Genomic DNA, 117,577 nt, shown 5'->3' on the forward strand with positions numbered 1-117,577 from the left:
GCCCAACACCATACTAATAAATTAGTCAGTCAGTCAGTCATTTTCTACCGCTTATTCCATAGTGGGTTGCGGGGGAGCTGGTGCCTATCTCCAGCAGTCTATGGGCGAGAGGCGGAGTACACCCTGGACAGTTCGCCAGTCCATCGCAGGGAAACACACAAACAACCATGCACACACTCATTCATACACCTAAGGTCAATTTAGAGTAACCAATTAACCTAACAGGCATGTCTTTGGACTGTGGGAGGAAGCCAGAGTACCTGGTGAGAACCCACGCATGCACGGGGATAACATGCAAACTCCATGCAGAAAGACCCCAGGCCAGGAACCGAACCCAGGACCTTCTTGCTGCAAGGCAACAGTGCTACCAACTGCGCCACCGTGCAGCCCCACTAATAAATTATTGTGGTCTAAAACCAGGTGTTTCAGTTTCATTGTCCAACCCCTGTATGTAGATATACAGTACAGACCAAACGTTTGGACACACCTTCTCATTCAAAGAGTTTTCTTTATTTTCATGACTATGAATATTGTAGCTTCACATTGAAGGCATCAAAACTATGAATTAACACATGAGGAATTATATACTGAACAAAAAAGTGTGAAACAACTGAAAATATGTCTTATATTCTAGGTTCTTCAAAGTAGCCACCTTTTGCTTTGATTACTGCTCCACACACTCTTGGCATTCTGTTGATGAGCTTCAAGAGGTAGTCACCTGAAATGGTTTTCCAACAGTCTTGAAGGAGTTCCTAGAGATGCTTAGCACTTGTTGGCCTTTTTGCCTTCACTCTGCGGTCCAGCTCACCCAAAACCATCTCGATTGGGTTCAGGTCCGGTGACTGTGGAGGCCAGGTCATCTGGCGCAGCACCCCATCACTCTCCTTCTTGGTCAAATAGCCCTTACACAGCCTGGAGGTGTGTTTGGGGTCATTGTCCTGTTGAAAAATAAATGATGGTCCAACTAAACGCAAACCGGATGGAATAGCATGCCGCTGCAAGATGCTGTACTAGCCATGCTGGTTCAGTATGCCTTCAATTTTGAATAAATCCCCAACAGTGTCACCAGCAAAGCACCCCACACCATCACACCTCCGCCTCCATGCTTCACGGTGGGAACCAGGCATGTAGTCCATCCGTTCACCTCTTCTGCACCGCACAAAGACACGGTGGTTGGAACCAAAGATCTCAAACTTGGACTCATCAGACCAAAGCACAGATTTCCACTGGTCTAATGTCCATTCCTTGTGTTCTTTAGCCCAAACAAGTCTCTTCTGCTTGTTGCCTGTCCTCAGCAGTGGTTTCCTAGCAGCTATTTTACCATGAAGGCCTGATTCACACAGTCTCCTCTTAACAGTTGTTCTAGAGATGTGTCTGCTGCTAGAACTCTGTGTGGCATTGACCTGTTCTCTAATCTGAGCTGCTGTTAACCTGCGATTTCTGAGGCTGGTGACTCGGATGAACTTATCGTCCGCAGCAGAGGTGACTCTTGGTCTTCCTTTCCTGGGGCGGTCCTCATGTGAGCCAGTTTCTTTGTAGCGCTTGATGGTTTTTGCGACTGCACTTGGGGACACTTTAAAAGTTTTCCCAATTGTTCGGACTGACTGACCTTCATTTCTTAAAGTAATGATGGCCACTCATTTTTCTTTACTTAGCTGCTTTTTTCTTGCCATAATACAAATTCTAACAGTCTATTCAGTAGGACTATCAGCTGTGTTCTGTATCCACCTCCTGCACAACACAACTGATGGTCCCAACCCCATTTATAAGGCTTGAAATCCCACTTATTAAACCTAACAGGGCACATCTGTGAAGTGAAAACTATTTCAGGTGACTACCTCTTGAAGCTCATCAACAGAATGCCAAGAATGTGCGGAGCTGTAATCAAAGCAAAAGGTGGCTACTTTGAAGAACCTAGAATATAAGACATATTTTCAGTTGTTTCACACTTTTTTGTTCAGTATATACAGGTCCTTCTCAAAATATTAGCATATTGTGATAAAGTTCATTATTTTCCATAATGTAATGATGAAAATTTAACATTCATATATTTTAGATTCATTGCACACTAACTGAAATATTTCAGGTCTTTTATTGTCTTAATACGGATGATTTTGACATACAGCTCATGAAAACCCAAAATTCCTATCTCACAAAATTAGCATATCATTAAAAGGGTCTCTAAACGAGCTATGAACCTAATCATCTGAATCAACGAGTTAACTCTAACCACCTGCAAAAGATTCCTGAGGCCTTTAAAACTCCCAGCCTGGTTCATCACTCAAAACCCCAATCATGGGTAAGACTGCCGACCTGACTGCTGTCCAGAAGGCCACTATTGACACCCTCAAGCAAGAGGGTAAGACACAGAAAGAAATTTCTGAACGAATAGGCTGTTCCCAGAGTGCTGTATCAAGGCACCTCAGTGGGAAGTCTGTGGGAAGGAAAAAGTGTGGCAGAAAACGCTGCACAACGAGAAGAGGTGACCGGACCCTGAGGAAGATTGTGGAGAAGGGCCGATTCCAGACCTTGGGGGACCTGCGGAAGCAGTGGACTGAGTCTGGAGTAGAAACATCCAGAGCCACCGTGCACAGGCGTGTGCAGGAAATGGGCTACAGGTGCCGCATTCCCCAGGTCAAGCCACTTTTCAACCAGAAACAGCGGCAGAAGCGCCTGACCTGGGCTACAGAGAAGCAGCACTGGACTGTTGCTCAGTGGTCCAAAGTACTTTTTTCAGATGAAAGCAAATTCTGCATGTCATTCAGAAATCAAGGTGCCAGAGTCTGGAGGAAGACTGGGGAGAAGGAAATGCCAAAATGCCAGAAGTCCAGTGTCAAGTACCCACAGTCAGTGATGGTCTGGGGTGCCGTGTCAGCTGCTGGTGTTGGTCCACTGTGTTTTATCAAGGGCAGGGTCAATGCAGCTAGCTATCAGGAGATTTTGGAGCACTTCATGCTTCCATCTGCTGAAAAGCTTTATGGAGATGAAGATTTCATTTTTCAGCATGACCTGGCACCTGCTCACAGTGCCAAAACCTCTGGTAAATGGTTTACTGACCATGGTATCACTGTGCTCAATTGGCCTGCCAACTCTCCTGACCTGAACCCCATAGAGAATCTGTGGGATATTGTGAAGAGAACGTTGAGAGACTCAAGACCCAACACTCTGGATGAGCTAAAGGCCGCTATCGAAACATCCTGGGCCTCCATAAGACCTCAGCAGTGCCACAGGCTGATTGCCTCCATGCCACGCCGCATTGAAGCAGTCATTTCTGCAAAAGGATTCCCGACCAAGTATTGAGTGCATAACTGTACATGATTATTTGAAGGTTGACGTTTTTTGTATTAAAAACACTTTTCTTTTATTGGTCGGATGAAATATGCTAATTTTGTGAGATAGGAATTTTGGGTTTTCATGAGCTGTATGCCAAAATCATCCATATTAAGACAATAAAAGACCTGAAATATTTCAGTTAGTGTGCAATGAATCTAAAATATATGAATGTTAAATTTTCATCATGACATTATGGAAAATAATGAACTTTATCACAATATGCTAATATTTTGAGAAGGACCTGTAATTCCACATGTGTTAATTCATAGTTTTGATGCCTTCAGTGTGAAGCTACAATATTCATAGTCATGAAAATAAAGAAAACTCTTTGAATGAGCAGGTGTGTCCAAACGTTTGGTCTGTACTGTATATCTACATATATATCTATATACATATACATATATATATATATATATATATATATCTAGCAGAACCACCAACACCAACCTCTACTACCTGTCTAGACTGCCAGTTTAAATTTCAGAATTTGTTTTTATTTATATTAACTTTTTTATTTTGGACTCTTCCACAGAAGCTGTACAACACAGAGACATTCTTCCAGGCTCCCTGTGGCTCTGATGTTCCCCTGCTGTGCTAAATGTTGACAGCGCTCTGCTGCAGATCCTTCCACACAGAATTAGCTCATTTTGCTCAGTCTTTTATGATGTCTGGAGCTCAGTTATCAGACAGAAGAAGCCTTGTATTAAGAATATTTGCACTCAAAAGTATCTCATTCAGCTTTCATCTTTTTTCTTATGTCGGAAAAGCTCAAAAGATTTAATGGTGCATTACTTTCATAAATTCATACTACCATTTTATTTTGCATGTGTTATGTGAATGGCATTGTAAACATATTGCAGCATGTTTATTATGGTACATCATTGGGTTTAGCCCTTCTCAGTATCACATTTTCATTTTGGTTTTCAAGGATAAGCTCCAGAAAGAAAAATGCTGAGCATGTCGTGTACAAATCTTTTCATACGGATTGTTGACTTTGTTCAGGCTGGTAGACCAGAGAAGGCCATTGTCTGTGAAGACAGTCTCTATCGCCTGTCAGCAACTCAGTGTTGATGCCACTGATTATCTTAGCAGAAGCATTTTGGCAATCCTTTAGGCATTCTGGTTTGCTTTTATCTCCTGCAAGCCCCTCATTGGCTGGAACGTTGAGCAGAAGCTCCAGAAATTCATCTGCTTGTGCAGATGGACAAGAAGAATGCAGCCCAACTAAAAATATCTTACTAAAATATAAGTCAGAGACAATAAGAATCACAAAAATGGCCGTATCTAAAGAGGTTTATTTTATTCTGCAATATTAAGTTTAAAATTTTTTAGCATTTGATTAGCTGCAACTAATATTATGGATCAATTTGTCTGTCGATCTATATTTCTGTAAAAGTCAGTTACATTTTGTAAAATTATTAATATGCTTGTCCTGCATGCAATTAACTGAAATTGTGATATCAACGTGTCACTTTTAATATTAAACCTTTTGATATAGTTAAATGTTTATTTTATTTTTAATTTAATGTTATTGTTGTGCAAAAGTAAACACATACACTGCTACACAAACTGTATAATCAAGTTCAGATCAACAATTTCTGTATCTAATCTCAGAGCAAAAAAGCTATACCGGTAATTAATTTTATGTTTCATAAACTGATTAGGTTTCATTGTTATACAGGTTAATTTTTCCTCCAGATAATAAGAACAGTTTATACACAAAATGAACAGTTATTTGTCTACCATTTACTGCATTATTCTCTTAAATAAAGAAAAAATAAAGCACGAGTGTAACAAAAGAAAAATAGTCACTGTCTATACAACTGTTATATATTGGATGCCTGGATACGTTACATTTACACAAACAAAGAGCCTAACTGTGGTGGATTCTTTGTGAGAGCATGTTAGAGTACAGGAGCCAATTACAGCATATGCAATGGGATTAATAATTGATGATAATTAATGATTCAAGAACCCCTTTCCCTGTTTACTGCAGGCAGTTGGTTTGTGCTGTACAACTGGTTGAAGTCTCCCTGGGAGATGGAAATATGACTTAATTTGTGATCCACTTCACACACCTACTCAACAAAGACATGCCTATAAGGAAACAGACTAGTCTTTGTCCACATCTGGAGTGTTGTTCCCACGACTTTTAAATCTACCACATAATTAGGAGCATATGGGGACCATTAATCTTGAGTGCATACATAAGTAACATATAATTATTTATTTAGACTGAGAGTCATAAAAGTTGGGTTTTTCAGTTAGACAAACATTTTTGCAACATCATGTTTATTTTAAGCTTGCACAGTACATTAAAAAGATTTTATACAGCACATTTTACACGTGACAGACATATAAAGGCTGCTTCAGTAGATCATTAAAGACAAGAACTTTTAGTAGTCTGTTTTATTGACTCACCCTGCTCAAGTCTACTAACATCAACAAGAAGTTTTTGCCATTTTTGATTTCTTTGACAACCTTCTTCTTCTGCTGTCAGCATAATTGCTATTAATTTTCCAAATGATAAATCCATTAATCTTTGCATACCTTGACTACTGTATGTTTAATCTGTGCTGACGACTTAAAGTTGTGTCTCTTCTTGGTGTTGCATCCAAATCAAAAGGCTCATAAATTCATGTTGTTAACATAGTTTGGCCTATACCATGTCACACTTGTATGAGCAGAAACCAACCTTCTGTTCTTAATCCAGAAAGGCTTGCCTTTCTTCTGTCACTCCAAACCAAAAGGAAGCAGTTTATGGACCGTCTGACATGGTACTTCTGGTTAAACATTATCCTTGCACTCAACCCTTTTATCTGTGTCTGACTGATGGGCCTTCAGGGGCACTTGGGAGCTCTGACAGGTCCTTCACAGCTTCCGTAATGCTGCTTTTGACCCAGGTTTAACCCGCTGCAGTCTCATGGGAATCTTCACCATTAATTACTCACATCATGGTTTGTCACTCAGGGATTCCCTGTTGGCCACTAAATGTTCCTTACACAGATGCATATATGTAACTCAGTTAAAAAAAATTATACGTTCATTTCAGTTGTTAGGATATTTTATTTTTATTCATTTAGTACATGTCTGAATTAGCTTGATCTGAATGGCTGTTTGAAACTGCTATTGTGTTTTTTAGTAATTATGTAATATCAGACCTAACCAGAGTAACTCAGCCTTGATGCAGTTAGCAGTAGAAACGCTTCCTGCACCAGATTCTTCCTCTGGGAAAAGAGCTGTGAAGGAAATGTTACAAAATCTCAACCACACTGTTAATTCCAGTAAAAGGAATGTGCTCTACCAAAAATAATGTTGATTTACATTGCTGATTTAACAGAATTGTATTTAGTAAATAAATGTTGTCTATTAGTGACAACATTTGACTTTTGTGATGTGCCTTGAGACGACATGTGTTGTGAATTGGCGCTATATAAATAAACTGAACTGAATTGAAAAGTGTTCCAGTGCAGGGTGAAGGAAATCCAGCCTGCTTCTTCTAACTCTATAATAACACTTCTTTCACTTTCACATAATTTTCAGCTCTTGTTTTTTATATTAAATGGCATAAAAACTTGGCAGAAGCTGACAAAAAAGAAAATAATAAAATAAGCCTATTACCTACATTACTTGCAATGAAACTGTACAAAAATATGGATTATAACCAACTATCTGCGATTGAGCTGCTGAGATGGAAAAGGTAATGTTGAATCTCATCACCTTGGGTGACCCCTCACCCCTACCACCATCCCCCTTTCCCTTGGTACTTAATTTAGGTGGTTAAAATATCCCACATAAAAACTGGACTCTCATTCAAGAATCTAACACATATTCAGTTCTCGCTGAACACTACGATGTAAACACATATGATGCTTGCATGTTTTGCATGAACAGGTAACAATCCTGCAGCAGACGCCGGCAGCAAACATTACGTTTTATTATCATTAAAATGAACAAAGTAAAATGTACCATTGTAATAAGAAAATTTACGTCTAATGTATTCCAAATGGATTAATATTTTTAAAAATGTAGTGCCAAAATATTAACAATGAATATAGTCTGTGGTATAAACATTGCAGACTTTTAGTATAATAATCTCCAAATATACTAATGATGTTTACTCTGACTTCACAAATGTCAATATGGTTATATATTTACTACATGTATTTGTTCTCCAGGGTAGTCCATCAAAATACAGCAAAGTAAACATTAGTGTTTTTTTGTTTTGTTTTTCTGCTTGTGACAAAATAATAAAAAGAAATTGCCAGTAAAACAAAATACTAAAATATGCATCAAACTACATATTATATGCTTGATGTGATGGCAAAATATTTTAAATTAAGACATATTGTATCTTCACTCTTTTTATGCAGATTAATGATAATTTACAATAATACTCATATATAATATGAGTATATTACTGTATATAATATATTGGAAACCTTCAGATTAGAAATTACAGTGGTAAATGTTATGTTAAACCCGAGATATATTTACATTTATGAGAGTGATTTTTAAGGGCTTGAAATCCATGTCCCTTTATCCTAAATCTGCCTTAATAATATATATATATATAATAATATAACCTAATGTCATGTAAAGTTTCACATTTAGAGCCCTTTATCAACACCTCAAACCTCTCTGCGTCATAGCCACCACCTCACTCCTAGAGAAAATTCCCAGGTGAATCTGAGCTTTCACTGCTGGAATGCACTCTAATGGGCGTTTTATCAAATGGAGCAACAGGGTGTGCTACTGGTGCTGCAGAGCAACATTGTTCTCTCAGATTAAATGCAGGGCACAACTACAACTATGTGTTTTTTCTCTAACAACAAAACATTGATATCAAAGAGTGCTCAACTCTAGTTTGAACTTTAGCAGCTATTGCATCAGCAGACCATGAACTCAAGGCTCATGTGACATTAAGATAATAAGCAGAAAGTTGATGCTGAGTTGTTTTTCTTGCTTGATTCTGTGTAATTCTACTGTGTAAGTTTTGCTAAAATGCAGTAATTGAACTAATCCCATGGGCATGTGATGGGGAACTCATCATCATTGAGTCATGTGGCAAGATTGCATGGTTTGTCCATTAGGAGGCCCAAAACCATAAAAATAATTTTAGTCATAAATCTGTCAGTTTTTTAACTTGTTTGAATTAGTAATAAGCAACAATTCAAATTAGACCCAGAAACACAATTGCATGCCAGCTAAAATATAGTTTTGAGAGGCATTTAAGGAATATACAGTATGTGATTTAGGCCCTTAAGCTATTTTACTTTTTTTTTTCTCATAAATATACAGAGCAAATAGGATCAGAAGCCAGTAAAGGCATTTTTTTTAAACAAAGCAGAGAATTGTAAATTATGTACTCTTCTAAATTTAATACTATTCATATTAAATGAGTTTCACTGTTTTGTGCTTTGTCAGTTTTAAGTTAATATCAAGCATTTACACTTTCCATCATGTATTTTTAATTTAAGTTTAGAAGATATTAAGAACCAATAATTAATTAAAATAATTTGTCACCGTTTTTTTTTTGTCACAGTCCCCTCCTTGAACCGCCACCTTAACATGGTGGAGGGGTTTGAGTGCTCGAATGATCCTAGTAGCTATGTTGTCTGGGGCTTAAATGCCCCTGGTAGGGTCTCCCATGGCAAACAGGCTCTAGGTGACGGGTCAGACAAAAAGCGGTTCGAGAATCCCTCATGATGACTACAGAATCGAGGCACGCAACGTCGCCCGGTACGGCGGAGCCGGGATCCCACCCTGGAGCCAGGCCTGGGGTCGGGACTCGTCGGAGAGCGCCTGGTGGCCGGGTTGCTCCTCGCGGGACTCGGCCGGGACAAGCCCGAACCAGAGACGCGAGACCATCCCCCAGTGGGCCCACCACCTGCAGGGGGAACCGTGAGGGACCGGTGCAAAGAGGATTGGGCGGCGGACGAAGGTGGAGACCTCGGCGGCCCAATCCCCGGATGCTTAGACTGGCTCTAGGGACGTGGAATGTCACCTCGCTGGGGGGGAAGGAGCCTGAGCTGGTGCGGGAGGTCGAGAGATATCGACTAGAAATAGTCGGGCTCGCCTCCACGCACAGCGTGGGCTCTGGAACCCATCTCCTTGAGAGGGGCTGGACTCTCTTCTACTCTGGAGTGGCCCGCGGGGAGAGGCGGTGGGCTGGTGTGGGTTTGCTTGTTGCCCCCCAGCTCAGCCGTCTCGTGTTGGGGTTTACTCCAGTGGATGAGAGGGTCGCATCCCTGCGCCTTCGGGTTGGGGAGAGGTCTCTGACTGTCATTTCGGCCTACGGGCCGAGTGGTAGTGCGGAGTACCCGGCCTTCTTGGCGTCCCTGTCGGGGGTGTTGGATAGTGCCCCTCCTGGGGACTCCATTATTCTGCTGGGGGACTTCGATGCCCACGTGGGGAACGACAGTGACACCTGGAGAGGCGTGATTGGGAGGAATGGCCTCCCCGATCTGAATCCAAGCGGTGTTTTGTTATTGGACTTATGTGCTAGTCACAGATTGTCCATAATGAACACCATGTTCAAACATAAGGGCGTCCATCAGTGCACTTGGCACCAGGATACCCTAGGCAGGAGGTCAATGATCGACTTTGTTGTCGTATCATCAGACCTTCGGCCGCATGTTTTGGACACTCGGGTGAAGAGAGGGGCTGAGCTGTCCACTGATCACCACCTGGTGGTGAGTTGGATCCGCTGGAGGAGGAGAAAGCCGGACAGACTTGGCTGGCCCAAGTGCATAGTGAGGGTCTGCTGGGAACGTCTGGCAGAGCCCTCGGCCAGGGATGTATTCAACTCTCACCTCCGGGAGAGCTTTGACCAGATTCCGAGGGATGTTGGAGACATAGAGTCCGAATGGACCATGTTCTCCACATCTATTGTCGATGCTGCTGCCCGTAGCTGCGGCCGTAAGGTCTGCGGTGCCTGTCGTGGCGGCAATCCCTGAACCCGGTGGTGGACACCGGCAGTAAGGGATGCTGTCAAGCTGAAGAAGGAGTCCTATCGGCTGTGGTTGGCTTGTGGGACTCCTGAGGCAGCTGACGGGTACCGTGGGGCCAAAGGTGCCGCGGCCCGGGCAGTGGCAGAGGCAAAAACTCGGACCTGGGAGGAGGTTCAGTGAGGCCATGGAGAAGGACTACCGGTTGGCCCCGAAGCGATTCTGGCAAACCGTCTGGCGCCTCAGGAGGGGGAAGCAGTGCTTCGCCAACACTGTTTACAGTGGGGGTGGGGAGCTGCTGACCTCGACTGGGGACATTATCGGCCGGTGGAAGGAAAACTTCGAGGATCTCCTCAATCCTGCCATCACGCATTCCCTGGTGGAAACAGAGGCTGGGGACTCGGGGTGTGACTCTTTCATCACCCAGGCTGAAGTCACCGAGGTGGTTACAAAGCTCCGCGGTGGCAAGGCTTCGGGGTTAGATGAGATCCGCCCTGAGTACCTCAAGTCTTTGGATGTTGTGGGGCTGTCATGGTTGACACGCATCTTCAACATTGCGTGGCGGACGGGGACAGTGCCTTTAGATTGGCATACTGGGGTGGTGGTCCCCCTTCATAAGAAGGGTGACCGGAGGGTGTGTTCCAACTACAGGGGGATCACACTCCTCAGCCTCCCTGGTAAGGCCTACGCCAGGGTATTGGAGAGGAGAGTCCGGCCGATAGTCGAACCCCGGCTTCAGGAGGAGCAGTGTGGTTTTCGTCCCGGCCGTGGAACACTGGACCAGCTCTATACCCTCTACAGGGTACTCGAGGGTTCATGGGAGTTTGCCCAACCGGTCCACATGTGTTTTGTGGACCTGGAGAAAGCATTTGACTGTGTCCCTCATGATGCCCTGTGGGGGGTGCTCCAGGAGTATGGAATCGGGGGCCCCTTACTAGGGGCCATCCGATCTCTGTACAAGTGGAGCAGGAGTTTGGTTCACATTGCCGGCACTAAGTCAGACCTGTTCCTGGTGCATGTTGGACTCCGGGAGGGCTGCCCTTTGTCACAGGTCCTATTCATAACTTTTATGGACAGGATTTCTAGGCGCAGCCAAGGGCCGGAGGGGGTCTGGTTTGGGGACCAGAGGATTTCGTCTCTTCTTTTTGCAGATGACGTGGTCCTGCTGGCCCCATCTAGCCAAGACCTACAGCATGCACTGGGGCGGTTCGCAGCCGAGTGTGAAGCGGCTGGGATGAAGATCAGCTCCTCCAAGTCCGAGGCCATGGTTTTCGACCGGAAAAGGGTGGCTTGTCCTCTTCAGGTTGGAGGGGAGTTCCTGCCTCAAGTGGAGGAGTTTAAGTATCTCGGGGTCTTGTTCACAAGTGAGGGAAGAATGGAGCGGGAGATCGACAGACGGATCGGTGCGGCTGCCACAGTAATGGGGGCGCTGTGCCGGTCCGTTGTGGTGAAGAGAGAGCTGAGCCGAAAAGCGAAGCTCTCAATTTACCGGTCGGTCTACGTTCCTACCCTCACCTATGGCCATGAACTTTGGGTCATGACCGAAAGAACGAGATCCCAGATACAAGCGGCTGAAATGAGCTTACTCCGTAGGGTGGCCGGGCACTCCCTTAGAGATAGGGTGAGGAGCTCGGCCATCCGGTAGGAGCTCGGAGCAGAGCCGCTGCTTCTCCACATCGAGAAGAGCCAGTTTAGATGGCTCGGGTGTCTATATCGGATGCCTCCTGGACGCCTTCCTCGGGAGGTGTTCCAGGCACGTCCCACCGGGAGGAGGCCCAGGGGACAGCCCAGGACACGCTGGAGGGACTATGTCTCTCGGCTGGCCTGGGAACGCCTTGGGCTCCCCCCGGAGGAGCTGGTGGAGGTGTCTGGGGAGAGGGATGTCTAGGCGTCTCTGCTGAGTCTCCTGCCCCCGTGACCCGGTCCCGGATAAAGCGGAAGACGACGAACGAACGAATGAACAAATTTGTCACAGTCACATAAATTTGTGGAAAATGTTTCAAAGCGACAGTGTGGGAAAAAATAACCTGTCCTGAAGAACATGGGTATCTGAACTATCCTCCAACTGTTATACTTTTAAAACAACATTGCATTTGAATCTACATTATACTGTAAATATATTTAATTCAATGAGCCATTCACAAGCAGATTATGACATTGAGGTTAGAAATGATAATTCATTTGACGTCGCATATGGAGTTTAAAGTAAAACATCCTCCGCAGAAGGCGTCCGCATTGAAATGTTCCTGTTGTCAGCTGAACTGGGCAGCATGTTTCCAAACATCAACTCCCATCTTCAGAGGATATACTCTAAGAGTCTGATGGACAGATTATATATAAAGGAATTGTTTCAGTATGAAGCAAAATATTATTTAGGTGTAGCAGGCCTGTGAGAAGTGGGACAGAGTCAGTGACAGCGTGAACTACACACCACCTCCCCAACCTAACATTGTCCGCTCTGCAGAATATCTTTTTATTAACTGTGGAAAGGCAGCTGCTCTGCATAAGTCAAGATTATGTTGACCAAATCATGTCACCAATATTTCTGTACGACCTAAGGAACACTTACTTATCTTTTTTAAGATGAGAAGAAGGACTTTCTCTTGGTCTTTCTAACACATGAACATGTTTTCATCTAAATCATTTCTCCTGTCCTGCTGGAGGATGACCCTCTGCCTCATGGAGGCTCAACTCTGTACCTTTTAATAATGGGTTACAAAGTGCTCCATATGTTGAAAGCTTGGGATATTGGTTTCTAACATAAGCCTGCTTGAAACATCTGACCTGTTTGCTGTGTTGCTTGGTCTTCATGATGGTGTTTGTTTATCTTCTCTAAATAAACTACTGAGGCCTTCACAGAACAATGCAATTATACTAAGATTTAGTTAAACAGATGGACTTTATTAATTAATTAGACTCCTGAAGGCAAATAATCTCATTGCCTTTTATTCAGGGATGTCCATGTAAAGGGACTGAATACAAAAGCACACCACACTTTTCAGTTTTGTTTGTAAAAGAAAAAGGGACAACCATGTTTTATAATCGTTTATGTTAAAAAACACAGTGGAGCAAGAGCAGCAGGTTACACGACTCCCCAAATAATCTCTGAATGCGGAAACGTCACACACTGAACCTCAAGCAATTTTGATTCTGTGGTTCTTCACAATTCTTTCAGACTCTGGAATCTTGATTTTCCAAACAAAATGCAAAATATGCACCCAATAGTCCAGCACTTTTTCTCCCTAGCAGAGGACAGGTAAAATGCTTCTAACATTGTCTCTGGTTCAGGAGTGGTTAAGGAATGAAACAAGTGAAGACCATTTCCTGGATAGAGCTGTGTGGTGGTTTTTGAAGCACTGACTCAAGGTGCAATCCACACCTTTTGAATCTCCCTGATATTCTTAAATGGGCTTTGCTTCACAATTCTCAATCCTGTGCTTATCCTTGTTGCTTGTACAACATTTTTTCTTCCACCAAACCTTCCCTTAATGTGCTTGGAGACAGCTTTTTTAAGGACGACCTTTTTTGGCTTGTGGAGGGTGTTGATCAATGTAAGCTGGACAACTGTAAGTCAGCAGTCTTCGCCATGATTGTGCAAGGAAACAACATCCCTCTTCATTCTTCAGTATGATTTCAGAAGCTGAATTTTGGGTTTTCATTAGCTGTCATCCATATTCATCCAATTTAACAAAAGTACAATCTTGATATTTGTGTGCAATGATCTCATTTTCTGAACTGAATCAACTTTTTAATTATATTCTAACTAAATGAGATCTATCTGTAAAGCTCACTTAAATTCATGCGGAGTTTTTAAATAGGTGTGGTGGATGTGGATGGAGAGAGAGAAACGTTTTCGTTCCCAGAACCCAACCGGAGGACCGAAGATATCGCTTAGTCACGCCGTTAGTTAACCGGGAGAAGAGAAGCAGCGCCTCCCCCGTGTACTCACCGATTGGTTAGTGCGCCTCTCGGGCTCGCCTACCCCTCAGACAGTGTTCAGCTAGGGCGGGGCTGACTCTCCTCGAACCTGAATTACCCTACAACCGGCGGCAGAGAGGGAACTTCGGTCGCTCGATTCATGGAACAACGTGGAAATGCTCCGTCCGTAGGAGAGAAGGGGTCCGGACAGCAGCCATATCCCTCTCACGCCCATCTGTTTTCCTGCTTCTGCCACTGCTGAGTCCAGCACTGAAGGGATTGGATTTTACGCACGGCACCAGGACTGATATTTAAAAAAATAAATAAAATCACACATCTGCTCGGTGGAAAAGAAACGCCGTTTATTGCTGCGCCGCTGTTAGGATGATGTGACAAACCGGAGATCTGCTGCCTGTGGAAGAATCTCAGAATACGGATATATTTTATTCAGCTGGACGCTATAAGGGTGAGTTGAGTCTTTTTTTTTTTTTATCGTGACTGTGCTGCTGTGGTCGACCCATACGGAAGCCAGGAAGGCAGTCGGAAGAAGCGCTCAGCGTCGTGATCATTAAGGAGGAAACCAGCTGCTTTAAAGTCAACTGAATTTAATGGCCAATTAACTGGTCAGCCTGAGAACCCTTAAGATTCAGGTGGCAGGTGACACTTTGGGACACTGTGTTCTGTGCTGTTTGCTGCGGTTTGTAGAGGAGTTGTCATCGTGAAAGTGGGAAATTTAAAGTGTTCCAGTCCAGCAGCTTATAATTGGGTTCACTCTACCAGGCCCAACCAGCTTTATTATAATTCTTTTAAAGGCGGTGTATACTGAAGGTGCCCCAGTGAAATGAATGAGGAGGGTTTGTAAATAACTTTTTCTATTTGAGCTCATACTTTAATAAAACAAGGAGACATTATTTAAATACAACCCACACAAGGTTTGTTTCTAATTATTATGTTTGGGGTAAGCTTCAGTGTGTGATAAGGGACTGTGGTGACTGATCAAGCAACTCACACCATTTCCAGTTTCACCATGACCTCATTCTAATTCTTCTTCTTCCTGGTCACCATCAGCATCCTTCTCCTCATGCAAATCAGCTTACACATTTCCTTTTACACTGTTGCACTTGTTTGAATATATAAATGTTAGTGCAGGTTTACCAGAAAAGAGAACCAAGTGCCACCTTGTGATGTGTTTTTTTGTCCCAAAATCACTGCCTTTTTGTTGCATTAAACAACTGTGACTTAAAGTGGCTCATAGTCAAAAGTCACGATTACAGCAACCCCCAAAATACCAAAATTTGACTCGGTGTTCTAAGACGCTATCACGAGCAGCCTACATATCTGCGATCTTGTTGACAAGTTTCGCTCATCACTGTCCTACAATACCTGGCCAGGCCGAAGTGAAACCGTAGCCACACTGTATTGGAAACTGCTGACTTATTTTGGCAGACAGGACATAGCAGCACATGGCCAAGTTTGTGTGCCCGGTGTTCCTAAAACATTATCACATGGAGCAAGAGGGGTGGGTGATATAATCAGACCAATAAAGCAAACCCCTGTTGTGTGATAGTAGCAGTCATGCTCATCTTCTGTCTCTGCTCCAACTGGATCCCACAGAGACAATTCCCAAAGTGTGCTGCTTCTCATGGTACTGGAAAGCAGCTCTGACGAAGAAGATCTCTCATTCAGCCTGGCCTTTTATCGACAGGGTAGCATGAGAGTTTTTTAGGCATCTGTTGACAGGGCGACACAGTAATCATGCCAGCATGACTCATGGCACAGTTTCTGTCTGTCAGTCTGGCCAAGTGCACAGTCCTGGAGAAGTTCTTCATGGTCTTACCTTCAAATACAGAGCCGAATTTCATGCTCAGCGCTCATGCTGTCAACTTTCATTCATTGCCAGTCTCCCATAGATATTTTTTTCTATGCACCTAAACTATTCAGCACTAAAAAAAACACTCCTCATTTAGTGTATTTTAGTCACTGGCCTATTATCAATTAAAGATGATGCATCTAAAAGGACAACACATTTGTCTAGTTCACATTTGTTTCATATTTGATGCTTGATTTTAAGTTGGACTGCAGGGAAACTTTCTTGCTCACAAATGTGGGTGTACCCTCTGGGGTTGCTGGTCATTTTCTTCAGTTTGTCTAGCTTGAGCTCTCTCTGAGTTGGCTGAAATGAGTTTCGGTTGCCTGAACAGTTCCATGTGTGTGGAGCACATGATTCTCCAAGTAACCTTAGGCTGTTTTAACCCACAAAACACATCTGGATCACATGCAATAGACGTGTTCTTCTGAGAATCGATTTAATCAGGCAATGTATTGTCTCCTTTTATTTATTTGTAAAATGTTGATATATCCATTATTATGACATGCCTTAGATTTTAAAGTCTCAAATGCTTGCAGCATGTATACATGAAAATCCTGTAAGAAAACTTGATAGAAGTGACAAAAGATTTGAGATTGGGGAGTAAAATAACCTTTCAACACCAAGATCCTAAATATACCCCAAGACCTATAACAGAACAGTTTAGATCGACGCATATTCATCTGTTAAAATGGCCCAGTCAAAGTCCAGACCTTTATCTAATTTAGAATCTGTAGCAAGACTTGATGTTCACAGAAACTCTCCATCAAATCTGACAGAGTATGAGCTATTTTTCAAAGAGGAATAGATTTTAGTATCTACATATGCTAAGCTGGAAGAGACATATGACAAAAACTTGCAGCTACAGTTACAGTGAAAGGTGGTCCTACAAAGCACTGACTTAGCCGAGCTGAGCACAAATGCACACCACACGTTTCAGATTTTTAATTCATAAAAACATTTGAAAAAACACAAATGACTTCCCCTCCACTTCACTATTATACAGTTCTTTGCGTAGGTCACATTTAATCCTAATGGAATAGAAGTTAGTGGTTGCAATGAGACTAAATGTGAAAAAGGTTAGAGCATGAATACTTTTGTAGGGCCCTGTGTTCTGCTACTGTTAATATTTGCCTCTTGGGTTGACTTGTTATTGGCAGGCATGGCAACAATACCTGGAGCAGTCAAACACGCAGACCAACTTGTTCTTCCAGTCGAGAAACAAAAAGAATGCATGCCTGCATGGTAAATTGTTACAACTGTCCCACAACTGAGGTCAAATGGATCATAGTTTTAGAAGCTCGTCTATGTTAGATGGCTAAAGAGCTCAAAAAGGAGCATTTTCTGGATTTCTCCAATGCACTGGCTCAGCGCCTAGCTGCTTGACTTTGATGTGGTTGTGGTTTTGAGTAAATTGTCACAAAATGCTGTGTTTTTCACTTTTTTGCATGTGTTACGCTACGATGTCTGTGGAATGCATCCAAAATATAACATCCAAACAGACACATCCTGCTGTCATATCAGCTGAGTAATGAAAACAACATCAATTGGGTCAGATGTAGACAGTTATTGACATGAAAAACCCCTCATGAGGATTATTGTTCATGTGCGTCTTGGGAGTACAGTATGCAGGCTATTACTCCAGAGTTCAACCATTGCAGCCAGCTGTACCTATCCCCATGACACCTTTAGTGGCTGCATGATGCAGCGACCGGCATGACGATGAAGTCAGTTGTGATGTAATGCTGTAATACAACAGCAGGGCTATTTCAGGTTTACCTCTAAGCCTCCAATGCTTCCATCTGCCAGCATGCCACCCTGCCTTTCTCCCAGTCAGCACCTCATATGTCATGAGCAGGACATGAACTGGCTTTCGCTGAACGTACTGGAAACTTTTGACACACAGGGAAAGATGTAGAGTGCAACATCGAGTGTCCAAGTCACAATGAATGATTTTATTTAACTCAAACTAACCTTAGATTGTAATATGGACGAAGACGTCTGGTTTTGAATTGGTGTTTTCATTACGTTTGAGGGTGTTTGACCTGAGGGCCATGTTCATTCTCAGAGAGATGGAAGTACGCTATGTGTGTTTCCCACAAGCCTTGTTGCTTCTTTAGTAGAGCAGCAGCAGCACCTTTTTGACCTTTGATCTTCCTCTTTGAGTTTGAAGAGCTCTCAAAGGTTGGGTAGTTCAAATAACTCAAGAAATTCCCGCCTTTACCTGACACACTGAGTGTGAAATATGTATACTGGGTGTGAAAAGTTTTACTTCAGTAAATAACTGAAACAGGCTTCCGTTACTGCAATACAACTAGTCTGCCAACTAATTTAGTCTCCTTGCTGGAAGTAGGTCTAAATTACACCAATATTACACCCAGATGCACCTCGAGAGGTGGTCACACACCAATAATCACAGTGAGCTGCAAGGATTGTAGGCAGTGTGCTGTGGCTATATGACAAAAGCAAAGACAGTCTGTTGGTGTCACTGATCAGCAGAATCTTATGCAGAAAAGAACAGGATGAGGATGCCAATGAAACACGTTTTTTTGCTGGCCTAAAGCTATTAAGCTTATTTTTACATTGCTCCATTAATTAGAATTTTGAAGAATTGTTTTTATCATAATCCCTATTTGTGCATATGAATGTTTAGCACACTTTTAACATTACATAAGATCACTAAAATATACACATTTAATTCTATAAAAGGTAAAATTTTAGATCCATTTGACAGTTTTATGAAATTGTTTGTGTCAACAGGATATTGATTTACCACCTTCTCACAGTGATAAAAATCTTACACAGAGTAAGTAAAACTAATGGACAGTCAATTAGCTTGGCTTTCTTTTCATTCTGAGTGACTAAGGATGTGGTGGAAAAAAACAACAGGGATGTTTAGAACCTGAGTTGTCAGAATCCATTTATAGTATATAGATGTCTATGATGCTTTATTATACACTCATAAATTAAAATGCCAGGAAAAATTATGCCTCACATTGGATTGAGTGACTTGTCTCCTAAGGCACTGAATGCATTAGGACATCCTGCTTGCACAGAGGTCGGCAAGATATAGACTAAATCCCTGACATGTATTTTGTGTATATTTCTGTTAAATGCTGCAAGTTTCTAGCCACGCCCCTTTGGTTCCATAATCTCAGCTACATGCTCTAAGGCACACACAGCCCATGTTCTTGTCGGATCAATTGTATGATGTGCAGAAATAAGGTAATCAATAACAGGGGTTTGTGGTTGTGTTTTTTTTTTTTTGCTGAATTACAACACTCAATGCAAAGGGTTTAGTTTTAAAGCAGAAGAACAAGTGTTAAAGGTAACTTTTGTCCACACATAAAGTTGAAAGCATCTTGCTAGGGGAGCTAGTATTAGCCTGCCGTTCCTGGAAAGCCCTCACTATGCAAGGATCCCAAGCAGTAGTAAGATGCGTGATTCCTGAGGAACTTGTAGCTATACTAATTTAGAAAACAAAGCTTCATGTGTTTTAGGTGATGTTAGAATGTTACAGCAATTTTATTTTACCCAGTTAACACTGTTGGGTGGTGGGGTTGCATGATTTTTATGTTCATATCATTGTACTGTAGTTCTATACTTTTTCTTTTCTTTTATTATTAACATGTAACTTTGTTTTAATTATGAAAATAGTAAGATAATTAACAGGTAGAATTTTTAGATGCCATTAAATTCAGATTATTTTCTCTGAAACCTCTGAAATGTTAGCTATTAACCACAACATTATAGAAACTCAATATTTTGTTTTGTATAACGTGAAATTCAGAAAAATTTAAATTGAAAAACCAAAATTGGGAAAATTGGAATAGATTTTTATAGGGTCATAAACTACCCAGTTCCATAAGAATTAAAATGATTAAAGCCCTAATGCCTAATTAATTATATCTTAGTCCTTTCTACAGATTCTATAGGACCCTAAAGTAAAGAAGGTTATTTTACAGTATGTTTATTTTAGACAAATTCAAAATAGTTGGCTAAGATGTTTAAATAAACAAATTTAACTTGATTTTATTTTTCCATGACAAAGATAAAAATTACAAAGGTGTGTTTAAAACAAATAATGGCTTTCAGAATTGTTGAAAGGCAGGTAAAAAATATATATATAATTTCCACTCCTCCCCCTAACCAAGAATAAGAACAAAACCTAAGATCAAATAAAAATATTATTGAAATATTTATTATTATTAATAGTTTGTAAATTTAGACCATGTTCTGCTTTTATCGGTGCTGTTTCGTAGCTAGCTCATTGTTGGTTCAGACGTCCAACTCAAGGAACACCCAAACTGATACACTATCGCAGCCCTGATACAACGCCAACAAGAGTGAGGTTTTAAATAGGGAACCCCCCACGCCCCGCAACTCCACCCAGGCCAAGTCCTGCTTTGCTCCCAGCTCCTCTATTTTTAGAGCCGTCAGTTGTCATGCCCAGAGTTTGTGAATCCTCATTGTGTACCAAACTGCTAAACCTATGCTGACTGTTCCTTGGATGGAAGCACACACAAATTTGTATCTGGAGAGTTTCAGCAGTCCCACCAACATCCACTAAACTCGCTCCAGCTGCTTTCCCAGAAATGGAAAGGGCGTGTTTTGGGCTTGTGTAACATTTCTTATTTTTGACTTATTTTTGACTCTGATGATGTAGATCTGTCTTGAGTCTGAATTTTTGATTTCCTTTTCTGCTAAAATGGAATCTTTTACATATCAATAGACAAGTGCTTTTTAAACGTTTGGGTACCAGCTTTTTTGACTTAAGTAGATTGGAATTTTTTTTGTTATCCGTCAGAGGCGTTGAAGTGGCAGGAAGCCAGTTGCATTTTACATCTTTGAGCATATACCTCACAATGCAACTCTCAACTTGCTCTGTCTGCATTCGCTTTCTACTTACAAATATTGTTAACATTCCTGCTATTTCCCAGCTAGCCCAGCTTGTAATACTGTGCAGGGAAAAAACTATGTACCCCTCATTTATGATGACCATGCCCAGTTTTAGAGAAGGCAATATGTGGTGTTTGTATATCTTCCCTTAAAAGCACAAAAACAAACTTTTATATAGAAGCAATAAAGTCTTTTTAATTAGGGTTCAAACATGACGTTCTGTCTACCAAACCAAACATTTAGCAGTGATTTCATTATTTGTCTTTGGTGACATTATTAATTGTGTGTGCTCTGTCATGAGTTGGAAAAACTGACTTTAGTTCCTATATATATATATATATATAAAAAAAAAAAGTGTGTGTGTGTTTTCCCTTGTTCCATCAGTTGTAAGGAGGCCTTCCTATTTGTGGGCTTTGGGACTGTCCCAAAGGAGCTGCCCCGTCTTTCCTGTTTTCCGTTGATTTTGTCAGGAATTTTCCACAGGTCTTTCATCCCTGATGTATGGGTTTAGTCTCCCCACTTCCTTAGCATTCATCCTTGGTTTTACAAGTCTTTGAACCCCCCTCAAAGATTCAGCCTTACCCACTTTGAAAATCTGGGTGAATATTAATGTAAATAATTATTGTGAGCTGTAGCAATCCATCAGTCATCCATCAGCAATCTATCAGTAAACGAATTATAGAAAAGAAAATCACATCTGAATCATAACATACTGAACTAATGCTAAAACAAAGCAAGTCTTATCAACTGAAAAGCAAAGCATTTACAATCCTTTGAAAGAAGACAACCAGCCGATAAAGAAAACAACAGCTCAGACTGTGAGAAGAAAAACAACAAAGCTTGTACAGTGAGACGTCTGTTGTTTTCCCAGTGTGGATACTTTATCTCTCAGACAAGGATCCAACTGCCCTCATATTCTGGTAAAAACACACTTTATTATTTCTTTGTGGTTCTTTTCTTCTTCTGCTCTGCTGAGTAGAGAGTGCACAAACCAACACATTGCCTCTTACAGGCTATAGTAAAAAAACTGTAGATATCTGAGTGGAACGCGATTATTCAACTGAGGTAAAAATAGTATGAATAGGAGCATGTGCTTTTCCACGAGGTCCAAACATCTCCCGTACACAGACACAGAGGTGTAAGTCCAGCCCTTATGAGTTTGCAGGAGTCTGAGTGTCAGATACCCAGAGAAAGATGAATAATGATGGTTTGAGTACAAGTTCTTTGACCTAACTGTCATTTTGAAGATGGGGTTTGGGGGAGGGATTCACGAGCATTCACATCAGCACCCACTCAGTGCATTTAACAAAGATGTCGGTTGGTTGGGTTTGACGAGGGGTGTAGTGTCAGCTGCTTACAAGACCACCAAAATCTTAATGGATATGTGGCTCCCTCCTCAACCATCTCTTTGACTTAAAGACATATCTGGACACAAAACAGACCTTTTTTAGTCTGCCAAGGAGTTCAGGAGAGTGGTGATGGTATCTTTTTTGGTGGTTTGGATTTCTAGAGGTCCTTCACTTTGGATTGAACACCTGGAAACAAGTTTCTTTTTTAGATGCATCCTATCTCTTAACACCCTTGAATCAAATAAATGGCTCCTTACAAGGCTCCTGCAGAGCTGAATGAGGAAATTCAGCAATTTGATTCAGGTGTGCCGAAGCAGGAATGCAGCTAAAAGTTGCAGGGTGGTTTCTCTTGAGGACTGGGCAACCCTGGCATAGAGTATGATACTGAACAGTAATCACAACCACGGCTCCAAACACTGACTAAGGGCTGGACTCGGTCGGGCCCATCTCTTGCTTGGATGTAAAGCTTTGTTTTTTTTTCTTGTTCCCTTAGGTTTAGATGTCATACTCGGACAAAAAAACAAAGTTCCTCATGTCTAATGAACCCATGTGGTGAACCTGCCAATCAGGAATGCATTTTGCAAACATTGGTGCTGCAATGTGAGCAATCAGAGTTATACCTCTTCAACATCGGATGCATCACTGATGTAAAACGTTTACCACAAAATGTGCTCCTTTCTAAATAAAACGGTCTGCTAAGAGTTAGTTTGCACAAGCGATTTTAAACGCACATAGTCATGTCACAGAAAAAGCAGTTTGACACTTTGTTGACAAACAATTTGTTTTCGCCGTAATGAACTTTTAACATTAAGCATTGTTATCAATAATTAGGGGTTATTCTAATATAGTGATCAACCTATATTCTTGTTTTGTCTTGTAAGAGCATCCAACATAGCTTCAGGTGGTTTTATATCAACAAATCGGGACAATAACAGTTTGGATTGACACAAAATATACTGTAACAAGTCTGTCATTTGTTAGAGCTGCTTCTGAGTAAAACTAGTAAAGCCATCAAAAGATTTTCCCTTATTGGGCGTAGAGACCCAAATCTCACTTCACATTTGTCCAATGCACATAATTTATGTGATCTACCAAAATGTCTGGTTGGATTTGTTCTCTTGTTAGACCCAAGGATAGTTTTTTCTGTGGATTGAAAATGGCCCTCAATGTTTTCAGTTCTTTATCCGTTTCATATTACAGTTAAACATGATGTGTTTGATTTACATGTAACTGATTTGTGAGATTGTGACGCATGAGGCTATTGAAAGCACCTCACACATGCTTTGAATATTGACTTATCTGTGGGTCACATAATGCTCTACCATGCAAGCTTAATATTACTTTTTATAATACCTTGCAGCCTTACTTCCCTTTCGTCCATTATGCCTATTGAGCACATGAAAGAGATTCAAATTTGGGAGCGTATTATAATTACCTAACCGCTGTGTGGGGAAATAGAATGATTTGCCCTCCGTCTAATCCAGAGACGGGCCAGAAGATTAAACATGTCTCTGCTGCTGCTGTTGTCACCACAAAAATAAAAAAATAATCCTCCTCCCTGCATAGAACCAAGTTTAAACATGTATCACTTATAGTAGCACTGTATTAAAGTCTCTATATGTATTTTAGTGATAGGACAGATGGTGATTTCATATTCTCTGTATGATTTGCATAAATCTAAGCACCATTGGGTACAAAAGTTGCCATGTGCATACTACTGTATGGCTCAGTGATAAAGCAAAAACATCATATTATTTTTAGATTTTTGTTTTTTTTACAGTAAGATCACAATTTTATCTTGAAGATACAGTGTCTTCTTTAACTCTCATCTGAGCTTTATACTACGATAACCCAGAGGGTCCCAGAAGACAAGTTAAAAAAAAAGTCTAAAGTCTTTGTTTTGCGAATTAATTGTAGCTCCGTATTTGTGAAGTTTTATCGTTTTAGATCAGACATCTACGCTTATATTTTATCCTTGATAATATGGGTAATACCCATTCTTCTACAGTACAAGCCACACTTGACATGTCGGATAGGACGCTGAAATATCTTGCTGATCTCTGTGCAGCAGGCTTGCCTTTCTCAGAAGGCAGTTTTTTTTCTCACATTACAGTCACATACGCCTTGTCATGGCCAGAGATGGGATGTGTAAGTTTACACGTGCCGTGTGGATGTGTTACTGTGCTTGTGAGCATTTGTATGTTGTTTCCTTGGTTGTGTTGACCGGACACTAAGAATGCACCCGGTTTGCAGCGTGTTTCCTGCCTTCATTTACACATCACCCCTCCCCTGCTCTGCATTTCCTTCCTTCCAGTGCTCCCCAGTAAAACAAGCAGTAACCATACCTTCTCAAGCTGGTGGTCTTCCACAGAGGATGTGACATCAGCTTTAATGTCCATCCTTTGTGGAGTATTTTTATTTCTGCTGATTGGTTAGATAACAATGATCACCTGCACTGTTGTATTGCTCTTGCATCTTATACTGCTCTATATTTACTCTCACTCACTTAAAACTGTGCACATATATTTATATTATATTGTAGATATGTTTATACTGTTTAATTTGTACTGTATTGCACCGACTACGCCAAAACAAATTCCTTGTATGTCCAAAAACGTACTTGGCAATAAAGCTTTTCTGATTCTGATTCTGATTCTAACTATGGTATTTAAAAAAAAAAAAAAAGACATTTGCATTAGTAAGTCTATAGCTTAGCTTTTTGCACTATACACACCTATATGATGACACTGCTAAACCTCGATTAAATTAACTAGCCGTGTGCCTCATGTCGATGAATTCTTGTCAGCTGGGAATTTGCTTAGTCCGCCATTTCCATTGATGGAGGAATGAAAACTTAAGCCAGCCCTTGCTTTTTTTTTTTGACTATCATCAGACTGCACAATGACCCTTGTTCAGCCCAGTCCACACCAGTCCATACAATGAAGACTTTTGTAGTCTTAAATCAGGCTGATATCATGCTGGAAACTATGCAGATGTGGATCACATGTTGTCAAGACATGCTCTTTCAGAGATACTCACCTACTCGGACTTTCTGGAGACATTAATTTGGTGGTATGAAATCCATGGATACATGTTGGTGAACCAAAAAGACTTGACCTTAATTGTTTGGTCAAAACAACAGTTCTATTTAGTTGTCCAATTTACAGAATTAAAGTTGGCAGCAGAGGTTTTCCGAGAGGATATATTTGAAGTGTAAGGTTCAGGGGTGCTTTATTAATACTCGTAAGTAGATTTGCTTTCAGTGGTTCAAAATATTCACACATTCATACAAGCATCTTGGCTCACAAAGAAGTATTCAAATAAATATAACAATGCTCAAAGTGCTACAAGCTTCATAAATGAAATCAAAGCAGGACACAGAAGAGGATGTAGTGACATTATCTATATCCGTGGATACCATCAACTAGTGTTATGTAAATTTACAAAACAAATTTTTTCCATCTCTTTGGCCTTGTCTGCATTGTAACCGTCTTTTAGGAGCCCAGAAATATGGTTGGTCACCCTGGTTGCTCAGGAAGGGTGTGTGTTATATTTCAGTAACCTTTTTAATCACATAATCTGCATAATATTCAGCGGTCCCTTCTTTTTCCATTGTGTTACATACTATCAGTGCCGTTCAACTTTCCTTTTTTTTAATAAAATTATTATAGTTTATCCTTATTCTTCCATTTTTAGTTGACATATTAAGAAATTGTCTCATTTTGATATTTTATCTCAGGATTTAGCCTACGCTGCTTCCCTTATTTTCTACAGTCTCCTTCAGCCACTGTGCTTAATTTGCGTGGGTATTATAAGTTATTTTTTAGTCTTTCTTAAACAGGGAAATAAAAATGTAAATACCAAGCGTACTGCTAGACTTTGGTAAGTGTAGCAATTGAATTGTAGTGTCATTGTGGAGGAGATTATTATACCTGGGAATAACAGTCAGTCTCCTAACCACAAGGTGTCACTGTTGAGAAAATATCTCTCAACAACAGAAAAAAAAGTGTAAAGGAAGTATATAGGTAACACTCAAACAAACGTAACATGTTGACCCTTATAATTGCAAAATCAACAACCACATTTCCGACCTGTTTCTTTTCCATTATCAAGAAGTGCAGCTCTCTCTTGAGCTTTAGCATCTTTGTTTCTAAGATAACATTCACACTGCAGGCAAATGAGACCCAAATCTGACTTTTTTGCCCATATGCGACCGATATCCGACTTTTTCATGGCAGTCAGAATGGCCCAATTCTGATCTTTTCACCTCCAAAACATTCCGAATTTGTGCCTCTTTCATATGTGGTACTAAATCGGATAACTTATCCGATAATTTTCAAAGTGTCCACAGTCAGAAAGGTCATGTCACGTTTTAGCCAATTTTTACATCGTTGTCCTGGCTCCGACTATAAATACAGACTTCTCTACAGAAGTAGCAGTCACTGGTCCACAAAAGGCCATTGTTAATAGTTGTGCTCTCTTTTTTTTCTTACCTTTCTTGTAATGTGGTCATAATATTTTCTGCTCGCTTTGCTCAACAATTTAATAATGACACATAGATGCCAAAATCCATTATTACTTCTATAAACAGTGTTTTGCTGTGTAACAGCTATTCTTCTTTTGCACATGTAGGTTGTTTTGAGGCCTGAACCATTCAATCTTAAGTCCGATGGCCGTTGCATTTAATCAGTAGTTCGAACAACCGTGCAAAAACAAATCAGATTTCAGCAAAAATTCGAATTGAGCATCAAGACTTGCTGCGTAAATGCAGCCTAAAATCTACAGTATATCTGGCATGCAGAATATAGAAGCGTTTGTGGTTGTACTTTGAGAAAATGTGATAAAGTTAAATGGGTATAATTACTGTTGCAAGGCCCTGTATATGTTCAGGTTTTTGTCAGTTTTACACTGATATAAAATTTCTTTGCTGCCTCTGATGCCTAATTTCTCTGTACCTAAATGTTTTGGATTTTGAAGGTATTAGATTTTCCCCCTCTTTACATTAATGTATGTGATGATTAGCTTCTGTTGTAGACAGTCTGAAACTGCTTATACACCACTTAATTGGGAGGTAGTTGTTTTTTCTATGCACTGATATAACAGGGTTGTACCCAATATTATGTAAAAGGTTTCAAATATTTTGTTTTAAAAGACCATATCTAGTTATCTAGACCTACGCAATATATATAGCTCATGGTGAGGGAGTCTTTGCTGTCAGCTGTTTCCTGAAGATTAAGGGCACAAGCACAGCTCTGCACTGAGACATTTTACAGCTTTACTTAGTGAGCCTTATTTTTCCACAGAAAGCATTTGTTACCTCCTAAAGGGACCTAGAAATGGCTTGTGAGAAAAGGGAAAGTGCAATACCATGTGCTGCTACCTGTATATGCACAGCAGCTCAGCTAAGATTCGAGCTGTAAATAATTTTACTGTGCACGATGATTAAAAATTTAAGTGTCATATTAGCCACACGTGTAAGAACATGTTGTGTCCATAAAGGACAAATTTAAGTAATTGGTAGGAGACATCTTGGAGATACCTGCTGGTATACACACTAAAATCTATGTGATTACATTTTGTTTCTTAGTTTCTGTTTGGTGTAACATGCCTCCATGAAACCGATTTCCTCTGCAGGATATTACTACACTGTGAAAGGGTCTTTTGCTGATAATATAATAGAGCACAGTTTTCTCGTTCTGAATTTGCCTGGGAGTGTCTTAAGGCATTGTAGAGGAAGCAAATGGATAGGATGTGATGGCAAATACAGATGTTAATTTCTTTTACAAAGATCAGTGGAAACATCTAGGTCTGTAACACTGGCTTCATAAGCACAGCGTTCAGGAGCTGTAGTCTTCTTTTTGTCAGAAAATGGGACTTGGATTCTTTTATATGTTGGGCTCACTTTTATCTAAATGCACGCGAGCAGCTCAGTTTTATAAATAGTCCACTTGCTCACAGACTGCTGTTAAAAGGCCATTTATAATTTTACAACCTATTTATATTTCTGGCTTGCAGTAAACACAGTTATGCGTGTGAGGGAGTCTGGTATTTGACTGGATACAAATCTCACTCTAATTGTAACTTCAATAGCTAAGTTTGCATTGTTAAAATGATCAGTCTGAAAGCTCAAAGCCTGAATTAAAGATATTTAAAACCCTTACGTGGGAAAATGCATAAGCAGCTCCACCATTCGTTGCTGTGCATGTCGACCATGCCCACAATCTATCCCCCCAGCCACAGCAGCGATAGCCCCGCCAAACAACATTGCATGCCCCTCGACTAGCTGTGACACTTGATCTTCGGGTCAGCTGCGGTGGATATTTCTGCTGTCTCTGTGTGTATTTCTTTTAATGTCGTAAGGGCTGGTTTGGTGTGACAGACTCGCATGTCACTAGGGTCAATTCAGATGACTGCTGCTCTTGCTGGTGCTCAGCTGCACTTCAAGCTTGTGGCTTGTGACTGTTTTGCTGTTGCATTTCTAATAGAGAAGGATGGGAGGGAGTGATATAGGAGTAAACTACTCCACTTTTTTTTAAGTGGAAGAGCTAGAGGTGCACCAACCAGAATTTTGTGGCCTATTTTCTATCTATGGTTTTTGCAACACTTTGATTTTAGCCAACTCTGGTTTCTCTTAGAGAAGAAGATCCATGCTGTGTTCTTATGCAAGGCTAGCCTTCCTCTTTTTCATTATCCATTAGCAATCAACCCCTTTGTTGGCTAACCACCGCAGGCTCTGTCAGTCTCAATGATGCAGCTCTTCAAGCCACTCAGTGTGGGGGCCTCCGATGGTGCAACACGTAGCAGCACAGCGCACACAGTGGCCGGAAACCAGTCAGCTCCTGTCCATAGTGGTTAGGCTGCATGTGGTTTCCAGGCAGCTCTCTCTGCCATTTAAGCTTAGGTCTGCTTGAGATTTTATGGAATGTGGGTATGGCACCCACAGAGGCAGAGATTATAAACGGCCTTGGATGGAGATGTAAAGAATGCAAAAATATTTCTCAAGACTTATAGTTTTTTTATGAATAACAGGTGACATAGTAGAGTTGCATAGGAATGCTTAGAAAGTGCTTGAAAATTGCCTTTTATTTTCTTGTATTATGTGACTTGAAATCATTCCCCAGGTAGTTATGTAAAGTCATGGTATAGAAAGCTGAACTGGGCCCGAGTGTATGCAGAGTGTAGTGTAAAAGACAGCGAGTGCCGGTTATGTCTGTCAGCTCTGTTTATTACAGCCCGCTGGATGTCCCTACACCTGCAAAGATGTCAGCATGTCCTTTTATTTAGTTTGCCTGCCTGTCCTCTGCTTCTTAATGTGGGTCCTGGAGAGGCACTGAATCACCCCAGAATTAATAGCAAAACATACTGAGCAGCTCATGGTCTTGTGATTGAGTGGGAGGTCCAGGTTTTTTTACACTGTGCAGGAACCTGGTCTTTCAAGGCTCAGAGATAAGTTTTTGATGTGGGTGTTTTCCCTCTGTTAGATGTGAATCTTGAAGTCAAAACAATTCTTTTTTGATTAAGTGATGGTGGTCACAAGAATGTGAGCCTCCAATCCGTCCTTATAATGAGAGCAACGGTTTCCCATGTTGTTTACATTCCAACAGAATATCAGGCATTGAAATTAAGGAATGAACAAATTAAATAGCTTGAATATTTTGTGCTTCTAATTTTTTCCTCTCAAACTTAAAGCTAGATAACATTCTCAATCTGGGAAGAGCTAATCCGTCAGCCTGGATATTTGCCAACAACTGAGTTCAGTGCCTTTTTCCCAAGGATATCTGCTGCTCATGGACTTCCTGCCAATAATATCTGATTTTTCTCAGACAGGGAGCAGCCTTGAATCTTACAAGCTTTGATTTTTTATTTTTCACAGGACGGAAAAGCAAGAAAAGCTCACATAGCCACGCTCACATTTGAGCTATGACTGCACCAACTGTTCCAGCTAAACTCCTCCTCAGACACGAGTTGCAGGCCTATACCAGTTTTACGGCCAAGTTGACTTTGGAAGATGAAGACGGAGGAAGACAGAGATAGACTTCCAAGGCATTTGGCTTTGCTACTTGGAGAACGTTGGAGGTTTACCTTGGGCTGTGACCAAATGTTCCTACTGGTCAGCAGACCTTTGGAGGAATGAAACAATAGCTGCTTGTTTATATTAATGTTTCAACATCCCACTTTGCTGGCATGTCCTACAAAATCTGTTGACAAATCTTTGCTTCACCAGTAGATGTTAAGCAAAGTAACTCTTGTTTTGCTGTCGGCTGAGAGATGTTTCAGCTATCTTCTTACTTTTTGTGTAGATGTGTGGGTTTAATTTGGCTTGTAGAAAAGAGCCATATAACTCTTATTAGCTGCAAACCTTTATGAATGCAAAGTTTTCACAAATATAGGAGATGGAAGGGTAGGTTGGAAAAAACGTCTTAGGTCCTTCCTTCTCTGAAGAGAACTAAAGTCCATAAAAACACAATCATCTGCAAACAGACGTAAACCAGGAGAATTTGCTAGCTGTTTAAGTAACTCCCAGCCGGTTTTTTTCTGGAACCTTTAAGAAGAAATGCTCCCTCTGATCTGCTCTACACCAGGAGTCCTGCTGTTTATACTAAAGGCAAAAACGATTAAATTGCAGTTAGATTTGCCTGGAGCAAGATGAGGGCTGGCATCCAAAAAACAAGACTATTCAAACTACGATATTGGCATCAAATTTGCATATAGCTAATGTTGGTAGGTTGATTAATTTCAGAGATAAAGTATTTGATGTTTCATTACTTGATTCACATGGAGCTATTTCTTCCTTCTTGTGGTATTTTGCAATAGCCTTGGGCTTGTTTAATAACCTTCAGTTAAAATACCACGAGTTCACAGAAGGAAACATTTAAAACAACAAAGTATAACATGAGGTAATTGGTTTGATTTAAAATAGAAAAACAAGAAATTTCCCAGCTCCTACAAAAAAATAGCTCAACATATTGACTGTTATAGTGTAATTATGCTTTCTACAGTATTTCATTTTGTTGGGATTTTTGATTGGGGTGTTCCTAAGCTTAATAAAAATATGAATAATAAACCCCCACGATTGCTGTCCTACTCTTTACAGATGAATAACAAACTGATACTAGCTGTTTAAATAGTCAGGCTCTCTGCTCTGGGAGAGCTTGAAGTTGGCTCCTTAACTTCCTACCCAGACTTTGCTTTCAAATAAATCAAAGTCACGCAACATTTATTTCACTTGCTGTAAAACACAGTTCTACAGGTTTTCAATATGTTTTGCCATTTAATCTTAGATTGTCATTTAACGGGATAAAACATACTTTTGCAACAATCCAACTTCCATACTCCATTTAAGTTACTCAGAAATGTCAGAGTTTTGCAAAGCACAGGTAGTGTTCTTGAAGTATGAGCGTTCATTCTTCAGATGTATCGACTTATAATATTAATTATTATTATTATTAATTATTATTAATATTAATTACATCACAGAGAGCAAGGTGTGTTTAGTAAGGTAATGGCCGAAAGTTTAGAACACAGTACCTTATTCAGTTATGTCTCAGATTCTCTCGCTTTGTTTATGCACTTTGTGAAGGTTTTAATGTATTTAACAGTGGATTAGTATGACTGCTAGTCTGGCATTTCCCATAACTGAGACATAGTTCTATCTCAGTTATAGAAGACCAAGTTTGATGATGGTGAATGTGTGAAAAAATCAGTCAAATGAAACACGTCAGCATTCCTGTTAGCGCCCATTACAGCTCCTGTATCGACAAAAGATGTTGTCTCAGATATAATGTCTGAACCTCTTTTTCCTGTCTAATTTTCATTGTATTTAATTAAATAATAAACAGCCCTTAAAGTGAACTGACTAAAGGTTGTTTTCCCTAACTCTGGCAGTTTTCCACTTTGCATCAGCCAGCCAGCCATCCGTTCTTCTAACCAGAGTTCGCACTCCAGACAAAGTCACTGGGGGTCATGCATCATACTCCTCATACCTGAACAAGGTTGAGCATTCCAGCAACACCAGTTAAATATTAATTTGCTGAATAACCCGATCTTTGCTTTATTGTTTTAATGTTTCATTGCCTTTAGAACTCAGGAATGTTATCATAACACATTTTGTAGTTGTTATTTTTGCTCTGTAAGCTTCAAATTGAGAGGTTTTGCTTAAGATGACTTGGTCAGCGGTTTACTTTTAGGTGGTGGTTTTGACCCCTGCTGACCTCTGTGTGAGGTTTTCTTGCTGCTGCTGAGAGTCTCAGACTACACTTCCCATCATCACATGGACTTAAACAGAAGCCTGTGGTGCATTAAATGCCAATGGGAAACAGATGTTGTCTTTAAATGTCATGGATTTATTTTTTATTTTCCCAAAGAGTAACAAGGGAAGTGGGGGGAGGTGATCTGATGCAAAGGATGAAAAACTCTGATGTTACCATTGCTGTGTCAGTGTCTTAGTAATACATTTTAAATGAATAATAATTTAGGTTTTTCTGATTCATTTAGTTTCAGCTCCATGGCTGCAATTTTAGACATTTGCACCTTGTAGAAAAACAATCAAAGGATGTTTTTGTGGGAACGCATTAGCAACTTCAAATACAAACCAGACCAGTATGAGAAAAATGTGAATGAAGGAAATGACAGGAAGAGGTGAGGTTAGATGGTGGGGTGGTAGAATTACAAAGCTGCAGCCGCTGGCAGCTGGCCTGATGTTGAGGTTTGTTGTACACTTTCTGTGGTCTTTGGGCCTCGTCATGGGAATTCATACTCAGTCATTAGGCTCTGGATAGACGTGTGCTGAGCTGCTTTAAACCACCTAAAGGGATTAAGATTGATGTTATGTGAGAATTAAGGGATTCTTTTTAAGGCGGCAAACTTCCTCCCACTGTAACAAAAAAAATAAATCTTTTTTTTTTTTTTTTTTTTTTACATCTAAATTATGTTTTGGCGAAGGTGACAATCAACTACTGAGCATCATTTAGCTTGTAATTAAAAGAAAAATTTTTGAACATTATTATTACATCAGAGGCAAAATGGCTACATAGCACTGAATCCTGCTCAGATTACTTTGTGCCTATATTATGGTAATGTGTCACTATTAATTTAATGTTTTTAATCACCTTACCATCTAGCTGGCAGGCCTGGAGCAGGACAGAAAACATGGCTGAACCACAGCGTGAAAGCACCAGCAGCCTGCAGAGGAAGAAACCTCCCTGGCTCCGACTGGACATTCCCACAGCTCAGATGTCACTAGACGAGCCTCCTACTTTTGTTCAGGTGCTCCCTCGCTCTGTCCTCTCTTACACTCACTAAATACCTCTCTCAGTATTTATCACTCTTGTCATTTGCTGTATGGTATGATTTGTGTTCACACTTCTCTGATGTATCTTTTCCTTGTGTAGCCGGTGAGACGGCAGGGGTTCCTTCGCAGTATCAGCATGCCGGTGGAGACTTCTCACCTCCAGTCTCCATCCCGCGACGTCTTTGATACCCGGCGGCCTGTATTACAACGCCAGTCATCCATTACTCAGACCATAAAGAGGTAGGAGAAGGAGATAAGATAGAGCTGGATATATTTCATCATTCATCATTGGTATCAATACAAAGGAACACCTTTTTTGCCTTTTAATTTTAGGAAAACTTTACATGCATGTTTTGCAGAGCAGTATACTGAGGTGCAGTAAATGTCTTGGCTTTACATGATCAACTACAATATGTATAAGAAGCAAATATTTATTATGAGAAACATTTATAAGATAGAGTAAAGATATTAGTTACCTTTGTCCTGTACACTTGTGAACCATATGAACTTTTCCTGACTATTGCAGTTTCTTCTTTGCCTTTTTCTAAATTTCCACTTTGTGATTAACATGTTGATGCAATCTGACTTATAATAACTCACTAATATTGCAAACCCAAGCAATAAAACCTTGACCAGACTGCTTGCCTTGCTTTCGCTGCATGAAGATGGCTACAGAACTCTCAAGTTGCATTAATGTTTTTCCTTTACACTTGCTGTTGTCATCTTTTATCTTCTCTCCTTTCCACTGTCCTTTCTTGCCACCTTGCTGCCACTTTCCCGTCCTGTCCCGGCTGGTCACAGCAGCAGGAGAGTGCACTTTGAGCGGATTAACACTGTACCCGTTAAGGGGCAGCGGGCTGCACGGCATAGCATCAGGAAACACCACTCTCTCTCCAGAACTCTGCTCAGGTACGACGAGAACGGCCTCCTGCAGGGTTCGTTGGGATGAATCTATGTGCTGGCTATGAGTAAACGAAAGGGGTAGCCTTGTTTTAGCAAGGCTTGAATGTCCCTTTGTACAAGATCCATATCACAAGTTTCCCAGGAATTGTTTTTCTTTCGGTCACTTTGAGCCACCTCTTAGTCATGTTACTGCATAGATGTCTTTTTAAATGAGTCATATACTGAAACCAAAAACTTCCTCTTTCTTCTACAAGAGCTACAGTAATGACTCGTCCCGGTAGTTGCAAGGGTCCCTCATTTCCCTACACATATATTTCTGCAGAATCCACCCTGTTTTTTCTTTGTAATGATGGTTGTTGATGAACCACCTCACAATGGCCCTTTGAGGGTTTCCCTGTTAGATAAAGCTTGGCAAATGAAAATATCTTGTCATTTGCACAGAAAAGACACATATTGAGTGTTAAATGATAGATAAATGCAGGCAAACTTGAGTAACATAACATTTACTGTGCAGCTTGTAATCAGTGTAGAGATGACTAGCTCTGCTCGGCTTCCCTTTGAACAATGTTTCAACTTCCATTTCCTGGCCTTGGGGAGCAGAAACTTTGTTTGTTCTGGTTCTTATTAGGCTTCTGCAACAACAGACTGACTGTGTGTCTACTTTAAGGTTCCTCAAAATTTGCAAATGTCCATTATGGGAAAAATGCACACAGAAATCACTTTTAAATGTTAATTGGATTTTCTGTCTGCTGGTGGCATATGAGCAAAGGAATATCAGTATTTAATCACTCTTTTATTATCCCTCTTCGTGGTCGTGGGAGTGTGTTACCGTACAAGCAACATGTCTAGGCTTGTTCTCTCTACTCTGGTACTACTCAGTGCATCTTTTTACATCCAGGGAAGTGTTATTTTAACCGAGTGTTGCATTTTTTCTTGACTCACTTCCACATGTGCGAGGCTCTTTGGAGGATCATCAGTGATTTGCTCTGAATATCTCTGGCCAGTGAAATGCATTTAATCCATGTTTGTAGGTCTCAGTTGAAAAGCCTCTGGTTTTTTTGTGTTAGGGGAACAGCGGACTGGTTTGGAGTCAGCAAAGACAGCGATACCACTCAAAAATGGCAGAGGAAAAGTCTTCGGCACTGCAGCCTCCGTTATGGAAAACTAAAACCGCAGGTGATCCGGGAGATGGACCTGCCGAGCCAGGACAACATCTCCTTGACCAGCACCGAGACTCCACCTCCCCTTTATGTGCGGTCCTCACAGCATGGAATGCAAAAGGTGAAAGAAAATATTTTATTTACTAAAAGCTGCTTCATTATTAAATCAAAAGGGGATAAAAAGTTTGGAGATTCTGTATTTGAACCTTTTTTTTGTTTTGGCTTTTATATACTGATTTAATTCTTTTTGATCATTTTTAATACGCACATTACACACAATACAATGCTCCCATTTTCAATTTTTGCCTTATGCAACTTAAAACTTGTAGTTTTGTTTGTTTATTTTGTTTTGGTATTGGAGAGCTGCAACATATTGGGTGGAATCCCTACTCTTAGAGGATCTTCAACCAGTCTTTACCAAAAACAAAACAACAAGCATACCTCCAAAAATATTTATAATGATGATTATCTATTATTCAGACTAAGCAGAGGAACAAATTGCAAAATCACTCAATGTTGAGGGGAAAAACTATTCAGAATCACCATCATTTGCATTTATAAAACAAATACCTGCACAAGGCTGATTGTTTAAATAGGTCTGCAGACCATAGCAAGTTGTTTTACAGGAAATATGGAGTTGTCAGTTAAAATAACAATTTATTTTAAAAAAGGTAAGTAAGCACATACTGTAGCTAAATGTGTTGGTTGTTTCTAGTTACCTGGGTATAGCATGTACAAATGAAATGGGAAGATTGTAAATGAAAAATATACAGGCAGACTGAGTAACTATTAAGACAAAGTAATATTGTGAAAATAGAAAATGCCTGAAAAAAACTCAAATATGTAGAAAAATGAATTATCTGTATACATACTGGAAGGAATTGGATTGTAGTGTTAATTCTTATTTTCTACAAAGTAAAACGTGTAACTGAATAGATTCTATATTTTTTCCAGTGGGTTGCATAGCCAACACTTTTAATGGTTTTCCAGATTGTGGACCCGTTGGCGCGTGGAAGAGCCTTTCGAATGGTGGAGGAGGTTGACGGCTACAGCATGCCTCCAACCCCGATCACACCCGGAGCTGCATCACTTTGCTCCTTCACCAGTTCCCGCTCAGGTCTCAACCGGCTGCCCCGAAGACGGAAGAGGGAATCAGTGGCCAAGATGAGCTTCAGGGCTGCAGCCGCACTGGTCAAGGTATAAGAGCGTACAGATCAAGACCTACCCACTCATTCAGCTTTTCTTTATCTTACTGATTTCAGAATCAGCTTTATTACCAGGTTCGTACATACAACAAACAAGGAATTTGACTCCGGTACACTTTGCTTTCTGGGTTTCTTTTTTGTTTTTATGTGTTATAAGATATATTCTGCATATATCCTTATGTCCATAAATACATATATACAATATACACATATACAAAGGTGGATTTGCCACCTCAGTATGAGGTTGTTTGGTACTCTATCAAATGTACATCAGAGAAACAGCCTGGGGGAAGAAACTGCCTCTGTGGCAGCTGGTTTTAATAAACAGTGCTCTGTAACGATGGCCTGAGGGTAGTACTCTAAACAGTTTATGTGCAGGGTGTGTGGGGTCTGCAGAGATTTTTCCAGCTCATTTGTTACATCTTTTGTTACATCTGCAGACATACATGTTCAACTTTGTGTCTGTATCTTTCAGGGGCGCTCCTTTAGAGAGAGCACTTTGAAACGAGCGCAAAGGCGAAGCTTCACTCCGGCCAGCTTCATGGAGGAAGATGTGGTTGACTTTCCTGATGAGCTGGACACCTCCTTCTTTGCTAGGGTAAGCATAATTCGTCTCATTTATATTCAACACTAAATATGGATCTCATCATAAACATTTAATCACTTTTTAAAATCTATGTTTCTTCACTGTTTTCAACGTTTGGTTTTAGGACATCCTGATGCACAAAGAGTTGTCCACGTATGCAGATGAGGTATTTGAGTCGCCATCTGAGATGGCCATCAACGAGGCAGAGCCTGGAGCCAAGAAGGATGAAATGGAGCTGACAGGCAGCGCCTTGGATAAGACAGAGCTGGAGAGAAGTCATCTCATGCTGTGAGTTCATGCTTTAGCAATGATAGATAGATAGATAGATAGATAGATAGATAGATAGATAGATAGATAGATAGATAGATAGATAGATAGATAGATAGATAGATAGATAGATAGATAGATAGATAGATAGATAGATAGATAGATAGATAGATAGATAGATAGATAAGAAGATGACTGATTAAAAACTTGATTGGAGAATTAAAAACATTTAAAGAGCTGCTCAGCAACATTTGCCTCAAATGCTTTAACACTAGAACTCCCAGGGCCGTCAATTTGACGGTTTTGAAAGATTGACATGCCATAACTCTGGTTTATTAAAACTCTTATCTTCCTGGCATCCTGACTTTTTCTAAACCTGTGTCTTTTGTATTCCTATGTCTCTATTTAAAAAAAATAACAACTCTAACTACCACAGCCGCTATTTTGACGGCCCTATTATTTACATTGATATTTTTTTCCCGCGGCTGAGTATACGCGCGAGCGGTGCCTAGCAACCGCCACTCTAGAACGCAGTCTGAGAAGGAGATTGTTAGCATCCTACAAATGGCTTCTAGAAGGATATTTTCTGCTCAAGAGGCATTGGAAATGCTTCAGAAATTACATGATTGTGATTCTAGGGTCGAGAGGGATTCTGACGGCTCTTGGTCAGTATTTAGTTCCTGTGACAGCGGGTCAGAGAGTGAGCCTCCCCCGGCTAAAAAAACACGAGTTGTCCCATTAGCAGGAGGTTGTGGCGCATTATTTCAAGGTAGTAAAAGACTAGCCTATGTAACGATTTTATCATTTTAGGCTATAGTTTACAGATTAGTAAATTAATAATATATAAACTATAGCAACATTGCCACAATCAGCGCAGGTTCAGAGACATGGAGACGAGCCTGGTGCCCAGTGCCCAGCTATAAACCCAGCATACCAGCTCACTGGCAGGAGAGAAACTACAAAACAAGGTACTGATAATGGAAAAAGAAATAAACAATAAGTTAGGTCAGAGATATAGTAGCCCAGTAACAACAATATATTCTGCGCTTTACAGCGTTTTCGTTGCAAGACGAGCGTACACCTGGGAAGGAGGAAGAGATAGGAAAGGATGGTACTGTGTGGACAGTGGTAGGGGAGGAAGAAAGTAGAGGGAGGCGTCAGAGCCAGAACGCTTTAACAGAGCGCCAGATCCAAGATGCCCAGACCGCGTTCCTCTGCTTGGTGGATGCCGAAATGCTCATCCACGTTCAGGGCTGCAGGGTGGCTGAGGCCCACAGAGTTTTAGGAGATGATTCCTCCTGGGACATGATTGTGGATAAGCTGGAGGCATTTTTAGCACTAGTTTATGTCCACGAAGTGAAAGGGGGGCGTAACATGGAGCTGTCCAGCTTTTGGTCAGATTAGTAAAGCTTTTTTTTTTTTAATGTACCTGCTACTCTGCATTATTTTTCAGTACTATTTATAAATAATAATGAAACATAATAGGTTTTGATCAAATACTATTATTAATTCTTGTCAAAACCATCATTTTATAGCATGCAAGAAAACCTTCAGCATTCTGACCAATGTAATGTGATGACGTCATCACCACATCCAGAATCCTGGCCGTCAAATTGACGGGCTTGGGAGTTCTAGTGTTAAAATGGAAACCAAAACCAGAAAGATGTGCAAGGAAATTGAAAAATGTGTTTCATATAAATAATAACACATTTGCTAAATGTCTTTCTCTTCATGTTTTGACTTTATAATAGAAGGTGCAGCAATCTGGCACATTATAGGATTATAGGATTTGTTTAAAATTTTGGTCCTGACGTTCAGGTGCTTCATAGTCAAGCTTCTAAATACATTCAGAACTTATTGGAGCCTTACTATTCCTCTCAGTCTTTAAGGTCATCTGACCGGAGGCTGTTGGTGGTATCAGGGACTCACTTTAAAACTCGTGGTGATCTGGCTTTTCAGGCCGAGGCTCTGGAACTCTCTCCCACTGTCCCTGCACTGCATGAACTCCACGGTCTCTTTTAAGATTCAGTTAAAGACATTTTTATACAGACAGGTTTTTAACTAGACTGCGACACCTATTACTAATGTATATTTAGTTTTTGTGTTTTTGTGAAGCACTTTGATTTTAATGTCTGTGAAAGGTGCTAAAGTGCTGATTAGATTATTACATTTTAAGAAAGTAGTTTAATACTGTAGGTCAGTAAAATTAAATGCTAATGAGTTAGAAGCAGATAAAAGCTTTAATTGTATTAATCCTTAATCCCTCACCATCCTCTTTTTTTTTCATTACTTTCAATTGTTTCTCATCATCTTCTCCAGACCTCTGGAAAGAGGATGGCGTAAAGCCAAAGAAGGAACCCCAGGACCACCAAAGGTGCCCTTGCGTCAGGAGGTGGTGAGCGTTCACGGACAGCGGCGTGGACAACGCATTGTTGTACCTGTCAAGAAGCTTTTTGCTCGCGAAAAGAGGCCATATGGGCTGGGCATGGTGGGAAAGCTGACAAACCGCACCTACCGCAAGCGCATTGATAGTTACGTAAAGAGGCAGATCGAGGATATGGACGACCACAGGTGCAGCACCTCCATTTCATATGTGGAGCAAACACTTTCCTGCTGCTTCCCTAAGTGGGTGAGAATATTGGATAGATTCCAGCCTTTCTTAATATATGATTTGTGTCTCTTTCAGGCCTTTTTTCACATACTGGATCACCTTTGTTCATTTACTCATCACTATATTGGCTGTATGCATCTATGGTATTGCACCAGTGGGCTTCTCTCAGCATGAAACTGTTGATTCTGTGAGTCCAACTTGTGACCTTGATAAACATTTTAATTCACACAGATTTACCCAAATACTGATTGTTCTGTTTCGGATGTTATTGGATTTAGGTTTTAAGAAACAAAGGTGTTTATGAAAATGTCAAGTTTGTACAGCAGGAGAACTTCTGGATCGGGCCTGGTTCTGTAAGCAACCTTTTCTCCTTCCTGATTTCCTTTAGTATTACAATTTCTATTCGCAGGGTTTGGATTTTGTTTTGTTTTAATCTTTATCTGGTTCATGTTTAGGAGTCCCTGATCCACTTAGGGGCCAAATATTCTCCATGCATGCGACAAGATGAGCAGGTGCACAATCTTATCAGGGTAAAGAGAGATGGTGAACGCAACTCTGCGTGCTGCGTTCGGAACGATCGCTCTGGCTGTGTCCAAACTTCAGAGGAGGAATGCTCGGTCTGCTTTAAAACACAGAGTTCATCGTTCATTGCTCCGGAGCCTTTATGATCCATCTGCAAAGAAACACGGTAAACAATTCTGATCCTCTGTGTTTGCATCTATTCAGAGTACTCTAGCTGTGTGGGTGAAGTGGCCGAATCATCCCAGCAAACCACAGTTTAACGGTAAAGAAAGGCAGCACGGCTCAGTGTGTCATCAGGATCCCAGGTGGGAAACTCAATGAGGTCTCACACCATAGCTTACAGTATGTACTGATAATAGCTGAAGTATTTTATGCATCTGTTGTGCATAATTTCTCTCTGCTTACAGGATATGTCTGGAGCCGGCCTCGGTGTCTCCACATGAATGGCCAGATGACATAACTAAGTGGCCTGTGAGTACTTTGTAGCCCCTTCCCAATGAGATATTGATTCTTACCACAATACTCATAAACTAACATTAACTTTTTTTTTTTAAAGCAGCACTTAGCTCTTTATCAAATAATTTATAAAATATTATATCTATTAATATTATTTTCATCTGATTATTGTCTTCATCCAATAATAGCATTTAAATGTTTAAGCTAAATTACAAAAATTAAGAATCTGTTTAAATAAATATTTTAAAATTTATATTTTTGCCGGATTTCAGCCTCTTGTTAAAAATGGAAACTGACCAGAAAAATAAATTGTAATTTTTTTTGTAAGTTGTGATTTAACACTCAAGTAAATAATATATTTTGAAATTATAATTACTTGTGTGCCGCAGGTGTATTTGGGCAACATGTTGGTTACTCTTATCACTAAAAAAACGACACAACCCACACTATGCAAAAAAACATTTAACCTGAAAAAAACTGGCTGATCCAAGCAGTCGGACCTTCTGCAGCCTATTAATGGTGTACTACGCATTTTGTTTTTTCTGAAGGTCCTGTCCCTGTACAGGATTTTGTGCATTGAGTAAAGAAACGTAAAGTGTCGCTGCTGTAAAAAACACGACAGATCTAGAGCACATGGGGGTATCTAAAAGGGAGAAATGCCTTTTATTATCTCACTATCTCACATTGTTTGTGGTAAAAAACAATCTGTCTTCAGAAGTTTGGAAAGTCCCTGATTAGATCCTGTCTCTGTGGAAGCAAATTATAATAAAAGGAGTTTACACATGACTGCGTTTCACATCAGATTATTATAGTTTAAAGAGCAAAGAAAAACATGCTGTATGTGTTTGCAGTTAGCCATGGCATGTTTGTAGCATTTGCATTCAATATGATGGTGCTAGTTTTGACTGCCTGTGTAAATTAGAACACGTATAGTAGGATGTAACCATTAATAAGGTTTTATACCATACAAGTAGTCACACCAATCAGAGATTTAATGGCAGATACCAATTTCTAGTTTTGTTTGAGGTCTGAGCTCCAGATTCATGTTTTCTACTATACACAAAGACATTCTCTTTATGCTAAATCTATTTATTTAGAAATTACATTTAATAATAAATTATTTGAATCTAAAAGAAAATGAAAGGATTACAATATTATCCTCGTTTATCCCTCAAACAAATGTCCCTAGTTTATAACAAAGTTCTTCAAAGAGCATGCTTTTTGGGGCGGTGTGTGGTGTAGGGGTAGAGCCAGCATGCGCCCCATATACAGTGGCTACGAGTGGCTCGACGCAGCCGTCCGTGGTGCGAATTCACAACCCTGAGACCTTTGCTGCGTGTCTTCTTTCTCTGTCCATTTCCTGTCTGCGTAGTGCAAAATAAAAGCCACTGGTGCCACAAAATTTGAAAAAATGAACATGCTTTTTGTTGATAAGATTTGTAACCAAAATAAAAGTGGTAATTTTCCATTTTGATGCAATCAATAAAGAGGGGTAAAAAATTCAAACAGATCTAATCAAAGAAAAATGTTTAATTCGATGTCCTGTTTGAAATAACCAAATTCATCTGTCAGTTGTTCTGTTCTGGCTTTTTAGATTTGTACCAGGTTCAACACAGGGAACCATACCAACCTGCCTCACATAGACTGCACCATCACAGGCCGACCCTGCTGCATTGGAACCAAAGGAAGGTGAGAAACATTCAGTCTGGACTGATAACACAAGCTTGAAAAACTTGCTAAGTGCTGTGGGCTTTCTTTAAGGTGTGAAATCACATCCAGGGAATATTGTGACTTCATGAAGGGCTACTTCCATGAGGAGGCTACTCTCTGCTCTCAAGTAAGCAACTCTGCAGATTAAACATGACAGATTTGTGTTCTCTCCATATTTTTTGTCTCATTAGGGGATTTTAGAGAACATGCTGTACTTTCAGGTCCATTGCATGGATGATGTCTGTGGACTGTTGCCTTTCCTCAACCCGGAGATCCCAGATCAGTTTTACAGGCTCTGGCTTTCACTTTTCCTGCATGCTGGGTGAGTCACACATGTTGGCACAATCTTTCAAAATATTCTGAGATTTTCCGGGCAAGAAACACAACCTGGGAATCCATTTAAGGCGTAACAATATATGTCAAGCTTTTAGGTAAAATATGTAGAAGTCAAGAAAAGAATGTATTTTACTGTCAGTGACACAACGACATTAAGTGCTGCCCCGGCGGTGTGTATTAAAAAAATAACAAAAAAAAGTTAAAATAGTCATTCTGGTTCTACATAAAGGACAATGATGCACATAATGACAGCATGTATTTAAGGAGCTCAACTCAGGATCAAATCTAGAGTAAAATCAGTTTTGCACGCTCTGTTTTTAAACAAATTAAACCCACAACCCAGGATCTGTATACAATGTGGTGACAAGGAATAATATTAAAAGATGAGAATCTGAATTTATAGTCTGCACTAGGGAATTGTCTCTGTCCTTAGATCACACATAGACCAGGAACAGGCATATCCAAAGACAAGAGAGGTCTATAGTGGCTTTATTACCTTCTTCTGTACAGTTGCTTGTATAAATAATTATACCCCTTGTATTTTTTACATTACAAAATCATCCCCAACGCATGATGCTGCCACTATCGTGTGTCAACGTGGGTATGCTCGGCTTTTCTTCACACTTAGGGGCTGATCTTCAAAGATTCCAAATAAGGAGCCCTAAATTGCTTGTGCAAAAAACAAAATTACTGTGCAATAAGTGGGTGTGTTGCAGGTGAGCTACAAAGATTGTATGTGCAATGGATAACATGGACAAAAGAGATGCAGACCGGCCTATTTAAATGGGGAAATTATGTGTTGCTGGCTGTCATCATTGACAGTTTGGGAGAGCAGAGTCGCCATATAAGAAAGATGAAATTCAAAGCCATAGAGTTGGGGATAATAATAATATTAATAGTAAATTGCATTTATATAGGTATCTGAAAATGCTACAAAAAACAGTGAAATCATGTAGAAATATGAAAATACTAAAAGCTACAGTTAAACAATAAAATATCAGTTGTAAAACCTAGAATACAGCTGTAAACGGCTGTATTTACTCCCCCCAATTTATATTTTTTAAGTATTTTACAGTCTGTAAATATTTAAATAATTCTGTATAATATTATTTGTAATTTTGTTCAGTTTCTATTCATGGTTATTTATTGTGGTTTCTATTATTTATTTTTCCTTCCTAATATTACCTTACTGGAGGTGCACCTTTAATCTGTCCTGCCGCTGAAACTATTTAATTTCCTCCTAGGGGGATGATAAGGTTAATCTTATCTCTATATTAATAATTGTATGACTACAATATATGGAAGTTTATGTGCTCTTTTATTCGACTATTAAGGGGGTGGATCCCTGTGCGGTCGAGCCGGTAGCGTTTTATTAATACATCGTTATTTATTGTTCAGAAAATATCTCTCCTTTCTCTCTGTGTTTCCGTCATCTTGCCAGCTTAAGACACTCTTAGGCTCATTAAAAGTCCTCCTCACTACTCTTAAGCTCCTCCACTTACAGAAGGCCTTGTGGCTCTTTCTCTGATTCATGCTTTGAAAGAAGGATTAAACGGTACTCCATGAGATGTTGAAAAGCTTTAGGGGTAGTGTTTCATAACCAAACCATGCTATAAACCTCTCCACAGCTTTATCCCTGACCTGTCGGCTGTTCTTCACACTTAAGTGCTACTTTGTGTTGGTCTATCACCTAAAATCCCAAAACACTCATTACAGTTTGTGGTTTTAATGTGACCCCTGAAAAAGTTAAAAGGGTATGAATACTTGTGCAAGATGCTGTAAATATAAAGAAAGAATTGATACCCCAATGAATAACCTTTCAGTAAAATTGAGTTGGCCCATTGTCAAGTATTTATTTTAACTCTCACCTTAAAGGAACAGTATAAGAGAAGGAAACCTGTGAGGAACTAAACCCATCCATCTGTTTGCCATATGTCAAAAATATGTGGTCTTGATACAACTGATCACTTGCAGTAATATTCCGTTTTGAATTTATTGGGCTAATTGCAGTTTAGATTTGCCAGTCATGCAGAAGAAAGACCTCCCACTTACAGCCACCCCACAGTTAAGAAGCGCGTCATCTTTATGCCCTCTGTTATCTCTCTCCTGGATAATTAAGTGGCTTCCCTGCGTGAACTCATTAAGCTTCGCTGAGATGGAGTGATTTTTGCAGCAGTGCAGAGCCGCTCCTGCTTCTTCTAGCACTGAAGGATTATCTTCTCAACACGTGCGGCTTTGTAAAATCTCTGTCTCACACATCACACTTACTTTTACTTACTTTTGTTCACGTCTGTCCTTCCAGAATCCTTCACTGCCTGGTGTCGGCAGCTTTCCAGATGACCATCCTGAGAGACCTGGAGAAACTGGCTGGCTGGCTGCGCATCTCAATCATTTACATCCTCAGTGGGATCACTGGGAACTTGGCCTCGGCCATCTTCCTGCCCTATAGAGCAGAGGTAATAAAGCATATAGTTCATAGGATGTGTTCATTTTGATGCGTTTTCTCATTCTTCACTTTCTTTAACTCAGGTGGGTCCAGCCGGCTCTCAGTTTGGGATCCTGGCCTGCCTATTTGTGGAGCTGTTTCAGAGCTGGCAAATCCTGGCCCAGCCATGGAGGGCCTTCATCAAGCTCCTCTGTGTGGTGCTCTTCCTCTTCGCATTCGGACTGCTGCCCTGGATCGACAACTTCGCCCACATCTGTGGCTTTATCTCCGGCTTCTTCCTGTCCTTCGCCTTCCTACCCTACATTAGCTTCGGTCGCATGGACATGTACCGCAAACGCTGCCAGATCATTGTCTTCATGCTGGTATTTGTAGGTCTCTTTTCTGGCCTCGTAGTGCTCTTCTATGTCTACCCAATCAAGTGCGACTGGTGTGAACTGATCACCTGCATCCCCTTCACGGACAAATTCTGTGAGAAGTACGACCTCAACGCCCACCTTCATTGAGGTGTGAGCAACAAAGCATGAAGGTATCAGGTCAATCGTTGTGGACTGCTACGGGAAATATTTCCTCTTTCTCTGTGAACTGAAAGATTATTGTTGTGTTCTTTTACTCCGTCTTTATGAATACCTATACTTCTCATCATATGGATTTTACTTTACGTTCCCATTCACAATCATTGTCAGTGCTTTTATTGTCCAGTGAAACAAAGCTAAGGCACTTCAATACCCATCAAAGAACCTGGTTTCCCTTTACATGAGAGGAAGTAACTGGAGTGGCCAAGGCACTAGTAGACTGAAGGATCATATTCGACATTCGCAACTATTATTCAGGCAACCTCAAAACCAGAAGCAGGGACAAACATATACTAATACCTTTGGTGCCTTGTTGATAAATGTACCAACTACTGCCATATTTTTGTTACATTATGCTGAGCACTCGAATGTTTCCTTTTGTTTATTGCTTCTCGAGAAGTGATTATTTTTTTGAACAAGGTGGCGTTTTAGCCGCCCATCTACCCACATGTAACTGAAACAGTAAAAAAAAAAAAAAAAAAACACTTAATAAAGATGTGTGCTACTTTTTCTTAACGCCTACTGGGTATTGATGTGTAGTTTATTAAAATCAAAACGATGAAACAACTAAACATTGTGTTGTACTTTAATCGGTTTTTGGGGATTATTTTGTAACAAATGCCTCCTCACTCAGCACAAACTACAGTATAATTCTTAGAAAAGCAAGCACAAGATGAAAGCTGATGTACTACTGACAACAAGCAATATAATTTTATGTCTGAGCCACATCATCAGTAAAAAGCAACATTGTGTTGCCTGAATCCACTCTCAGTCCACTCTATCCATGCAAACCTTTGCTCCTTTCTCATGGGTTGGATGTTGAGCCCAGTCCAGTAGTGCACAGATCTGCTACATTGTCCAGTACATGCAGCTGACTAGCAGCCGCTGTTCCGCCGTGCATACGCCCGCCCGTTCAGCATGTACTCCATCTCCTGAAATTGCATGTTGGACACGGAGATCCCAGATGGCCCTTTCTCCTTGAAGCCGGCCTTTAGGTAGAAGGGCACCAGGAAGTCCTCGCAGATGAGCAGAGCTCGGCGGAGACCCGGCATGCAGCGCAGGTACTGCAGGTAGCGCCACAATAGGATGGAGCCTTTGCCCTGCTGTCGACAGTGGCGGTGCACGGACAGCACATGAATGTGCACAGTGGGGGTATCTGGAACGTGCCGGGTCATGGCCTCCTGGAGTAAAGAGATTAGATTTCACTGATGACATAACATCATAATGACTAAAAAAATAAAATATTTTCACAGGAATTTTCATTTTGGGTAGCTTTAATACCTGTGAAAGCCTTTCCTTGTGCCAACCGGAGCCAATGATGAAGGCCACCAACTGTCCCTCCTCAAACCAGCCCAGAGACAGCTCAGGGCACTGACCCAGAAAATTGAGCACTTCATCCAGCGTAAGTGGACACTCGCCAGAGACGGACACAAATGCTGGGAGACATTTCGGACGTAATTATTATCAAGGAGGTGAATAAGATAAAAGCATAATCAATATGAGGTGCTCTAATGTTGAATCTGACACCCATGTGGAGTTAACAATCACAGCGATTACACAGATCTATTTGTTTCATAATGTCACAATTAGAAAATGCACATTTTAATCCAGATTTGCAAACATTCTGGTAATGAATATTTAAAAAAATAGACTTACCTTCTCTTTCAATTTCGAACACACTGATTGCATCCTGTCGGGTGAGATTTCTGAATTCGCTGGCAGGGAGTGTGTGTCGTCTTTGCCGCAGAGGGCTGACCACTCTGACTGGTGTCTTCAGAAAGAAGGGCTTCAGGAAAGGTGAGCTGCTGACCTGCTTTGTCATGTTACTCTAGGGAGCAGCAGCTTCACAAATATGTACTATAATTAATTTTAATAAAACAGTTTAAACGATGGCCAAGTGCCTGATCCCTTTCTGTCCCTCACCTCCGTCTGTAATCTAAATCACTTCTGTGAGCGAGATGCTGACCTTTGTGCCTCCTCTGCTGTCTGCTCCTCCTCTTCCTCTTCGTGTCTGATCATAATGCAAAGTTGTTGTCTCTGCACGTGCCCCCAGAGTCTTTAACAAATCCCCTGGTTCTAAATCAGACATACTGTTACGTCCATCTATATTTAGACACTGACAAAAGTTTTGTTTTATTCCATTATAATATATTCTTGTTATGGTTGTATAATGTACATGAACATCATTTGCAGACTCTCAGCTTTCATTGGGTAAGGTTATTAAAAGAAGCAAACCCAGCTTTCTGAGATGTCCATGAGTTCATTGCCAGCAAAGGGTTTTCAACCAGGTATTTGAAATGAGAATTTTATTTGCATTTATTTAATTTGTCCAATTACTTTTAGCCCCTGAAATGAAGGGATTGGGTTTAAAAATACTTTAGTTCCTCACATCTTTATGCAATCTTTTTGTTCAACCCACTGAATTAAAACCGAAACTCTGCACTTCAACTGCATCCGTGTTGTTTCAGATTCATTTTGGTGAACGTACAGAATCCAGATTACAAAAATGTTGCTAATGGACCTAACTGTATGTTTGATACTTTGGATTTGGATCAAAAACTTCAAACTAGATATTGGAGAAGTTAAAACAAGAAATTGTTTCTCTTTTACGTGTGTTAAAAAGAACTGCTTTATTTTTTAGAGATTTATTCTACCAAAATATTGTGCATGAATTTAAAAAATTGCTTGCCTAAATGACTTTTCAAATGGATCTTAATTTTAAACATTTATGCCTGAAAAAGTCATATTAGGATTACATTATATTAAATAAACAGTATGATGACACATATTTTATGCAACTGTAATAAAACCGATGTGTTTAAAACAGTGTTTATATCTCCATAATCTTATAATAGCTTTTATTCTCATACCTGCAAATGCATTGAGAACACAGCACATCCTATTCCAAAGCAAAAGAGGAAGAAAAGTTTAGCAAAAGTTTAGCACTCTATAATGGGCTGTTTATAAAAACAGCAATGTCTGTTTTTTTCTTTATAAACTCAAACTTTTACTGCATAAACTGAAAAATGTTGAAATCAGCTCACCTTTGGTATCTGTAAACAGGTAATCCAGCCGAGGACAAATGTCTTCTGCATTTCTTGGTTTTGCGTGAGAAGCAGCTTTTTAGTGGCACCACACAAGTTATCTTTTGGATTAGGGTCCAGGGATTCATAACTGAAACCAAAATGTTCCTCACCTATTGGGGGTCTGTGGACGTTTACTTGTTAAAACATCAATTTCAAGGGCATTTCCTTTTTGATATAGGACAACCGAATTTCTTGAAGTATTTTGAGTGGTTCTGCGGCTTGAATCCAGAGTTTGGGGATTGCCTGATAAACTGTCTATATGCAGAAAGAACAATGTTGCTTTCAGTCCCTTAGGTGTTGCACCGCTCTCCTTTAGGCCAGAGTGTTTACTTTGGAAAAATGTAACCAGCTCAGCAGTTTTTCCAATAATGGGACATTGTAGTGGATTCTTGCTGATTGATTGGCTTCCCACATGTGTCTTCTAACTGTGTCAGTGCTTACTGGTAACTGTAGACCTTCTTTGATCGCCCTGGAGCTGATCATTTGCTCTGTCTCATTACCATTTTGGCTGTTCTGAAACAGATTTTTCTGGTTTTGTTTTAAAGCATTGGAGATCATTTTCACTGAGCAACTTATCTGCACTTTATATGTTTTCCCCTCTCTAACAAACGTTTTACTCTAAGAATGCTGTTCTTCTGACCCTTATGACCCATTTTATTAATTTTCAGAGAGAAATGTACCATAACCAGCATGTATAACATTTGCCGCCTTCATTCCTAATAAGAGACACCTATTTAATGCCCGTCTTTAACCGAATTAATGAGCTCACCGATTATATTCCATACCGCTAATATTTTTAACATGTCTCTATCAATTAAAGAGTCAATTACATACATCATCAAAAAACATGTCATAATGGTTTTCTATTACTCTACTACATGGATTTTAAAATGATCTGCCCAGTGATGTTGGACTATGATTATCTTGAACACAGCTGTACATGCTTCATCAGCTCTGTATTTCGGAGCAAGGATGAGTGGAACATGGTGCTGTTGAATGTTGGGATACACGTTTCTAGAGATTAAGGGCATGTGGGCTAATTTGCCGGGATAAAGAGAGGAGGGAGATTTGTGTGGATTGCTGTTGGATTGATTTCATGCCTCAAAGAGATTTACCAAGGACTAATTAAATGGGAAGGCACTTGATTTAACCAGCCTGAGGTGAAGTTGTTTACTCAGACCTGTACTTATAATTGTCATGTAAAACCTTACACTCTAAATGTAAAAAATAATGTTGATATTTAAAGATAACCCTAGTGCTTGTGTCAAAGGTACATCCGTTTAAATTCCTGTGTTTCATTTTTGTGAAGGCAACCAAACTTATTTGGGTTTTAGCACCATGAGTACACCACGGCTGGTTAAACTCACATTTTTGTACACAGTTTAACACTCAAGTGACCTTTCACAGCTCAGTGTCAGAAACTAATGGGTGAACATGTGAGCATACATCTAACCCTGAGGGCCCATTTACTTTTTAGTGTATAATTTTATAAATGTTTAGGCCCGGAGTGAGATAACTCTTTAAACTTTACATTTATTTACAAATAAAATCACTTTTTAAATAATTAAAAAGGTATTTGTCTGGACATTTTAAATGCTAAAATTGTATATTCTTTTTAAATCAGTTTAATACTTTCTAAAATAAAACGTTCCATATGATTTCATGATAGATGTTTCTGGAGCGTTATTCAAGCTTGGAATATGGAGCCTGGAAAACCAACTGAATGGATGGATGAAGAGATGGATGGATGGATAATAGATCAATGAATGTATGGAAAAAAGGATGTTTGGAAGAATAAATAGATTATCAAGAGACAGAAAGAGCATATTTTTACACAATGGATGAGGGGACAAAATGTTGTAACTTTTTGATTCATAGCTTATTAAAGCAATTTGCTCTTATTCTACCTAAAGTCTAATTATTTGTGCTTATGATCCCAGTTAAGAATGGAGTAACAGGATCTTTGATTTGCTTTGTTACCGTTTATTTGCTTTGACTTTTACCCCAAAGATATTTTCCTTCTTTATTAACGGAGTACAAATATTGTTTCACATGAGACTAAATGCCATTTTCCTCATGCATTTACAGTTTTTTAAGATCAGTAATTAGAAAACAGCAGCTAAAGGAAAAAGCTCAAGTACTAAATGAATTTTTACAGCAATCCATAGGTCATTTGGGTGCAATTTAACTGCACTGGATAAAAGTCAGCGGAAGCCAAGAGAAAGCTATGCCATGTCTGAATGTTTGGTACTTTGAATGTTCTTCTTTAGGTTTAAAATGACCGACCTGTGTAATTTTACCAAACATAACAGATACAATATGGTGACTCAGAAAACATCTGCCTGGTTTGGTACTGAATCTTTGTTCTTTATTGTTATACACATGCCGCTATACACACAAAGAGAGACAGGTATATAATTTTACATAGAGCCAAACACCACCTACTCTGGGGTTATCCTGGATACCAGGGCAATAGTGGTCAGAACAGGAAGGCACAGTGTCAAGTTGAAATGGCACAGAAGAGGAGAGGATAAATGACGAAAGAAACATTTAAAAGCAGAACGAGGTGAGAGCGTTTACAAATTCACAGGCAAATGCAAGCCCAATGATTAAAATGCAAACATCTCAAAGATGTGCCCCTTCTGGTAACACATTCACAATTGCACTGGAACCTAAATACTTATAATAATGAATGTATAATTAATACTTGGCTATAACAAAGTAAAGCAACAATTCAACTTAAGATTACTTAATGACAGTAACAAGATCTTTTTTTTACTGTTGCATGAAATTTCTAGGAAATAAAAAGTTCTGTACATTAGCATCCTAAAACCTGTCTGTGCAGTGGAACTGTTGTATATTGTAGCATTTATAAGAACATTGCACAAAGCAGGCAGCCATATTATTTCAAGGCACATAAATCTATATGCATGATGCTACACATACTGCACCAAGGAAACTAAAGCTGCTGCGTCCACACAAACACGTGACTCCTTGTTTTGCAGCTACTTCAGAAGCAAACATCTGTGTTGCCACAAAAAGACTGTACAGCTATCACGCAAATCAACGGCGAGTAAGCTTGTCCAGCTATAGCGAATCACTGTTTGTTCGAGGCTCTAACTACATCTGAATTTATCTGTAGCTCCTATTACCAACTGCTTAAATAATGCGCATGTTAACAGAATCTAGTTTCGTCACTTAATATTCGTCACGAGAATAGATTTTGAAATAAGTACACAATTTTTGTAGTTTTATTATCTTTCACATTGCCTGAAAATGAATCCAACAGGCTAAAGCTTAAGATGGACTACAACAACTTAACTTTGTCATATTCTTCTGTTAAAAGGAATGGATAGACTATTTGGTTAGAGTGCAAAAAGCAATTTAGAAATGGACACGAAAACAAAAGTAAAGCTCTCCTGGCAAAACAAATTCATCTAGGATCAATAAAGTTCTGTGTTTCTTTGATAATTACAAAACATGAATACAAACTGCATTTAGAGGTTCTTCTCATTTTAGTGTTAGGGTGGTTAGTCTGTAGTAAGTGGGCTTAAAGGCACCACCAAAGAACGGGAGTGAAAATGTCTGGAATCTACATTACAAGATCACAACTCTTCCAAGACACACAAATGAACATTGAACAATGTGAGAATTAAAGAAATGTTTTGTTTTTTTTTAGAGCTGGAGGATAAAAATATACCAGTCATCATATAAGAAACCAAAAACACCTTTGCATCAACTCGGTTTCCTTCTTCTATAATGCTGACATGCTGATGAACAGTCCTTCCTCATCCTCAACTTTCTTTTAGGCCTCACATCTGGTATCAAAAATCATTAAAACAAACGCCCGGGGTGGGGTGGACTTTTTGGGGGCCCTGTGTGAAAGTAATAAAGGGACGGGATGGTTGTAGTGAAGCAAAGCTGAGTCCGAGTCAGTTGAAATGTTCGTCTTCCAGATGAAGGCTGCTTGTGGGACACAGGAGAGGCTGGCTGGAGCAGTTTGTGCTCTGACTTTTTAGACTTTCTGTTGAGTCCGATGAACCTGCGGTGGAAGATGTGCAAGTTGAAAGCAAATATTCCTGTCAGACTCCCATAAGGAGCAATGAAACACAACAAATTGTGTTTAAAACATGCTTACAGCTGCAACTTTGCAGCTTGACAAAATTCTCGCAGCTAAAATAGACGTCAGTGAATGTAATCAGAGAACCACACTCAGAGCGAATAGGTAGAACCCCCGTACGAACTAAAGCATGGCAGACAGGAAAGCCTACATACCGCAGTTATTCCTCCATACCAATGGAGCACGAATCAGGACCTAGAGCTGCAAAAGGGTGAGGAGGAACACAGAGATAGGATGGCAGGAAATAAAAGAGTGTTAGGAAACATGCAGAGGTGAGAGCACACAGGTTAGAGAAAAAAGCACATGGAAATCACAGCCTTAAAATGTTCGATTAAAGACACTGATCTGGGGAACCAGAATAAAAAGATAAAGCTTTGTAGAGTAAAAAGTAAGCCAGATGCAGAAAACTTTATTTTATTAAGAGAAGCACTCAGCTGGTTTGCTTATCAAGGTACACTTTTGTCACAAACATATGACAAACACATTAATGAAATCCCTTTAATTTTTGTTTAGCTCTCGTTCTGAAAATAATAAATAGCTGTTCTCTCCCCTTGACAAAGGTTTTCTCACCAGGCAGAGACAGGTTGCCCGCTGGGTCGCTTTCTGTTTTGGTCAAGCTGCAGTGCTCGCTGCTGCAGTCCTGCAGGATGTCTCCTCCAGAAGGCATTCTGTCGTCTGGATCACATGGACAATCAAAACATGTTTACAGCGTCTCTTTTTACCGACTGCCAAATAAAAAAAAAAGCTGAACTCACCGTCATCTGGAGAAAGGGATTCTGCCACGTCCTCAGTGGTTGTAGCCTGAAAGAAAGGAGCCGTCAAGGGAAAAGAGTCGATGTAAAGCAGAGGTAAAATTCAAATGTAAAATAGCAAAGAGGCAACTTACGTCTGTGGGAGCGGGGCTGCTGGAGAGAAGCGTGTGCGGCTGCGCGTCTGACATCTCAGACAGCTTCTCCTCGTCCTCCTCCTGGATGGGAGAGGATGGCGATCTCAGGGTGCTGGAGGAAAGATGGGGATATTTTCATGTAAATTACGCCGAGGCCTTATAAAACAAACTATACTTCAGCGTAAGTAAATTATTTAATTTGGCCCCTAAAGGCTGGCTGCAGCAGCATTGTTATGATCAAATATGAACCCTAATTTTCTGATCTCCTCACCTCAGCACTAAACTTCACAAAAACAGGTAACTTAGGTTCAGAGTTTAGTCATAATGAAAATGTGCGACAATTATTGCTGTGCATATTTGTGGGATTTCATAAGCATGTCCTCTGTTATTATGAAAGCTGCTAAGACTTTTATTCGTGTGTTTCCTGCTAGGTTTGTACATGAGAACATTGTCACCACAGGCTTACCTGTCAGGCGACTTGCTGACTTTGCCTTTCTGAAGACTTCCATCACTTAAATGCTCCGGAGAGCTCAACTGACGGCTGTCCCCTCCCACACCCCCTGAGAAGTTGATTTCGTTATATAGCGGGGCAGAAGGGATGGCGGGAGACACCGACCGCAGACCGTTCAAAGCCTCCAGCAGAGAGATGGGTTCAAAACCAGGTGGGACCGAGTCTGAACTCTGCAAAAAAGTTTACAGATGGTTAAAGAGGAAGAACTTGGTCATACAATTAAGATACCAATATAACTCTTACTGAGTGCTCATCATGATCCATAGTTTGAGCCAGAACAGGACTGAAGGACACGGGAGAAAGAGCTCCAGGCTTCTTCCTCACAGCTCTTATCTGCAGCAAGGCTCTGAAGGCTGGGTAGAAGAAACCAAACTCCAATGTAAAATACAATATAATATAATATTAGGCATTATTAAACACACATGCAATGATCTGGTATAAAAATCAGCCCTTCTTACGCAGCCTGCAGATGGGACAGTTGTTGGCCTGATAGCGCAAAGTGTCCGCGCAGGAGTTGCAGAGACACAGGTGTCTGCAGGGCAGGATGAGTGTGTCTCTCAGGTCAGACAGACAGACAACACACTCGTTGCTGTTGTCGCTGTTCTCGTCATCAGATGGCTGAGAAGGGAGAAAAAGAAAAGAAAGTAATCAAACAAAGCTGATTAATGATTAATGCACACAAAATCTTTCAACTGATACCTTGGTCTCTTGGTTGTTTTTGTTCTCAATCCCGTAGATTTCCTGCAGGAGGTAGCTCACACGGTCCACCTTGGAAAAAATGTCCAGAAGAAAATGGATGTTCACTTGGAGGAACATCTGCAGATTTTGTGGCACTGATATGCCTTTTCAGGTGAGGATTAATATGTGCACAGCAACAGGATGGATTGAAAACAACAAACTCCATGAAGCATATGTTTATTTACATCAAATTTCATGATTATGGCTTACAGCTAATATAAAACCTAAATTTTGTTTCTCAGAAAATGTAAATACTGCATAACACCAATAAAAAAGAATTTAAAACACAAATGCGAGCCTATAGAAATGTATGTCCCATTGCTGTACAATACATGTACTCAATACTTGCATTGATGCATTAATTCATGTAAAATGAGCCCCATACAGCATGAATTGGAGGCATGTGGACCTGCTGGGGTTTTAGGAAGCCCAGGTTCCTTTAAGAGAGGCCCTCAGCCCGTCTACATTGTTGAGTTTGGTGTTTTCTCTTCTTCTTGACAATACTTCATAGATTCTCTGCAAGATTCACGTGAGCCCAAATTGCTGGCCATCAAGCACAGTGATAAAACAGCCATAAAAGCAGGTACTGGTGCTTTTGGGAGAGTGGGCAGGTGCCAAGTCCTACTGGACAATGAAAACAGCATCATCATAAAGCTTGTCAGCAGAGAGAAGCTTTAAGTGCTCAAATATTTCCTGGTAGATGGCTGTACTGACTATAAATAGCAAAAACACAGAGGACCAACACCAGCAAATGACATGGCACCCCAAATCATGATTTCTAAATGAAATACCACAGACCAACAGTCCGGTCATGTTCTGCTCCCAGGTTAGATGATTCGGATGTTGTCTCTGGCTCAGGAGTGTGTTAACACAAGGAATGTGACAATTGCGACCATGTCCTGGATACAGCTGTGTATTCTGTGGCTCTTGAAACACTGAAAACTCTAGTTGCAACCCTCACCTTGTGGATCTCCACCAAAGTTTACTTCATAATCCTCTAATGGCTGCAGTTATATTTGTTTTTTGTACACCTTACCATCCACACTTTTTCCTTCCGCTTAACTTTAAATTAATATGCTTGGATACAACACTATGAACAGGCAGGCTATTTAGTAATGATCTTTTGTGGCTTACCCTCCTTGTAGAGGTGATCCGACACTGTCTGGTGGACAGTTGTCAAATCAGTAGTCTTTCCTATAAACTACATGTAGCCCACAACAGAACATTCCCGTATTTAAAAAAAATACTTTTTCATTTGCTGTAACTCTTAATCTTTCATCTTAACTGAAATTAATTCTTGAAACATATACTTCTATAGTAAATCTATAGAATAAGGTTCACTTTTTGAAATAATTTTAATTAATTAATATTCTAATTTATCAAGATGCATCTTTGTGTAAAATAACAATGTTTAACATACAATTTGCTTCTGCTTCAGAGGCTTGACGGAGAAACTGCCATCAACGTGCTGCAGGCAAAAACAAATACATTTTAGGTCATCGGCAAGCTTCATTCACTTTTTACAAATGTATGTTTTTTGGTTTTACACCTACTCTTTCAAATGCTGCCAAAAGCACATGTGCATGTCCAAGACAATCTAGAAACAGAAGAGAATGTAGCATCAACAAAAGCTAAAACGTTTGGTGTTAACACTGAGATCAGAACAGATTAGTTTTGATGACCTACCGTCTCCTTCATCGACCACAGCTTGGATTACCATTGGAAACACTCCTCGGTCCAAGTCAAAGTTTAGCTTTAAAGCAACATTTTGTACACGTTAACTGAAGCAGTTGAGACACTTAGGAAAAGCCTGTTTGTGTGATGTGGGATCTTGTCGCAAAATCCAAACCTACATCCTCCTCTTTCCACTCGCTGAAATCTATTTTGAAGGACGGCATGGAGAACTGCTGGCTCACCCCCCGCTTGTAGTGCACCGTTTCAGAGACCATGGTCGGATCCTTCGGGCTGTACCTGCACACACGACAATGCAGCCTCATCAAGCGTCCATCTTTCCAGAGCAGAAAAAAATTCTGTGGTGTTCAACTAAAGCTAAAAACAGAGCAAAGACTTTTTTGATGTATCCTGTTTTCAAAGAAGATGCCAATCTGGAAATATCCAACTGGGACAGTAATCAGTATCGTCAAGGTCAAAACAAAATGTAAACATAGAAACACAGCTGGCTAACACAACACAATGGCAGCAAAATCTGATCTTAGGTTTCCTCGAAAGATGGATATAAACTGTAACTTGTATCTTTATCCATGTTTCACACCTAAATGAAACACCTATGGTTTGGGGTGTATAAAAAATATTAGGTAGAATCTGACATAAGCACAAATAAATGGATGTGACAGGTTTTCCCTATGTTGGTTTTAAACTTAAATAATGCTCTATGAAGTAAAAGTTACAAAATGAAATTCCTACATAGCCATCCCATTGGAGAACTCCTCAAACGCCTGGCAGTAGAGAGTGATGGCGACCCTGGCATCAGCATCAAAGGTAAACTCCACGCCGTACTGAATCTTGGGTTTCCCGCCGTCCTCCACCGAAGTGTCCGAGTCATCTTTGTACCTAGAACCAAGCGGTTTGACGGTCATTAACAGAAAACCTGTGCCTTGAAGTAGAGGCTGACATTTTTTCGGGAATCCTGCGGGATGGGAGACAGCATCAGTAAAGATCACGTGATTGGGACGGTACAGGATCAAAAATGAACGGGACCGGGAGCTAACCAATAGGAGAGAAAATAAACTAGGATCCATTGTCCTTGGAAATGTAAAGCTGAGACTTTGTTATAAACTTGAAGAAAAATAAACCTCCATTCTTCGCCGCCATTGTGTAGTTTTTTTCCAAGAAGCCTATACTATATTGCGAGTCAAACGAACTACACGACCCACAAGCCAACAGTGCTTCTGCTCGATGTTTTCCACCTGCGTTCAGAATGGAGGGAGCAAACGCAGGTGGAGAACTGGACGTGGTAAAATTGGATTTGTAACGTAAAGTCAGAAGTAAGGACTTATCTATAAAACTCATAGAGCTGACAGGAAAGTCGCAAATATTACCGAACTTCAGGAGAGTTGAATGTAGCGGTGTTAACACGCAGTCTGCTGCTTATAAAACGTGTTTAGTCGTAATCAAGTTCACCAGTGATTCAGGGACACTTGTAAAACAGATTCTGGATTAAATCAGCCCTGCATCTCTTCATTCATCAAACCAAAAATACCATCATGTGTCAAGTCTCATCTGACCAACAAAATTGCTGCATGTGCACTAAAGATTTAAGAGCCTTCGCCACAGTAGAGGGGAAAGGTACGGTCCCCGTGAGGGGACATGGGGAAATTTATTACTTTTGCGTCTCCACGCAATACTTTTGCGTTCGGCATTTTGGAGCAACAGCACAGATGATAAACTGCTCATAAAACAAACACTGATATGTCATTGATATGGATTATTTGTCATATGCAGGTTAACATGCAGTAAACAATGCGATGAAATGCTTAGGATAAGAAGAACCTTTCAAATCACGATAAAAACAAAAACACTAATGGCGTACAAAAAAAAGTACACATCATGCAGCAGTAATAAGGAAATAAAGTGTCACAGATGTGGTTTCGTGCAGCATTATTGTCCAGAGTTCAGGAGTTTGACAGCTTGTGGATAAAAATTGTCTTTTAGTCTGATTGAAGATAATTTTATTTAATGCTGATTTCAAAATAAAACTCAATAAATCTCAAAACGGGTGTTGTGTTTGTTTCAATTTTGCAGTTATCTGGTTTGGAAACTATCCCACAAAGTATTGCAAAATAACACAAAGACTATTGCGTGGGGACACAAAAGAGAAAAAACCCCCCCATGTCCCCTCGCGGACTCCGTATAGAAAGGCTTCATCAAGGGAAGATATTAAATAAATATGTTGTGAAACAGAAAAAAAGTTGAATGTACCATTAAATGTACAATTTATTTAATACATCATTAAATATTAAGTGTACCACTAATTACGTCATGTCGCCTTTAAAATTATACTTAATTATTCAGTGGCACATTTAATTGCATTATAGTCCATTTCATGATATAATGGTACATTTATTGTTTCTAATGATGTATTAAATAAATAAATGGTACCTTTAATTTAATGGCACATTTAATGTTACATTTCTTTCATGTTACATTTACTTCACTTATGGGACATTCACAACATTTATTTATTTAATGATGATTTTATTGTGTTAAATTTGTCCAGTTTGACCCTCCATTCTTGATGCCTGTATAGGAGGTCATGTCAGAATTTGAATCAGGTGAGCTGGAGCAGACAAACATCTAAAGCTTGCAGGGAAGGGGTCCCTGAGGACCAGGTAATGTCATTGTTCAAAGGAAACAATCACTTAATAAATGAGTAAAATACAACTATGTACATTTTGTTTATTCAACTAAGATAGGCATGGTCTGTTTCCTTGTTTGATATTTTATTATTTCTTCATTATTATTCTTTTTACTTTAACTGGCCTTTACTACAACTAAAAACAGGGACCTAACTGGTCCTTCAAACAAAGAAATTGCCAAAAGACTAAATGAAGAAAACAAAAATGGGAGTGTCACAGGCGTGGGAGTCGTTCTGAATGGGAGCGGGATGGGAGTGGGAGTCAATTTACCAGGAGTGGGACGGGACAGGATTTTTTTCGTTATGCTGGCCTGGGATTGGGATGGGACAAGAAATTTTTCTGTGGGAGCGGGATGGGACAGGAGAGAAAATCCACTCCCGTGTCACCCTCTACCTTGAAGCTTTCTAAAACTGCACTCTTACAATCTTTACCTCACTAAACGGAGAGAGTCCTTCCGGATGTTAACCAGACTCCTCAAGGTTTTCACAGGTTCATGGGGTGCGGGTGTCACATACGGAAACTAGAAAAATAACAGCACTATCAATTATATTTAATTCAAATGACAATCGATAAAGCCTTAAAAAGAAAAAATACTAAAATCAGATTTAACGAAATATCAGATTTTTACCTGTACTGGCCTATTTCCAAGAAAATTTAAGTCCATGTTTTCCCCAAACAGGTATCCTTCTGGATGTGGAGTATCAAACTTCTCTCCTCCCATGAAGAAATGGCTTGCGAAGTAATTCCCTGGAGAAGAAGAAGTAAACGGATAATTAACTAAAGCACTGCCAATATGACATGAAAGCACTTTTCTTTGCAGATAAAAGAGGGCTCATGAATAATGACAAGGTTATTGCACAGGGACACGTACAGTAACAATATTTACCTCTGTATCATTTGTAAACAAAACAACTATTTAAAAGGTAGTCTATAATTTATCCCAAAAAAAAAAAAAAAATGTTATCTGAGTTTAAGGAGTATGTAAAATTAAACCTCAAAAAATGTTTAATTACTGAGTCCCCTTGTCTGATAAGTCAAGCAATGGCGCATATCACAATCATTATGTCATAATAACATGATCTTACAGCTTAATTGCAGCCTAACTTGTTTTACATTAACACACCTCAAGAGGCGCAGTGTTTGGATTTATTTTAACATGTGATCTTTTTTCTGGAAACATTAACTTAGACTGCACATGCTAAAAAAAAAAAACCTGTCGTTACGTATCTTTATCTGAGAAGCAATCGTCTAAAAGACGTAATGAAACCGAGTCAACAGAATAGAAGTAACTCGTTTTCCCAGAGTTTGTTTCAATTATCAAAAACAAAGTTGTGCTTACTAGAGAGGAAATGCAAGTCCCTTACCAGATTTCGGAGGAAACCGATAGGCCGAGTTTGCCTGGATATCGATGTCCTCAACACCAGCAATTCTACGACTTAGGATGGACCCCATCTTCCTCTTAGCTAAGGTTAGCTGTTAGCTAATAGTATGACGGCGGCGCAGATTAGCTATGATTCGAGCCTAGACAGGTGTCCAGAGAAATAAAACATCCACCAGCAACAAACGCTGTCATCACTTCGACATTTTTCACGCTATGTTTGGTTGGTAGTATGGCTACGAAAATGAAAAAGAGCTAAGGGCGAGCTGTTGTGATCACGGACGTACCAATGTAGCAGGCTCTGGATCTGATTGGCTGTCTGGCAGCTCGCTCAGCAGGAGAGGGCGTTCGTTTTCCGTTAAGGGACCGGCCGGACAAGCATCGAACCAGGTTAACGGGTCAGCGCAAGGACGTTAGAGGCGACAATTGAATGTATAAGAATATTGAAATGTTTATTTTACCGTGAAAAGGAACTAAAAAATAAATAAGAATAAAACGCGAAAGAGGGAGCCGAGTGGCTGAGTTTAAAAGCAATCTCAGATCCTTGGGTATTATTTGCTGAGATGTATTTGTAAAGAAACCAAGATCACAACAGAAAGAAAGATGAAAGTCGTAGCATCAGATGGTAACTACGTTTACACAACCATCAAATAATACGGATCATTCTTTGCACTTTTACAAAGTAAACTTGCCAATTCCTTTCTATCTTAAATTTGAAACAATTTAAATTATTTTAATGTAGGCCATCTATGCTGAAACCATCAAATTAAATGCAAACATATTTTCATTCTCAATCAACGGATCTAAACAGTTTAGACCTATGGTCCATTTTAGAATTCAAGCATAAATGGGAAGACCCTGACAGTTTTGAGGGCCCTAAACCGCGGCTTAGTTCGTTTAAGCCTTGGGCCGGCTCTGAACCATTAACATTTTATAACAATATGACAGTATAAAATACTGTTTTGTTTTTTATTGTTTCTAGACCACAGTAAAAGCAAATTCCCATATGTTTTGTTACCATTTGTCACAACACTGGTGTACATCATGATTAATGACGTCAGTGTAAATCCGTCTCAGCGGTTGTCGAAGCCGCTAACGTCAAACAACTTCAGCTAAAACACGGTTCGGTGTTGTTTCTCCTGGAAAAAAGGTAAGAACGCTTTCAGCTCGTTACTCTCTGCTTCTAAACAGCGAACACTGAAAACAAGTCTTCTCTTCGTGTTATCTAAGTTAGCATTCCTTCTCACAATTTTAGCGTTTAGTTTCTGTATCCAGAATGGCGACACTAGCTAGCAATGCAGCTAACGACAGCTAGCTTTGAGCTTCACCATTAAACGCAGGGATGTCTTTAAGTTGCCTTAACAGCTGAGGACCAGTCGCTCCTCCGTTTTAAGGAGCCTGAAATAAACATGGTTTAAACCAGACGTTTAAGCTCCTCTTTTTTATTCCGTTTCCTCAATATTAGCTAGGAAATATTATTTGCTTTTCATGAATTATCCACCCTTATGTTAAACCAGAGCTGACTTTCGCCTTACATATATATTATGTAACTAAGTTATTCATGGTGGTGCAAGTAGCTTTGATCGGAATTATCAACAAACGGATAAAACAGTTGTTTAGCAACAGGCTACATTTTAATTTTACGATATAATCCAGGATTTGTTTCTTAAAACTGATTAAATAATTGCGTAGTAGTACAATTTTAGTTCAACCTGTGTGCACACATTTTATCGTTCAATAATACAGATTTTTATTGTAGTAACTAATATAACATTTTGTTGCTAAATTAAAGGTGCTGGTGTAAACATATTGATTTTAAAATGAAATTAATGCTGAAAAAGACATCAACATCTTTAACAAATGGGATTATTTTATATGTTCTCTGATGTTTGAGGGCAGTTCATCAGTTGTGTTGTACTCTTACTCGTAGTAATTTGCATGTATTTGAGTTTTACAGGGGCATAACATACATCTGCAATCGTTACTTTGTAGTGTGCAATTTACATCAGTGAAATATTTGTTTCAACACTTTTCAAGTGAATGTTTGGTGCAATCTTCCATCGAGTTGTCGCACAAGACAATTTCAAGTTTTTTATTTTAGTCCATGTTACATTTTTTAGGAATTTTTTTTAAATTATTCGGTTTACTAATTTATTGATTAATTTATAATCTAAATAATTATTTGTTTCAATCCAAAAAAATACCGCTTACTTTTTTTTACTTTAACCTTTACATTTTTTTGCATAACAAAAAAATGTAACGTAAACAAAGAATAACATTTTAAAGTATGAATTATATGTATAGAGTGTCAGCACCAGCATCGCAAAAATATATAAAATGAAGACCTTGTTATTTATGTATTTACAGATAAAAAAGCTTGAATGTTCAGAATAACGTGATGAGATTGAACTGGAAATATACTACTGTTGTATATATTTTTTATGTTTGTTTGATTTAAATGTGATTAAAAAATGGGAACAAAGTCTGTGTATTAACATTAGCAGATACATTGTCATACAATAAAATGTCCATATTATCGTTAAATGGAAAAATATAACAAACACCCAACTTTTCTAATTATAGAGTTCTCGTGATTATTATAACAAATATATAATTGAATATTTAATATAAATATTTAAATATTTTATTAAATAATAATCCTGTTAAGTGTTGTTAGGGGCATACCAGCCTAATAAGGCGGTGTTATTAGAACAATAGTGAAAGGGTTGGGCCGAGCTCTGACATTACTGAACAGCAAAACTCTGCACACACATGGAATAATTCAAAGCATTTCTTAAAATACAAGAATTCACTAACAGAAAGAAGTCAACTCAAAGTCAAACATATTTCAATCAACAAACTCTTTACTATGCTAAAATAATCCAACTAAAACTACCAAGAAGGATGAACAAGTGAATCAAAGATGGTTAAAAACCATGGCCAATAAAGTGATGCAACATTACTATTCAATGTTATTTATGTCTGAGAACCAAAGATTATCTTGAAGAATCTGGAAATCAAGTTATGTTAGTCTTGGAACCAACTTAGACAATAATTGGTATACCTTCAAACAACCAGTCACAATGCAAGATCAAATAAAACATTATTTTAATGTAATATTTTAAAGAATGATTTGCTGAATAAAACCCAACCTTCTGGGTGGCTAATTATCTGCCTTTATTCAGTGCAATAATATTTAAGGAAAAAATATTTTGAATAAGAACCAAACATTCCTGGATAAATGAGTCTTAATGGTGTTTAATTAGCTATCACATTTAGTAAAATAATATTTAGGGAATTATTATTTTTCTAGATTGGAAACCAAAGTTTTCTGGATAACTTGGTGTTTACACAACACATAACACATCATTAGCTGAGCAGCTAGTCTACTAACACTTAACTGAGTTTTCTCAACACAAACAACAAAAAGTCATTAAATGAACATTATTTAGATTTTTTTCATTCTAAACTAATCTTCTCGGCCCAAGTTCGTATGTGAACTGTGCTGAGGAAAGGGTTTCCTGGGGGACGAGTTCAGGGAAGCGAAACTATCTGGTCATCCACGTGTGGACTGAAATGGACTAGCATTGCAGCTAATCTCAGTAGCTGAAAGGGGGTTGGCCATTTAGCTGACCCAGCCGAACTGTACGACAACGGTAGGTTCGGCTTCTTCAGCGGGGTAGCTCTCGCTACTTGGACATGCATGCAGGAAGGCGTGTGATGCGGTTCCGGTGGCTTCTTTTCCAGGGCGTGAGGTGAAATCCGCTTCAATTAGGGCTGCTTCTGGAGACCTCAGAAGGAAAGTCTTATTACACCCTTTTTATTAATAAATCCTGGATACTTGAACAGCAAATCGTAGTCACTTCTGGATCCAAGGATTCTTCGAAGGAGAAGTCTTACTCGTCCACGTGTTCCAAGGCTTTTAGCTGACGTGTGGTCTGGTCCCTCCATTAGCCGCTGTCCGCAGCCGGAATGAGGCCGAGTGGAGGGAGAGAGGTCTTTTTGGGTCAGAGTTTCCAGCTTTGACTCCTCCTCTTCCTGGGCTGTTAGGAAAAGGGTAGGTGATGTTAAACGGTGCAAAGATTCATACTGGCTCTGTTTATGTGTTTATGTATCATTCAATGTCCAAATTCATCCATGGCTGGGGTCCCAACAGAGTGCAACCAGGAGCATTAAAAATGGAGTTACGCCTTTGAAAATGTTTATAACCTGACTAATTTTGGCATTAATCAGATAATTTATCCACCGTTTTTATTTTGATATAAGAGGCAGACAGAACTAGCCAATGACTGGCGACAAAGTTTGTTTATATGTGCAGCGCAGACACACAAAACACATGTACTGCTACTAACTCTCACACATACTTATTTGGAGGAAAACTGTTTTAAAAAAAAAAAAAAAAAGCTCAAATCATAAAATTGTGTGCTGACTAAAGATAGTGACCTAGAAGGATTATTATTGTTAACTTTATTGATTACTTAAACGAATGGCAACAACACCACATTTAACCTTTGCATGTATTATTTAGCTTGAGAGAGACCAGTACTTTCTGGTGTAACGTGAGATAAAAGATTCCATGTTTTATTTCTTAGCAGTACACCCGACCCATAGAGCTGTGATTGCTGCCAACGTATCTGAGCGCCTAGACCTCCAGCCAGTATGTCCAGTGACCCTCCCCCTCCGTACCCCGGAGGTCCCAGTGCCCCTCCCATTGAGGAAAAGAATGGACAACCAGGTAATGAAGGCAAACTTGCAAGGGTGTGCTGAATGTTGATGAGTATTTAGTTGTGTTCTTGCAGCAGCTAGAAATTAGTTCTAGCTGCAAGTAAATCTTTGTTTTGCCCAGTTTTAGATATGCATGAATCATGTCTAAACATTGTAGGGGTGTTGTTGAAATCCTTCTTTAGATGAGGCAATATCATGACTCCTATTTGCATAGAGCTGTCTTCATTTTTTGTGCATCTTTCAGAAATAGTGAGAACTACTCAGCCACAAGGACAGCCCTTACTTCCAAATTATGGCCCTCCCCCCTATGAAGGTCCACATCCAGGCTTCCTACCTCCACATGTCCCAGGAGAAGGACCTATGGCTATGCCTCCACCAATGCAAGGTGCTATAATATGTCCTCAAACATCAGTAAATATCTTGTAATTATTGTGCCCCTGCTTCTATTCATTGGTCAGTCCAGCACCAAACTCCCCTGGAAAGTTTGGGACTACATTCATTTTGTATCTTGGAGGCATTTTAGAACCCTTTCATGTTTATCAGCAACAGTTTTCTTTTACGGCGCAATCATTTGTGTAACTACATCATTGCATGTCACCTCACAGCTTCATGAAATTCCTTCTTACAGTTAATTTTTTTTTGTCTTCTACATAATCATTCCATCTGTGTTATTTTCCGTTAATACTTAAATTTCTAAATTAAATCTTTGCAGGTTTCGCCTATCCACCACCTCCAGGTCACTTTGCTCATCCAATGCCTCTACCAATACAAGGTGCAGCAGCCTGTCCTCAGATATCAGTAAACACACACCGTCACACTGTCACTGTGTGTATTTGAGGGAAAAAATATCAGAGGTGGTGTTAACTCTTCTTTTGGTTCAGTCTTAGAAAAACGTCAGTGATTATACATTTGTCCTTTTTTATTTTGAAGTTCTTAGAACATTTTCTTTCTGTATCCATTGTTTTCAGTTATTGCAGTCACTGGTGCCAGACTTATTTTATTTCCATGTTAATGTGTAACCACACCCCTTCACATCACCCAAAGATGTCATCAATTTCTTTCCCTGGATATAATTTCATTTTCCTCTACAAGGGTTAGTTCAGTCCATGCTTATTTATTTTTTTTGTTAACACTTAAATTCCTGGATTCATTCTCTGCAGGTAGCCCATTCCCACCACCGCCAGGTCACTTCGCTCAGCCAATGCCTGGACAGATGGGTCCTGGTCCCAGTCACTTTGTCCACATGGGAGGTCACACAGCGACCGTCCTGGCTCCTCCGGGGGCAGCCACCACAGTGACAGTACTGCAAGGCGAAATGTTTCAGACCTCACCGGTGCAGACCGTGTGTCCGCACTGTCAGCAGGCGATCATCACTCACATCTCTCATGATGTCGGGCTGATGAACACACTCTTCTGCCTCTTCTGTTTCTTTGTAGGGTAAGTTCAAAGTGGTAACTACTTGATGAAAGAGTTATTACACAGATAATCCATCTCAGCCAAAATTTAATAGTATAGTTTAATCCTAAGTAGTAATTTGTGGTCAGCAGACATTAGGAAGAGGCACTTCAGACTTGTGTTGGAAGTGATACATTTTTGGTATTAGATCCAACCCTCTTAAGATTGTGTTGACAAACTGTTATGAGAAATGTCTTAATACAATAATAAAACAATGCTAAGCAGTATGGTTAAATAGTACTGCTTACTATTTGTTTTTGTTCGCAAACCTCTCTCATCTGTTGTGCAGATGCAAGGAATAACATTTCCTTTCAGACTTCCAATAGACTTCCCTTTGGCTGCTTAGTTTTTCTCATCAGAAGCTCTGCTACTACTCTTATTTTAAAGCTCCTAGAATGTGAAGACAAGTGTTGATTATTCAATGTTTTTACTTAATGAATTGCCCACTTCATATTTTCACAGTACTGAATGGGCATACTAGTGTGCAGATGTTTGATTTTGTTATGTATATTGTTTTTTTTCCTCCCAGATGTGATCTCGGCTGCTGCTTGATTCCCTGTCTGATTGATGACCTCAAGGATGTGACACACACCTGCCCTAACTGTAAGGGCTACATCTACACATACAAACGCATCTGTTAACCACCGACAGCTTTTTGCCAGAGAACCATGTACATGAAAACACTCACAGCTCCCCCTGCTGGTGGTGATAGCAGACCCCACTACCAACCCATTTTTGCATACTGTTGTCGATGTCTTATATCATAAGTGAAGTTTTCTCATAAGCTCACCAGATATCTACTGTGAATATCTTTCGCATTCTTCAGAATTTGAAATGTACAAAACTTATAAACTGCAAATGATGAAGGGCGCTAAAAGAACTAAGAACTGACAGGCTGCAGTCGTGCAGAAACAGCTGGGAGCCTAGACGTTTTAGTCTTTTGCATGTCAACGTGAAGGAAAAAAGAAAGGTAACATTTAGAAAATGTGTACTTTATTTGAGTTCATTTGAAAATGTTATGAGTTTTTGTGTTGGTTTTTCTTTTGGGTCTCATCTTAGAAAAGTCATCCATGTAAGTTCTTGTCTCTGGATCATCTTTAAACTGATGCATTTATGGTACAAGCTGTATTTATTTTTGTAAAGTCACAATGACTCAGTGACTTGCTGCTACTAGCTCTCTGTCCATGATGTGTTTAGTTTTGATAAATTTAACTTTTGCACTTTTATTTTAAATCCTCTGTTGGCCCCTTTTGTTATTGCGAATATATGATAATGAATAAAAGCAACGTTGTTTGGCTTTTAGCTGAGTAAATCGGACTGTACATGCAGTGAAAACATGTTAATATTTATTTTGTCACTGATAAAAGAACTGCATGATATCTTATTAATGTTTAAGGAGTATACTTTGACAGACTGATGCACTTCTACAGATTGTAGATTCAAACTTACAACTCTTCAAGTAGGACATATAAAAAAAAAACTGCAAAAATCAACCTTGGCACCAGTTCTTTAAGACTACTTGCATTGCCTAAATGCATGTTAGATACATTTATTAAGCTTCAATTAAAATATAAAAAATAGAATTACTGGAGATCAACTTTTATTCCACTGAATTGTCTGCTGCTAGTGAATGATCAGTGTACCGTCACTGCATGTCCAATTGTTTGTTCATTCATCTTTGTACCGAGAACCAAGCGGTTTGACAGTCATTAATAGAAAACCTGAGCCTTGAAACTTCCTAAAACTGCACTCTTACAATCTTTACCTCCCTAAACGGAGAGAGTCCTTCCGGATGTTAACCAGACTACTCAAGGTTTTCACAGGTTCATGGGGTGCAGGTGTCACATACGGAAACTAGAAAAATAACAGCACTATCAATTATATTTAAGTCAAATGACAATTACTAAAACCTGAAAAAGACAAAATACTAAAATCAGATCAAGAAATATCACATTTTTACCTGTACTGTCTTATTGCATTTTAGAAATAAATCCCAGTAACTTTTATCTATTTATTATTTACAAAGCAAAAGTATCTAAAGGTACTTCAGTAACAAAACACAAGAGAGGGAGTCGAGTGGCTGAGTTTAAAAGCAATCTCAGATCCTTGGGTATTATTTGCTGAGATGTATTTGTAAAGAAACCAAGATCACAACAGAAAGAAAGATGAAAGTCGTAGCATCAGATTGTAACTACGTTTACACAACCATCAAATAATACGGATCATTCTTTGCACTTTTACAAAGTAAACTTGCCAATTCCTTTCAATCTTAAATTTGAAACAATTTAAATGATTTTAATGTAGGCCATCTATGCTGAAACCATCAAATTAAATGCAAAAATATTTTCATTCTCAATCAACGGATCTAAACAGTTTAGACCTATGGTCCATTTTAGAATTCAAGCATAAATGGGAAGACCCTGACAATTTTGAGGGCCCTAAACCGCAGCTTAGTTTGTTTAAGCCTTGGGCCGGCTCTGAACCACTAACATTTTATAACAATATTACAGTATAAAATACCAATAGATACAATGGTGGATTTATTTATCTTGGCTCCCACTCTTCATTCGGCTTGTTAATCTTTCACAACAAATACAAAAATACTGACGTTTATTTGACTTGCAGTTTGCCTTAATGACCACAAGAGAGCAGCAAAAAGACTTAGATGCTGATTGACCTCAGGTAGCTCTGCGGTTCTACTAAAAAGGGTGAATACACATTATTACAATTTGTAAAAAAAAAAAAAGTATATATATTAAAATGCAGACATTAGTAATGCTGGCAACCTGTTTAATTTCTGAGACTATAAATATATAAGCGCTTGGACAACTTCATTAATTTTTTATTTGTTTATGTTCCTTGTCTTCAGAGCAGGATGAAACCCATTTTTTTTCTCCTTGATCTCCTGTTGGTGAATTCTGTTCGTAAACCTTTTTACTTTATATGTAGTTAAAAGCATTATGCTGAAAAGTTAACATAATATATTTGAGGCAACTCCGGAAATAATTGACGTAATTTATTATTGTAGCACCCCAGTGTTGATTATAGATACAATTAAACAAACAGACAAACTCTTTAGGGGCTGCACGGTGGTGCACGGTAGCACTGTTGCCTAGCAGCAAGAAGGTCCCGGGTTCGATTCCCAGCCGGGGGTCTTTCTGCATGGAGTTTGCATGTTCTCCCCGTGCATGCGTGGGTTCTCACTGGGTACTCCGGCTTCCTCCCACAGTCCAAATACATGTCTGTTAGGTTAATTGCTCACTCTAAATTGCCCTTAGGTGTATGAATGAGTGTGTGCATGGTTGTTTGTGTGTTGACCTGCAATGGACTGGCGACCTGTCCAGGGTGACCCCACCTCTTGCCCATAGACTGCTGGAGATAGGCACTAGCTTCCCCGTGACCCACTATGGAATAAGCAGTAGAAAATTACTGACTGATGACTGACAAACTCTTTAAGTACAGATGTAACATAATTTGACAGGATTGGTATTAAACCAGGCATTTGACCGCTAGTTATTTTATTTTATAATATAAAGCTAACAAAAATATGTGTTATGTGTTGTGTTCAGTTTGTCCATTAAATAGAGCAGTTGACAATATGTCAGTAATAAACTATATTAATTATCAAATATGACTATATGGCAAATAATGTGTAGACAGTGCATGATGCTGGCAGTTGACACCGTTTCAAGATTTATGTATTTATCTTAGTTGTCTATAGTTCATTTGGCAATTAAGCTAATTGGAGTTCAATACCACTAGAGGTTTCAATTTTACTTAGAATCTTCTGGCAAATGCTGTAAATTTCTGTTGATGCAAAAATGTTATGAGATACGGTTTACGGTATATTCAGTAAGGAGTCTGAGGACAAGCAAACTGATAATTACCAATGGATTACCAAAAGATTAATTAAATTCAGTTTTATTTATATAGCGCCAATTCACAACACATGTCGTCTCAAGGCACTTCACAAAGGGTTTGAATGGTATAGGGTTGTCGGGGAGGTTAGATTAAACTACTGAGCGTTAGAGTTTGGCCATTTTAGAATGGGGTGTGTGTAGGGGTACTAAGTAAAATAATAAACTGATAAAGTGTGTCCATCTAAAGCCCAATGGTGGCCATTGTTATACTAAAAACCACAAGGATTGGGATACCTCTCTCTGTCAGACTGTTTATAACCATTGGAAAAGAGAAGGGGTCATACAGGTAGCAGAAATGGAGGGTGTGTTTGGACCTCAACCATAACTGAGCCGGTTTAGGCTAATCCTGAATCCCCCTTACTCCAACCAACAGGGAGGGAGGAAGGCAGAGGTAAAAATAATTGGAGAGTGTTGTTTCCTGTTGCATTGTGTGGAAAGTGGGTAACATTAAAATGGGCTAAGTCAATTCAATCAAATCATATAGATTTCAAGTCAGGCACATGCATTCCAATTAATAACTAACCATTGAACAGTACAGTCAGATTCAGGTATTTATTCAAATTGGATAAAACGTTTTTCTATTGTTTAATGCATTAAAGATGTATAACAGAAAAAAAAAAAAAAACAATCCATCTCAAAAGTTCAGCATTTTCCCTTTGGGATGAATAAAGTACTTTTGAATTTAATTGAATTTCTTATTTTAATACTTTACATTTGTACATACATTTGTTGGTTAGAATAACAGTAGAATAGCAATTCCTCGTTTAAAACTTCATAAATGTTTCAATTTAATGATTTAAAATCTCCATTTAATGATCGCAATATGTGATGAAATATACAAATCTAGTATTTTTGTCAAATATTACATATAAAACCTTTACTAATTGGATTTTATAGATATTTTGTATGGATTTTATAGATTGTTTCTTGTATAAGGATGCTCTGAAACACTTATGTTACAAGCAGAATCAAGTTAGAGCAGATGTTTTGCTGCATTGGTAATGTTAATTATGTATTGCATGGTACAATTTCTAAATTATGTTGTTTTTTAGGTTTGTTTGATCAATCAATTTATAGAAATCCACAGTTTCATTTTAAAAAGGTAACAGAACAGTTTTGTTTTTTCTTGTTTCTAGACCACAGTAAAAGCAAATTCCCATATTTTTTATTACCATGGTTTCCAAGATTGCAAATAAAATTCCCTATTAGCTTTTCTTTTGTCGGGGCATCAAAATTTGTCACAACACTGGTGTACATTATGATTAATAATGTCAGTGTAAAATCCGTCTCAGCGGTTGTCGAAGCCGCTAACGTCAAACTTCAGCTAAAACACGGTTCGGTGTTGTTTCTCCTGGAAAAAAGGTAAGAACGCTTTCAGCTCGTTACTCTCTGCTTCTAAACAGCGAACACTGAAAACAAGTCTTCTCTTCGTGTTATCTAAGTCAGCATTCCTTCTCACAATTGGCGACACTAGCTAGCAATGCAGCTAACGACAGCTAGCTTGGAGCTTCACCATTAAACCTTAACAGCTGAGGACCAGTCGCTCATCTGTTTTAAGGAGCCTGAAATAAACATGGTTTAAACCAGACATTTAGCCTTTGAAGCCTCCTCTTTTTAACTCTGTTTCCTCTCTGTTAGCTAGCAAATATTAGCTGACAAATATGTCAGTTTGCTTTTCATAAATTATCCACCTTCTGCTTACATATATTTTATGTAAGTGTGTTATTCATACTGCGGTCAAGTGTAAAATACGCGGTCACGTCAGCCGGGATTAGCTCTGTTTTAAAATTCGCTTCGTTCATACAAGGTGCATTACTGTAATGGCAGACCGGTGTTACGTCGATTCGCGTTTCCCCATCAGATACGGTTTCCCCAGCGTCTCCTTGCCGCTCACGCGGCAAAAAAGGCGCGTGCTTGTTGCAGGCTCGGAACCGTCGCGCTGTGCTCGCACCACAGGGGAACTACGGTAACCCTGAAAGCTCAAATGTCGTGTTTCGGAGAAGTCGATATACATTTGTTTAGCTAGTGTGTTATTAGATAAACTAATATATCATTTTATAGATAGATAGATGTAAATATAACGACACATATTCATATACACACACACAGACGTATATATATATATATATATATATATATATATATATAGAGAGAGAGATAGATAGATATAGATATATAGATATAGATATATAGATATAGATATATAGATATATATCCCCTTTTTAACACAGGGGAAACGGTATCTGATGGAGATTAGAGGGCCATCAGATAGCGTTTCCCCTGTTTTATGCATGGGGAATCTGACGGGGTTTATAGTACATTTATAGGACCATATAGGATCACAACAGTATAGATATCTGTAGTCTCTATCTCTCTCTCTCTCTCGCTCTCTCTCTCTCTCTCTCTCTCTCTCTCTATATATATATATATATATATATCTATATCTATCTATATATATATATATACATACACGTCTGTGTGTGTGTATATGAATATGTGTCGTTATATTTACATCTATCTATCTATCTATCTATCTATCTATCTATCTATCTATCTATCTATCTATCTATCTATCTATCTATCTATCTATCTATCTATCTATCTATCTATCTATCTATCTATCTATCTATCTATCTATCTATCTATCTATCTATAAAATGATGATATATTAGTTGATCTAATAACACACTAACTGAACAAATGTATATCGACTTCTCCGAAACACGACATTTGAGCTTTCAGGGTTACCGTAGTTCCCCTGTGGTGCGAGCACAGCACGACGGTTCCGAGCCTGCAACAAGCACGCGCCTTTTTTGCCGCGTGAGGAGACGCTGGGGAAACCGTATCTGATGGGGAAACGCGAATCGAAGTAAACACCTGACGTCCATCTTGTCAACGGTTGAGAAATTAAGGGGAAAACAAGAAAGTAACCTTCAGAACATTTATATTAATGACATATGTACAATCAGTCAATCAATCTTTATTCCAGACACAAGGATAGTCCATAGTAAAAAAAACAAAAAACTTTCGCATACATGTTTTATGTAAAAAAAATCTATATTTAATAAGTTCACTGTCGATTTTTGGAGAAATAACGGGTCAAAGTACCTACTAATGCTTCTCCGTTATATACTTTTCTGTCACTTTCAGCAATTTATTTCTCCAAAATCATTAGAGGTGATGACACAATCTCTTCAGATTATATTAAAGGGTCACCTATACTATAACCAGAATACTTTAAAATGCATATACTGGATTTTTATCATTTTTGTAAAACTAGTAAGTACATTTGATGTCCAGGTTTAAAGGCAAGTAACGTCATTCTTTATACATGTTTTTTATTCAATATAGTTTTTAATATTAAACATTTTATGTAAAATAAATGGAAATTTATTCATAAAAACAGAACAACAGTTATTAAACCAAAAAAATGATCTAAATCTAACATGAAAAAAGAACCTGAAAAAAAAAACCTGAAAACAATGAATACTGTTATTGGTGACACCAGGCGCGTAGTTACCTGGGCGTCCGGATGTTTCCTGAAAAGACCCGGACTTCTTGATAGAAGAAATTTAGAAGTATTATAAAGATGCAGCCACAAAATGGACTTCACATTTTTATTCAAAAACAATCAGATTTTTTCAATTGTGTTCCATATAATTACGTCCCGCTCCACCTAACCTGACACTGAATTATAAGGAGAAGACAAACAATACTTAAATACGCACTTGCAGCACCGCGAATGCGCAACTACGCGCACAGCCAGATACGGACTCCATTCTGGAGAAGTCCAGAACAGCAGTTCACTCCAGGTCGACCTTCCTCCTTCATGACCTGAAAAGTTAAACTCGAAGTTAAGGCTCGAACAGGGCTCATTTCAGAGCAACCATGGAGCCAACCGGAGAGCGTGTGTGTTCAGGAACAGGTGGAAGCAGAGCGGTATAACCCAGACGAAGATAGCGGTAAAACCTGAATGCAGACATGAGGTGGAGGTTCACTCTAATGAGCATCATCAGGGTCATGATGAGGGACTTTCACCTGAGCTACAGGTGAAGTTAAATTATCTGTCTGTGATAGAAAACAGTAGCAACCTTCTATGTGAGCGTCTAGCTGGATTTGCATCATAATGGGAAAATATCTGGTCCTTTACTTCAGTCAAAATAAAAGCATTTAATCCTAACGTAGCTGAACACATTAAAAGTCCTTCAGATCATCACATTGATCTCATGGCTGCAGCCAGTCTTATAGTCCAGTTCTACATGTAGACAGAAAAAAAGAGTTGCTCAATAAACCAGGAAAATATCTCCTGGTTCCAGTAAGACATAGTAGAAACTGTAAAAGTAAGCATCCCTCTTCTCTTTCATATCTTCTATGTTGATTCTAAACATAAAGCTCTGGCTTTAAAAGATGCAGGATAATTAAGAAATAAATCATAGCAATTAATCACAGGTGGACCATTGATTAGTTAACTATTTTATTTTTCTGAATTACACATGTAATATTATATAAACTAAACTAATTAAACAAGGATACAGTTTTACTGAAGGTGAGACATACATACCATATGTATACAGTTATTAATAACTGTAATATTAGTACTGATAAGGTCCAGGATGAGGCTCTATGCTATATTTTAAACACCACAACTTGACACCCTTTTCTCTCAAAGTGTTTAATAGTAAGAACTGCACTAATGTCTCACATGTAGAACAAAAGACTGGGTTGTAAAATGTTTCATTTATTATTTTTGGCAGGTGAAATTTCTTCAGAAGTAGAATGAAGGGCTAAAAAGATGGCGATAAAAGAGAACAGGTTCCTAAAAGAAGGAACAATTTTAATAAAATGTTTCGAAAGCTCTTGACATAATAAAATAAATGTGTTTTAGGATTTGACTAAGATTTAGGAAAATCAACTTTATACCACTTTCCTTTTTTGAAATATAAGAATAAAGACAATGGAGCCTCAGGAGGGAACACTGATGAGAATAACATTTAAAAAGGTAATTTATGTAGATGACAAAAGAAGCACATTTATCTGGCCCAAAGTAAACATCTCTGAGTTTAAGAAAAACATTTGTCAGCAAAAATTCAGATTAAGTTCTTTTCTAAATACCTCAAAATGTGTCATTATTTGCTTCAGCAAAATGGTGTTTCATCAGGTCTAAACTCTGTTCCTCCTCGTCCTTCATTCAGCTTCTAACAAAAATAAAAAGTACAATTATTGGAAACCTTTTTTTTTTGACTCACAATAATTAACATTCAGTCTAAAACCAGCCAAGACAGAGAACTGGTACAATATGTCCTATGTTATTTTAATTTTAAATTACCTATAAATTGTCTTATTGAAATCTAAATATTTTGGATTTGGGCTAAAGCCCCCAATGTTTTGAGACCCTAAAAACGCCCCTGGGTGACACAATGAGCAGCTGGGATTTCTGCAGGATCCTTGTGCATACATTTCAAATGGTACGACCGATTGCACTTTATTGATGGATACATGCATGTGATTCATATGTTATAAATCATATATCGATGGTGTTACACTTTTGTGTTCATGATAAAGAAACCTTTATTATATTTCACCACAAAAATACTATGGGTTCTACAACACTCACCCAGTCAGTGACAGCTGGCCCCGACATTTGTGGTGTGGATGCCGAGCACATTGCCCAATTGTTGTCCATGTCAGAAACGTAAATTAAAGTGTATATTTCTACATAAAAAAATGAATATCACATGGGAAAAAAATTGAGAATTATCTGATTACCTGATGATTCAAGAATTAGTAGTGCAAACGAAACCCGGTCTTTTTCAATATCCGGTTTGGTGGTTGAAAATGTCATACTTGGCCTGTTCGGAAATGCCTCCATGACTGCCATTGCCATCTGTAAGAAAAGTTACATCATCTAAAAGGTACAGTATCCACCCAATTCATGGGGCTGCACGGTGGCGCATTTGGTAGCACTGTTGCCTTGTGGCAAGAAGGTCCTGGGTTCGACTCTCAGCCAGGGGTTGTAGCGACTAGAGATTGGCGACTTGTCCAGGGTGTACCCTGCTTCTCGCCCATGGAGGTAGGCACCAGCTCCCCTGTCACCCACTATGGAATAAGCGGTATAGAAGATGAATGAAAGTACAGTATCCAATTCCTTGGTCTAAGATAAGAGTTCTTCATAATCTTAATCATGCGTCATAAACAACAAATTTATGAAAATTTTGTTTTAAGTGACCCTACATTTTATGTACACCTTAATGTGTTAAGAGTACTTTTATGACAAGTCCACAGCTACTTCCATTGTACCGTGTGGCTGACAAAAAATCCTGTCGCATCCTCCCAGTCAGTCTGACTGAGGGATGCCCTTCACATTTTGAAAAACTATTCAAACAATGACATAATAATTAGTTTACTATAAAATAATGTATAACTGTGAATTTCAAGTTTAGCCACCAAGCCTGAAAAACATCGTTTACCTTACAATTTTCAAGAAAATAGTGCAATATTTAATATTTTATACTAATTTATTAAGTTTTTGCATTGAGAACTAAGCCTGATAATCCAAATGATCGGAAATAAATATGAAATCTTGTGTGTCAATAGAATGGTGTGCGTGTTCGACTGTATTAATAATTAAAACTTCCAAATTTGTTTAATAACAAATGTTACAATAAACACTCAGTTGGAGGGAGGATATTGTTCAAACAGCTGAGATAAAAATTTTTATGAAATGTGAAAAGTAACAAGATGTATGCATGTATGACAGATAAACTGTTGGTAATATGGTATTTACTTAAAATTGCATTTGTTCGGTATTTAAAATCTGGGTTCACTATTCAATGCACATATAATATTGCTAAGCTAAAGACCTGACAATAATTTTTAAACTAATTTACTAGCCACAGGTGTTATTAATTCAATTTATCAATGAAATCTACTATACGAGTCAGCAATTGTGTGAGAGGACTAACATGACCTGACATCAATCACTTTCATAGAATTGCTGCATTTGTGTTAACTGATTTAAAAATGGACACGTTTATTTTTTGTGAAGTGATTATTTTCTTGAGAAATGTGAAAGACAGTTTTTGTTGAATGGTAGAGTGGGTCACAGGATTAGAGAGGGTCCATGTTATTAATATTAGAAACTCATCTTCTTGTTTTATCACAGACAAAGCTTGCCGACATTTGGAAGTGTACTTTCATTATTAGATACAGTAGCTTAAAAATTAGTCAGTATACGATGAGTTCGTGTGACAGTTTCAGCCATTCAGTTGGCTTGCTTGGATTCATTCTGTCCTGTGTGATCGCTCGTTTATTGCAGCTGTTCCAAGTGTGATCATTATCTTTTATTCAAGAAGCGGACGTGCTGAAACGGGTCTGCTCATGAAGCCAAAGTATTTTCACAATAGTACTTTGACCCCACCTTCTTCTTTTAATAAATAATAATTTAACTGGTGCATTGCCTTTTTGTTTGTGGAAACTGTGGTATTATGCTTGCTGTGATGGTTACATGGTTTGTGTCTTTTCTTTGCTGTTCAAGTTTGCATGAAAATGGAGAAAAAAGCTTACTGTAGTTCTCCAACATATCACTGAGTAAGGGTCAAAACCAGCCAGGAGAAGCATCCTGAAATAACCCACAGCCACACCTGAAGCAACCATTTTTAATCCATGACTTTATTACTGACCATAATCTTGATATGTTTTTAACAGAAACATGGTTATATGAATTTAATGAAGCTCCCATTCTGATATAGTCGACGCCTCCGAACTACAATTTTCTTTGTGAGAGCAGACAGCAAAGAAAAGGTGGAGGGGTGGCCACTTTATTTAAAGATTCACTAAAGTGTATAAAAGTATTTCTGGGCAAATTTGACTCTTTTGAATATTTGGCTCTCCAGGTAAAGAGCCTGATCTGAACCATGTTCTTGAATATTTACAGGCCTCCTAAGTCCAAAACAAACTTTATCAGTGATTGTAATTAGCTTTTATCTGTGATATGTGTTGATTATGACTGTTTAATTATTGTGGGAGACTTCAACATTCACATGGACAATCCTGAAGACAGAAGTGCAATAGATCTATGTGACACTCTTAGAAATTTTGGTTTTACTCAACATGTTAAACAGCAAACGCACAAACAGGGACATATTTTGGACTTGATCATCACTAAGGGTTTAAACATTTCCAAGATGTTGCCCTATCTGACCATTTTTCTGTTTTGAAAGCATCATCTCCAATGACTCAGTTAGCCAAACAGACATTAAAAGAAAATGCTTTCCTGGGTGTAGTGATGGACTCAGACCTGAACCTTCAGAGGCACATACAGACAGTAACAACGTCAGCGTTCTATCACCCAAAGAACATCTCCAGGATTAAAGAACTAATGTCTCAGAAGCACCTTAAAAAACTAATTCATGCTGTCTTCACAGGTCTGCCTAAAAAGTCAATCAGACAGCTGTAGTTGATCCAGAACGCTGCTGCCCGCATCCTCACTAGAACTACTAACAACCTGGATGGCATTAAATTGACCTCTGATAATAAAGTAAAAAACCTTGGTGTTATTTTTGACCAGGACATGTCATTTAAATCCTATATTAAACAGGTTTCTAGGATTTCCTTCTTTCACCTCTGGAACATTGCCAAAATTAGAAATATCCTGTCCAGGAGTGACGTTGAATAACTAGTCCATGCATTTGTTACTTCAAGGCTGGACTATTGTAATTCATTACTATCAGGATGTCCACAAAATGCAGTTAAAAGCCTTCAGCTGATTCAAAATGCTGCAGCAAGAGTTCTGATGAAAATTAAAAAGAGAGATCATATTTCTCCTATTTTAGCTTCCCTTCATTGGCTCCCTGTTAAATCCAGAATAGAATTTAAAATTCTCCTCCTCACATATAAAGCCTTTAATGATCTAGCTCCATCATACATCAGAGATCTGATTGTTCCATATGTTCCTAACAGAGCACTTCATTCTCAGACTGCAGGTTTACTGGTGGTTCCTAGAGTCTCTAGAAGTAGAATGGGAGGCAGATCCTTTAGTTATCAGACTCCTCTCCTGTGGAACCAGCTCCCAGTTTTAGTCCGTGAGGCAGACACCCTGTCTACTTTTAAGGCTAGGCTTAAAACTTTCTTTTTTGATAAAGCTTATAGTTCGAGTGGCTTAGGTTATCAGGGAGGGAGCCTTCCTCCCTCCTTGTTGGTTGGAGTAAGGGGGAGTCAGGTTTAGCCTAAACCGGCTCAGTTATGGTTGAGGTCCAAACACACCCTCCATTTCTGCTACCTATATGACCCCTTCTCTTTTCCAATGGTTATAATCAGTCTGACAGAGGGAGGTATCCCAATCCTTGTGGTTTTTAGTATAACAATGACCATCAGTGGGACCCTTTGTGGGGTTCATTGAGACGACATTGTTGTAAATAAGCGCCCTTTAACTACATAATCTGAACTGAAACTCTCTGTGTAGTTATGCTGCTATAGGCTTAGGCTGCTGGAGGACATAATAACCACTTCACCTTCTTTGCTACGTTCTCACACTACTCTCCAATTTTGCATTATTTGCTGTTATTTCAGCTTTTAATCTTGTTCTCTCTTTTCTCTTCCTAGAAGCTACACCTGGCCTGGCTCTGTGTCTACCTGTGACACCTTTCTGGAGAGGGGAATCGTCCGAGCTTCTGCTGGCAACAACTTAATGCTCACCCTCCACCGATGATCCACATAGCCCTGTCTTTTAGTGTTTAACCCTTTCTCTCTCCTAGACATGGCGATTGACTGAGCTTTTACTGTAACTAATTATATGTGCTCTCTTTCAGACTCTAACCTTGAAAACTGGCTCAGAGTTTATCTGTTCTTTCTTTCTAGGTGAAATGAATAAAGGAGCTACATCCATTAACATTTACTTTTCCTTCCCATAGAAAGGACTCCTGGATCAGTGCTTCTTTGTTCTCTTTGTGTCTCTGCTCTGTTCTCTCAAACCCCCAGTCGGTCGTGGCAGCTGGCCGATCACACTGAGCCTGGTTCTGCTGGAGGTTTCTTCCTGTTAAAAGGGAGTTTTTCCTCTCCACTGTCGCTACATGCATGCTCAGTATGAGGGATTGCTGCAAAGTCAACGCCAGTGACTGTCCACTGTCTCTACATGCTCATCCGAGAGGAGGGAATGCTGCAAGTCACTGACTGGATGCAATCTGCTGGGTTTCCTTAGATAGAAAACCTTTTTATCCAATTTGAATAAATAACTGAATCTGACTGTACTGTTCAATGATTAGGATTAATTGGAATGTATGTTCCTGACTTTTGTGAAGTGCCTTGAGACAACATGTGTTGTGAATTGGCGCTATATAAATAAAAACTGAATTGAACTGAATTGAACTAAGAAAGTGGAGCACATCACCCCGGTTCTAAAGTCCTTACACTGCCTCCCTGTAGCTCAGAGAATAGACTTTAAAATACTTCTGTTAGTCTATAAATCACTGAATGGTTTAGCACCAAAATACATTACAGACTTGTTGTCAGTGTATCAACCACCCAGACCTCTCAGGTCTTCTGGCTCAAATCTACTCTGCATACCCAGAACCAGAACCAAACATGGAGAAGCAGCTTTTAGTTATTATGCTCCACTAATCTGGAATAAACTCCCAGAAAACTAAAAGCGCTGAAACCTTAAAATGCTTTAAATCAAGATAAAAAACTTATTTGTTCATAGTGGCCTTTGACTGTGCCATCTAAACATTAAGTTTTCAGTCCAACTTTCCTTTCACTTTATCCATCATTTTATCATTAATTTTTATCTTTTTTATTATCATCTTATCATTTTAATTATTCCTTTTTATCCTCTTCAAGTATTTGTGTTCATTAATTCTTTAATTACCTTTATGCCAATGTAATGTACTTTTCCTATTATGTCTCTTTCTGTTTTTTTCATGTACAGCACTTTGGATTGTCTTGCTACTGAAATGTGCTATATAAATAAACTTGCCTTGTCTTGCCTTACATTGGAAATGTTGACAAAAGAAATAATTCCCTTGTAGTTGTCAAAGTTTATTCTCTATGAAGTTAACAATAAAAAAAAAATGCAAAAGACGAGTCTTGAATGTCATTTCATTCTGAGGGTAAAATTGTTTTTAATAAATCTTCATGATATTTTAAAACATACAAAATAGATTTAAAAAAAAAAATCTATATTCTAAAGTTAGTTTACAGGACAAACTTTCCCTTGACAGACTATTCCTTCTGACAGCTTCCCTTTTTCGAAACAGAATAACACCGGTGATATAATGATTCATTACGAAGATGCAAGATTCCTGGTTCATTCTGTGGATGGTGATGTGCAGTAAAGACTCGATCTATGGAAACATTTGAAGGACAAGGCTTGATAAATATAACAGGACAATTTAAAAACTCTAAAGACAAAAACATCAATATTTAATTAACTCTATTGGACATTTAGGTACCTCACCTGTAAGCCACACATGTGGCCCAAGTGTCTGCAGTTCACTGTGGTGTATAACAAAGTTGTTTCCTTTAAACTGCGATGGGATGACTGACAGAACAACTTATGAGTCTCTTTTACCCACAAATTGGAGAGCTGAGAGTTGTACTATATAAAAACATATAATAATTAAAAGGTTGTTGATGTACATACCCGTTTAATGATGAACACAATGTAATTAGTACATTATAATCATCAGTTATAAATACTTGAATACATTTCAAGAAGTATTCCTATAACATGTTATTACCGAATTCCCACTCTAGGCTAGGTGTTAGGTGATTTAGAGATTATTTTATCAGAATGCGATAATCCAGACGATGTTCAGAAACATACGGACCACAGTCTCACAGAAAGCTCAAAAGCACATTCACGTGTACACAGATTGTTTTTTTATGATGTGCCTGAGTTTTGAGACTAATCTTTTCGTTTTTAAAAATGTAAAGAAGTTCATACTAATGATTATACGAACATGAATAAAGAAAGACATAAGTAAAAGAAAAAAAATCAAAATGAAGAGGAAAATAAAGACTAACATAAAAATCAAAAAATCCGAATTTTAAATTAAAAAGTAAACCACTAAAACAATAACACTAAACCTCTTAAGAATTTAGACAAAGAAAATCTCAAAGGTGGAACAAAAGCTTATTTTTGAGAGAATTAAGAATCTTTATTGTCATTATGTTTGCCATAATGAATTTGTTTTTGAGGAACTTGGCTAATAGAGAACAGTTATAGAACACAGACAACAATTTAAAAGACCACTAAAATAGAATAAGCATTTTTGGAGTTTTTCGAGAGGAAACCTGTATAATATGAGCCACAACAACATTTAATTTCCCTTTGGGATGAATAAAGTATTTTAGAATTAGAATTTTGAATTGAATTAAAAGTCCTTAAAAGTTAAAGATTAAAAACAACCAAAAAGTAACAGGTTAAAACAGCGTAAGATATGAATTTAAGGCACAAATGAGAAATAATGGAGCACAAAGCAGCAGTAAAACATGAGTGAAAGAGAAATATGTTTATGAGGATCTAGCAAGAACCATTTGCATAAAGTGTAGCTCAGAACCATGTACATGAACACACTCACAGCTCCCCCTGCTGGTGGTGATAGCAGACCCCACTACCAACCCATTTTTGCATACTGTTGTCGATGTCTTATATCATAAGTGAAGTTTTCTCATAAGCTCACCAGATATCTACTGTGAATATCTTTCGCATTCTTTTAAAATGTATAAAGAAGGATTTGAAATGACTCAGTGACTTGCTGAATAAAAGCAACGTTGTTTGGCTTTTAGCTGAGTAAATCAGACTGTACATGCAGTGAAAACATGTTAATATTTATTTTGTCACTGATAAAAGAACTGCATGATATCTTATTAATGTTTAAGGCGTATACTTTGACAGACTGATGCACTTCTACAGATTGTAGATTCAAACTTATAACTCTTCAAGTAGAATATATAAAAAAAAACTGTGCAAAAATCAACCTTGGCACCAGTTCTTTAAGACTACTTGCATTGCCTAAATGCATGTTAGATACATTTATTAAGCTTCAATTAAAATATAAAAAATAGAATTACTGGAGATCAACTTTTATTCCACTGAATTGTCTGCTGCTAGTGAATGATCAGTGTACCGTCACTGCATGTCCAATTGTTTGTTCATTCATCTTTGTACCGAGAACCAAGCGGTTTGACAGTCATTAATAGAAAACCTGAGCCTTGAAACTTCCTAAAACTGCACTCTTACAATCTTTACCTCCCTAAATGGAGAGAGTCCTTCCGGATGTTAACCAGACTACTCAAGGTTTTCACAGGTTCATGGGGTGCAGGTGTCACATACGGAAACTAGAAAAATAACAGCACTATCAATTATATTTAAGTCAAATGACAATTACTAAAGCCTGAAAAAGACAAAATACTAAAATCAGATCAAGAAATATCACATTTTTACCTGTACTGTCTTATTGCATTTTAGAAATAAATCCCAGTAACTTTTATCTATTTATTATTTACAAAGCAAAAGTATCTAAAGGTACTTCAGTAACAAAACACAAGAGAGGGAGTCGAGTGGCTGAGTTTAAAAGCAATCTCAGATCCTTGGGTATTATTTGCTGAGATGTATTTGTAAAGAAACCAAGATCACAACAGAAAGAAAGATGAAAGTCGTAGCATCAGATGGTAACTACGTTTACACAACCATCAAATAATACGGATCATTCTTTGCACTTTTACAAAGTAAACTTGCCAATTCCTTTCAATCTTAAATTTGAAACAATTTAAATTATTTTAATGTAGGCCATCTATGCTGAAACCATCAAATTAAATCAACGGATCTAAACAGTTTAGACCTATGGTCCATTTTAGAATTCAAGCATAAATGGGAAGACCCTGACAATTTTGAGGGCCCTAAACCGCAGCTTAGTTTGTTTAAGCCTTGGGCCGGCTCTGAACCACTAACATTTTATAACAATATTACAGTATAAAATACCAATAGATACAATGGTGGATTTATTTATCTTGGCTCCCACTCTTCATTCGGCTTGTTAATCTTTCACAACAAATACAAAAATACTGACGTTTATTTGACTTGCAGTTTGCCTTAATGACCACAAGGGAGCAGCAAAAAGACTTAGATGCTGATTGACCTCCGGTAGCTCTGCGGTTCTACTAAAAAGGGTGAATACACATTATTACAATTTGTAAAAAAAAAAAAAAGTATATATATTAAAATGCAGACATTAGTAATGCTGGCAACCTGTTTAATTGTACAAAACTTATAAACTGCAAATGATGAAGGGCGCTAAAAGAACTAAGAACTGACAGGCTGCAGTCGTGCAGAAACAGCTGGGAGCCTAGACGTTTTAGTCTTTTGCATGTCAACGTGAAGGAAAAAAGAAAGGTAACATTTAGAAAATGTGTACTTTATTTGAGTTCATTTGAAAATGTTATGAGTTTTTGTGTTGGTTTTTCTTTTGGGTCTCATCTTAGAAAAGTCATCCATGTAAGTTCTTGTCTCTGGATCATCTTTAAACTGATGCATTTATGGTACAAGCTGTATTTATTTTTGTAAAGTCACAATGACTCAGTGACTTGCTGCTACTAGCTCTCTGTCCATGATGTGTTTAGTTTTGACAAATTTAACATTTGCACTTTTATTTTAAATCCTCTGTTGGCCCCTTTTATCGTGAATATATGATAATGAATAAAAGCAACGTTGTTTGGCTTTTAGCTGAGTAAATCAGACTGTACATGCAGTGAAAACATGTTAATATTTATTTTGTCACTGATAAAAGAACTGCATGATATCAAACTTATAACTCTTCAAGTAGGATATATTAAAAAAAAAACTGTGCAAAAATCAACCTTGGCACCAGTTCTTTAAGACTACTTGCATTGCCTAAATGCATGTTAGATACATTTATTAAGCTTCAATTAAAATATAAAAATTTGAATCACTGCAGATCAACTTCTATTCCACTGAATTGTCTGCTGCTAGTGAATGATCAGTGTACCGTCACTGCATGTCCAATTGTTTGTTTCCTAGTGCCTATTGAGAGTTCATCTACCTGAACCTCACTTCAGACAAGTAATTCAGCTGATTAGCTCCCTGATTCAATGCGCATTTGACTTTTATATTTTCTTGAGGCTGACAAATCAATGCAAATACGATATTTGAGTTGGAGGACTGAAACGTTCTTGTGAAAATTGCATTGCTATAATGTCTGTGATAATGTACAATGTAAGACAGTTGACTGTTGTACACAAGTAATATTTAATCAATAAAAGTCAAGAAGAAGTTGTTTTTATTATCTTAAATTTATGATGTCCGACAAGTGTCTGTTGCATATAAATAAGAAATGTATTTGAGGGTAAAGATTCTCAAGAGACAAAGCAGAATCAGAAGCTTATTAGAAATTTTCACATTAATACAGAACAGTCAATCTCTCCATCTATGTCCACACTGTGCATTGCAGCATTTGTAGAAAGTTGTCATCGGCTCATCAGCTGATCTGGTCTGGATCTGCATGAAATAAGCCCGGGGATGCCCACACTTCGGACACGTTTCTGTTCAGAAACACAAATGTAAATTATCAACGTAGAACAAGACTTTCCTTTTCCTCCATGTGCAGACGTTAGTCTATATTGCTGATGCTCTTTGGAACCCCCCCCCCCCAAAAAAAAACATTACAACAAAAAAAATGTTTACAATTTATTTTACATTATAGAACACTGTCCAAATAAAATAATGCTGAAACATTCCCAAATAAGATACCCCATACTGTATATGTTTAATGTTAGTTACCAATATTAGTCAACGTTAATTATCTGTGAGAATAAAGGAGACACCTTGATTGCACAAATTCAGAACTGATAAGACATACTTTGACATGTAGAATCCGTATTTATTTGCATAATCAGTGTGCAGAAGTCTGCACATGCAAGTAATTTTACGGCTGTTGTCCAGTTGGGTCCCAAGTCAGTCCTCCAGAGGCGGTACCGTGCATTTTTTAAGACCTTTTCCTAGTTCAAGACACTTAAACCGAATAATAGGTTCATAACTACACCCCTGAGAGACTCCTGAACAAATTGCGGCAGTCGATGAAATGAAGTTCAACGACTGCTGCACGTATGAATTTACTAAAAGTTGAAGGAATTGACTGTTATATGGACTTCTGACAATTTGTATCTAATTAAACCAGTGGCAGGACATGTGTGACGTCATTGCTAGATCTCATCCAACATCTGAGGCAAGCCAACAACATAATAGTGAGCCTTTAATCAGCATCAGTTCAGTAAGCAAAAGGTTTTGACTGGCGCTGGGTGTTAGAGTAAATAGCTCCAACATGAGCAGAGGTGAACCTCTCTTCAGAGGAGGCACCTGAAATGTCTTCACAAGTAAAGTATTTAACACTGATTCCATCTCATGTACTTGTTTTTCGTAATCCATGTGTAAATTTTAGCAAGTTATATTTGCATTATTATTTTCACCTTGTGTTTTAAATGTGTAACTGTCAGTTTTGGTTTTATTTTATGTCTAATTTGGCCTGGTCAAGCCAAGTTTTGTTCTTAAAGCAATAATACCCAGTTAAAAGGTACCAGTCTAAAAACATTAAACAAGTTAAAACATTGCAATTTTAGTCTGTAGTCAAACTTTTCTTTATGATGCCACTGCAATGTACTTTTTAAATGTTTTGTGACAGCAAAGTGTTTTATTCACCATGTAAAGCACTTTGAATTGTCTTATTTCTGAAACGTGCTGTATAAACAAACCTGCCTTGCCTAGATCATCACGTTTTTTCTATAGATCTGAACATAATATGCAGAGAGGGAGTGTTTAAAGCTGTGAGTGGGATAACTTTATACCACTAATTAGAAACCAGTGGACAAATCACTCACCTGCTGTCGAATCCACGTTCTCCCACGCTGCAGCGCCGCCAAGAACATCATCCACCTCTTTTAACTTGGGATACTTTCTGTTGTTCACCTAAGAAGGAAAAAGGAGGCATTTAACATATAGAACACCGTTAAACTAGAAGAAAAAGTCACATTTTCAACATAACGGAAGTTTAAACTTTATTTTTTACCTTTCTGGTGATGTTGTGTACATATGGACAAGTGTTACAGGTGAATCTCATACATCTTTGTCCTTCTTCGACGATTAAAACATTCCCACAGGTGGGGCAAAACAGTAACATGTTGACAAGTCACAAACCGAGTCGATTTGCAGAGAAAATAAGTCGTGCAGATCCTTGGACGCGAACAATCCGCTGAGTTTCATAGTGGAAGTGCAGCAGATAAAACAGGTCGGTAGGAAACAAAAGGAAGGAAGTGGTTTCCTGTGAAGACTAAGCTGAAACCTAATATTTCATAACCTGTCATAATTTTTATGACGTTAAATTAGCGTGTGTTTTATAACCGTTTTACTTTTCTTTATTATTATTATTATTATTATTATAGTTATAATATTCATTGAGTGGAACCTTGTGTAACGAGTCACAGTATCCCATCGGATATATATATTGCGCGCTCCACAGTAAAACAAATCGCTCTTGTAAGATAACATGTTACTGTCTTCGTTAGTGTTCGGATAAAATCGGGCTGGTACATGTTTGCTGAGTTATTGTAGTATCCTATGATGGAGGCGGAGCAGAGTGTAATCGCAGGAGGTGAAAGAGGTCTTATAATTCACTACGAGGAGGTGAAAAAGGAGAAGCTGTCATCAGAGGAGGACGAGGATGCAACTGCTGATACCGAGGAGGAAGATGAAGATGCTCTCCCGTATTCGGAGATCCTGGATATTTTCGAGGAGGGACTGGCTCGACTTGTACAGGACCCTTTACTTTGTGATTTGCCAATACAGGTGCGCATAAATTTTAAATTTGTGTCATTGTTCTGTTGCATGACACAGTTTAGCTGAACCCAGTGGCGGTTTTAGACCATATCGTCCAGGGGGTACCAGGGTGGGGCCAGTGTTTTTTATTTTATTTTAATTTTTATGAGGGCACAGAACAAAAGAATTATACAAAAAAAGCTTATATTTTATATTTTAATATATTAAGGAAGCCACAAATCCAAAGAGTCATTTGCAGCAATGGAACTGCAGGTTGCAGACCCCTGATGTAGCAGATGAAAACTGTGATCCTGTATCAATGTGGCTGAAGCTAAAAGTGCAACACCTTAATTTTTAATAATTGTTGTTATTGTTAATGTAAAACTTTAAAGTAAAAAATACAGTTACAGTTTCTGTGCGAGCGCATATCATCATAAGAAATTCATTTAGTATTATGTGTTCAGTACAGGGACCAGTTCTATAATCTATTGTTAGCCCCTGTCTAGAACCCCCCATGACTGAACCTTAGATCTTTTTAAGACATGTTTAACTTTTGTCTCTAAAACAATTTGGTGTAGAGTGGAGTTTCTAGTTGGCAGAAGATATGCAGCTCATTTGGTTTCAAAACTAGCCCAGATCATCACCTTTGTACAACCGTGCTTGATAGTTTTATGGAGCACCACTGCCAAACATAGTAAGAATTTGTTTCAGAGAGGTTTTTAGATTGTTTTTGTTTGTTTTAGATGCAACATTTGCAACCTAAGCTGTGCCATCACATTCTGTTTACAGGTAAGTTGGCTTTTTGTGGCAGCCCTTCCAAATCAGTCGAAGTGTTCAAGAATTTTCCTCATTACACAACGTGAACAATTTACATGCAAACTAAGGATTGTGTAGTCTGAGTTGCAGCTCTTGTTTCTTTTTTTTTATACAAACTTTTCTAAACACTTCATATCCTTGAAGTCATGGCTAAGGTAGAATGCACTCTTCTAGTAAAATTTATAACTATCTTGGATGTTGACTTCTTTTGATTGAGAGACTCTATATAAGTTAGAATGACACCTGTGGTCTTACCATATTACTGTACTGATAAATTTGCATCTCATCGATTATATTCATGCTTTTTTAAATGATCATTATATTGGGGTCAGATTACTTTTAAATTACCTGAAGACGGATTGAGGAGGTACTTGAATCTTATTATCTCTGCAAGATTTGTCCAGTTTTTTGGCTTGATGAACAGCACTGGGGAAAGGTTTTAAACACCACCCTTAATTCTTTATACATAGAAATGTGTATTGAAAGGTCTTTAAATGTTTATTATTTGACCACTTCTTGTACCTGGACTAGAGCTGCACAAGATTAGAAAATCACACAATAGTGATATTATTGGAAAATATTGCATTGATAATAGTTGAGATAAATCCACATTTACATCCCTCCTTCTTATTCATTTGTATTTACAATAATAATAATAATAATAATTGATACTTTATTGATCCCCGAGGGGAAATTAGACCCTCTGCATTTAACCCATCCCTTATAGGGAGCAGTGGGCTGCCGTTGTGCGGCGCCCGGGGAGCATTCTGGGGCTAAGGGTCTTGCTCAGGGACCCAGAGTGGCAATCTTTGTGACCTTTTATAATCTTAGGCGCTATCATCTTTATTACATCGGTGTTTTCAGTGTTTAACCCTTTCTCTCTCCTAGACATGCTGACTGAGCTTTTACTGTAACTAATTATATGTGCTCTCTTTCAGACTCTAACCTTGAAAACTGGCTCAGAGTTTATCTGTTCTTTCTTTCTAGATGAAATGACTAAAGGAGCTACATCCACTAACATTTACTTTTCCTTCCCATAGAAAGTACTCCTGGATCAGTGCTTCTTTGTTCTCTTTGTGTCTCTGCTCTGTTCTCTCAAACCCCCAGTCGGTCGTGGCAGATGGCCGCTCACAATGAGCCTGGTTCTGGTTCTGCTGGAGGTTTCTTCCTGTTAAAAGGGAGTTTTTCCTCTCCACTGTCGCTACATGCATGCTCAGTATGAGGGATTGCTGCAAAGTCAACGCCAGTGACTGTCCACTGTCTCTACATGCTCATCCAGGAGGAGTGAATGCTGCAAGTCACTGACTGGATGCAATCTGCTGGGTTTCCTTAGATAGAAAAACTTTTTAACCAATTTGAATAAATAACTGAGTCTGACTGCACTGTTCAATTGTTAGGATTAATTGGAATGTATGAACCTGACTTTTGTGAAGTGCCTTGAGACAACATGTGTTGTGAATTGGTGCTATATAAAGAAACTAAATTGAATTGAAAACTGAATATTAGGTGTAGCCATCTACTGCTGTGAGTGTGTGAACTTACTTGGATAATATTGGCTAACAACTTTTTAATTCCAAACAGTCCTGTATGATTTTTAACAGTGCAGACACAAATATTTTGTTCAAGATGTATCCACAATATTGTGCAACCCAAACATGGACAATGACATTATTGCACCTATTAGAAGGGAACAAATAAACTAATGTGAACAATGTTTACAGTAGATGAAAAAGATGTCTGGAAGACCTGACACATAACCGGAGAGATGAATTATCTTTCAGTTGATTATTCTGTTTTCAGTTAATAGCTCTTTAGCAATCATGTCAAACTGTGTTAAATCTGGTTCAACTATTGATTCAACTAAAGAAATGTGTATATACCGTGTCTTTGTTGACAGGCTGTTAATAGCAAAATGCCTAAAATGAAATTTAAAATAGAATTGTTGTTAGATTTATGCATGAACTTAACACAAGGTCACTCCATTAATTTAGGAATCGCTTTACACCTCTTCATACCGAACTAAAAATAAAAAATTATCACAAAATGATGAGGAACTTTTTCAGTTGGTTAACGTCTCTGGCCTTTGTCCTGCTACATTTCTAGGCCTTTAGATTTTTCTCTAGATCTTGAGTCTTTTGGGGTCCGGTAGAGATTCTCCATATCTATTGAGACGTTTGCTTGTTGCTAACATGGGTTGCTAAATATGATTGGCTGAAGTACCAGAAAGTTGCAAATTACAACAGAAATACAACAGGTATGTGTGGTTCTTACCACTAAATTTGAAAGCTAAATGTTACATCAAGCTATAGTAGTGCAGATGGAAAAGACCTTATTTATATACAATCTCCTACTTTAATTATTATTGCACACAATTACATTCTTACATATTAAGCGGCATTAAAACCTTAGCTCAGTTTTGTTGTTTTGACGATTTTTGTCCCAAAATGAGGAAAACCAATTGATGCTGACAGTGGAAGACCTGGACATCCAAGATTTTTGACATTTTCTTAGAAATAAAAAACCAAAAAATATCAGATTGTTCAAACTCTTAATTTTTTTTTTTTTTTTGTCTTTTTATGTCAAATATGGCTCCTTATTTTTTATGCACCACATATCAAAACTGTGAGAAACATGCTCATTGAAGCAGATACCTTTTTGTTTTTTTCAGGTGACCCTGGAAGAGGTAAATTCCCAGATTGCCTTGGAATACGGACAGGCGATGACCGTGAAGGTTTTAAAGGCAGATGGTGAAATAATGCGTAAGTGTTTACGTTTCATTCTCGATGTTTTGCTTTTCGCTTCACCTCATCTGCTTACTGTGTTGTTATTGTTAATAGGTGGTTATAACCCCTCTCTGTCTGATTAATTACAGCCATAGTGGTTGTCCAGAATGCTACAGTCCTTGATCTGAAGAAGGCCATTTGCAGATTTATGGAGCTAAAACAGCAGCGAGAAGGCGGAGTGAAATATATCAGCTGGTAAGAGCATTCACAAACAGAAGAAAGTAAAGATCTGCAATTCATTTTAGACGGTTCTCTTTTTATTTCTCAGGAGATATGTTTGGAGAACCTACCATCTTGTATTTCAAGGCGAGAAACTTGAGGATGACACAATGAGGCTTAAGGAGTGAGTGTTTATACTTCCACCTTTATGCAACCATTTTAACGTCAAAATAGTCTGAATATTTTGTTTTCTGTTTTCGACAATGTTGATCTTTAGTTACGGGATCTGGAACAGAGATGAAGTGACATTTATGAAGCAACTCAAGAAGAAGTGACGCAGCCGGTATTTCTCCACGTTTGGAGAATAAACACGACCTCCTGCAGAGAGTACCGGTTTTATGTTTAACATAATAAATAAGATCTTGATTCAGTGTTTTTTTTGTACTGCTTAGTTATAAATATTTCCTGATCTTTTATGTTGGAAATATTTTAAGATGTGTCTCCTGTGAAATTGGCTACATGTAAATACAGTAATTAAACGATTTTTGTAGAAATACTTTGCAAACAATAAAATGGATCAATATTTTTACTTTAACACCCATGTGTCTGTGTCCTGTGCTTCCATCGTATCTAGAGTGTTCTGTAGAGTTTTGCAAAATGGGAGTCATAAACACCGCCCGAAAGATTTGAATATTTCCTGAAAGATGGGAACAATATTCTCTTGTTCAGTTTATGTGTGTTTTACCTTTGAAGGACAGAGCACAAGCATCTAAGGTAATGCGGGCAGTTATTTATTGAAATATGGCATTAAAGGTGCTGCAGCAAGTTCATTATATATTTTGCTTGTAGACTTTTTGTGGATCATGACAAATGCTAAGTAAATTATTGTTATAGATGTTGTATTTCATTTTAGTTTTGATGAAAGTTACTGTTTAGTTTTATGTGCCAGGCTGAGTTAATGAGAAATGTCGTTCTGTGGTTTTCCTAACGGTGGCTTTTGCTGGGTTAGTCACTGAAAAGTTTATGGTTTGTTGTTGGCACTCTAGGCTTGAGTCTGCTATAGGTTTTTAATGCTAATACCAGTTCCAGCATGTTTCAAACAGGATAATAGTAGTCAATCGATTTCAGTGCCACATGAACTTTCTATGGAAGTCTATGACAACTTTGAGGGATGAAAAACAAACCAGAACGTAGTTATTTATTCTATATCAGCACGTCATGACTCCAAATGTATTTTAGGAAAAGTAACTAATGATGGCTTTAAATGTGTAAATACTAGTCTAGAAAGTTAAATTCAGTCCTACTCATTTAGTTAAAGCTGAAGTACAATGAAAAGTATTTGGACCCTAACAGATTTCTTTGTTTTTGCTTTTCTGACACAAATGAATATTTCTCACTTTCAAATTTTAGTATCAGACTAGGATAAGCTGGGTAAATACAAATAAGTATAAAATGGTCATCTCATTAATAAAGGAAAAAAGTAATCTAAATCAGCCTGGACCTATGTGGATGAAGTAACCCTCAATCTTCAGATTATGACTTTAATGCGATTAATAATATTTTGTGAAAGCTGAGTTTATTTTACTTAGCAACACCTAGGCCTGATTACTGCCAGACATGTAAAATTAAGACATTAATTAAATAGAACCTCCCTGGCAACATGTAGTAGGGTAAGATATCTCAGAATTATTGCATCCTGTCACAATCTAAAGTAATTTACTGATAAGAAAACAAAATCATTGACATCTATCAGTCTGGTAAAGGTTACAAAGCTATTAGGCTTTAGGGATCCAGCAAACTGCAACGGAAGCCATTATCCATAAATGGAGAAAACATGGAACAGTGGTGAACCTTCCCAGGAATGGCTGGCCTATCAAATTTGTTCCAAGAGCATTTCAACCATGAATTCTGCTCTCTAACACAACTGGATTTTGCCACAGGAGAAAATTCCTAAGCAAACCAGCAAGTCTAACTCTGAATGGTTAAATGTAAAGATTTTGAAGTGGCTCAGTCAAAGCCTAGAACCATATCTGATTAAGATGCTATGACTTGATTCTAAACAGGCCCATTACCCCCAAAAACCTTCCAACTTGGCTAAAATAAAACTAATCTGCAAAGAAGAGTGGAACAAAACTGACACAACCAGTTACTGGTTTTAGGGAGTCCTTACTTTGGTTGGGATAGCTTTTTGCCCTTAATAAATTAACTCATCATTTATATACATATATTTTGACAAATGTTTTACTTGCAAAATAAATAAAGAACAAATTATAATAAAATCATTGTGTAATGGATTTGAACTGACAGAAGATATTGTTGCTCAGCTTGCTGCCATGACTTCTTCGCATGATGAGGTGGAAAAAATATTTGCAGACCTGAAGGACATTTCACTGAAGATACAACAGCTTGAAGACAAAAAGAAAATCTTGTGTGTTTTCCAGGAGCTGAGGAATCGTGCTGAATTTGGAGAAACAAGTGACATTTATGGAATCTAAGCAAATAAATCATGGAAAATCATTGATATTATATGTTCTGTGTAATTTTGTTTTTCTTTCCTACCAGAGGAAGCAGCTGCTACCCAACAAGAGATAAATGACATTGACAACAACCTGAATAAACTCATGCTAGAGAAGGCTGAACTACAAAAGAAATGTGACAATATCTTAAATGTAAAAGACAAGAAAAGCAAGAACGGTGAGCAAAAATAAGTTTCTCTGTCCAACCGTGAATTCTTCACATTTAAGTTTTGTCACTGATTTTCTCTTTTTCAGATATTAAGGACAGCTCCAACCAGGATCTTTATGTTAATGTTTCTGACGATAAAATTTTCTTTGTTGAACCTCCTCCTGCTTACCCCGGTGAGCCAGCAAGTCACCACAAATTATTTTGTGAGGGGCTGAAAAACAAGGCACTGTGCACAAAATGACCCTTACAGCTGTTACACCCCATATACAGTGGGGAGAAGTATTTGATACACTGCAGATTTTGCAGGGTTTCCCACTTGCAAAGCATGTAGAAGACTTTAATTTTTAACATAGATATTCTTCAGCTGTGAGTGACAGAATCTAAAACAAAAATCCAGAAAATCACATTGTGTGACTTTTAAGTAATTCATTTGCATTTTATTTCATGACATAAGTATTTGATCACCTAACAACTAGTAAGAATCCCAGCTCTCACTGGCTTGTTAGTTCTTTAGGAAGCCCTCCTATTCTTCACCCATTACCTGTATTAACTGCACCTGTTTGAACTCTTTATCTGTATAAAAGACACCCGTCCACACACTCATTCAAACAAACTCCAACCTCTCCACAATGGCCAAGACCAGAGAGCTGTGTGAGGACTTCAGGGATAAAATAGTAGACCTACACAAGGCTGGAATTGGCTACAGGAAAATAGCCAAATTGCTGATTGAGAAGGCAACAACTGTTGGTGCAATTATAAGAAAATGGAAGACTGTGTTCGCAGCTCTCCTCGGGTCATTGACTAGGTCCTGCTGCGTAGTTCCGGGCTGATCCCTCACCTTCCTCATGATCACTGGTGCCCCAAGAAGTGAGATCTTGCAGAGCCCCAGATCGAGAGAGACTGACCGTCATCTTGAATTTCTTTAATTTTCTTATAAATGCACCAAAAGTTGTTTCCTTCTCACAAAGCTGCTTGGCTATTTTCCAGTAGCCCAGACAAATTAAAGGCTTCCACAGGCTTTGCGAGGGGGAAAACCTGCAAAATCGCCAGTGTATCAAAAACTTGTTCTCTCCACTGTAAGCCAAATGTAGATGTGATTTTGGAGGATGAAGGGTACAAATGTATTGGAATTTAGTGCTTGTTATGAATAAAAGAAAGACGTTATCTAAATTTGTAAATATTCCTCTTTCAGCCCCCAATGTGATTCTGGATGTTGAAAATCTTCCTACATGTCCAACCAGGACACAGTGCCCTGAGTGCGGTCAGTTTGTCACAACGGAGACTTTCTCTTCAGTTAGTAGCGTGACCTGGCTTGTTTGTTTCATAACAGCTTTGATAGGGTATGACATCTCCCTGCTATTTGGTTTGTTGGTAAAATATTTGCCTGAAGTCATAATTACAACTTGTTGTTCCTGTTTGCTCAGCCAGGATTTTTGTCATCTGCAGTTTGTGTCCTCTGCTCTCCATTTTACAGCTGTGTGGCCGGTTGCTGCCTCCTTCCTTTCTGCATAGATAGCTGCAAGTCCGTCACACACCAATGTCCAAAGTGTCGGACAAAAATCACAACCATCAAAAAGCTCTGAGAGGAGCAGCAGTTTGTGAGCGATTGCTGCTAAGAAAACACTGGACCAGCAGTTACTGGTGTTTTAGTAATTGTTAAAGGGTTTGCAACATCATCCTCTATTATGCAGGGTACGCTGAAAATCCATGTCTAGGGATTTATTTTTGTGAATTCAAAATTAAATTCTTGGCAGAATGGATGTAATGAAGCATGTTTGTAAATGTGCACAATAGTAAATTTATCAAGTGTAAATTTATGAAATTTACAGTTTAAGTTTTAAACTATTAAAGTCTTTTGAAGTTTTCTTTATCAGTAGTTCCTTTTTACTAATTTCAACTTGCTAATATGAAAATATTTCCTGTCAAACTTTTTATTTTGTGATTCAGCTAAGTAAATTTGGACAAATGTCCATATTTAAATGTCTTCATGACATGCTGCTAGTAAGAACGTTTCAAGAATGTTGTTTAGACACAGTGCTGATCTATTTATTACTTTTAGAAAAATTCATAACAATAGCTGACACCAGTTTTAATGATCACAAGAAAATCTTGGTCCTTGGAAGATAAATGTAAAGAAATGATGTATGACCCAAAGCTTTCTCTCTCTTTACATCTGTAAATTTAGAGAGATTAGGCTACAAATCTGTTGCCTATTGTACCTCTGAATTTACCAGACATATCTAAACATTAAGGCCCTGATCTTCAAAGACTCCAAAAAGGGAGTGCTTAATTGCTTGTCCTAAAAAAACATTGCTTGTGCAATAAGGGGGCGTGTTGTGTGCGATCTACAAAGATGGACAATGGATAACAGGTACAAAAGCGCTTTGGGCCACCCGATTTAAATGAGGTAATTGTGTTTGCTGTTGGCTGTCACCATGGTGAGTGTCAGAGAGCAGAGCGGACATAAAAGAAAGATGAAGTTCGAAGCCATGGAGCTGGAGGTAAAATAATAATAAATAACATTTTTATAAGTTTCTCAAAGTGCTACAAAGCAACAGTAAAAACATGAAAATACTAAAAGCTACAGTTAAACGATGAAATATCAATTATAAAACCTAGAAAAGCTGACAGCAACGGTCAAACTTACATCGCAAATACAGAAACTCATTCACACCAGCCATATGTTTTGCATGTTCATGAAAACAAAAAAGTCTGCCCCTGCAGTTTCCTCTCATTTTAGACATGCAATTCGATTTGTACCTAGTTTGTAGATCAGCTTTGTGAACGCAAACCATCTGAAGATCAGCCCCTAATTTTTTTTTTTTAAAGATGCAAACCCTGAACAATTTGTTGGCACTCCTGGGAAGTCATTAGACAATCTAAACATCTCAACCAGCTTTCAAGAAGTGACATTTTAATGTAAGAATATATTCCTGCAAGAAAAGATGAAATCATTCTAAGGCTTACATACATCTTTGCCAGGTGGGCCATTAAACGTGTCCGGCGCTGGATGTGAATGTAGTGAGCTGTTCGTTCAACAAATCTAAGAATTGACTTTCCTTATATAAATTATTTTATTATTGAAACATTTTTTCAATGCTAGAAGGCTGTAAATCCCAAAACACTTCTGTATTTGCAGAAAAAAACTGTAATAACTTTACAAATGAACATGAATACATCATACAACACAAGCTATGAAGATTTGGTGTTGGGTTACATTAGTCATATGTAGACTTATGCCTCATTCCAGCACATAACTCCCTCTCTCTGTGACAGATTTGGCACTAAGGAGATGACTTAAGACAACACCATATCTGTATTTCCAATATGAAAAACTTTTCATGAGATTTTCTTCAACATAAAAGTTTTTTTTTCTCTGTGACATTCCAGATATTTTCCAGAGAACTCTGAGTCTTTACATAAATTAAAATACCACAAAAACAAATGTCTCTAGCATTTCCTTATCTAAAGCACGCACACACACACGCACACACACACACACCCACACACACACACACACACACACACACACACACACGCAATGCTGCCTATAATAGCACACTATGTAGCCAGCAAATGTCCCTGGAACACACTCCAACTAATATGGAAGAAGCCTAATTCATTATTCTGTTCGTGACATACCACTTAATGTTTTATAATAAAATAAAAACAGACTAGCAAGCTTATGAAACGTCAGTCTGACCAATTTTTAAGCAGCAAATTATATTTAAAGATGCTCTACAAATGATTCATGTAAACGTGCTTCTTTAAGTTGCAGAGTATACTAATGTGTGCAGGCTTACATGATTGGTGAATTATTTTGTAATAAAGACTTGAATCTTTGTTGTTTTCGGTTGTGGACCTCTGAAGGATGGTCCACTTTCACTCCTTTGGTTAAATGGCGGATTTATGCCTTTCGACTTGTATAGAAACCAGGATCATGTGGCTTTAGAGTTTACAATCTGTTTTGATAGTGATAATCATTCCAAGACTGGGTGGAGTAAACAACATAGAAACTAAATGCAGCACTTGTCCATCTGTAACAAGGATTAGTGTATTTTTTCCTCCTCTGTGTGCTGTGGCAATGCTTATTGCAACACTTTTCACTGAGGCTGTGGAACGAAGAGAAGTCAGTGTGTGAAAAGACAAGGAAATCAGTCATATGACTTGAGATGGAAATCTTTAAAACATCAGTACCATTTTCTTTTTCTCCACAAGCAACTATAGCTTTTACAGACTGCAAGGAGAGCAGTCCATCAACCTTTGGTTAAAAAAAACAAAAACAAATCAGAATGAAGTCCATGTTCCCCCTTTAATTACTCAGTCCCAGTTCAAGTGCAGTTCATGAGAGTCCAGGAAGTCCGAAGAGAACCCTAGCACTGACATGTCTAAAGGGTTAATCCCCTCGGCAGGCACAGAAAGGGTAAGGTCCAGCCAATCCATACTGTCCACAGAAGTATTTTGCAGGTTCACACCAGAAGGTGGGATGTTTTCACTGAAGTTCATCTCCATGTTGACCAAAGGTGAGTTTAACTCCTCCATCAGCTTCAGTCTCTGAGCCTCTGTGTCATCCAGAAAGGTTTCCAGGTTGTTTCCTGGGGAGCTGAGGGTTGCCTCAGGCAGCTGGGCCAACTGCACTAAAGGTGGAGAACGGGTCAGAACTGTGTTGATGGGAAGGGTGGTCACGCTGGCTGTCACAGGGAGAGGCTTTTCCAGACTGGGAGGATCCTGCCTGATGAGAGGGGAGATCTCTGAAAAAACAAGAGAATGACATGCTGAGAGGAAAACTTCCAGGTGTACCGTTCCAAAATACAGCTTAATCATCTCTTGCCTCCACTTTCAATCAACACATCGAACAAGTCATCCATCTGCTGGCTTGCTGCGGTGGGACCCTGTAAAGAAATATATGATCATTAATGTGTGAATGATTTTAAATAACAGTCTTAAATGATGAACTTGAATTTGATATTGCACCTGAGCAACTATTAACATGCTGCGTGTCTGTTTGACTGCATCCTCATAGCGAGGTGGGTCCTTAGTCTTTGATGCATGATTTGTAAAAGTTGTTTGCTGCTTAATAACAGTGGATGGGTTTGAAGAAGGCAGCTATTTGACAGAAAAAAACCGCAGACAAAATAAGACACAAAATAACCATTAACTGGTGGTTCTCATGCAAAAGGCACTCCACGCAAGCCTTTCCTTCTGTACCATTGAAGGAAAAGGATAAATTCTATAACATGATAAAAGTTAAATCAATCTTAATCTGTACTTTAAGCAATTGCTGTTCAGTGTAGAATAATCCAGTTCAGATTTGGCCGGTCTAAGTGTTTTAGATTTTTTTCTGGAACCCTTAATCAGAATCAGAAGCTACTATTCAGATACCAGCCATTATTCAGCCATTAGCCTTTACAGATACTTTTTTTTTTACAGTGCTTATAGTTTGCGCAACAAAGGAGCCGCTTACCATTGACTGGACGAGCGGCTAAACAATAGAAAACTTGTTCGGAGTGCAGGTGACAAATGACTTTTTTCACTACCTACAGCATACCGCCCTGGGCAGTTAGCCGTATGTTGTTTATACATTTAAAAAAAAATGCTACTGGCATATAACCCACATCAAATGTTGTTAATGTTATACAAGTAAATAAATAAACACTTGTAAACATTAATTTGCATTAAAGAAAGCATCTACGACACGGGATATTTTACCTTCCCTCTAAGTGCTCCCGGGGGTGCTTGGTGAGAGGAAGGACTATCACATCCAGACACCAGGAATGCATTGAGTGAACTTTGCCCCTTAATATCCATTCTCCATGTCTGCAGAGAACATTAGACGGCCTAACATTAATGCATTGATATGAAGGGTGTCTGAAAAAGTTGTGAATTGCGAAAGAGTTACTATTGTTTGTGGCAAAAAGCAATCAAAATGGGAATTAAAAAAAGCTAAAAAGAAGGATGTAAATTATTTTTATTGGCCTTTTTTCACATAGAAAATGCTTCACTTCACCTGTGAAACAGCTGAGCTTAATGTGACCTGCATGTTTGACATTTTATTTCTGGTTACATTTAATCTCTCTGTTAAAACTGATTATAACTGCAAGAACAAGGAAGCTGAATTTTCCACAGTGGCACACAACTGAGTGGTAACCTGACCTGTGGTTTAAGTGGCAGTGCAACTGAGAACATGCCTCTATATTTATGTAGCACACTTGCTGCAACAAGATTTATAACTACAAAACAGCAGAGTGTGACGACTGAGACTAAGAAGACCAAGATGATAGAACAAGGTAGAGTGAACGCAGCAAAGTGTATGTACCTTAGTCAGATGCTGGGTTTGAGTGCTAGATTGCTGCTGTGGTGCTGCTGATTTCTCTGGCTCATGTCCAGAGGCCTGGATGCAGCCTGAAGCTATGCTGTTAACAATAGTGTGTAATTTAATGCCTTTGGCAAGGAGTTCAACAGCAACTGCTGAACCAGGAAGAGACGTGGGCAGAAGGGCCTGGACAGACTGCAGATTTTCAGCCGTTTTGTTGGTCCCTTGGTCATCAATGAACTGATTTGAACAAGTTATGTGGGTATGATCTGATGGGTCCTCATGTTTGATCTGCACATGCAGACCAGGAGAGCTGCAGGACACTGTGCAGTTTGGCAGACTTCTGTTTTCCTCTTTTATCTGAAATGGCACCAATGAGCTAAGATGAGGTGGAGAATCATTCTGCTGGCTTCTTTTCTCTACCTCCAGTAGCATCTTTAGCTCCTCAACTAGCTTCTGCTCCTGCTCCAGCTTCCTCATAAGTTCCTCTATCTGACGCTCCTTCTCATGCAACCGTTTGTCTTTTTCAGAGTCCTTCTCATTGACCTTTGCATCTGTGGGGCCCTCTTGATGTGGGGTTCCCTTTGAGGGGCTTGTGCACAGAGCAGCATTAGACAAGGTGTCTGAATCTGACTTTGTGTGAATGTCTTTCATGTTACTATCTTCTATTCCCAGTTTGGAGACTTTGGAAGCTATAAGGGAAACGGGTGGTGTTACATTTAGGTTTTCAGACCGTGAGTTTGCTGCAGTGACTCTTGACTCCATGGCAGCAACACGCTGGCTTTTAGCACTTTCGTGAAACAGCTTCAACCTCTCTATCAGATCTGTCTTAGTCCCAGAAACAGGCAGAGATCTGAGTTTTAGCTCCACTTTCAGCTCAGCAACCTGTGAAAGAATAAATATAATCTTTTAGAGGTTGAATGCTTAGAGCCTTTTCAGCTCTGTAACATTTATAGGACTGGTAGAATCAGGTTGTGTCACCTTCATCTCATCGATATTAGCGGGTAACTGATCCAATTTTGTACTAGCATGATGGAACTGCACAGGAGTGGATGAAGAGCTTCCTCTAAGGGCAAGAGCCGAGTAGCTGGTCTGTATCTCAGTTGTGGATATGCTGTAACAAAATGTGAAACAAGAGAGAAGCCATTTCTCAGCAGTCTCTCTCTGGAAAACTGCAGGCAAAATGTATTGAGACAAAGAACAGCTGGAATCAAATATGATAGGTAACTTTGCAAACAATGAACTGCTGATTGGCGGCATACTTTAGTGTGACGGGTACAACGGCCTGGCAGTTGTACTTCTGCTGCTGCAGGCTAAGGATCTGGAGCTGGAGGAACTGCTGCTGCTGCTCCAGAAGACGGGCATAAGAAGAGTCCATCGGGACGCCACTGAGCTCTTGCTTCTGGTCAGGGGGGATGTACTGATGATACTTCAGTTTTTTCACCCTTGACTTGGGCTCTTTGATCTTTTTGCTACGGCTTTTGTCTGTGGATAGCTTCACCAAAGTTTGCTGCAGAGCATAACACACAAAACAACGGGAGCAGGTAAAGCTGCAGAAGACCATGCGGATAGAAATTTGATCTCTGTGAGTCCATTAGTTCGGTTTAGGAGAAATACAGTTTGCACTGGCTGTAACAGCTTGTACGCCTAAGTTAGGCTGAGTATTGTTTCTTTTTATGGCTTTTAGTGTTCAGGCTGAAGATTGCTCTGACATCTCAAGACAAGAAAAGATAACGGGTAGTGGAAAGATGAAGCGTAAGGTTCTACCACTTGCTGTTTCAGAAACTAGTGCATATAAACATGTCTGCTAGTTTTATTAAAGACAAGAAACCAGAAAATTAGCGTGAGTTAAACCAGCATGCATCCTCCAATTTGTCAAATTTACTCCCCTTTTATTTTCCAAAGGAAGCACAGTTCTTCTTGGGGATCACAGTATAACCCGATTTAGATGAATTCATGTTTTCTGCATCACTCCTTTGGACTTTTAGCTTTGATTTTACGATCTGATTGAGGAAGTCCAGTCTATAGTTGTCAGATTTACTAAAATATGTTAAAATGTGTTGCTCTCTGACCTGCGTTTGACTTGACGGCTAATTATTTATCCACTCCTAAACGGCTGTGACTCTCAGTAAGATAAAATCCAGGCTCTAACATTATCCATCATTACATTTCCAAAGGAAACAGGAAAAAAATGCAACAGTCAGTTAATCAAACAAACACAACTATGTACCAGAGGTCAGTGATATAACGGCTATTTTTGAACTAGATAAAAACCAATTTTAAAACACAGCTATTGTTTTTAAAGGAAACATGAGAAAGTCGGCTTACTGGACCTGATGAAATGCATTGGATGACAGCGGCGTTAGGCTGATGAGCTCCCTGGCTGCTTGGTTTCTCCAAAGTAGACACATCTGCAGATGACTGAGAGCAGCGTGTTAGAGAGAGCTGAAGAAAACCAGAGTAAAGATCAAGAATTAGATGATCAGCAACATCTGTTTACTATCCAGAATAACCAAACAAAGCTTGATGAACACTCTAAAAACACAAACATGAACCACTTGTCCAAATAGTAGTTAAGTAGCTTTCTCATATGCAGTCCCTTTTAAAACTTTCAATTTTTTCATGTTACAACAACTTTAATAAATTTAAATGGGATTTTATGTGATAGACCAATACAAAGTTACACTTAATTGTGAAGTGGTAGGAAACTGAATAAAAAACTGAAAAGTGTGGCAAGTATTTGCATTTAGCCTCCCTTAGTCAACACTTTGTAGAAATGCTTTTTGTTGCAGTTAAGCTGCAAGATGTTTATGCTTGTTACATCTTCATGTCCATTTTGATCTGCTTCCTGTCCTTGCTGAAAAAAAGCCTCCCCACATCATGATTCTGCCTCCACCATGTTTTACTGTGCAATATTGTTGTACATACAAGAGAAGTTCAAAACCTTTTGTCTTCTCTGACCAGAGCACATTCTTGCATGTTAACTGTGTCACATAAACCACTTGGGGCAAACATAAAGTCCAAAAAGAAATAGTTGTTTGTTGACAAAATGTAAAAACAAAAGTCCAGGGGTAAAAGTAGTTTTGAACAGCACTGTAACACTAAAATGTGTCACTGTTTTGTTAGAAAAAAACAAACCCTGCTGGTTTGTTCACTAACTGTGACATGAAAACAGTATGTTTGATCACAGAGCTGAACATATTTTTGTACCTGTGGAGGAGGGCTGAAGTCAGAGGATGCATAAGATGCCTTAGTTTCTCTTGAATTCTCTGGGGAGGGTAAAGTTTGTGGAGGAGATGGTTGGCTGTTGGGTTGCCGTGGTGATAATGCATCACTGCTGTCCTCATCAAAGCTGTAAACATCTGGAACTTGTGGTGTATCTGAGTAATCCGCCTTACCATCTGCATGATCAACAGGGAGGTTTAAGAAATCACTTGTAGAGATAGTTTAAGCTTGGACCACAGAGGTGGATGAAAGTCTGTCTGATAACCAATCTGACTTAAGTTTACATTTTGGCTGTCACTGTGTAAGTAATGTTAGTGAACGCCTACTGTTTCTGAGTTCTTCAACTCCAGAGTCGACGGGCAGGATCTTCTTCTCGACCAGCTCCATGGGTCCTGGCCGCTGGGCGATTTTTTCATTGAGATCATTGGCCAGTCTGGCCCTCTTCAGTCTTATCTGCGTGACCTGCAGTGAGGGCTCCACTTGAGTTTCTGATGAAGAAAAAGAGTATGTTCACGATCCGGCTGGCATCACTCAGACTGATTTGTCACTGTGACTCATAGGAGGCTCAGACTGACTTCTCATACATTCAGTCTACAGCAAAAACATTCAGATGGTTGCAGGATTGTTGAACAAGCATTAATAAGTGCAGACAGACGTATAACAGCCCCACTCATTCTGCTTATCCAAACACTATCACACAGAAACAACACGAAAAGGGATTACCTTCTAGGATATGCATACGGACCAGTTCTGAGCGTTCCGGTCTGCTGCTGAGTTTATACTTTAGGAAATTCCCCGTCTGGTAAAAAAATGAATCAGTTTGTTTAAATATTTTGCGAACATCATTAGAGTCACAGATGAACACTTATTCATAGAGTCTTACCCTGGCTCTCTGTAGGCTGCGAATCTGCTTGTGGAAGGCAGCAGAGCTTTTCAGAGCTGGAAAAATAATAAAAATACATTTGAATACACACACCATTTACATGCTTTAGTTATAGTGAAAAAGACATTTCCTTGGATAGCAAGCCTCAAAAAGTTGCATTTGCTCCAACAGAGAAAATGTCATTTGGAAGGAAATGTAATGTTTTCAGGGTTTAAAGTTACACTGACTGAGAGTAGAGAAAGTAGAAACTGAGGTTTTATAAAACAGATGATGAAGTTCATGTTAGCATTTGTTGTTTTGAACAGTAACTCTAGCATAATAGCTTTTTTCCATCTTTACATTCATGTTTTTGTCTTTGCTGCTCTGTACTAGCGTGGCCTCAGTAGTCAGGAGCTCATGGGAGTAAAACAGGAAACACCAGCTTTGCTGACTCAAACAAAGAGATCACTCTGAACAGGGAGTTGCTCTTTGATCACTTAGAATAAACCCATCCTTCTTTAGACAAGGTCCGGGTCACCGACTAGTCACCTCCGACATGATGGCAATTGTTTGCTTTAATGATACATGGATCGAAGGGCACTCCAAAGAGTGCATCAGACATGCACAGCAAAACATTCCTGCTTATTGCTTTATCTTTAATGTTTTCTTATGAAGAATCTGTTAAATGTAGAAGCAGAGGAGTCTGTAGTAAAAATATTGTAATTGTGTAGTTTTCGATTAAAGTACATCAGTGTAGCAAGAATTAGTTCTGTCTAAATAAAACTCATCACCCTTTTTGGCAGAACATTTTAAATTACATATTTACATACACTGTAAATATCCTCCTCCATCACATGTTGATGTACCCTTGGTTAAAGCGCTTATTCCAAAGTTGTCTACCACCATGAATATGTGCATATATGTGAATACAGCTGGTTGAGTGGGACTTGTAGTGTAAAAGTGCTTTCAATAGTCAGCATACAAGAAAGGTAGAAAATAAGTAAAGTGCATTTATGATTTTTCATGTTTTTTCCCATGGTGAAGCCATTTTGAGAAGCCTTAGTGGAACTAACTAAATATAAGAAAATGGTTGGATCTGAGTTGTTTGTATCCACTAAACTCAGCTACATGTAGAAAGAGGAAAATGACCTCTGCTGAAGGGCCATTTGCTGATTCTTGTGGGCTTATGGGGTCAGAGAGGAGCAGGCCCCCATACACACACACTCACACTCAAAGAAAGCCTGCTGCGTCTTGTTATGATCAGATGCTGTCGAAGAGTTTCTCTTACTTTTGATAATTTATTCATTAACTTTTCTACTGCTGTCATTTCTGCTATCGCCAGCCAGCAAAACTAACTCATGGGGAGCAGATAAATAATAGGATTAGGATGAATACTCACAAGGCAAGATGCCTTGGTCTACAAGCTGCTCCCGAGTTCTCCTCTGCTGCAGACAGTGCTGAAGTACTGGATAAAAGCGAAGTTAAAAATTAACCGTTTAGAAATGACTCCACTGACTCATCTCACAACTATCTATAAAATCCTGCAGGACTTTAAATAAAAAAGAAATAGTTATTATTTCTCAATCAGTGTGCTACCCTGAAAGCCTAACACCAAACGTTGCTTATAACCACAGATATTCTTTTCAGTTCCTGTATGGTCTGAGATGGGAGGCCCATAGTTAGCTCCAAATTGGCCTAAAGCCCTCCTAAATACAGTCAATGTTTGAATGTGTTCCAAAAATGCATTAAAGAAACAATTAAAATAGGGAATAACGTCAGAGCTCCAGTAGAAAGAAATGTCCTTTGAATGAAATATCCTCTAGAAGAAATTATTGAGTCTTAGATCTAAGTTCTACATAAAGTTTCTGGATGCTTCATCTGTGCTATTTTCCCCAAAAATATATACTGTAGTAGGATCAGAGTTTAAACATTTACAAACATGGGAGTATGAACTTGTTTTTCCAGTGGAGTAACACACGAGGAAGAAAAAAGTTTGTTGAGAAGGTCAAGGGCTGATAGTGACGCATGATGCCGAGACCCTTGTCGTCATTGCTGTGGTGTAGCGAAGCCAGCTTAGCTGGATTTGCTCAGTGGCTTGGGAGAAACAGCTACCCCTCACACACAAACACACACAACAAGGACCTGCTCAACTCCCCTGGGAAAGACACTGGGTCCTAACAGGACTCTGTGACTCACTTGAACAAAAATAATCCGGGCAGCTGGGAGAACAAGGCCTGGGAACCATGACATTTTTGGGGTAGTTAAGGGGGTGGGATCGCCAGTTTATTGTAGTGCCGAGTGAGATGTTCATAGGCTCCGATTGGTGGACAAGGGAATTCAAAGTGACAAGAGCTGAGGCAAAGGGTGGAAGGGCGAGTCCACTCACAGCAGCATATCATCTCCAGAACAGAGAAAGAACTGTGCCTTCCCTGCCTGTTGTTTCCTATTACAAACCTAGGCCAATGGGGGTTATATCCAGGAGATTGAAAAAAAATCAATATTGGTTTCTCTCAATTTTTGTTACTTGAAAGGAATGCCAGAGGCAATCTATTTTATTACTGTATATAACTACATATCAATAGCATGGAAAGCTGCCTCCAAGCAGCATGAGAGAGCGCTGGCTTTAATTTGAGCATTACTATGAGGGTACAGATCACGCCCGGGGTCCTCTCCATTGTGTCATCTTGTGTTGAACATGAACCCTGGCTAACCTTTCTGTGATTCAAACTGGTTCCTGCTCACCAGTAAAGCATAAACAGAAGTTATAAAGAAACACAGAGAAGGGGCTCCGCTGAAATCCTTGTCTGCTGATGTAATCTCTAATCTCAGCAATGTGTTGTTCTCACCAAATCACCCCTGGGGTTCTCTCATCTCTTTCTTTAATTTGGCAGTTTTTTTCCCATGAAGCTGCACAAACAAAAATCTAGAATATAATCTGAAATGACTGAACCAGGGTTGTGTTCTATCCCCACTCCTCTTCTCCCTGTACACAAATGACTGCACCTCATCGGACTCGTCCGTGAAACTCCTGAAGTTTGCAGACGACACCACTGTCATTGGTCTGATCCAGGATGGTAATGAGTCTGCATACAGACAGCAGGTGGATTGGCTGGTCCACTGGTGCGGTCAGGACTACCTTGAACTCATCCCACTCAAGACTGTGGTGGACTTTCGGAGAACACCACCCCCATACACCCCCTCACCATCCTCAACAACACTTTATCGGCCGTGGACCACTTCAGGTTCTTAGGAACCACCATCTTTGAGGACCTGAGATGGTCTTCACACATAGACACTGTTCGAAGGAAGGCCCAGCAGAGACTGTACTTCCTGAGGCAACTCAAGAAGTTCAACCTTCCACAGGAGCTGCTGGTCATTCAGTCTGTCCTGTCTTCATCCATCTCAGTGTGGTTTGGCTCATCCACAAAACAGGACAGGTCCAGACTGCAACGAATAATCAGGACTGCAGAGAGAATAATCAGGGCTGACCTTCCCTCCATCCAGGACTTATACAGGTCTAGGGTCAGGAAAAGAGCAGCTAAAATCTCTGCAGACCCCACACACCCTGCACATAAACTGTTTAGAGTTTTACCTTCAGGCCGCCGCTACAGAGCACTGTTCACTAAAACCAGCCACCACAGAGACAGTTTCTTCCCCCAGGCTGTTTCTCTGTTGAACATTCAATAGAGTACAAAACAACAGCATACAGATGTTGCAAATCCACCTTTTTATTTATATATGTGTATATTGTACATTGTAAATATGTATATTCTGTAATGCAAAAACAAAACCAAAGAGTACCGGAGTTAAATTCCTTGTTTGCATGTACAAACTTGGCAATAAAGCTGATTCTGATTCTGAACTTAGTTAAGGAGCAAGCTAACACTCAATTATGATGACTTTGTTATAAACACAAAGGATAAATTATTTTAGCAAAGATTCTGACATTTATAAATAGAAAAGCATAAATTAGTATAATATCAGCTGCAAAAATGTAATTTTGGGAATATAACATGGTATATACGATGTAACAAGCCTGAATTATGATACTCTCAGGATTTTTTTCTTAAATGTGTTCAATCATCTTTAGGCATGACAGAAAATTTGCTAATTTTTTAAACATCCACTTTCAGTGAGTTTTTCAAATGTCCAATCAGGTGGGCAAAACGTGTGTAGAATTTGAAAATGTACGTGATAAATGAATTAATAATACTGAATATTAAGTCATAGGGGTTACATCATTTTCTGATATTATTCTGTGTTACAAAAAGGTGAATTTTACTCATCAGTCTCTTCTCTATGGCCCTTATCTCATCCCTCCCACATTCAAAGTGTTGTTTTACAAACTAGGAGCTCCCCTGCCCAATTCTGCCTCACTCTCAACACTCCCACCCACCAAGCACAAACCCACTACTGTTTAGCTGTATGTTTTAGCAATAAACATTTCCAGACAATCAATAACAATGTTGTTCAGAGTACTAAACAAAGATGCAATGAGTGTCATCTGTAAACTCGATATACACCATGTACATGTTGTATTTCCTCTCAATGGAAAATAAAGACCAACAATTTGATACCCATATTTGTCGTTAGTTGTTAGTTGATGTTACAAATATTGACCTGTAATATTCATATACTGTGGAAAGACTGGTAGGATACGCCCGAGTTGCTCAGCATTTCTGAGCCTCTTTAGCTCCTTGTCCGAGGCTTTTATTAACTTTAATGGGGCATTGGATAGGCGGGCTATGCATTTTTCTTCATGTTGTTTATATATATATATATATATATATATATATATATGGCTGTTAAGATTAAATAGGTTAATCACCCCTGAAGTTGCTTATTTGCAAGCATACCATAAGCACTCACACATACAAAAAAAACCTGTTTTTTAATTGTTTTTGAATAGCTGTACAATGTAGTAACCTTGATGCATTAACAGGTTAAAGGAAAAAAAAACCCAATAGCACTAATTTATTTGACATAAATTGCCATTCTTATCCTCTTTTTTGAGGTTTGACAGTCAGTCAGTCATTTTCTACCACTTATTCCATAGTGGGTCGTGGGGAGCTGGTGCCTATCTCCAGCAGTCTACGGGCGAAAGGCAGGGTACACCTTGGACAGGTCGCCAGTCCATCGCAGGGCAACACACATACAACCAAGCACACACTCATTCATTCACCTAAGGGCAATTTTAGATTGACCAATTAACCTAACAGGCATGTCTTTGGACTGTGGGAGGAAGCCAGAGTACCTGGTGAGAACCCACACATGCACGGGGAGAACATGCAAACTCCATGCAGAAAGACCCCTGAATGGGAATTGAACCCAGGACCTTCTTGCTGCAAGGCAACAGTGCTACCAACTGCACCACCGTGCAGCCCAGGTTTGATATTACTATGAAATATATTAGTATGCAGCTGTTTAGTTATTTTGTTTAATGTGCTATAAACATAATATAAACATAATTTAGTTCAACTGAGTTTAATTTCAATGGCAAAATTTAGCACATGTTTGATGTTATGAGAAAACTCAGTAGGTTAGCTCCACGTAGTGGTTGTACACTCAAACGGTTAGTCAGTAAAGAAAAACCTCATGTTGAGATGATATTAAGACAAATTTACTCCCATAGAAATAAAAACAATATCACACGATAACCAAATTAAAAGGTAATATAAACCTCCCTCATGTTTTGGTTAGGTAAAGAAAAACAGCTGGCAACAACAGCATTTTTCAGGGAATTTCATCTTAAGATGGGGTCTGAAAAACTATCGATAGTTACTCCATAGGTGTTTAAATGGCTCAGAAATGTTGCAGAAGCTATAGATTAGTCTGCTCTGTTGTGTTTTATTGCTTCAGGATGAGTTTTAAGCAGTAATCAGCAGCTGATGAATGCAAACAAGGAAGATTAAAAATATACAAATTATGAGTAGAATCTTGATCTGCCGCATATCAAGTTTTGTGTTGGCACAATTATTAAAGTAAGCAATACCCCACTCCAAAACAAATTACATGTATGCATCATTACTACATTAACATTGTATGTATACAGAAAAAAAAGCACCTGATTTGAATTTTCCCCTGCAAATGGTTGGGCTCTCCACATCCAGGCAAGCCATGGAGGACAGTTCTGGTTTGTTTGGTGGCCAGCTCTGGAGTCCCATGGATCAATGAGGCCAGGACAGATCCAACAGGAGTTACAAAGAAGGAGAGAAGACACTGCTCTGGGTGAACAACATGTGGTTCGTTGCCTCTTCTGTCTTTCCGCTGGGCTCAGTGGGGAAAGTTTGTGCCTGTGTGTGTAGGAGTGTGTGAGCGAAGAGTCAACGTTAAGAGGTGGGAACATTGTGCTGCTCAAATTAACCCTGGCGAGGTCAGGTTGCTATGCTCACTGAGCTTCTGCAGCAAAAGCAAAGCCATTTTTAATCATTTGTGGTATATGGTAGCAATTACTGTTTCAGGAAATTCTCTCAGCATGGGATAAAAACGGTTTTTAGATAACTTGTAGAAACTGGAATCTTTCCTAAACATATTGTGAAACTTGTTTTGTGCTAAAGAAGACCCCATTGGGTCCTTAAGGACAGGATAACTTTCAAGTCTTTCCTCATTTGTTTATATTTTGTGTCCAGGGAGCCAGGCATCTTTAAGAGTGGACTTGAAATAACATCTTTAGTTTTTCTGAAGTTTTGTTTTTACCATTAACTCATTTTCAGTCCAATAAATTAACATTTTAAATGAATGTATTGCATTCAATAAACAATTTAACCCTAACATGGTTCATTATTTCAAAAGTACGTGCAGTGCCAGTTGTTTGTTGGCTCCCCTGGTAAAGATGTTTAAAAAGCCTCTACAAATTCACTTTTTATTGCATCAAAATGTAGAGATATCCAACCCTTAATTTAAATAATTTATTCATTGCAGTGCAAAAACTCAAGCATTCTTTTCAGAATAACAGGTCAGAATACAGTTAAGGTTACCCCCAACAATTAATAGATAGAGTATTTTTAAAATTATATTTTACTTTCGGGTTAATCAGAGTTTCTAGAAATGTTTAGTGTGTTTGTCATGCCTTTCTTTTCCCCTGTGGTATCAATATGACATCGCAGGAAGATACATTTTTTTTAGCCACTAGACAAGGTAACAATTTGATCTACCCACCATGTACAGTAAGGTTGATAAAGGAAGTTAAAAAAGAAAAACAACTACAATTAAAACATCTCTAAAGCTAATAGCACTAATATATATATATATATATATATATAAAGAGTGAACCTGCAGAAACACAAGATGCTCTTAGTCCTCAGCTGTTTCAGTAAAGTGCCTGAAGAACTGTATGCTGGGAGGACTGGGCTGCTGTGTTTGGCATTAATATTGTTTAGTTGTAAATCGGGAAGTATGCATGTCAAACTGTGTGGGAAGTGGGGGAATATTGGAGTTCATGGAAGAGAAGCAGATTGGGACAGACAAGATGTTGTGACAGCCGACCACTGGGACTTAATAATGGTGAACAAGTCTGAAAAATATGGGAGAGCAGTGGGAGGAGGAGGAGGAGGACAGGGGTGATGTGGAGAGTGGAAAAAAATGCAGGTATTTCACTTAATACGTACAAGTCCTCTGAGCTCAACATTCATAAGTGTACAGGCCAAATAAATAAAAACAATATTTTATGAATATTTTGCACACCCATTTAGTCACAAAGTCATGGTTCTTATCTACTGTCAGGATTGCTGGGCTCTAAAAGTCTTTATACTTGTCTGGAATAGTGAAAAACATTCACTCTATGAGCCTTAGAACAAAGTCCTTTTCAGATCACCATTTTGATTGGATATTTTGACTAAGCTGTAATCAATCTGAAAAATGATCTGAACTTGATTTTATGAGCTGCACATGATCAGTCAAATTCATCTTTTTGATTGATTATCCACAGCTCAAATTCCTTTAGAAATACACAATTTTATGAGTGACAGATACTGTAATCCTAACCTGATGACTATGATACCTATGTTATGTGTTTCCTATCAGCCGCAGTTTTTAACTGACATGTGGTTTCATAAATACTCATTTAAACAAGATTGAGTTTTGGGGTTTCTGGCTGCCATCTTGAATTTGATTTATGATGTGGAGCGGTGCCAAGGAACACTGCAACAACCTGTTTATCCTCTGGAGTGTTTGGATTTGCTGAGTGCTGAGTTTGCCTCTATATTTTTTTGGACTTTATTTACGCAGGTTAATTTATGAGAACATTCTTGAAATAATGTACCTTAATCCAAACTGGAATGTTTGGCTGATTTTACTTTCAACCTCAAATTTTGAGATTGATTGTTTTCTGTACATCAATCACCATGAATATGCAATCATTGCAACAGTTGCAACAATTAAACAAAGAATTCAAACAGACATTTTTAAATGTACCAAATATTTTGAGGTGTAAAAGGGAACACATTTGACTTTAGCCCAAAATTTGCAATGTAGTTATGATTACAATGCTAAATGGGTCTCCCTCTTTCCCTCATCCCCTCATTCTCATTCTACTTTTAAGATTAGGCTTAAAACTTTCCTTTAGGATAAAGCTTGTAGTTAGAGTTTCTGAGGTTATCCTAAACTATTGCTGTAGATATGCATCAAAAGGCTTAGGCTGCTGGAGAAGTACTGATCACTGGTCCCTACTTAGCTGCTTTCTCCTACTACTCTCCAATTAAGCATTACATGGAATTATTTCTGCCATTGACTTTATATTCTGTGTTGTTTCTCTTCAAAGCAGTAACAGCTGTGACTTCTCTCTGCTAAATGAATCATCTAAAGAAGCTATGCCACTAACTTTATGCACTCTGCTTTTCATCTTATAGATTTTTTACCATTGGCTTAGAGCCAACATGTTTATATAAGCATTTATTTACTGATTTTATTAACTAGTCAACAGTGATTTTCTGTTTTTCCTGCTAATTTTTCCATTTCCACTTTTTATATTATTTAATGTCAGTAACCCAGCCATAAACTTACTTTTCATTTGTATCATTCACATTTTGCTTTAAAACATGCTGTATTTAAACTATTTAGCTTGTAATTTTTGTTTTGTTATTATGCAAGCAATGATATTATTACTTTTAGTGCAAGGAAGCAAAACCTTTTAATGACAATATACAATATAAATATATATAGATATATGTATCTCTCTCTCTCTCTATATATATATATATATATGTAAAATATATAGATATTTTCTTATCTATATCTATATATGAAAAATTTATGTTTTCTTTACTCCATAAATGAACCATTTAAATTGACTTTGTATTTGCTGATATGTGTGATCATGCAGTGGACTTTGATTTGTGTTTCCTGCAAAGTGCTTGACAAGCTTCTGTGTCCTCTCTTGCTGTTATATGTTGAGCATTTAAAGCATCACTCAGGTTTTGTTTTCAAGATTTTTAACATTGCTGAGTTAGGAAAAGTTATGTCAGGGGAAAGGGGAATCATTAAAGCTGATATAGTGAGATTTAAGAAGCAGGACGTAAACCAAACTCACTTAAAATCCATTTACATATATTCACCCCATTTCATGACTTAATGCACATCTCTGTTATTCTTTTTAATAATCCAAGTTCAAGAAATATTGTTTCACTAATCATAACATTGTCCACAATAATATATATAAAGTGTTGCATCTTTTGTTAGGAATTACACTATAAAAGAAAGATATCACAACATTCATCTTGAAACATATATTTTGGCAGATTCCGGTGACATACTAAAGGCTAAATAATATGCATGAGAAAACATTCTCGATTCTCTTTCTACTGTGTTCCCTGAGGTTATTTTTAGCACTGATGTTAGAGAACAATCATGTAGCTGTGCTGCCATAACCACATCATTGTAGGAACACATATAAACAGTCACTGAAAAGGATCTCAACAACTTGATTAAACTCTCGAACCTTTCTAGCTTGAACATGCACGCATTCTTAAAGAGGGAAAATATATTTTCTTGCTTCAGAGAAACTCTTTGCTCTTTACATGGTTATCTGCACATCGGCGACCAGTCAAAGTCAGGTGGGATATAATAATGAACTCATCCATTTGAGCCATTTCAGCCCTTGTAATTTTTTAACAAAACACAGCATGTTATATTCTATGTTGACTTGAAATAAAGAGCTTCCAGGAGGAATCTCTTGAAGGGCTGGAAAAGACGCAAGCACACATAGTAGAATAGATGACAGATAGAGGGACAGATGTATCATATTAGACCTGGATCCAAGTTGATATATATATATATATATATATATATATAATGAATGCCGTTTAAGCCTCCAAAGTACCCACTTGCATCAAATTCCATGCAGGCTGGTGCAGAAGATGGGAAAGCCAGAGGGAAATTCCTGTAGGCTCCCAGTTTCCTTTGAAGCTGTGCTCCACGCAGCAGCCGCAAGGGGTTATAAATGGCTGAGCGTTGGCCACATCAAATCAACACAAAAAACAGAGCAGATGTACAGTGTTCCCAAGGAGTGCATACAGCTGCTGCAGAGAGATGCAGTTGATTAAACTCTGCACTTTCCTCTTAAAGATGATAACAATTACAAGGTTATCATTTAGATTCCATACAAGTTTTAGCAGAAGCAAATATGTAGGCCGTCATCAAACTGGAGCAAGAAGGTTCTTGTCAGCTGGAACGTTTTGCCTGTTTTGCATGTTCTCTCTCTCTGGCTGTAATGAATTTCCTTTTGTTGTGGCTTTATTCTTTTATTCACCTCCATGCATTTTGTGATACTGCACACAGATATGTGTTGTAAGTGGCAATCTATTCAGTCGACACTCACCTCACACTCAGGGGCCCATGACATTCAACAGAATCAAGCAGGTACAATAATTATGATCAAATCTGTCACTGGTGTAAGCACAAGGACTTATTTTTTATTAACGTTGTTCAAGCCAACATTTAAGCTGCCTTAAAAATTATGTAAGAAGATGCACTCTTTTACATTTTCAAGATTTATAGACCAAAACAAAGTAGCATGTAGGCCACTTATTAAGTGGAAGGAAATGATACAACGGAAAAGTGTGTCATGCATTTGTATACAGCTCCCCAAAGTCCCTTTTTAACAGTTTTTCTCTACCAGCTTTGCTCGTCTAGAAACTTGCAACGTAGCTTGAGCTCAGTCAGAATGAATGGAGGGTATCTGTGAACATCAATTTTCAATCCCTATTATATATTCTCAACTGGAATGAGCTCTTAACTTTGACTGGGCCCTTCTAACACATAAATATGTTTAATCTAAACTATTTCATTTCTTTCTCTGTCTGTATGTTTAGGGTTATTGTGTTGCTGGAAGGTGAACCTCTGC

At 38.7% G+C, this 117,577-nt stretch overlaps 7 protein-coding genes across 13 annotated transcripts; 3 read left to right on the forward strand and 4 right to left on the reverse strand.

The window, feature by feature from the left end:
- Positions 1–14,216: 14,216 nt before the first annotated feature.
- Positions 14,217–46,902, forward strand: LOC124865018 (inactive rhomboid protein 1-like). Of its 3 annotated transcripts, none has more exons than XM_047360002.1 (19): positions 14,217–14,667; positions 33,437–33,581; positions 33,707–33,846; positions 34,408–34,515; positions 35,577–35,790; positions 36,660–36,866; positions 37,350–37,472; positions 37,585–37,748; positions 40,047–40,298; positions 40,414–40,525; positions 40,617–40,691; positions 40,794–40,955; positions 41,065–41,165; positions 41,268–41,331; positions 42,911–43,005; positions 43,078–43,153; positions 43,248–43,348; positions 45,665–45,818; positions 45,892–46,902. In XM_047360002.1, the coding sequence occupies exons 2-19, from the start codon at positions 33,465–33,467 to the stop codon at positions 46,309–46,311; spliced, it is 2,685 nt and encodes an 894-aa protein (XP_047215958.1). In that variant the 5' UTR covers positions 14,217–14,667; positions 33,437–33,464; the 3' UTR covers positions 46,312–46,902. The 3 variants fall into 3 exon arrangements, with proteins under 3 accessions (XP_047215958.1, XP_047215959.1, XP_047215960.1); XM_047360003.1 differs by having other exon boundaries at positions 34,411–34,515; XM_047360004.1 differs by lacking the exon at positions 34,408–34,515 and having other exon boundaries at positions 14,218–14,667.
- Positions 46,903–47,101: 199 nt separating this feature from the next.
- Positions 47,102–48,539, reverse strand: LOC124865019 (serotonin N-acetyltransferase-like). Its single transcript, XM_047360005.1, has 3 exons — positions 48,037–48,539; positions 47,662–47,816; positions 47,102–47,561 (listed from the first exon to the last, which is right to left on the reverse strand). The coding sequence occupies exons 1-3, from the start codon at positions 48,200–48,202 to the stop codon at positions 47,256–47,258; spliced, it is 627 nt and encodes a 208-aa protein (XP_047215961.1). The 5' UTR covers positions 48,203–48,539; the 3' UTR covers positions 47,102–47,255.
- A 3,273-nt stretch (positions 48,540–51,812) lies between these two features.
- On the reverse strand, positions 51,813–61,868 carry LOC124864086 (E3 ubiquitin-protein ligase MGRN1-like). Of its 2 annotated transcripts, XM_047358713.1 has the most exons (17): positions 61,462–61,865; positions 60,726–60,844; positions 60,529–60,617; positions 58,146–58,292; positions 57,575–57,692; positions 57,408–57,474; positions 57,275–57,318; positions 57,142–57,189; positions 55,683–55,751; positions 55,442–55,601; positions 55,227–55,336; positions 54,939–55,153; positions 54,473–54,584; positions 54,342–54,387; positions 54,157–54,261; positions 53,742–53,787; positions 51,813–53,508 (listed from the first exon to the last, which is right to left on the reverse strand). In XM_047358713.1, the coding sequence occupies exons 1-16, from the start codon at positions 61,547–61,549 to the stop codon at positions 53,747–53,749; spliced, it is 1,578 nt and encodes a 525-aa protein (XP_047214669.1). In that variant the 5' UTR covers positions 61,550–61,865; the 3' UTR covers positions 51,813–53,508; positions 53,742–53,746. The 2 variants fall into 2 exon arrangements, with proteins under 2 accessions (XP_047214669.1, XP_047214668.1); XM_047358712.1 differs by lacking the exon at positions 53,742–53,787 and having other exon boundaries at positions 61,462–61,868.
- A 515-nt stretch (positions 61,869–62,383) lies between these two features.
- Positions 62,384–70,489, forward strand: LOC124864088 (cell death-inducing p53-target protein 1-like). Of its 4 annotated transcripts, none has more exons than XM_047358717.1 (6): positions 62,384–62,625; positions 66,068–66,210; positions 66,451–66,585; positions 66,913–66,972; positions 67,361–67,637; positions 68,185–70,489. In XM_047358717.1, exons 2-6 carry the CDS (start codon positions 66,135–66,137, stop codon positions 68,294–68,296), a joined length of 660 nt encoding a protein of 219 aa, XP_047214673.1. In that variant the 5' UTR covers positions 62,384–62,625; positions 66,068–66,134; the 3' UTR covers positions 68,297–70,489. The 4 variants fall into 4 exon arrangements, with proteins under 4 accessions (XP_047214673.1, XP_047214674.1, XP_047214671.1 ...); XM_047358715.1 differs by having other exon boundaries at positions 62,386–62,625; positions 66,445–66,585; XM_047358716.1 differs by having other exon boundaries at positions 62,386–62,625; positions 66,071–66,210; positions 66,445–66,585.
- A 15,831-nt stretch (positions 70,490–86,320) lies between these two features.
- On the reverse strand, positions 86,321–88,892 carry LOC124864090 (DNA-directed RNA polymerase III subunit RPC10-like). The gene is made up of 3 exons (XM_047358719.1): positions 88,651–88,892; positions 88,463–88,550; positions 86,321–87,130 (listed from the first exon to the last, which is right to left on the reverse strand). Exons 1-3 carry the CDS (start codon positions 88,759–88,761, stop codon positions 87,003–87,005), a joined length of 327 nt encoding a protein of 108 aa, XP_047214675.1. The 5' UTR covers positions 88,762–88,892; the 3' UTR covers positions 86,321–87,002.
- A 166-nt stretch (positions 88,893–89,058) lies between these two features.
- On the forward strand, positions 89,059–93,749 carry LOC124864087 (U11/U12 small nuclear ribonucleoprotein 25 kDa protein-like). Its single transcript, XM_047358714.1, has 5 exons — positions 89,059–89,426; positions 92,881–92,971; positions 93,085–93,190; positions 93,264–93,338; positions 93,432–93,749. The coding sequence occupies exons 1-5, from the start codon at positions 89,199–89,201 to the stop codon at positions 93,487–93,489; spliced, it is 558 nt and encodes a 185-aa protein (XP_047214670.1). The 5' UTR covers positions 89,059–89,198; the 3' UTR covers positions 93,490–93,749.
- Positions 93,750–100,132: 6,383 nt separating this feature from the next.
- Positions 100,133–112,452, reverse strand: LOC124864499 (myocardin-related transcription factor B-like). The gene is made up of 14 exons (XM_047359303.1): positions 112,304–112,452; positions 107,639–107,704; positions 106,261–106,316; positions 106,101–106,176; positions 105,704–105,865; positions 105,363–105,553; positions 104,481–104,597; positions 103,415–103,662; positions 103,134–103,266; positions 102,156–103,037; positions 101,549–101,656; positions 100,814–100,945; positions 100,671–100,731; positions 100,133–100,590 (listed from the first exon to the last, which is right to left on the reverse strand). Exons 1-14 carry the CDS (start codon positions 112,401–112,403, stop codon positions 100,160–100,162), a joined length of 2,763 nt encoding a protein of 920 aa, XP_047215259.1. The 5' UTR covers positions 112,404–112,452; the 3' UTR covers positions 100,133–100,159.
- Positions 112,453–117,577: the final 5,125 nt, after the last annotated feature.

The sequence above is a fragment of the Girardinichthys multiradiatus genome, chromosome Y (assembly GCF_021462225.1).
Source record: "Girardinichthys multiradiatus isolate DD_20200921_A chromosome Y, DD_fGirMul_XY1, whole genome shotgun sequence".
Lineage (NCBI taxonomy): Eukaryota > Metazoa > Chordata > Actinopteri > Cyprinodontiformes > Goodeidae > Girardinichthys > Girardinichthys multiradiatus.

Excerpts from the sequence above, each read along its gene's own strand:
- LOC124865018 (XM_047360002.1), top strand. The coding sequence starts at position 33,465 with ATGGCTGAACCACAGCGTGAAAGCACCAGCAGCCTGCAGAGGAAGAAA. Across the intron at positions 40,692-40,793 it reads TCTGGATCGGGCCTGGTTCT|GAGTCCCTGATCCACTTAGG; the intron begins GTAAGCAACCTT and ends GTTCATGTTTAG. Across the intron at positions 43,154-43,247 it reads AGGCTACTCTCTGCTCTCAA|GTCCATTGCATGGATGATGT; the intron begins GTAAGCAACTCT and ends CTGTACTTTCAG.
- LOC124865019 (XM_047360005.1), bottom strand. The coding sequence starts at position 48,202 with ATGACAAAGCAGGTCAGCAGCTCACCTTTCCTGAAGCCCTTCTTTCTG. Across the intron at positions 47,817-48,036 it reads GTTCGAAATTGAAAGAGAAG|CATTTGTGTCCGTCTCTGGC; the intron begins GTAAGTCTATTT and ends AATGTCTCCCAG. Across the intron at positions 47,562-47,661 it reads ACAAGGAAAGGCTTTCACAG|GAGGCCATGACCCGGCACGT; the intron begins GTATTAAAGCTA and ends TCTTTACTCCAG.
- LOC124864086 (XM_047358712.1), bottom strand. The coding sequence starts at position 61,549 with ATGGGGTCCATCCTAAGTCGTAGAATTGCTGGTGTTGAGGACATCGAT. Across the intron at positions 55,337-55,441 it reads CTGTCCCATCTGCAGGCTGC|CCTTCAGAGCCTTGCTGCAG; the intron begins GTAAGAAGGGCT and ends TCTTCTACCCAG. Across the intron at positions 54,585-54,938 it reads GTCAGCAAGTCGCCTGACAG|CACCCTGAGATCGCCATCCT; the intron begins GTAAGCCTGTGG and ends TCTTTCCTCCAG.
- LOC124864088 (XM_047358715.1), top strand. The coding sequence starts at position 66,135 with ATGTCCAGTGACCCTCCCCCTCCGTACCCCGGAGGTCCCAGTGCCCCT. Across the intron at positions 66,586-66,912 it reads TATGCCTCCACCAATGCAAG|GTTTCGCCTATCCACCACCT; the intron begins GTGCTATAATAT and ends AAATCTTTGCAG. Across the intron at positions 66,973-67,360 it reads AATGCCTCTACCAATACAAG|GTAGCCCATTCCCACCACCG; the intron begins GTGCAGCAGCCT and ends CATTCTCTGCAG.
- LOC124864090 (XM_047358719.1), bottom strand. The coding sequence starts at position 88,761 with ATGTTACTGTTTTGCCCCACCTGTGGGAATGTTTTAATCGTCGAAGAA. Across the intron at positions 88,551-88,650 it reads TACACAACATCACCAGAAAG|GTGAACAACAGAAAGTATCC; the intron begins GTAAAAAATAAA and ends TTTCCTTCTTAG. Across the intron at positions 87,131-88,462 it reads GAACGTGGATTCGACAGCAG|AAACGTGTCCGAAGTGTGGG; the intron begins GTGAGTGATTTG and ends GTTTCTGAACAG.
- LOC124864087 (XM_047358714.1), top strand. The coding sequence starts at position 89,199 with ATGATGGAGGCGGAGCAGAGTGTAATCGCAGGAGGTGAAAGAGGTCTT. Across the intron at positions 92,972-93,084 it reads GGCAGATGGTGAAATAATGC|CCATAGTGGTTGTCCAGAAT; the intron begins GTAAGTGTTTAC and ends GATTAATTACAG. Across the intron at positions 93,339-93,431 it reads GACACAATGAGGCTTAAGGA|TTACGGGATCTGGAACAGAG; the intron begins GTGAGTGTTTAT and ends GTTGATCTTTAG.
- LOC124864499 (XM_047359303.1), bottom strand. The coding sequence starts at position 112,403 with ATGGGACTCCAGAGCTGGCCACCAAACAAACCAGAACTGTCCTCCATG. Across the intron at positions 106,177-106,260 it reads GCAGCCTACAGAGAGCCAGG|ACGGGGAATTTCCTAAAGTA; the intron begins GTAAGACTCTAT and ends TTTTTTTACCAG. Across the intron at positions 105,866-106,100 it reads CCGTATGCATATCCTAGAAG|AAACTCAAGTGGAGCCCTCA; the intron begins GTAATCCCTTTT and ends TTTCTTCATCAG.